This window comes from Aquila chrysaetos, chromosome 7 (assembly GCF_900496995.4).
Source record: "Aquila chrysaetos chrysaetos chromosome 7, bAquChr1.4, whole genome shotgun sequence".
In the NCBI taxonomy this organism is placed as follows: Eukaryota; Metazoa; Chordata; class Aves; order Accipitriformes; family Accipitridae; genus Aquila; species Aquila chrysaetos.
In genome coordinates this window covers 31,364,351-31,497,072 of record NC_044010.1, presented here as the reverse complement: position 1 = coordinate 31,497,072, position 132,722 = coordinate 31,364,351, and the positions used below count along the sequence as shown (strand labels likewise).

Sequence of the window (132,722 nt, the reverse complement as noted above, 5' to 3'; positions counted from 1 at the left end):
GTTGACCAATCAGACTGGTAAGGACAGGACAGTCCTGCATCTCCAAGCCAGCTCTTGCTGCTGCCAAGGGAATGATATCTGACATTGCCAGGGGTTGGGGGGTCCTCTCCCTCCCTCCCTCTTCTGCCCTCCAGCAGGGACCACCACTCAACATAATCCAGCTCCCACCTCACCTCCTCAGGGCTCTGGCACAGGCATGGAGAGCAGAGCAACAGCCACTTTGCTGCTTCTCCACCCATCTGGCACCCAAGGTGGCTGCCTGCTCTGCTTACTAAGTTAACCCCCACGGAGCTGTGCGTTACCACTGCTGTAGCCCTCAAGTGTCCAGGCAAGTGCCCCAGCACCTGCTCACCACCCACTGCAGCCACCTGCAGCAGCCCTGCATTGGGCGCTCTGCTGTGAGCCATCCTCCAACGTCATGCCAGGGCCCACGAGAGGTGTAAGAGAGAGTCTTTCTCCAGGAAAGCATCAGGAGAGGACAGTGATCTTGGGGTCCTCAAAGAACCCATGCAACTTCGGAAGACACTCAATCTTCTCTCCCAGCTGGACCACAGGGGCAGCTATCTCTCTTTAGGGGAAGCCGCTTCCAGTCCCACAAGGCTGGCACCACATGAAATTTCCACTGCACACCAGCAACAATATGCAGTTGAGTTTCTCCCTTTTTTGCAAACCATGTGCATCCTATATGCTTGCATACAGACTAATAAAACAGGAACTGACTGCCACTGAAGCCTCAGAGCTCTGCCACTGTAATACTAATTATTGTTATAAACAAAAATAACTGTCTTTCATAGGCTTTTCAACTCAGAATGGTTTAATGATTAATAAAGATTTGCTGCAGTACTGTACTTAAAAGTACAGTAGAAAACTTGGAACATGGATGAAGCTAAGAAGAGCCCGTACCAGCTTAGAGCACATGTCCATCTAGTCCAACGCCCTGCATTGGGCAGTGCCTAACAGCATACATCTAAAGAGAGCTACCAGAACAAGAGAAACATGTATCATACCTCCTTGATATGCTCTTCCAGTCTTCAGCAATCTACACCTCCTGAGCTAAAGACAGAGGGTTAGGTTGTCAGGGGGTTTATTTATTATGGCTGTCAGTGAATTTTTATTATTTCACTGATTTCTCTCATCACTTCCTGAGGCCCATCAAGGCTGGGAAGTCTTGTGGTGGCGGATTTTCTCCATTGCTGCTCAGTATCATCCACCTGGCCTGTTCTCAGACTTCAGCTCCCACTGTAAGCTGTAGGATAGACACTTTCTTTTGCTAGGACTCCATAGAGACCAGTGTGTCCCATGAATCAGAATAAACTGGCTAGTCTAGTATCCTTCCTGCTCAAGGGATAGCTCTTACTGAGGAACAGCTAGCATAGCAGTTTTGCACCAATTTACTGTGTCATTCCAACTCAACAAGCATGGGGAACTTTGTTCACATGGTGCCTAATAGCTGAAAATGTTTTTGGGGGCCTAACCAGCCCGTTCCTGATTCCAGGACTGAACATTTCAGAAAAGGGAACAAATCTGGCTTCATCTTCCCATCTTTACATCCCAGATGAGTAAATAAGGAATGACAGATAATGAATAGCCAATGTATAATTTGTACATAGATACCCTTGTTTATGTACTATTTAATATACTATTTAATATCATTATCAATGACATAGTGGGATTGAGTGCACCCTCAGCAAGTTTGCAGGTGACAGCAAGCTGAGTGGTGCAGTTGATACCCTGGGGTTGCCATCCAGAACAACCCTGACAGTCTTAAGGAGTGGGCCAATGTGAACCTCGTGAAGTTCAACAAGACTAAGTGCAAGGTCCTGCACTTGGGTTGGAGCAATCCCCAGTATCAATACAGGCTGGGGGATGAATGGATTGAAAGCAGCCTGTGGAAAAGGACTTGGGGGTACTGGTGGACAAAAAAATTGGACATGAGTTGGCACTTGCAGCCCGGAAAGTATCCAGCTAGTCATATGCTGGGCTGCATAATAAGAAGTGTGGCCAGCAGGTCGAGGGAGGTGATTCTCCTCCTCTGCTCCATTCCATGAGACCCCACCTGGAGTACCGTGTCCAGCTCTGGGGTCCCCAGCACAAGACAGGCATAGACCTGTTAGAGTGGTCCAAAGGAGCACCACAAAAATTGGGGCCTCCCATTTGGGGAGGCTGGAACACCTCTCCTATGAAGAAAGGCTGAGAGAGTTGGGGTTGTTCAGCCTGGGGAATAAAAGGCTCCAGGGAGACCTTACTGCAGCCTTTCAATATACAAAGGGGGCTTGTAAGAAGGATGGAGAGAGCCTTTTTACTAAGGTGTGTAGTGACAGGACAAGGGGCAATGGTTTTAAACTGAAAGAAGGTAGATTTATATTGGACATAGGAAGAAATTTTTTACAATGAGGGTGGTGAGACACTGGAACAGGTTGCCCAGAGAAGATGTGGATGCCCCATCATTGAAAGTGTTCAAAGTCAGGCTGGATGGAGCTTTGAGCAACCTGATCTAGTGAAAGATGTTGCTGCACATGGCAGGGGTGTTGGACTAGATGAGCTTTGAAGGTCCCTTCCAACCCAAACGATTTTGTGAGTCTATGTATGGAAAAGGGATAAGCTATCCCAAACAGCAGCATCTCCCTGTGATTGCCACAAAAAGTGAAAAGGTTGGGAATATGAGGGAGATAAGCAACTGGGAGGGATGCTGGCAGCACTGACCTGCATTTCTTACCATTGGACAAGGACAAATCAGTCATTCCCCCTTGCCTGGCCTCTTACACTTGCTTCAGTTCATCCCTTTCCCACAAGAGGGTGATGGTCCTCCCTCTCCGGGCAGTAGTACACAAGTGAATCCCAGGGAGGAGGTAAGACCAAGTGGAGCAGTTAGAAATCTCCAGAGCATGCAATGAGCTATAAACCATGGCTGTGAAGGTTCCTCCACACTCCAGTTACCTGGCAAACAAAAACCATAACTACTTTATCACAGCCTACTGACAGGCTCCTGTTAAAAAAGCCAGGATTTAGCAGTCAAAGGATGGAGCTGGAGCCATGCTAACATCCCTTCTCTCCTGAAAACTTCAGGCCTTGCTGGCAGTTGCCTGGCTGCACTGTTTCTCTTCCTCCTGTCTGACCTCCTCTTCCTCCCATGGCAGCACAGACTCCCAGTGTACCAGAACTGGCATTACAAACCTATGTAAGAAACAATTCAGTAATCAGTCAGCACAGATTCCCAGCACCTTGTTGCATGTGGATAGTAAACATTCTTCACATTCTCAGTAATTCATTAAAAGAAAAGCCAAATCAAGATATTGCTGGTTTTTTTCAGTTTGTCTGCTTCCAAATACCTAATAATAAAATATTAGTTACATTAGAAATGATTCACACAGACACTGGGCTTTGAAGGGGAGAGAGGCACAGTTAGTATGCAGCAGAAAAGGCTGCCCGCATGATTTGTTAGCTCTGGAAGTAAAAGACGGCAGCTAGCACAGTGGAGTCCTGGTCCCAGCCTAGGGCTCCAGGGCACGCCTGTAATACTACTAATAAATAATCTTGAACATATTGCTGAACTCAAATTTGGGTCCCAGGAGCTCTCCCAAGCTCTCCCTCCACAGCAACCTTACAGTCCCCATAACAACCTGGCTAGTTCAGCTGTCCTTGTCTTTCTCAACAGTCCTGTTTCCCACTGCTGTGTAATAAAACATTCAGACTTACACCCTAAATCCCTGTCCCTCTTCTCTTCTGCCATTTCTGCTTACGTTCCTTTTTCAAGCACTCCCCTTTGTCCCTTCAGCCCATCGTCACAATGACCTGTTCATGCTAGGACTGGGGTGACAAGAAAAGTGCACCTCAGAGGTACCTGACTGGAGTACCTAGCACATCTGCTCCCAACCCCTAGGTTTGATATCACTAAGGAATTTTCCCCCAGGAAGCAGAAATCTGGGTTTTCTTCCATTCCTGTCCCAGCAAAGGCTGTCCCCTTCTCAGTTTGATCTGGGTGCTTTTACCATACCCCACCCCTACTACTGCAGAAATCAAGCATGTTGATGGTTCATTTGGTCAGACCTGATTATGTTCAGTCACTCATTTTGCTCTGACAGCTTTTGGTGCAGGTTTGTTGCAGCTACCAGTTTTCAAACTGTGGTTTGCAGACCCTGTTGAGAGGTTTGTCTGTGGACAAATGTGTCTGTGGACACATTCCTTCCTACCTTTAAAGGGATCTGCAAAAGGACATTTTACACTCCCTGTGCAACACTTGCAAATCAGCAAGTCAGCACCTCACCTGAGAAGTTGTAGGGGTCTACAGACTGGAAGGACTTGAAAACTCCAGCACAGGAGGTCGAGGGCAGTTTGTGCCTGTGGTTGGTGAATGGTGGGAGAGACTGCCTCTGAAGTAACATGTTGCATGGTTGCCTGATGCATCTACAATGTCTTGCTATTTCTTCCAAGCTTCCAAATCCTACCAGGTATCTGAAAACTTGCTGACTCCCCTCCTTTTCCCTCTGCTGAGCAATTACAAAGAACCAAAGGTCTGGAAAGTATTTCAAGCAACTTAGAGGGAACTGTCAACAAACACTGACTGAATTATAAACTGAAAATCTATCATTATCCTGAATGATGGATGGTGGAGGGCAATGGACTGAGAGCATGTAGAATTAATTTGTCTTTTCTCGAGCTGGTTAAAAATTATTTATTTAGAAATGTTGCTGCTTGGGGGAAAAAAAAAAAAGTCTTTTTGTGGTTGCACCTTTTCTTTTTCGAAATCATTGCTATAGGCAGAAAGCCCTGGTATTCAGCCTGTAACACAGTTAGGCCCATGCTGTACATGCATCGGCTTCATGCCTGCAGAACGGGCTGCAGTGCCCCAATGCTCTGCACCTTTCAGCAGAGAATCTCAGCTCTTCTGTAAACGCTGCTGGAGTCGAGTGGTGGAGTGTTTGCCAAAGGCAAAATGAGAACAAAAAGCCCTTCTCTGTCCGGCCACTCCCTGCCTGCCTCCCTCCCTAACTGCACAAAAACAGTAATTCTGTGTGTGAATAAAACATGTTTGTTTGTGTACTTTTGGACAGTGGAACTGCAGAATTCAGCTAAATACATCCCTGATCTGTGAGAACCAAAGCACAAGTGCTCTCATTTCCCCCCTTCAGCCATCTCTTTCAACAAACTTACCCTTCTGAGCCATCCATTCATTTCCCTGAGGCTACACTGCTGCTTAAAAGAAATGAAATGTTAAAAATATGGTAGAGTAAACCTATTTTGAAGAAATAAGGAACAAAAACTGGAACAACCATGTATCTGTCAAAGCCTAATAACTCCAACAGCGTAAATTTCTTTCCCTGACCTGCCTTTGTCCATGATACTTTGACATTGAGCGAAGCTTTCCAGAGCATTGCTACACTTCATGAGGCCATGCCCAACTTTTAGATGCTGGGTTGCCATGGGGAATTCACAGCATCCAAGATACAGGGGCCTCCGTTCCCACAAAGAGGCATGAGAACAGCACGCCTTAAAGCAAGAGCCACAAAGTGCAGTTTGCTGAGCCAGCCAAGGGAAATGCCAAAAACATGGGTATGTCTCAATATTGTCCCTCTCCAGGACTCAGATGCCATCAGCAGTTTTCAGAAAAGTCCTCTGCCTCCCAAAGCTGGCTAAAGGCTTCTCAACAGTGTAGGCAAAACTGAATTTTGCTGCTCCAAAACTAACAGGCACGAAGAGGCAAGAGGTAGACAAAATAGTGCTAGATGGAGAATCAGGGGATGGAGACTGGAAATCCAGGGTTTGCTGGTCCTGCTGGCTTCCAAGGAAGACAGCTAGGGGCAGTGATTCTTGCAGGCAGGATCATCACGGTCCCAGACACCCAGACTCTTCCCTGGGTAGCAGCAGCAGCAGCATCCTGCCTAGACTTTCCAAGGCTGACAAAGGAGACAGTAGGGTAGTTTTGCCTACATTGTTCCTACATCGGCTGCTGCTGTAGATACCTGTACAATCTGCCTGTGCCTGGTCTTCCTATTCATTGTACAATAGTATCACCACTTGCAGCCAGCCTCCTCTTTTCTAAATATTGCCTTACCAGCTGGGCTAGGGAGTTACAGGGCACATCTGTACAGTCAGACACAGCATGAGACTACATTAGCTCTGCCCAAGCCAAGAGGATGCAAGCTGGTGCCAGTCCCAACCCTTTGCCACCACTGAGCATGGGACTGCACCTAGCTCTCAAATCCAGAAGCAAAGCAGACCTCCTTACTGCCAAAATGGCTCTGATCCAACATTTGTAGGATTGGCTCAGGTCCCACCAGCTCAGTGCCAGCATGGAGCTGGCATGACACTGACCTCACCTGCTTCCACAGCCATATAAATCCACACTGTCCCCCCCACCCTTCTTTCAGGTTCTGCTGAATTTGCTGATGGTGTGCCCCAGACATGGCTCCAAAGGGGCTGCAGAGTGAGTGTTCCCCTGGGTCACCTGCGATACAGATCCATATCTGGTCAGGCAGGAGGGGGAACTCGACCCCGATGTCCTGCAGCAAGGATGAATGGGGAGAGCCTGGAAATAAGAGGGGTACTCTCAATCTGCCTTTCTGTGGTGGGTGATGTGGTACAGGGAGTGTTTTCTGGGCACATTTGGTCACAGCAGGAGTGCAGCAAACACAGACTGGGAGCACCAAGCTCATGATCTTTAGGGAGGTTGGGCATAAGAGAGAGTCTTGTTGCTTTGACTCCGTCAAAACAGCATTACTGCGTAACACCCAGAAATGGGATCTTAGCTGCTTTCTCATCAGAGAGGCAGATAAACATGGGCTGCAGCTGCCCCTGAGGCAACTTAGCAGTGGAGCTAAATTTTGAATCCAAACATTTACAGTGACGTTAAGGTAGCTGGGTCCCACCTGGGCTGCCTAGCAGAGCTGGGTCTGAGTCTGAAGTATGTGGTGCCAAGGACTTTTTTATCATTTCACGAAGGATGGGCCACAGTAGTGAGATACATTGTTATGCCTGTATATACTCAAAGACAACGGTTTTGGTCAATCAGTAACAAGGAAACCTATCATATGCCTGATTTTGAGCCACTGACCTGAAGTTACGTAACAAAAACACAACATTCATTTAAGCTTCTCCATAATATAGGGGTGTGTGTAGGGAGACGGGGAGGGGGGGAACCAAAAACAAATAAGTTATTCTTGCAGATTTGATGAAAGGTTCATGGGCCAAACAGTTTTGCATGAAACCCAGTAATTTTTACTTCCCTGCTTAAACTTGAAACCAGCCAAACTGCGTGTGGTTTGTGCTATTGCTGTGAACAGCTTATATGGCCATACTAAGAGCACTAGTAATTAGACTATCACAGCTATACAATAGTTAATAAACAACAAAAATAATCATATAAATGTCATGCTTTGATGCCAGAACTCAACAAATTCAAGTAAATTCAACAGTGTTTGGCACAACGGAGCATTCTAAGAATTTGTACATAATCTGCTTTTTTGCAAACCTTTTGAGAAGGAGCTATTTACATGGTAAGCATGTTTTTCTTCAAGAGATTATACTCCTTCCAAGTCAATTAACTACATTCCAATGAAAACAGGGAGAATTTTAAATAAATGATACTAGCCTGTTCATAAAGAAAGAGAGAGGGAGAATGAGAACACAATGGAAACTCTGAAATTGTGGTCACTTAAATAAAAACCCTTCTGTGCACAGCTGAAAACATTTGCTCTCCTAAAATACTGACATTTTACCATGGGAGAAAGAACAAGAGCATTAATCTTACAGGGGTTTTCACTTGTTTTGGTTGCCAGAGTGTCTCTGTTACTGTCTCACATTATGATTGCTATATTAAAGACATTAATTATACAATTCAGTGACAGAACAATCAGGAAAAAAAGGGCAAGAGAAGTCTTCTGTGGAATCAGAGCTGAACAAACTGAAGGATAAAACAGCAAGGATTGGAGTACAGCAACTTGTCTTTGCTGAAGGCACCACTGACCTTTCCAACATCTTAGGTAAGCAGCTTATCTTAGCATTAGCCCACGATACCACCCAAAAAATTACTACCTACCATAAGAGGTGAAGATGGGTTTCTGAGGCAAGGTGTTTATATGGCCATTACCCAGGAACTCTGACGCAAGGGGAGGTGATCAGAACAACATGTCACAAGCAACTTGTAAGCCCAATGGGTCCAGCTCACTTTGACAGCTGCTACTCCTGGTGGCCCCACCATGTGAAGAGCAGCTGCCTCTCAAGTGAAATTCAGCAGGCAGCAGCTTCCACAGTAGCTTGAGCTGCTAACAGGCTAAAGGAAGAAAACACTGCATTGCCCATCCTGCCATCTTCATTACTGAGGAGGAAAAGGACACTCAGTCTGAAAGCATTCATATACTTTTCTGTGCAGTTATATTTGAACAAAAAGGAAGATCCTAACAGCTGAATTCCTTCCCTCTGTGTGCCTTAAGGGGAGGGGAGCCAAGATGGCTTGGCTCCAGAGAGGAACTAAGCTGGGTTGGGAACACTGAGTGTTCAGCTCTTATACAAGTCGACGCCTTCACATCTCAGTAAATGTCCCACAAAATGCAGGCATTCTCTGAAGGTGTAGCATTTGTACAAAGTCAGGGCTGCCAGAGTCCTTGGAAAAGGATAGCTCCTGTCTGTCACATGGAGAAAACCACTAGGTATAAAAGAGGTTTGGATATCAACAACCTGTGGTGTGGCCACTATGCACTCAGAACTTACAGGATATATTTTTGGTACTTCAGATTCCACACTTGGGTACACATGTCCAACCCTCCATCTTCAATGGAAACCTATCTGTCTATACACAAAGGCAGAGCCAACTCTCACATTCCTCCTCACTTGTCACATTGATGAGTCATATTCAGATGTCAAAAAGGGTCCATCCACACAGAGCTTAAAAAAAGCTTTAGAATTCTCTCTTAGGACAAATCCCAGCCTATTGCATTCTACGTCCATCCTGTGAGGAGCCCGCTCTGAAAAGGGAAAGACTACTGTTGTTGTTATTTCTACTCCCTTAACACTATGGACCAGGGCCCCTTTATTTTAGGCACTGTACAAACAAATTACTCAAACAGTCCTTCCCTCGGGTGCTCCCCAAATAGGAGTGCCTAAAATCTTTCATTTGTCTAGACCTCCCACTTCCTACAAGAACATCTATTTACATCAGGATTTCTGAATGTGAGAAAATAGCTGAAGTTCATCTTCTGTGAGCTGAGCACTGCCAAGGTTAGAAAGAAGCTTTCCCTGGGTTCATACATCATGCAGTGGTGGGGTTGCTTCTCTGGAGCATGTGGTTCCTGGTTCTAATCTCAGCTGTGGTGACAACCAGTGTGTTCAGCTACTACACAAGAAAGTTTGTTAATTGCCAGTGTCTGTGCTAGCATCTGACAGATACAGCAGATGTCATGGCCAACTTTCAATTATGTGCAGAAATAAACTGCATACCCTGGGAGAAATCAGAGCTTTCAGGACTTTTGCATCCCCCAAATCTTAGGTGTTTCATCTGTGTGCCAATAAAAAGAAGCCACAGTGAATAACAGATTAATAAAAAGCTCTTCCAGCCTAAAGCTTTATTAGGGAACTTGAAACATCCTTTCCTCTCTTTCACACGGACTGTGCTGTCTCTTGCAGTCCAAGATGCAGGCAGGAACTCAAGGCCTTGAAGAACAGTGCTCTCTTGGACTGTTAACAGCTCTAAGAAGAGCTGTGTTTGAACTGCTGTCCATTGCCACTGTGCATTTTATAGTTTTATTGCCCGTTCAGTAGACAAACACCCACTGTTCTTGCACCACTCCCAGATCCAAACCAAAGGCATGCAGGCCACCTTTGGACATGCAAGCTGCACTTCAGTAGCTTGGTTCCAAGGAACTTTCACCAGGCAACTGTGGTTCTCTCTCTTGGCCAACCTTGAAGTTATAACAAGCCTCTTCTAGCCAGTTTCTCTTGATCACCACACCAGCAATTAGCTGAACAGCCTCCCTGGATTTCTGCATTATCCTCTTGTCTTCTAAATCAAATTTAATAATGTTTCCAGGAGTTGAAAAATATCATAGACCAAGCTATAATTGCTTTTTGTCTTTGATGCCTACCAGAAGCAAGTCTTGACTAATAGGGCTCCTAGCAATTGAATTCCACCTTCTTGTCTGCTTCCTTTCCTGGTGAGCTGCTACAAATGTAGGTTCAGTTTCCCTGGCAAATTCCACAGCTGTGTGAAATGTTCTTAGCCTCCTTTCACATCTTGGTCTGTAAATCTAAGTCCAGCTGAACATCTACAAATTGGCCCGCTGTTAATTTATCTTGGAAAGTCTCATGTGGATATGCCTGGAACCTAAGTTTTCTCAGGTCCTCAGACCCCCCAAGATGGGGCCCCTTTTTTTCTCTTCTAAGTCTCATGTCCAGAGTGTGAGCCAAATATGGATATATGTTATCCTACATCCGGATCTAAATAAAAACTGTGCCACAAATCATATTTCCAAGATTTTTTTTCTTCAAGCAACTTGTCTTTTTTTCCTGAGGAGCACATTCTATGGTACTATTAGAGCTAGTTGCTATTAGGTTTGTTTATGGAAGGAGGAAAAAATTAATGACAACATCAGAGACATTCTTTGGTGAGATCCTATTTACAAAGTATGCCCACAAAGTCCTGTTTCCCAGAAAAAAAGTAGAAACAAATGACAGCAGAACATTTTCTTGCTCACAGTTACTAAGTCTCCCCCTTCTGTCAGTTCTGCTTTTTTTCATGATGACATGCTTAACTGTCTTAACTGTATGTTGCCTTGCTTTTTCTTGCATACAGTGATTGTCAGTGACTGTAGACCCTCCATTTTGCAATTAGAGAATACCTCAGCCCTTATTTCTTAGCATCTGACTAGGTAGGCCTCATTTGTTTTTTTCCTCCCATTTCACTGTGCAAGGATCTTACTATAGAGCAAAGATTTTGCCTCAAGGCAACTAGTAACACCTTGCTATAAACAGCTCAGTATCACATGCTATATTCTACTCTGCATCTTCTGAGGCCATAGTTCATCCCTCAGTCATATGAAAGCTCTGTGCTGCCAGGTCATGTAGCAATTGAAAGCATGGTCATGTGGGCAGACTGTGAACGGTCACTGCTGTTAGCTAGATCACACAGCAGTAATTTTGTGCCATGGACACACTGCCACGAGTGTCCCAGAGTGCCTCATGCTCAGCTCCCCACTTATTTTTCCCAAGAATGGTAGGATGCCAGCAGAGGGAGAGTGAGACTGGGGACTTGATGCTGGCTTTGTACCTTCAGGACTGCTCTGACTGGATACCCTGTAATGCCACAACTATTACAAATCATGAAAGCTTCTCCAAGACTGCTTCTCTGCTATTTCCACAGCCCTTCTGTCCATAACTACTTTTTTACTCCCCCATCCCTAAAACATTTCCTGTGATTTATCTTCTTGGGCTACATCAAGGGCTCTTATTGTTATCTACTATCTCACTGTGTGTAACCTGCATATGTACTTCAAAGAAGCTGGATTCAGACCTTTCCCAATCACAGCAATAGGTTTTTGTTGTCCTTTTCAGACAACTGCTTCAGATCATGCCTATGTAGACATGTACAGACAGACCTGAGGTGTTCTGTATGCTCCATGATGGCTTCATGGCATCCTAGGAGTCCTAAGGCAGCTCTTTGACTTCTGGGTAGAAGTTAGCCTGTACCTGTCCATGACAATATGCCCTCTGACAGGTTTTCTGATACTCCCAAGTACAAGCCTGAAAAATAAGTTTTACCTTGCACAGTTCTCCCTAGTGTCATTTCTGGATGCACTAACTCTGGAAAAGCAAAAGCATCCTAGGAAAAACCAAGTTACTGCATTTCCCAGAGGTGCAATCCCTTTCATCTTGTTGTAAAAGGTAAAAGAAAACAATTGTTTTCCTTCACAATATTCATCAACTTGTTGTTGTGTATAAAACCTTCCAAGTCAGGATTAATCTACCCCAAATGTAGGCTTCCCCCAATGCAGTCACCAACCACTGAGCCAAGCTTCCATTGTAGTCAGCCAACTGAGGTGCTTTGCAGGGCATGATTCAACCCAGCCTCAAGCAGGTATCTAAACTAGGGCAACAAAGACCTCAGGGAATCAGCTCTGATAGGGGCATCTACCCCTAGACATCTAAAGTTCAGTAACATGAATCCCACCTCCAGACACTTTTCAGCTGATCCAGTTTATCAACAACTGTCATTTACCTCAGCAAAAAGCAGACACTTTCACCTGTACTTTTATTTCTGTACTTTTAATGAAAACTCCAGGCTTGTACCCCAGATGTCTGGGAAAGACTAGCCCTTCAGACAGCACCAGGGTCTTAATAAGAATGGAAACATCTTCACAACACGCTGACTTCTAGTTTGAGAACTCACCTGGACTTTTGTCATCTGATTTCACACATAGCTGCATTCCCAAATCAAATATATACTTAATCAAGCACCTTACAGGACTCTGAAGTATATATTTTGCAGCATTTCAGCCCAAATTACCTGCTATTTACTTACCATTATTGTTCAAACAACTCCCAAGACATATATGGAGCTTTATAAACACATAAAGCAGATAGATCTCAGTCCATAAAAGCTTTGAATCTAAACAAAACATAGCAGCAAATGAAGACAGACTGTTGTGTGGGGGCCGAGGAAATGGTTACAACCAGCAAGAATAATTTGGTATAGACTTCATATTAAAAAAAAAAAAAGTTTGCACATTTTTCAGTTGATATTTCTGGCCCTGGTATTTTATGCTTGAAAAGCTTCTTCCTGACCTGTCTGTTTTTGTTTGCATTGAACCATTTGCTTCATCGGAGTTTCCCAAGAGACTGCAGGATTGTCATAAACTCCCTGCCACTCTATTTTAAGCAGACTATCAATGTACATGAGCATTCAAACTCTTAGGAGCTGTCTCCACCCTTGCTAGCAGGCGGGGAGTGCTGACCACAGGCCCCTCTCAGGTTGTCTCCTAAGGTGCTTTGAACGGTGGCCTTCCTTGGAAGACCCCACTCTGTTTCCCCATAACTGGCAGCCTGGCTGAGGAGGAAAGGAGATGGGAAGAGCTTCTCTTCCTGCTGCACTTTTGCACACAAGACGCAGCAGTCTGGCACCTCATTTACTGCTTGTGCCAGGCACAGAGGAAGTCCAGAGGTGCCTCGCCAGACACAGCCGAGCCTCGGTGGGGTGTGCAGAGGCATAACAGGAGCATGGCAATGCTCCTCTCCGCACCTCTGCCTCTCTCTGCACCACCATGGCTTGTGGTGAAGGAGCATGGAGGAGCCGGGGAACCACTCCACACCAAGACTGTGTCTCTCTCCCTGTAACCCTACAGGCTGATCCCAGCCTTCTGGGCAAAATTTCTGTGCCCTGCTGGGTGGGAGAGTAGAGGGAGCCAGGCTGGCAGGGGACAGCAAAGATCACTGCAGCGGAGAATGTCACCTGCGCTCAGGGCTCAGCCCTGTCCTTCCCTGTTCTCAGCCAGCCCCTGGCCATGCTGGCTGGGCCTCACAGGCAGCTATGCCATTCGCTGCAAAGGGGAAGAGAGGGGTCATATGAGGAGGAGTGCATCTGTAGCACAGAGGGTGGGATTGCTCACTGCCCCCCTGCAGCCCAAGGCAGCTCCACAAGGCTCCTGCCCCAGGCAGGCAGGGAGGTCAGAGCTGCTACCCACGTGGTTTCCAAGTCCCCCATTGCCCGGACAGCTGGCTCCCAGGCATGACCTTGGAAGCCACCACAGTTGACAAGATTCGTATTTTGCAGTAACAGACAACAATAATTTTAATTAATTTTCATTAATAATATAAAATATCTTAGCCTAGATATGATAATTGGATATGATCGTATGATCTTGTCCTACTATAAAGAAGGTAAAAAATATGTTTATTGGCCTCCTGACTAGCAGGGAATTTCTTCTGACATTTTGACCCAGCTCATTTGTCTTCTCTCCACAACTCCGATATTTCCTGATCATTGAACCTCTGTTTAACATACTTAATTCTATGCTGACACACACTGCCTGCAAGAGCTATTCATCCATCCTAAATTACTACTCTTATTCTTATCGTTAATTTTTCTCTAGTAGTAATTACATATCACCTCATGCTAAATCCTGAATGTAGGCCTACCAAGACAGTTAGGATTAAATGATACCACACCTATTAGACAGCTGTTCATGTATATACATTGCTGAGCACAATCACAGTAGGGAGACAACTCCCTCTGCTTTCCCTCTCCACCTCTCCCTGCCTGCATGCCCTGAAGCTTGTGTCCAGCACATTGGCTTGCAGCAGCACGAGTGTCTCTGCTGTAGGGTTTAACATGCAATGGAAGGAATTGGGGAATCTCTGACCACCAACTATGGGGTCAAAATACTCACCACGACCTCTGCTGCCACCACACTTCAAGCAGTGCCAGCAAGAAAACATCCAACATGTCTTTTAAAAGAGAGCACACACACAAGAGGTTTTCTGTCCTACTCCAGAGAGTGTTGAGGTTGTGGCACACATCCCCTTTTCTCACAGCTGCCAAGACCACTGTCACACCCTTCCATCAGGAACAGCCATTGACACAGATTCTGCATGTGGCGATGACTTACCCATTGTGGTTATAACTATAGGCACAGGAAGCCACGCAAACATGCATAGCACGTCTATGCAGAGGTCTTCTGATGAGACCTGCAATCCCCCAGCCTGGGGATGCTTCTCTGAGCTTTATCTAAAATGCAGGCTAGGATATCAGCACAACCTCCTCTGTCACTCTGGTACAGTCATCCTGCTGACTGTCCTAATGATAGTCAAACCCTAGTAGTGCCTGCCCATTACTACTATCCATAAAATACAGGGATGAAGCTCCCCAGTAGTCCAAGGACTGTTGACCACTGTAATTCCCCTCAACCTCCCTTCAGAGAGCTTGCAGGGAAGCTTTCAACAGAGCATAAGCTCTTCCACTTGCTGCAGAAGGGTGAATATTATCTCTAGTTCTTGCATACTGTATGGTGGCATAAATTAAATCAAAGTGGAGCTGAGGAAATCAATTAGAGTGAAGTCTCTGCAGGATTTAGATGGTTTGCAGTAAATAAGGCCTGAGGCCATACACTGAATGCTGAGAATGAACCAGTAATAACGAATTGCTACCCAGTCAATGAGCATCCAGCCCGCACACTAAAGGGGCCATCATGTCACAGAAAATAGAGCAAATGAGCGTGTAATTGGAAACCACATCATGCTGCATACATGCAAGCAGCTGGGATGGACAACACTCAAGCAGTTTAATTCTTCTTCTTTGTAACTTTTGTGTGCTTTATGTCCCAATCTTTACACTTTCTCATTTCTTAGATTGAAGGTACCTATATGTTGTAGGGCAGAGACTTATTAACCATTGGTATTACCTTCATCAAACTCAGCTCTGAGAAACAACTAGTGAAACCGCATCCTGAAGCAATCAAGGGGTATTCAAAATAGGCACATGGGAAGTAGCTCATGGAAATGTACTGGGCTGGAGCACACAAAATGTGCCTGAATAACCCGTGGGAAAAGCATGGCTACATGCTGTTTTGCAAGAGAGGTTGCACTCTGCAGAGAGGTAGTTCAAAAATCAGCAAGACTACAAATTCCTTTGTGTGCTGCCATAGTATCTTATTGTGAAAACATATATGGATCTGCAGAAACTTATTCCACCTGCCTTGAAGGGACTAAGATACACAGTGCAAGCTTGTAAGGGCTGACAGTTGTAGAACATCAATAATTCAAAATCTGTGTATGATTCACACTGCCCAACCCATCCCCCTAAGGTTACTTTTACTTAATATTCACAGAAGGCACATTGTTATTTCTTCTTCAAAAAAGTAATGAATAACTTACCATTCATTACGCAAGCACTTTTTTTTTACAATTGACTTCATCTAAAGAATAAGTAAGGGTAGAAAATGTTGATTTCCCAAACTCTTAAAATCTTCTTAGCTCATTGTTGTTGAGCATAAAAGTATTATTCAGAAACTTTTAGTTTACAAAAGACTATATTTGGGGGTTTTTGTTTAAAGGGCTTAACTTTGTTTTGTAAGCAATATTCACCTCTGTTCCTAAAAAAGTAACCCAATGAAAAAAGAAGGCAAAAGCCAGACTAGATGAACATTTCCATTTATCTACAAATTAATATATCAGAAGTCACACTTCAGACTACAGAGAAATGTGGACTGCTAGAGTCCTGCTACACCCTGCCTGGCAGAAGATGGTAAATTCTCAAGCACTTCACCTTGGACCGTTTTAAATGTCCCAAACCAGAGTGGGTTCCTCTACCCATCACTGGAAGAAGCGATGTCTCCATTGCAGGCCTCTTCCATGGGATGAGGTGGAATCTGTCACCAGTCACCTGCTGGATTTCTGCTTGTGAATCACGTATGAACCCACTGGGAACAGCACCTCTTTGAAAGCACCGTGAGGCTTGTCCTCAGTTACCACAGAAACAGTGGTTTTCACAGAATTGGTCCACCTGGTTGAGATAGAATGTACTTCTTAGAGATTTTATTTTGGTTTCAAGAAAAGTGATGGAGTTGGGATGGGATTAGGCCATTCTTTCACCATCACCGTCAGCCAAAATGGAATCCCCCAAAGGGATCTTGCCCTTAGACCCCAGCTGCTCAGTCTTATCCCATGCTGCTCACTTCCTCCCATTGTCCTATGCGTTTGAGATGCCATGGGGCAAATTGGGATGCTGATCTATGTTAAAACAAACCTTTTCTTTTTGAAAGCATGACTAACTTGGACTGGTTCCCAATCCAGTTTTCTCTGTGGCTTTGAAAACACTTGTGCTAATGTGTCCAAAAGAGGTGTGGTATGGGAATTGAAGTAAGCATTAAAGCAGTGAAAGGGCAAGGTTGTTTCACTCACTGGTGCCTACTAGTATAAAATGATCTTGAAACTAAAGCACTAGTGTCACTGGATGAAACGAGCATCTTATTTCTAGCCTGAATTTGCCTCTCTTCTGGTTAAACTATAGCATCCTCTCTGTTTTCAGAATTTTTTTACTTATGTAAATACCTAAAACTGTGATATCTCCAATATCTTAGCTTCCTGTTAATAAGGCAAATCAATTGGCCTTCATGAGTGTTTAACATGCCTATTTCATGGCGCAAGTATGGTCCCCCATATGACTTTCTTTTTAAGTCGTGCACAGAAGGGAAGGGATGATATCGCCTTGTCCTTGGCACTTCAGCATCTGTTTGGTACAGCAGCTTCACATCAGGCACGTGGTCAAATGCAAGTCCATGCTTCATGCCTCTGCCAGTGCAAGCCCAAATGGGAGTGCAGAACATGCCTCTTCGCATCTTGCATGTAGGCTTTGCATGCCCACGCCCACACCCACATGGCTTGCATTGCCAGCACGTCAGCCCCAGAGGAATCATAGAATTGTAGAATGGTTTGGGTTGGAAGGGACCTTCAAAGATCACCTAGTCCAAGCCCCCCGCAATGAGCAGGGACATCTTCAACTAAATCAAGTTGCTCAGGATCCCTGTGCCTCTGGACACTGGTCAGCCAAAGGGGCAGGAGAGGCCCTTTACAAAATGAAGGGCCTGTGCGAAGATTTCTCTCTCCAACTGCATTTCTCCTCTCAGGGAGGGAGCCTGGTGTAGCTACTGCAACACCAGCAGTGACTCGAGCTGATCTGTCCCCTTAGCACAGAGCAGTGCCAGGAGGAGATGTCAGCCTGGGTTTGGGCTGAGCTGACCAGCCCTGCATCCTGGAGCCCTTTCCATGGGAAAGTCTGAAAAGGAGAGGGACTTTCTACTCTTTCTTGAGGTGGAGAAAAGGCCTAGAAAGTTTTCAATTTGTTACCTGAGCCAAACATATGCCCATGCAGTGAGTGAATGGCTGTGCTCATTCCCTCACTCTGCTCAAAACCTTCTTCCTCAGCATTGCCCTGATGATTGAATTTTTCCCTCTTCAGCTCCTGCTGTGCCTTGTCAGTCCTACTGACACAACTGCTACATCAGCCCTTTGGCTCAGAGCAAGCAGAGCTTTCTGCTAGTGAAACAAGAGTTTACTAAGGACAGTGCTGAAGTAGCCCTTTACTCCTAACTGAGTTCAAAATGAAATCTCATCCTCTGGGACATAAACATTCTGCAAAACCACCTCCTAGAACAGAATACAGAGTGAACAAAAATACAGCAGAGAGCACCAACACTGAACTCAGAGACCAAGAGATCCAAAAAACTTTGTTAATGGCAAAATGCTAGTGAGCAGCTCAGGTTCTAGCTCTTCCATCAACTGCCTAGAACCAAGCTAAGCTTGGGTTTTGCAGCAGTGCTCTGCAGTGGCAAAGAGGGGTTGAGACAAAGAAAACACGTAGAGATCTGTGGTGCCTAAGCAAGTTAAATTGAGCGACATACCATTAGTATGTGCCCCAAAATGCTTGGAAATTATTTTCTAAGCAACTGTGGCTTTAATTTGTCTCCCACCATCACTAAAACCTGAAAGTACATGTAACACTACCACTATAAATACAGGGTAAATCTAGCTAGCAAGTGACTTACAACTGTAATAGCCATGCCACTTTTAAGTTTATGTATGTGTATATATGCATATATATATTACATCCATGTTTATATACACACTTATACATATATACACACATACATATAAAACCTTTTTTTTCTATGTTGTTATGCTATGGGCCTATTTCCAAAAAAACCCCTATCCTACAAGGCATAGTGAGATCTTTGCAAAAATCAGCAGTTCAGTGTCTTATTAGATGCTGCTTGGTTATGAATTTTTTTTTTAAAATCTTACTCCATGTGGGGGTACCAAGCACCAGTTTGCTCAATTTAGACATTCATGTTTAGCTTCCATGAAGGAAAAGTTAGAGCATGACACTTGAACTATTGGACTAAAACCTGGCCTCATGTGCCACCAGAAATTCAATAGAAGAAATTTAGCAATATGATCTAAATCCCGGCGGTGCAAGTCTTCTCTTTTCCCTGCAGAGTCTCAATTTCCCAACCTCTTCTGTCAGCACTAACAACCAAGCAGAGAGTTCAGGGAACTGCCTGAACTCAGATCTGCATGTGATCTCACCTCTGGGTTAATTTTTCAGTCAAATCAACCCTTTTCAGTAGCTCACTGGTGGTCACATGTATGTGAGGGCTCCCTTAGCGTGGAAAGTCTCAGGCAGGGTCAGAAAAAGGGGAGCTTTGACAGAGATCAGCTCAAAACCCTGTTGGGCAACATCTCACTTGCTCTTGAAAGCTATTCTGCTGTGTAACATATTCCCTGGGCCAGGACTCAGTAGCACAGAAGTGGGTGGGAGACCTCGGCCTTGAGGTAGGACCACAGAACCTCTTGGTATTTCAGCACAGATTGTAGAGCACTCAGGATGCCTGAGTTATCACGTAGCCAAAGAGGTGGGACACCTGGTTCAAGCCACTCATTAGCCAGGCAGAGGCAGCCCTTGGATCAGGTATCCCACAGCCCAACAGTTAGAGAAACTAAGGGCTCACCTCTGCTCCCCGACCTGGCTTTATGAGTGGTGCCCTTGTCCCAGATACTGACACCACTTGTGCTCAGAGGAAGCCATTAATTACCAGCACTTTCACAATGACTGAGACAGCATATTCCAAATAATGTAAAGGAAGGAAGGAAGAGAATTAGCCAGAGACTTCCTTTCAGGTGACAACTCTGCAAACAGCAGAGGTGAGCGACCCTGGTAGCACTCTGCCCACATACACACATGTGGAGGCCTACACACGTGCATGGCCAGTGCTCTGCTCTGTCTAACTGGTTTTCAAAGCTTCTGAGCACTGCTTGTTACTACTTGTTACTGCCTGCTATTGCCTGCTTTGAGTGTGTGGACTCTGAAGGCCTAGCATAGGCAGTGTGCAGTGCTAGGAGCAGCGTATTCACCACATTTTAAAAATAACACAATGCATGCCTCACACCCTTGCTTGAAAGATATCTAAGTGCTTTATAAATATGCATGAAGCAATCCCTAGTGATGTGCCAGAAATGTTCTATAGACTGTGCTGAGGCGTGTTCCCAAGAGTGAGGATCTGCAGAGGCAATTCACAATAAAGCAGCATCATTATTGCCTGTTCCTCCCAGTTCACCTTGAGAAATGAGATGTAAATACTGTAATGGCAGCTCTGTATTGTTTGTGCAAAGCAGCCAGCCTCAGAACAGCACAGTAAGGAAAAAAGTATTTAGATGCAGCTCCCGAGTTATATTGCCTCCTGTGAAGACACAGCCCATTGCTTTTTCACATGTATAATGCCCTCTATTGCTCCTCAAAGTACGCTAAATCACATTGCTGCCTCTGCTGATTAGCAGAGACTTCATATGAGAGCTTATATGCAACATGCTGTTGCACAAACCCAGAATTATAAACAAAATGGGTTTCCAAATCATGGTATCAAGTAGTTTGGCACCTACCCCTCCAGCCAGCTCTCTGGGTCTGCAGTTAGAAGGTGTTAAATAGGGCAGAGCTCTGAATTTGGAGAGCCTAATATGATCAAATACCGAGAAATCTGTTCTGTGACTATGCAGTCAAGTGCGTGAGCCTGGCAGGAGGAGATTAAACAAGATTGGGGTGTAAATTTACATTAGTTGGAAGTATAAATCAGGCCTTAGACACGTTAAGTAGACACTAGGCCCATAAATAATGACACAAGCACAATAAACAGACTCTTGGCAGCAGGCTTTCCTTAGGACACAATAGTAGAGGCTCCTGAGATTTGATTAAGGGATAGAAAATAACTAAAAAGGGAAGGGAAATGCTATCAGTCCCCAGTGTGTATAAAACAGGGGACTAAACGAATCAGAATAACCTTGAGGTATGCAGGCCTCCCTGATGTTTCTCAGCTTCTCGACTGCCCACATTCCACTTGCAAAGATGTAAATAATGAAAAGAAGGCTCTGAAGCACTTCAACAACAAAGCAGTTTCCAGGTATTCTGTCAGCAAGAGCAGTTTCCAATGTTTATCATGGAGTTAGAACAACAAAAACATTGCTCAGGCTTAATCTCATTGGCCACTATAAAATGGAAAACAAAACCAATCATCTCCTCTATCCCTCAACTTTTCTAAGTTAACTGATTTGCTCTACATTGGCACTTTTGAGTCCTCCTCTGAGATGGAGAGCTCCAGAACCTTTCCAGTTAGTCAAAACACTGCTATCTAGGTTACTAGGACATGGATACAATCTCTACATAAATAAGATGCTTTTTACTTTTTTCCCCCAAGATTCATATAGGGGTTTTGTCCTCTCCAAACTCAAGATGATGACCACAGGGCTTATTTGATCAGCACCATTAAGGAAGAAGGCTTTTGACTGGTTTTGGAATAGGTTCTAGGTTGCTATTCAGTCACTGAGGGATGAATAGTGGGTGACCTTTCCATGTACTCACGAAGACTTCCAGTCTTCACATTAGAAAGTGAACAGGAGTGAAAGGACATCTATACAAGAGGGAAACAGACAGGAAACAAACACTAGAAATATTTGTGCTTATCCACACATGCATAGGACCTGGCCTCCCTATGGCTTGCTGCTTCCACAAAACCCAGTTTGCCCAGCATGGCCTAAAATGTCAAATGGGTAACTGCAGAATGACTAAACTACAAACTCTGCTCTGGGTGTGTTTTGGTCAAGTCTGCCCAATATGCCGAGACTTCCCTCCTGTAAGTACTCTGGCTCTGTCTATCCCTTCTGCACACTGGAGAGGGGAGCTGAGCATAGCATGGGCCTCCTGTACAACACCGTGAGGCAGGAACGAGGGGAGGATGGTGCTGGCTTCTGTCACCGAGAGCATAAGCACCAGGGGGCTTTGACCCCAGGTAGCATAGAACTCCTGAAGTGTTACTTTTGTCCAGCCAAAAACTACATCACTTTGTCAATCTTGGCCACTTCCTCCAGGAGGCAGGGAAAGAATCTGTACTGCCAAGCCCATGTTCATCTGCCCAGACCCAGACTGGTTTTACTTTGCTTCGTACCCTCTGCATCAATGACAATGCATCTCCCCATTTCAACAACTCTCCAGGCAAAGCTGCAGCCAACACCGGTCTCAGTCAGTGCACAACTCCGGTTCATCCAGGAGGCTGAGTCCTAGAGGAGGTGAGTATGCCCATGTAAGTACAGGTGATAGCAGCAATGCTTACATAAAGCAACAGGGATTAAACTGAATTTGCCTCCTTATCTTTAATTCTCACCATCTCCCATGCTGAGTCTGATGGTCATAGCCAGTTGTAGTCTGTACATACTTTGTAAAAACAGATCTCCATTACTTGCTGGGCTCTACTGATCAAATCTTTGTCTCTTCCTTTTCAGCCACTTGTACTACCCTTATATTCCCTCTTTAGTAATCCAGAAAAATTTCTCCATCTTGCTTTCTGGCATGCTTTCTGGAGCTTTAAGAGCACACAAAACATTCTTTCTGCTCTCAGCCTCTGTGCCTAGCACTACAGCATTCCCAAGCAGCCACCTATAAACTTCTGCTTAGCTTCTGAAGCTGTGGTTTGAGTGGTGCCAAGTTTTCTAAATCTCTCTACTGACTACATGTGCCTGTCAAATTTCAAGAGTTGCTAAGCAGGCCAAATAGAGGCAATTTATCTTGGAAAAATAGCAAAAGGCATGCCCCTGACACTATGGCATCCCATTGCGAAATCGCAAGCATGGAAACACCAAAGCTTCTCAGCAAAACCTCTGAAAGAATTTTTTTTTTTTAATGCAGTGTGGACAAAACAACAATTTTCAATATCCTTAGTCTTGGAAATGATTGAACTAATCTAGACAAGTCTTCCCCAAAAACATCAATCTGAAGTGGCTACTTGACCCAGGAAATACCTACTAAAATGGTTCAAGATTAGCAAAACCAAGTGAAAAAAGGTGTAGGTCTAAATTCTGGACAATACAGGAGACCTACCTATGCTATATATGTGCATGCATATACTGTTGCATGTCATGAGAGAGAATAATTAATTTTTTAGTAACAAGCATCATCCTGCTCCGGCACCATGTGGGTTCTTCATAAGTTTGTCTGGCATCTAAGCAGTCTCCTGGGGTAGCAAGACAGGTTGGAGCACATCCAGGTTTCACCCCCACTGGCTGTCAGGATGCTCGCAAAGATGTGTACTCAGAGGTAAGATGTGCTGCCAATGCCAACAATTTAGAAGTAGCTGAAGTGCCCCAAAAGCTAGGAGGAAGGACTGTTTGGAAAAACAGATAGGTTTAACACAGTGATAGCTTTCTTTAAAGTCAGGCAAAATGCAACACTTTTCTCTAGGACAGTAACAGTTTCTGGGGCTGGGGGAACACATTGCCTTATACCAAACATTTCCCAGGCGCTATAATGAACAATAGGCCTCTGAGAAGCTATCTTAGCTGTATCCATCTGCATCCCAAATGTGAAACACTGGCACAAGTGAAAATTCAGCTAAAGCCTCTTTACTCACATACAGAATCTACATGATGTCCCAGAAACCCAGACGTGCAGCCGTAACAGCCACATGCCTGTGCAATCCCCACTACACTCTTCTTTCCCATTTCCCTTAAGGAATCTGGATGAGGAAATGTTTATAACAGGAATGACTAGTATGAGTGCTTAAGACAGAGATTTTGAGTCAGGGAGAGACTCTCCCTGCTGTCCTCCTCCCACGGATTTCACATTTATCCTTTCTTCATATGAGGTGTTGCTCTCACTACACAGAATATGACCTAACACTTAGAGGTGGAAGTTTTGCTGCACTCCTGGAGATGCCTCCTTCTCCCACTCAGGTGAGACCTCACAGGTCAAAAGAAAGGGGAAGCACTGATGGATTGGACACCTAACTGCATCCCATTTAACTGGCGTATCACCCTTAGGAGATAATGGGTGGGCTGTCAGCAGGAGGCGGTGGAGCAATCCATGTGTGCATGTGTTTCAAACTACTGCTTGCACCAGAGTTGTCATGCATTTAGTTGCTATCATAGTTCTCAGCAGATGTGGACTGGGAATTCCTCTCTTGAGCAGCCCTGTTGTGACAGCAGATCAGTATTTGTGAGGAAAGCTGGCATTCAGCTTTGATACTTGTTAAATGTCACAACGGGTAGTAGAAATAAGAAAGTAAACACCCCAGTCAGGGGAAGAGGGAGATTCAACTGGAGTTACACCCCTCAAACTCATACCTCTATGGAAGGGAGAACTTGCACGCTTTCCAAATACTCCCATGCATTCCATCTCAAATCTCCCTCATCTCTCCTGTTGTGCACTATACAAATTTATAGGTCTGTTTTCCTCCTATTTATTTTGTTTAGCATCTCATTTCTAAGGAGCAGCTTCACCGTGCATAATGGAGCAGCTGCCAGTAAGTCACTAGGATAGACAGCCTTGTTTTCCACAGGGAAGTGTGTGTAGTCAGAAAGAAATGAAGCATCTAAAAATAATGCCCTTAACACTCTACATGCAGCTGGTTTTCTCCAATTTTCCACTGGCCCGCTGCTGTATGCTGATGACAGTGTAAGAGGAGATCAGAGAGCCAGCTCAGTACTTTTCCATGGAAGGATGAAATCTCTAAGAATAACAATTTATCAGAGGAGCTGTGTCTGTTTGACCTGGCTCATTTTCAGAGATTAGAAACCAAATAACTCACAATGTATTGTGTTGACTTTGTGGGCTTTTTTTTATCTAAGAAGTGATTTTCATGTTTCATCAGTTCTCGGGGGGTGGGGGGGGGGGGGGAAGAATGCACATCTGTCTTCCAAAGTGGATCAGTGAGAGGATAATAACAAATAATGAAAACTTACCCATGTGGAGTGCCTTTCATCTTGAAGGATCCCAGAAATGCTGTAGTTTGTGGTCCAGTCCTGAACTGCTGAAGACACTGCTCATTTCAGTGAGAGCAGAAGCATAACCCAAGGCAGGGCAGCATCACTGCAACCCTGCAGGTAGCTGGCTAGCCCGCAGAAAGCTACATATATATTGTTGGGGAAATAAGTGCTTTCGAACTGACAAGTCATATGCTAGTAGAATTGGCACACTCCTGCCTTCCTGGGGCAGAAAGGGAACTTATACAGAAGCAACCACCAGCCCTGGTCTTCCGTACTGCCAAATGAGCAGGTCAGTTGAAGGGAGTGGTAGATAGCCCTGTTGTGATGGAGGAGACAGTCATAAAAAGAGCTTGAAAAAAACCTCATCATGACAGTAACTGACAGGCTCACTATCATGATCTCACATATAGAAACAGACCCTGCATCACTGGCTACACATGTACTAGTAGACTGCACAGTGGCATGGCTCATGCACTGACCCTGAGGTCAGCTGGCATAGACTGGCCACATCTAAGCTATTAAACTCTCTTAGCCTACAGATCAGGGTAGACGCATTCAAACTGCCTGTTAGGAATGGTCCTTGCACTGACGGAGCTGGCTGCCCCTTGCAACCACCACCCCAGGAACTATTAAAATATTAACTTAATAATTAAACAGTAGGGAAAATCAAGTTGCAGTGCCTCAGCTCAGGCTCTTGTAGTCTTTTTTTTACTAATACAGAAATAACTAGTGGCTTCAATGAAGTAGTGTTCCATTTGCTGCTGGGTTGGCCTATACCCAAAGATGTGGATGCACACAAAGTCAGGGACAAGCTGGAAAAGCCTTAAACTCCTTGCAGGTTTTACCAGGCAAAGCCTGCCTCCATGCAAAGCCAAGAGAGTGGAAATGAAGTGGCCAAGGATGCTTGCAGATTACAATACTGAGATGAAAAAGCAAAACCTATACACCAGCAAGGAGTCAGATTCCACTGTTGGTTAGCTCCATGCACTCAAAGGCATTTCCTTCTGCTGTCTCCTCCCCATCCTCTTTCACACCATACAAAACCCATTTGTGTTAAGCTTGAGATGTACATTCCAGCTCTTTCCCAACTTGAGCCCTGACTACTCTGATGACTTAGAAATGCCAGGTGCAACTTCAAGGCAAGAACTTCGGTAGGTTATTAAAATAGGGTCTCCAAATTAGATGTCAGGGACACACATGTTAAAAATATAATGACAAACAATGAAGATATGAACGCATTCTTGAGCCCCTAGACAAATTGCTGCAATTCCCAACAGAGAACTGAAATAGAACTACCTGGATTCAGCGCTGGAGAATGACATGAGGAGTCCCATGCAGGAGGCTTGCTGAAGTCCCCAGCCAACCTAAGGCGCAGAGAAAGGTTCTTTCCCATCTCAGCAGACATCTGTCAAACAAAATGGGATACATTTTCAAGGGCTCTGCCAAATTTAGATGTTGTGTACTCCTGCCTGGCTGTCATGACCACTCTGGAGGTCACGCAATAAGAAATAGTTCTCACAGCACAAACCCAAGTGAAGCGGATTGCATAGCAACCTACTTTTTGAAGTATAATACAAGCTTCTCCATTCCTTCCAGGAAAATCCTGTCTACGTGCTATGATGCCACATCCCATCTCGAGTGCTAAATTTGTCCAACGCACAACATCTGGGAGATATTCACATGCACATGAAAAGCCCTGTCCTGCGACACAGAGGGAGGAGCCACATGGAACCACACTTCCTCTGAATGTTTGCTAGGCAAAATAATACTGGATACTATATATAAAAAGGTGCAATTTAGAGGCCCAAATCTGCTCCTCCTGAAGGCAATGGCAAAACTGCCACCATCTGCTGCAACTGCTGATCCTTCAGGAGACCCTCAGAAGAAGCAGCAGTGAGACTCTGTCATTGGATTGGCAGCAGAAGCTCAACAACATGGTGGCAACACATGCAGCAGGTGGCCAACAGTCAAACACACAGCTGTTGCAAATGCCTAGCAAGGCAAACCCCAGTGAGAATTACAAATAAATTTAGCCCTTTGGAAAATACTTATGGCTCATATCATAGTCTGAAGTTATGAGCTGGGCAGCAGTAAAATCCATTGTGATTAGGGATGTGGCTTTTTCTCATCTAGCAGTCTCTTTCCAGATGTTTCTGTGATATTTTTATGTGAATTTTCTTTCCAATAATCTCATTTAAGAATCCCAATAAACTTAGAAAAACTCAAAATATGCTGCTGGGGTGCATGCCATATGCTGCTGCAGCATCCCAAAAAACCTCAGTCAATCATAATGCTATGCCTGCACACAAGTCTTAGGCCCACTCTGAGTACAGCATTGTCAAGACACACGCCGACATGAATCAAGGCTGCATTTAAGAATGGCAGAGCAGATCGAGATTGTTCAAGTCAGTCCCAATAATACTCCCTTCTTTCTCCAGAAACATCTATCAGACAGCAGTTTCATATCTTTTCTGCTAGCCTCTGTTGAGCCAATACATATCATGCTGTCAAGGTTATTCTCATAGCACAGTATGAACCCTGATTGTCGCCATGAATCTGGAGACTGGAAGTACCTGAAGACTTAAGGTTAACTGTTCATTAACATACTCTCTGACCCCTGTCACAGTGCTGGTGTTTTGCCACTTGTTTTGGCCTCCACACCGTCTGCTCACTATATCCCAGCCCAAAGTCCAGTGAAACCGAAGGAAAATTTCTGAATTTGAAGTCTTTGCTCCAGAACAGATACAAAGTGATCTAAACTGGATTAAGAGTGAGCAAGCTAGAGGGTTATGTGCTTTGAAACAAGTGGTTCTTAGAACATTCGGATTTGACCATTATTTTGTTCCATTTTGAAATTAGGCTTGGAAAAATAAATGTATTCTACAATCAAATAATATTTATTTTGTTCTTTAATGTTCTAGCATGTTACAATGAATGTGTACTGCCCTGAAGGCAACTCTGTTTCAGGGGAGTTTACTTCACAGATCATGGTTTCTGTAACAGAAGTAGAAGAAAGATTAACTTGATGTCCTGTAGCCCAAAGCAGAATTGTTCATGAGATACACTCTACTACAAAGAAAGGAGCCTTCTGGGTGTCAGCAAACTATGTATGAAAATAAAACTTTTAGCATACGGTAAAACTGTTGTTGATTGTAGAAATATTCCCACAGTTTACGATGTCAGTCTGAGTACACAGGACACTGCATGATAAGGTCTCCATGGCCAAGAGAGGAACTGCATTTACAGTATTATACATCACTCCTGCTCCCATCTTTTCAGGAAGCTGAGTTCCCCAAGTATTAAGCAGGCTACACTGAACTAGCTCAAAGGCAAGTGTACAGTAGGATGGGGGAAGAAGAAATTCTCTTGTTGCAGAGTTTCCTCCCGGCTGTGCTACTTTAAAGGTTGGTAGAGCAGGAACACTCCAACCCTTCACCGCAGATAGCAGGCCCTCCTGAAACACTGAGAAGAGCTCTCTGTCCCCGCCATTGCTATCAAACTGCAGAGCTGGGAAAATCGTTACGTCTCCCCACACCTCCATGTCCTGAGCAACAATCTGTCAGCCTTGGCTATTTGGGCCATGCGCTTGTTCAGCCAGGGACTTTTTCCTCCAAAGTGTTTGTACAACGCCTGGCACACTGAGATCTCTAGACACTCTCGCAACACAGAAACCGATAAGAATCATCATCGTACCCAAAGCCTGCCAGGACAGCTGCTGGAGCTGCATTGAGGAGGCACAGTTGTGTAATGTCTCTGTGTTTAAGTGTTATGACTTAAAATTTCCATTCAGAGCATATTAGGCACTACTTGGGGGGGAGGAACAAGAAGTACTGAATTAGACTACACTTGGAAGCTCCTAAGTAGGACACAGAGCTAAGTCTGAACTTTCACCCTCACTCTGAGCTCATGACTTGCGAGCACTGGCCTTCTTACTCTAAACTTTTCCTTCATCTTAGTTCTCACGTGGAGTAGGGGTCAACTGTAGCCACGAGGTTCCTTTTTCACATCTGCAGTTGCCAAACTCTGCCTTCAGGTAGATAGAGTATATCTGCATGTTGCAATAGAGAATGCTGCCAGTTGTCCACATTTCTATCTTTTTCCCAGGTGGATCCATCCACAATCCTCAGATTTCACACACCTGGGAAGGCTTCTCTTCACATGCCCCACAAAGAGAAAGTTGTGAAGCATCTAAAATTTTCCTACAACTCTGGGGGCACCTCTATGCCCCACACAGTCTTTTCCCTGGGCTGTGAAAGCACTGTCAGCAAACCCCTTCCTCACTTCCCTGTTCCTTAGCCCTGATTCAAACAGGAAAGAGGGTCAGCAGCACACAGCTTATTTGGCCTGGTGGTGCAGTCCAGAAGAAGAGCATCAATGTTTGGGACAGAAGAGATATGAATTTGCTTAATTCCTGTGCTTGTATTACACAGTTGTTGTAGCTAATAGAAAAAGCATTCAGTAAATGCAGCAAGTGTAATCCCAAGATGAGGGATACTTTGCTTGAAATGTTTCTGAGGTGACTGTGAAGAGCAGGTACAGCCTGCTCAGAGTAAGTACAGCCTCAGTGCAGAACAGAAGGTGTCTCTCACCCTGACTCTAAGAATCTTGAAAACTGGGGAACAAATAGAGAGGATGAAAAAGGAGTGAAAGAGTCCCTGAGCCCCCATAAATCTGGCCCAGAATTGGCACAATAAAAATATATTTAAAAAACAACATTGTTTACAATGAAATGAATGGAAAAGAGGTCAAAAATCATCCCACAGAAAGAGACATGTGGCAAAACACATACCCAGACATGGTCTGTGGGCATATCTTTGCTCTTGCTCTAATTGTTTAACAGAGAAAAATATGTGAAAATCACCTGATTTCTCTAATTAGGCAGTAGAAAGATTACTTGGCCCAAATCTACAACCACAAGCAGGAGGTAGTTTCTGGTGAAAACAATCTAGTGGCATAGGCTGAGCTCCCTTTGCCTTTTTCAAGGCCTATGACATTCATCTGCAGGACTATTATCCTCAAATTAAATACTTCAGTGATTTTCCCCCCACCCTCACTATCCACAGCAGTGCCAGAGCCTGGCAATCATGTGCAACTCTGCAATAACAAATGAGCAAATTCACAATGGAAGTAAACCATTTCAATTAGGAATCAGATTTCATTTTTAAGCATCCAAGAACTTATTTAACCAGAAGCAAAAGAAACCATTTTCCCCCAAATTAGGAATCTGCTTACTAAATGAGAAGTAGCATAGGGCTGGTATAAGACACCCTTTATTGCAGCATATTTGGTGGAATAGTCCACTGTTATCCTTGTATTATTATTGGTTACAAAACAAACAAACAATCAAAAAAAAAAAAAGAAGAAAGAAAGAGAGAAAAGTTTTAGATATTAATTTGTCCAAACATCAGTTTCAGCTGTGCTTGTGCAACTCCAGTGAGGCCAAAGGATAGCTCAGGGACATGATGTAGAGCAGAATTTAGACTACCCAGTGCAGCGATCATCTCTTAAAAGCCTAACAAGTACACACCTCACTGGTAGGACAAATTTCTGGACTAGAGATTCACTACAGGAAGGAAAGGCAGGAATAAACATGGAGGTTCATATGTCCTCTAGCAGACAGATCTATGAGTCTCAAATAAGGGAAAAGGTGGCTTTGTTAAACATCAGGTTAAAGATAGAGATGAAAAAAATGGCACCAATATCACGTTAGAAAGTTACTAAAGACCACTTGAAAAGGGAGGGGGGGACAAATGAGTTTTTTCTTGGGCAAAAAGCAGCAGGACCCAAAGAGAATATCTGATGGTACATAGGCATTTCTTGGACAAACAGTTCAGTGGGACAAGTGCCTGCAACATGCCGAGTGCAGCTTTTTATTTTAGGTGGAGGAAGATGCGAACGCTTGACTATGCCTTTTGTCCAATTTCAATTGATTGGCAAGTGACAAATTGAGAGATAATTTGAATGAAGTGCCAGAGTTCAGTATCCTAAGAAAAAGGAAACATGAGAGGAGCAGAAGAAGAATAATAGATCTCAAGAGATCAGACTTCACCAGCTAAGCAAGTGGCTGGTAGAGACTTCTAGGAAGATAATTGGGAATAGTTGTGAGTTAGTAAAAGATACTATATTGAATATGCAGTGGCAAACCACAAGATTCAGAAGAAAGGTATTGATGCAACCTCTGAGCCTGCAATGCTGAGTTCCTTGTTGACCAGAATATCAAAAAGGGCTTGTGCAAATAATGAAAGCAGAAGCATGTAACTAAGGATGAGTGAAGTGGAACAGATAAAGCACATAGGAATAAAAATGAATGTCAAGTAACAAGGGATATAAAGGCAATAAGAAATAAATTAGAAGAGTAAAAGTGGTGCTTTTCCAAGCAGGAATGGAGAAGAGCCCACAGAGGTGTAAAGTATATGATAACATACTTCTTTCTGTATTCACAAAAAAAAGTTAACTATGACTTAGTATTAACAAGGAAATAGCAAGGTAGGCCACAGTGTAGAAAACAGAGCTTAAAAATATTTCAATAAATTAAGGATATTCAAACCATCAGGGTCTGAGGAAATCCTCCCTTGCATGATAAGGAGCTAGCTACAGTAATCTGAGAGCCTTAAGTGATCACCTAGAATGGCTGGTAGATAGAGAACACAGTATTTCTCTTTAAACAGGATGGGGGAATTAGACTTGTCAGCAAAACAGGGATCCCTGAAAAACAGAAACTCTTGTTAAATAAAACTACCATTTTTTAAGTACCTAGAAGATGATAACAAACAGTTATACTGGGCTTGTCAAGAACAAATTGTGCCAAACTAATACAATTCCCTCCTTAGAAAAGATGACAGACCTAGTGGATTCAGGGACATTATGGTACAAAATGTTGTTTGGCCACTGGATGCTGACTTACATTCTCTTCAACAAGCAAAGATGGTAGGGTCTAGGTCTAACTCTGGGTCTGTCTGGTGGGGCTTCTCAAGCAGGAGAGAACAAAGCACCATGTCCCTTGCAAACTTTGCCATGGCACAGGCATGAGGGGACTGTCTGCTGCGTGACTTGATGCTGAAGCCAAACTTGCTGAGAGGTGCTGTTTGAATCCACAGTTATCCTACTCTGACCTCATGGAAACACTCAGGTTTTTAACTGAAAACACATCAGAGGTAATATTAAAGGAGAGCTCCTCAGAAGCCAGGTGCTGGCCCTACATACTACAGGGACTGGGATTTCCTGTCCTAGACCTAATCATGGCCCAGCAGACTTGGGTTGAACAATTCCTCTACTTAGCGAAGGAAAGCAGAAAGGGGAGTAAAGCTAATTGGAATATAATGATTTATACATTCCCTGTTGTAGGACAGGGATGAGACTAAAAGATCTCTCAACATGCTGTTCAGCTCACTATTTCTATGATTATTTTTTTTCCTTCAGTGTTACAGAGCCATTTTGACTTTCTATAGCAAAGTACCTTCTTTATCATCCACACCAGCTGAGTGGTGTCTGTGTTCCTCTTCACTCTGCATTGGCTCAGGTTACTCTCAGCAATAGACCATAGCCTGGCAATCAGTTGAGTTAGAAGACAGAGAGTGTTTTAGGTCCTTATACAGCTTTGCTTCTGCAGTAGGGGAGCTGGGAACTAGTGAAAGAGGGCTTGAAGGGTGGTGGAGAAAGACATTATGAAAGCATGAAGGAGAGATTCTGACTATGCCAAGAGAAGCATGGGGCTCTAAGACGAAAGGAAGAGAGGTTAAGGGAGGAATGATGATGCTGTGGGAGGAGGATGCCTTGTGAGACACAAAAATGCCAGAAATGATAGAGAATTCAAGAGGATGGGTAGGGAAAGACAGCCAGCAGACACACATTCCTGGGGAGGGAATATTTTTGGAAACCTCATTTAGCTATTCACAGAATCTTTCCTTCTCTTTCTCTCACACACAGAAAAATACACACATTGTGTACACACAGGACAATTTTATCCAACCTACTTATGTTAACAAATACATGCAGCTAATCTCACGTATCATGGCCCCAGAAAATGTCTTACTTATATTCTTTATCTAATCTGGTTTTGGTCAGAGGGTGATACCAACATAGAATATCTTAAAGCATTGAACTTCAAAGCTGGTCTCCCTGGGCATACCATATGGTTAAGGGACAGAGAGAGGTTCCTCCAAGAGGAAATTGAGAGCAAGATCCTGATTTACATGTCCAGAATCATGCTGAGTAGCAGGTTTTCTCTCTGGATTACACAGACAGCCTAGGAGCCAGCCTTCTGAATTAGATACCTAAAATTAGTGCAAGTATGAACTAATGTGTTTCAATAGAACAAAGTAAGTGATTGCTTTCAGAACACACTTGGAAGTCCCGGTCATTTTTATGTAAAAAACTTACCTGCTAAATACAAATATTTTAATTAATTTACAGTCTTCCACAGAATTTTTCAAACTTTCACTGCAAAACTGAAACCCCTCCACAAACTATTTTCCAGTCGTCTACAATCAAAAAATATAACCCCAAAAATTCAGCCAGTCAGATGACAGCTAGCCAGTTTGTTTAAGGTTAGGTTGCCAGACACAGGAAGATTTTTTAGCTCTCAGTTTTCCTAATGGAAGACATGAAAATGTAATTAAACCCAGATATTTTTACCAAGGAAATTTCCATTTTGGCTAACATTACAGTCTTCATTTAAAAAGCCATTTCAAGTAAAAAATTCCAATGAAAAGACATTCTAAAGAGATTTCTACTGCAGGCAATGGTGCAATATAAATATCTAGACTGGACAGGAGAGAAAGAAGTAGATGCTTTAATTTGGCAATGTACCTAAACACGAGCAAACTCTGACCATACAAGTAGTTCTGCTGAGAACACACACTGCAGGATATTGTAGTTGTTACACTAGATAATCAAAACATAGGTACCTTTGCCTTTGCCGTACTTAGAAACTGCCAGTTCTCATATTTAAAATGCTGCTTTGGCTTACAGTTGCAGGCTAGCTCATGTGGTGGCCAGTTACTCATCTAGGATGCTGAATCTTCTCTAAAACCTGAGAAAAGGACAATCATAGATTTATGCTGTCACTTAGTGACACACTTTCTCAAGACAGACTGCTGAATGAATGAGGAGCCTTCTGTAAAAAATGCACTTTTATTTTATTAGATAGACAAACCCAGCTAATGTTTGGAGAGTATTAAGAAGGTAGATTAATTGCTTTGCAGTGGGAATTAGTAATCAATTCATTGGTGAAAAAATAATTTTCTTGTCAAGAAGAGCAACCAAATTAGGATAATTCACATCATTTTCATCAGTAAAGATGTTTTCAGTCTGAATAGAGATGTTTTTGTAGCTAGTAAGAACATCATGTGCATATAAAGAAGCAAAGTTTCAGCAATTCTAACTTTAGTTCTGGAATAATAAAAGCTGAATAGCTACTCAGCTGAAGATATTCTTTAGACTTATGTTAGTCCCTTCATTCCGTGTTCTGCTGTATTTCACATGGACTATGACTACCGCAGTCAGAAAGGCCAGTCTAGATCTGGATCAATCAGTAAAACAAAAGAGAAGAAAATACTTCAGAGCTGGTCTTCACTATTTGTTTAATGTCAGCACACAGGCTTGGGGGTGTTGCAGAAAATGCACATTGTATTTCCCTCTATGACAGATGCATTCTCATTTATTTATATTGGAAATTATCACATGTCCATCCAGTTATGATGTAGTCAGGGCTGTGGATGTATAGCAACATGCTAAGGTATCCTGAAGACCCACAAATCAATCTGAAGTCAATGAGAGCCTTGTGCTTCTCTAAATGAGGTTACCAACATGGTGCCTACCTACAAAGGTACCTGGACATACAGTACTTAACACTGCAGCTGCTTCACGTCTGGGTGCTGGGCTCTGCAGTAGGATTCCCAGCACTGAGCTAGGCAGCCAGGCTCATTATAGAGTGCCTGGGGATCTGCCCATGCAAAGGGATTCACAAGAGGCCATTCAATGGACAACAGATGCTTCAGAAGGCTCAGAGGAAGTGCCAAGGACATACATTCAAATCCTACATCCACCCCGAGGCTCAGCTGCCTTATTCTAGGCTGTATGAAGTACTTGCCTCTATGCCACTCCACTCTCTGAACCCTCCCCTGTCTTGAAATACCTCAGCATTTTCTTTCACAAAGAGCAGGGCTAAGCCACTCCTTTCTTGCCACTGTCATCTCAGCCAGTAAGAGGAACTGAGGGAGCATTCAAGAGGGCAGGGGCCAGTTCCCTTTTCTGGTGAGATTCAGACCTCTCTCTCCCACATGAGCATACTAGCTGCCAGGCCAGTTTCCCCTGCTGCGTGGGTTGGCCTGTCAGGGGATAAATAAATAAAAGAATTGGTTCAGGTACAGCCCAATCCCACAGCACAGCATTGGGTCTGAAGTGAAGCCCTCTCATTCCCACCTGTGAGGTACAACAGGGCTTCCCTCGCTCTCAGTTCTCTGCAGGATGTGGTATGGGGCTTGTAACAGTCAAGAAGCAAGCCACCCCAACATTCTCTCAGTGAAAGGTAGGGGCTTGAATAGCAGAGACAACCAGGGAGGAAAATCCTTCAGGTTGCTCAGTGACTATTGAAAATCAGACTCTTGAAGGCACCTCAGGTGGGATGACCAAGGTCATCAGCCACATCTGAGACAGCCTGAGGAGTTTCACTCATAATAAAACAATAGGTGAATTAAGCAACCTGAAGGCTAGAAGACACAGAGAAAGAAATACTCCACCAAGGCCAGCAGGCTGGCATCAAATGGAAGAAACTTCTTGAAATATATTTTAGGGCAAGTTACAAAATCTGAAAGGCTTCCAAAATGCAGAATATCATTATAAAGTTATCTTGTAAGACAGAAACTGAGAAGAAAATCTGACACACAGGACTTCGACCCCAGAAATCACGCTTCCAGGAGGTAGGCTGCCTGATGAAATCTGTGCTTAGGCGGGTTCTTTTTTCATCTGCGTGGCTCTTCTGCAGACATTCTATTGAAGGTAGATCAGAGCAACAGGATCAGCAAATGGCTGTCCAGGAAGATGCCTTCTGAAGAGAGGCAGGAAGGAGGTACACCACAGAGGTAGCCCTTGGAAAGTGGGTGTCTAGATAGCTGTAGTATCTAGGGAGAATGGGGATGAAGAGTCTAGATACAGCTAGACTGCACAGCTAGCTGGACTGATACAAAGAGACATCCCACAGAAGAAACAGTGCTGGATACCACTCAGATTGACACAACCAGTCCAGAGGGGTCTAAAGGAGCAGGCTGGTGAGTGGTCACCCAAAGGTGCCTCTCTTCCCCTGCAGATCATCATAGACCAAAACCACTGATACTCTCACACAGATTTCTCCTAAATTTCCATCTCCACATGAATTCCTTAGCACAAAAGCGAATATTTGGTGATGGACTGTCATGGTTTAACCCCAGCCAGCAACTAGGAAGACAGTTAACTCTATCCCAGCTGAAACCAGGACATGCACTATTAGACAGGCACTAATGGTTTCTTTGCCATTTAAGAAAAACTCTGAACTGACCCAGGTTACCTGGAAGTAAGACACCCAGAGATGAAGAGCTCTTATTGCCATCCAAGGAGTTTTTAGAATTGCTTTCAGATATTACTGCAAAGGAAGCTGATTTCTAAATCTTTAGACTATTGAAAATATCATCAAGCCAGAAACATCAGACAAACAGAAAAGCTGTGATTTAGCATCTTGAGTAAGAGTGACTCAGTGTCTGAATCTCTTTCTTACGATGCCATGCTCCTACCTCTTCACTCCCTCTGCCTGCATTCAGAGAGCAGAAAAACAAAAGCCTTTGACTGCAAACAGAAAAAACTACCACTGCATCACTAGTTCTTTCCATGCTGGAGGACACATCACAGCTCTGAAAACTAGGTTAACAACTGTGTGCACTTCTAGCATAAAGCAAGGCTGTGCCAAAGGGAAATAATCAATAGAATTGGTTTCTGTCCTTATAAATGGCTGATAATTCAGTATTAAAGCCTGATTCTGCTCTCACAAAATTCAGTAGCAAATCTCCTTCTGTTTGCATGAAGTGAGAGGAAACCTTGAGAACTCAGTAAGGCTTATGTACTAGTGCACACTGAACCAGTGGAGTGGACCCAGCAAACAAGTTGAGAAAAGTAAAGCCACATTCAGGATTGGATTGGGTTTCTTGTCCTCATTTTTACTTAGAGAGGCACAAAGAATACCCAGAGGAATAGCCAGTTTGATGGTTAAAAGCTCCAATGCCTTGCCAAAGCTAGTTGTCCCACTGTTACTGTCTCTGCCAGCAGTCTAATGATGGGAGATTTCCTCAAGTATGCTACTGCAGACACAACCACAGCGTAAATAGTTGGGCTGCTGCTCCTCTGGAAAAGGCAGCCATGCCAAGAACTGTCAAACAGCAGCAGCAACCAAGGTGGACGGCACTCTGCTCCTTCTTGTTCACAGCAGTGATGGACGAGGTGCAGAGGATTAAACAGGTCTGTTACAGGGCTCATGTTGTTGTAAGCAAATATTTTCTTCTCATTTAAAATAACTGAAACAACCAAAAAGGAAATTAAAACAAATCCAAAGAACTGCATTAACATAATATAAGCACCTCACACTTAAAAATCATACATAAGTACATACATAATTCCAGCAACCACAGGAACAGAGGAGAAGTAGCTTTTGGGTAGCCAGACCCTCTTTTGTCTCCTGTTCCATCTACTCTTCAGTGTGTCCAGAAGATGTAGCAATCCTAATGGGATAGATGAGACTGAGTACAGGGAAAGGGTGTATGAGACAGATGGAGACTCATCTACCTTCAAATCAGCCTCTTAGCATAAAGACCCTTCACAGCATGGCTTGAAGTTTCAGCTTTTCTCACATTTAAGTTTGTTTTTAGCAGAAACTTCTCCCTGTTCTGTTCTACAAAGGAGCAGCATTGCCTTTCCATTTAGCAGTCTTGAAAAGTGTCAGGTTAAGTATTCTAGAAGCTGGAGTTGCCCATGGAGCCATAGACCAAAACCACCTCTGGCTCAGATTTCTCCTAAATTTCTGGCTCCACATGAACTCCTTAGTACAAAAGTGAATATTTGGTGATGCACTATTAGACAGGCACTAATGGTTTCTTTGCCATTTAAGACAAACTGTTTACAGATGTGACAGAAGATAAATCACCTGGTTTTCATTTCCAAGAAGGCTCCTTTATACATCTCTAGTAGTCTAATAGGGGCTTAAGCATAGTTTACACCAACTAGTTTCCACCAGATGACACAGAAGCATTAATATACACGAGAAGCAGGTCTCCCTCTCTATTTTTTATTTGCACAAGAAAATTATAACTTTTATGTTTGCTTGCAGTAAATGCCAAGGATTATAATGTAAATAGACAGGGCAGTAGGAAAGTACTTAGGGAAGATGTAGAAAATTCATTGTTTGCAGTGATTCTACTAAGTTCAAAACCAGACCTAGCAATTAATTTGCTTTGATAGAATCATGGTTTTTGTTACACTGTTCAACATATTTAATTATGTACTAATCCACCTCCAAGAAATCAGTGCGAGCTAAACTAGAGAACCATTATCTAAAAATATGACCAGGAGCCAAGCATTTGAAATTCAGTTATTGATACAAAACATAAGGCAGACTTCCAGCACAAGTGGTCCCTCGGGTTTAATCTTAAGATCTATAATGAAAAATCTCTTCTCTTTACCACTGTAGTCTTTCATCTCTTCCCAGGAGAGAGCAATCATCTTCCCAAACCCTCTCTTGTGGTCCTAATTGTCAAAAGGGAGTCTTTTTGTTAATGCAGCACTGTAAGGCTAATGAATTTACTGAAGTAAAGATTGTATCTAACAAAGACCCACTACTGAACTACAGCAGTGTACTGATTCCCAGCAATGTGTTCTGGGGAAATAACCTCCAGTCAAACCAGCATCACTGAAAAATTACTGGTTAGTTTTCATGAAAGTGCAGTTTGTCACTAGCTCAAGAGACACTGTCAAGTTTAAAAAGTTTCATATACGGAAAATAGTTGCTCCTTGCCTGGAACAGAATACAGACTGTTGCCCAAATCAGGGCTGGAAGATTCATTAGGAAATGAGCACACTTTCAGGGAAGGAGAAGACCTTTCTCTGGCAGGTAGGATGGAGTGGATTTTGGTTTATCTGCTATTTGTCTCTAGCTGCGGAGAGGGTGGGGTGCTGTGGTAAGGCTAAGTTGACATTGCAGACTTGCATTGGGCCAACTGAGATGGTCAGGATGGTGAGGAGATGTGACGTCCAACTATACAACTTCAATTGCTGCAAGCCCAACTGTTAACCTAATTATCCTGGCAAAACTGGACTTCTCCCAGGATTGCTAGTTTCCCTTGGCCAGGAGAGAAGCTTGCTTCTGTAATACCCAGCACAGCTACAAGCAACCATACTTAGACAGACCCTGAATGAAATGTTTTACGTTCTGCAGCATTTCTTTCATTCCTTTAGGTTTGGGATTTTTCTTGTCCAAGATGGTTTGGTCAAAAGGCATACATTTACAAAGCCTCATAGTCAATCCCAAGCTTGCTTTCTCAGGAACTACAACATTTTGGATGGAACTTGCAAATGTGTGTGCCATCAGGCCATCAGGACAGTATTTTCTGTCCTGCAAAACTCTCTGAGCCCAGCAAGTGTTGCCCTAGGCCAGCAGCCAGCCAGGAAACTGACCAGTTCAAGACACTAGCCTCTTCAGCAAACTCAAAGCCAGTTCTCAGCACTGGCTTGAGACCACAAAGATCCAAGAGGTGAGGCTTTACAGTAACAGAGTGGAAGTAGAAAAGAGGCTGTCTCAATCTTTAAGGCTTCCAAGAGACCTGCAGAGGCCATTGAATAATCTTTCTATGACTGTAGTTAGCAAAACAGAGCATGACTTAAGGGTATATTCATGCTACAACTTTCTGCTGTAATAACTTGAAAAACTGATGAGTAAACCTTTCAGGACTGAGTCTTTACTATGTTACTGAAAGAGAAAACATTTAGCATTGATCAAGAATGCAGCTTTTGTGGTACACCAAGGCCATTTCCTTACATTTTTACCCTCTCCTTGATAATAGCTGTTAATTTTAATTGAGCTCTGCAGGCACAAATACTTTAAACCAAACCAGTTTGTGCCAGGACACAACACAGGCACTGATGAGAAGACCGAACTGTCACAGTTCCACCATGTCCAATCACCTGAAGTTCAGTAAGAGGCAAATTCTCCTAAATGAACATATTTTTCAGAGCACCTTGGTGACTCAGGTTCCTAAGCCATTTCCACCCAGGACAAAAGATGTGTAAATGTAACAGGGCACATGCATTTCAGGGTCAGATCCCCAGAGGGGAGTTCCACGCTGTGATGCTGAGTGCTGAGCTACTAGTCACTGAATGGAAGCCATGAAGTTGGTGTGAGCACCAAGGTCTTCAGGAAAGAGCTGCTTTGATATCTACAGAGAAGAATGCAACGAGCAAGGAGCTGCATAAGGCAGCTAAAGGTGAAGTTCCAAGGACTAGCAGGTTCCTTAAATCCCCCCCCACCCCTAGAAACCTGGCACTTTACAAAGGGAGGCACTGAGGTGTCTCTCTCCCTGCAGAAGTCACAGCCCTAAATCCTCTCCTCATATTTGGCACTTACACGCATCCATCTGGAGACGAAAAAAGAAAAAACAAACATCTGCCAAGAAAGGAAGCACCTATGTCCCATTTTCATCCAATAGCCCTTTTGTTGTTGTACTCCTCCAGGCCATGGAGTTGGTACCCACTTAAAGCTGAGTCAAGGATCTCCATTTTAGGCTTAGGTAGCTAATATTGCTGTTATACAGCTGTATCTAACCAACCTTGGTACCCAAATAGCTTTAAAATCTGGACCTTAAGATCCCAAGTTTCTCAAGTCAACACAACTATGATTCCTGCATCCTCTTTGAAGATGGTTATTAGGGTCCAAGGTCTTTTGAGGTGAAATTCTTTGAACTGAAATGAAAATATTTAGTCCACGATAAATATCTGGAGTTCCCCTCTGATCAGCCTATACCTCCAGGGATACCTTCAGGTATTCCATCTTATTCCAAACTATTTTTGAAGGAATGATTCATAATTTTGGTTTGCTTCTACTTTATAGCAAGGATAAGTACATAGCTCTTAAATGTTTGCAGAGCTGCGAAGCAGCAGCTGGGAGGCTTAAGAGACTTAAAAAGAAATTCATTTACTAACAGGATTGTCTGAACTAAGGTGCACTCAGACTTGTCAGCCCACAGCTGTTGAATTAGACAGATCTGATAAATGCACCATGGTAGAGTCTAACACAATGGCAATGAGATTTGGAAAGTGACATTCAGCTTCTTGTGATTCTGTGCTGTCTGGCAATCATTGTCGAAGGAAGCAGAACTGGAGTGTTTTCTCTGAGCTGCTTGCATTTGCTGATAGCCCAGATATAAGGAAAAGAGGCGTCAAAGAGCAAGGAAAGCCAAAATCCCCCCATCTACAGCCACACACACATTTGGAATGCAGCTCAGCAGGGAGGCTCCCAAAATCATTGTTGGAAGAACAAAGGCAAGTTTTAGATGACAGACATTTCAAACAACAGAAAAGTTTGAGGAGACCAATAAAAATAACAATTAGAATGGGAAAGGATTAAGTGGCCAACAGAAAACAACAAAAGGAAAATTAACATCTTTTCAAAAATCACAAAGCAACTTCAAAAGCAGGGTAAGAACAATGAAAACCCCAAATTATGCACAGTTTAGCAGCAAAGCTCACAAAGAAATTAAGTGACTCCTGCAGAGAAAGGGTGTGGGGAGATCTTATAAATTTACCAAATTCCAAACAGGATAAAAAAAAAAAATCTCACACACATAGCCTGGTAGGCAGCCAGTACCACTCGGTGCCATGCTTTTTGAAGGCCAAATTCTAAAATGCATTTCTAATGCTAACAGTTTTGCAAAGGGAAAGCTAGAAAATGAAACGATATTAACAAAGTCCAACTGTGCTTAGTAGGAACTGCCAACTAGTGACACAGCACATTGTGCTGTGTCAACACCTTGCTTTTGTGCACCCATCACCTAGTCAAACTTTAACAATTTGGGATGAAAGTTTTTATGACAAGCACTAAACTCAGATGGAATTCTGTCTGTTGTTTGTTTTGAAATGTTCAGCCAAAATCATTGTGCTCTTTACCAGAATGAGATTTGGAGTCGATAAATTATCTCACCACTTAAAGCAAAAACTTTCCTCTGAAGGGCTTTACTACTCCCATATCATTGGAGAGGATGTTAAAGTTTAGCAGAAGCCTAAAACTTAGCCTATCTGTGTTATGACTTTACCTTCTGCCAGAGAAGTCCAAGTGAATTTAATTATAAATCTTCCTCAATTTCAGCAGCTAATGATACTGGCAGTTCTTTCTGAACCTTTCTTCCACCCTGAACCTGTTCCTTCCACAGCTCTTAGTGTTGTTCAGGCTGTAGGCAAAACCAGGGAAAACCTGCAAAGGCTGCTTTTGGCTGTTCCAGGCTGGCATGAGGCTGGGCACCGGACCTGAGAGAAAGAAACTGCTTTGCTACACTCTGATGCTGCCCCTGCTGGCATCCAACAGTAGAACGACTCAGACTCTCAAAAAGAAAAAGGATTCGGGAGAAGGAAAAATATTGAGATTCAGAGACAATATGAGAGAAATTGTGATGGAGAGTTGGAGGAAAGGACTGGAGCACATCGGGAAAGGAGTTCCTTGGATCAGGAGCTGGAGACAGCATGGGAAGGGGAGCTGGGACCACAAGGCAAACAGCATGTGACTGGCAGTCACAAGGATGGAGGGAACAGGGATTCTGGTCCTGATAGGGGCAGGAGCTGGAGCCATGGAAGGAAACAGAGAAACAGTTGAAGGGGAAACACAGAAATGGATGAGGAGCTTAGAGGTGAGGAAACAGACACAGGCAGCAAATGACTGGAGAGAGACACTAGGAGGGGGAACAGATGGGGGGAAGAAAAGGTCAAAGAAAGAAGAGGGAAAAAGGGGAGTCAGACCTTACTAGTGTCTGGGCATATGCAACATTGAGAAACATGACCCTGTTCAGGCAAAGAAAGAGAGAAAAAGTCAGGGAGGAAGGGTCAGGAAACAGGAGAAGACCAAGACTGAGGGAGAAGCCCAAGGAAGGAGACTACAATGTATAAAAAACAGGGGACAAGACAGGGCTGTAGCATGGAGGCAGAGCAAAAATAAAAATCATAGGAGAAGAGAGAGGTATCAGACAGAGAACTGGAGTATGCTGTGCATCAAAAGTAATTCCTGAGGGAAGAGAGGAGAATTACAAATTTGCTAAGTGAGGAGAACAAGCAGGGCCACAGAATCAAGTCAAGACCTTTGAGAAAGAGAGACTGGAACAGGGCAGGAAGATGGGTCAGTGAGGAGAGGACCCAAGGAAGGACAAGCGAAAGGTGGGGAACATGAAGCAACACTGAAGGGCTGTCATGTAGCTGAGCACTGAGCAGAACTGAAGGTGCTCACAGCCCACCTTTCCAGTGCACCTGTGAGACACATTGCTGTTGGTCCAGAGTGGGAAGAGCAGCTGCCTACCACTCTTTATTAGTGTAAGTGCCTGCACACGCTGTAAAGATACTGTGCATAGCTAAATGTCCCAGCCTTAGCATTCAGAGGGCCGGACACAGGATCACTCTCCTTTTTTTCCAAGCAACCAAGGAATTTGCACACAAAATGACTGCGTTCAAAACTCACAGCATTGCTGTAGAACCCTCATTTACCTCTCTCATATCTATATGCTCAGATAACAGCTTTTAACGACACAATCACATGTCATTTTCCTTTCAGCCCCATGCCTCAATCCACATGTTGAATGGGCCACATTCTCTTAACAAACACCTATTTGTTAGTTTGTTTTCCCATAACCATTCAGCGCTGGCAAACTTTATTTACAGCACACAATTCAAATTGTTTCTGAAGAAAGTCATTATCTCTCACAGTAAATTTCCTTCAGCTTATATCCTTAAATATATCCTTATTCACTTCCTTACTGATTTCCTTCTCTGTGGCATTCACAGTGTTAGCATTTCTAAGGCCTAAAGACTCAATAGTTTCTTCAGGAGCCCAAGAATGCAGACAGACGTTTAAATAGAGTTTTAAATAATTAGGACCAGCACTGCTGGGAGTGTTTGGTATATTGCCCTACATATTTGTCTGTATTTGAATAAACACCTTTGAAAATCTGGCTCTCTGTGCTTGCACAACATCAATTCATTTATTTTCACAACACTTCCCAGAGGGCAGGGCAGACAATATTATTCCCTTGTTAGGAAATTGAAGCAATGAAAGTGTCTGGTCAGAGCGGGTGCCCAATTTGAAATAGGCAGGAATTGCTTTCTGTAGCATACTATTGGCAGCAGTTCTGCATGCACCTCAAATAAGCCCCTAGGCTTGCAAGTAATTCACAAAATAAGGAACACACCATTCATGACTACCTGTGGCTGCATGAATGATTGTCCCAGGATCACACAGAAACTTTGTGGCAGAAAACATGGACAACAGCCTGCACTGGAGTAGGCCAGCATGAGGCTTTTACCGGGCAGTTGTCCTTCCACCACCTGCAAGCCCATGTTTTGTACCTTATGCCTATTCCTACTTCAGCAATGAGCGACGAGACTCCAGGCAGCAGCCTCCTTTGCTACACCATGATTCATCTCTGGAGGAATAATCCTAACCCTACAGACTGCACCCTGTTAAAAACCCATTGTAATCCCACTGTATACTTGACAAGATGGGCACGTCAAGGTTGCGCAAGCAGTGTTGAATCCGGCCTTGCCTAACTTCTGAGTGAACAGAAGCCTGTGCACTTTATTCAGCTTTAATCAGCATTTGTTTCAGAGCCATGCACCCTAAAGGCTGGACATAGGATGAACATCATGGACAGCTGGTTCTATTGCCAGCTATACCACCAGCCTGCAGGGCAACCGCAGCTAGGTTATCTACTTCCCCAGGTCTCCCTTTCCTCTTTTGTAAAATAGGCAACATTAATATTGACATCGCTTCTAAAGCATTTTGAGAACTATTGATGAAAGGCACTATTTGAGAGTTAGGCATTATTACTGTCGTTGCACATAGCAGGTTTGATATGCAATCCATGCATACCTGTATTTTAAGTGGCTGCTGAGCTGCTGGAGGCAACATACCAGGCTAAACAAACCACTGCTCTGGTAAATCCTGGATTCAGGTCTTCAGGCAGCTCCTCGTCATGATTGCATGGGCTGAGGACACAGACACATTTGAGTTTATGCCTTAATCCCAAACTGAGTATAACTATAATATTATAAAGATGAAAGGGTTGAGTTAGAACAGCAACAACTGGTGGAAGGACATAAAACAATGCAGGAAAAATCATTGTATCAGCCTAACTATGCCAGTTTTGCTGCTAACCCACTACTAACCTGAAATTTACACCATCGTTGAAATTCCCCATGACTTGTTCACAGTCAGCAGAGAAGCTGTGTGCATAACTGATCTAGATGTCAACATAGCTTTTTCACAGTTATTTTATGCAACATATCTAAGCCAACAAGTCTGGTGTACAAAGGGGAGAAGAACAAGCTCTCTGAGTGAACAGAAAACTAGCATAAGCCTTTGAGTTCAGAACCTTTTTCTTTGTTTGATTACTGTGCCATTAAACTGACATTGGAATGGTGCTTGAACTGCACTTGAATTTTGTAGCCAATTGCATCACAAATTGAGATTTGCTCTTGATCACCATTTTGAAGTGCAAAGCATCTTCAGAGAGCTTGCCTATAACCCACGTAGTTTGCATTGTGTCATATTGTTACAAAGTGGTCAGAAATGGATTTAGCTGCAAGTTTAAATATCAAGAGTAATTTAATAAAGGCTTTGCATTCTGCTACTTTGTTTGAAAACTGCAGTATGAGTATGCACAAGTAGGCATGATGATATGGCCACACTTTAGGTAGCAAACTAGTGGCATTTTTCTAACTTATTACTCTTCCTGAGAAAAACTGTTATTTTCTAGATTTCAATTTTCTAGATACAAATGATATTAGAAAACCATTCTGGTTGATGAGATTTAAAAGCGGGATTACAGAAAGATTGAAAAACTCCATTCAATTGGAGAAAATAATTCACTACTCAACAGATTTGCGCTTTGCTGCTGATCAGAAGATAATAAAACCCACATTAATACCCACGTTACCAAGCACTATTATACCATACAAGAGCAACAAGCACACACTTGATGAGATTACAGTTCCATACATTTGGAACTAGTAAAAGGAAATACTTCTCAAAGAGGTCCGGAGCCAGTCTGGGGAATTTTCTGCAACAGAAAGTCATTGTGATAAATAGCACAACGATCTTTTTGTAAAGAACAGCATAATTTTCTGGACATTAAGCAGCTATGCTGGTGAAGATAAGGACAGATAGAAACACACACATCTTTCCAAGGATAGCCTTATTTTTTTCAGTATGTGGCCTTCAATGAAAAGAGGCAGCTCAAGAAATAAAACACTGGTCTGCTGCTGTGGTTAAGTCCATATTCCTGTCTCTAAGTAACCTACTTCAAAATTTCCATTGCCTGAGCTTGGCAGAGAGCTAGCCTAGGGCAGGATTCAGGCCTCTAGATAAGCTTTAGGTCAAGCATGAATCAGCGGTAAAATGTTTATGGAGTTCAGGGACTGCAAATCCCATAAGCAGTCGGATGAGAGTTCATGTAAATGTTAAATCTTATGGGATCATCTTTCTTATAAGCTTGGTGCCATCTTGGGCTGTAATGGCATGCAAAAACAGCTTTAAAGGAAAATTTCTGAATACAATGCAACCCAAAACCCAGAGAGCCAAGTCTGGTGCTAGGAACTGTTATCCAGCTCAACACTGCTGCAAACAGCTGACTAGCAGTAGCATTGATATTGAACTGATAGCAAATAGCATTGACTGATAGCAAACAGCATTCACACCAGAGGGGCAAGGCGGAGCCTACCTCTGCTGCCAGAGAAGACCATTTCACTTTGGCCAGACAAAAGGAAGAGGAGCAAGGGGATGCTGAAGGTGCGAAATTTGCACACATTCACCTCAGCATCTGCAAAACAATTACAGCAACACACTCTGTGTATAGACCACCAGAGGTTTGTCACCCCTGAACCAAAGACTGCACCCAGGCAGAATATGAGAGTTAGCCTTGCTAACGCAGCTCGCCGAACTCCTCCCCCCTCAGCCACCCCACTACTTGGAATAAAAGCAAACAGAAAGCTCAGTGTGGAGGTTTCCCACACGCAGGTACAGTGCCGAAGCTCCCCGAAAAGGGCAGTCACATCCCCTGCAAACTGGCCAGCACTTCTCAGAGCCTAGAGACCCTCTCCTCCACACCTGGTTTTCATGACCTGGTTCAGCCATCGTGATGTGTCCAAGAGTGAGCACTGAGGAAGGACATAGATGCCGTGCCACCCTAGTAACTGTATTTCCATCCCAGTGAGGATTTCTGTCATATCACAGGGAAAGAGATTTACAGTTTTCTTTTTGTAGGAAAACACATCTATTTCTTAGCAGCACGAAGTTAATTCCCTGCCTTGCTGCCTGCAGCTGGGCTTTGCCACATTTTACTACACTGGGCTACCCATTTTATTACACTGACAGTTTCACTTTCTCTGCACAGTGTGTGTTTTTGAACTCACTCCACAGCATGCTGCAAAGCAGACAAGGGAGGAGGGAGCAAAGAAGGAAGGAGGGAATGAGGGAAGGTGGATCAGCCCCGTGGAAATGTTGCACCTCCCTGGAGATTAAGCTTCTGTTTTCTCAGTAGTCCCAATAAGGGAATCTAAATGTTTAGCAGAGCAAATCTTAAAATAAGATTACACGTACCACACTGTCCCAGCCAAAAACATTACCCCTGCTTAGTGGCAGCCCAGATGCACTGGCATGAGTTCACACCAACTTGTTGGTGGGTGCAGAGAGCAGAATAACTGTTTGTGTTGTCTGCCTGCAGTTACTCCACCACTTACAAGCCCCATGAAAACACCTCGAGGGGCTGCTCTGCATTATTTGCCTGCCACCATTAATGTGGATGGCACAAGGGAAGGTCTGCTTCTCTGTTGCAGGAAATACCCATCACCAGCCAGTGGAGCCCTGCTGATTTCAACCACAAAACTGCTGGTGTACGGTAGTCCCATTTTCAGCCCACATCCCTGCCCTAAGCACCTTACAGTTTATGGCTTGAGTCTGCCACACAACCCTGTGGTGTTTGGCCCAGGCCATATGGACAAACACTAGCCACTGAGCTAAAACCCTCACAGCCCTTTCCATTAGCCCACACCTGATAAAGAGGTCACCTGGCTCGTTGGATGTCCAGAGCACGTGGGTAGGTGAGTTCAGAAAAGCTTTTTTCTTTTTTTAATAAAGAAAGCCTCAGCAAGTTTGTAGTCCTTCTCCATTCATTTCTACTCACTGTCTGCATCGACCGAATCAGACACAGTCAGTTCCCAGCTAATTTCCTAGGTTTAGCTAGTTGAAAGCAATCCAAACTCAACTTGCCCACTGTACCCTCGCAGTTCCCACATGCAGTCTATTACATCAAGGAAACATCCTACAGTTTCATGCCAGGGAGTACAGTTTCTGGGAAAGATGCCACCACTTCTTCTAATCAATTGTTTTAAGATGACACTACTTCACCATGGCTGAAAGTGCCACTCTTGGGGACATATGAAAATAATTCCTTCATTTTTAGGTCAAACATTGCCCTACAGCACCGCACAGCCCACATTACAAGAGAAATTGAAGTGAGAAGAGGTCCATTCTAGTATTGTGGTGCCCAGAACAGAGCACAGAGCTCCTAGTGTGGTCCCATCTGGAATGTCCTTTAATATCCAAGTCAATGAGGTTTCGAGTCAAGGGGATTAGCTTAATCCAACTAGTCCCCCCTCCTTGGGGGTAAGGGAGGGGAGCAGTAGTTTAGGTTTCAACCTCAAGTGATACCTCATTCATTTAGAAAAACCCCCAGCTAAGAGGGGGGATGTAAGGCCTGAGATTTCTCACATAACAACAACAAAAAAATATCCAGCATTAGCAAGCCCTAATCCATTTGCTGTGATAGCTATCTATCAGGCCATAAAGAAGCAATGAACAGACTAATCCATTTTTGCCTTGGTAAGGGCTCAGCCATAAGGGAAACCTGAGCTTGTTATAGTTTTCCTACTGAACAACATGAAAAATTCAAACAAGATGGATGCTTTTGAATGCCTTGGACCTGAGGAGCAGCTCACAGTACCTGAAGCAACACTGCTTCCCTTTGGTAAGCCCATTTGGTTAAGCACCTTATCTGCACTAGATCTCTCTGCCTGCTGAGCCTTAATTAGAAGATGAGCATATTCAAGAAAATTGGGATCAATTATCTCAGACCGCATTCCCAGGAATTATATCAAATGACACACTGGCACCTATGAAGGGCCAAGGAGGAACAGCAGGAGCCAAAATTACCCACCTTGCCCTGCTGGCCCTGCTGTTTGATACACGAATAATCCTATAGCAGCAAGGCTCACCTCTGCCACAAAGCTACAAAAAGCCTTTACCCTAGCATCAGTGAAAACACAGAGAGGTGGGAAAGCACTGAAAACACTTAGAGGTGGGAAAACATCTGAGGAATTGACTCCTCCTGAAAGACACCTCACCTCAGGCAAACTCACCAGGATGAGGAATTGCCAGAGCACATTTTTTCCCAGCCCAAGGGTGTTTTCACTGCGATACAAATATGCTGATTCAGACCAAACCCAGAATTTCATGAACTGTCTTTTCGGTGCCCTGCACCCATGAAGACCAGGCCATGTGCTCACGAAAATAGTCTCATGCACACAAGCAGGACTTTAGTTAATCCACTGTAGTAGGCAGGCCTATAATTAGGAAATTTTGATTTGATGTTAAACATGGCTGGATTTGGGAGTCAAAATGTAGGCTTCTTTTACACAGCTGACACTCTGCTTGATTTCACAGGCTGCAAAGGGTGACCAGGAAAATGCCAGAACTAAAATAATTTTTCAGTAAAGAATCCAGTTCTTATAACAATACCTGCCTGCAGTTTCCCACAAAGGAGATAATAGCTCAGTGAATTGTTCACATATAATCAGCCATCTAATTGTGCGTGCAACTGCCACGCTGGAATATGCAAATCCACCGGCAAAATGAATATGTGCATTCTGAAAAGTGAACTTTAAAAGGTCTATGGTGACAGGCAGCCAGCAAGGTCTAGTTCCAAATGTCTTCTACAACCTTATCATGAAATAAATTGCACTCAGTTAAGTTCTCAATCCACTTCTGACCATTTGACTTTGAGGTGACTTTTCCTAGCTACTAAATTGCATTCCCTACAGTCATCCTTCACACCACTATGAGACCATACATAAACTTCAGGAAGGTTCTTCATCAAGGTAAAGTGCACCAGCTCTGCTCCATCCCCTGTAACAGTTCAGAAAGCCGGTTCTCTCATTTCAATCATAAAACAGCTGACAGTAATTGCTTGTTCTGTATTGCTTCCAAGCAAATGAGAACAAGGACCTAAGGAACAATAGAGTAGAAATGACACTTGTGAAACAAGCATGTTGTAAGTCCTAGATAATCAACTATGACAAATGCATTCATAAATGTGTAATTGTTATATGAAGGTGGGGGGGAAGCTGGAGAGGTGCTGTGTTCAGACTCACAAATCATTGAAATTAGAGAGGGAAAAGAAACAAGCCACCTGGGGCCAACACAGAATCATCACCAATGGTAGTTCATTAATAAAAGGCCCTAAGGAAATAACATATGCCTAAATGGGAAAATTCAAGAGGCTATTCAGGACTAGCATGCAGTTGCATGTTTGGAAAACCAGCCATAATGAAGGCAATGATAAATGACTGTGAACAAAAAACAAGAGAGAAATCAGAAGAGCCAAAATCGAGTTTGAAAAATAAATAGCCCAAAGTATTAAAACAAATTCACTAGAGGTCCTTTCAGGATTTATCCACATTAGTGCTTCAGTTCCAATCAGGAGCATGTTTTTGAAGCAAACTCTCCATCTTCACTTAACGTGCTGTGCTCATGTCAGAGCAGACAATCTAGATTCTTCTCAGATGAAACTAAACCAGAAGATGCACTCCAGGAATCCACTGAATGTGCTCCAGTTGCTAAGTGGTGGTCACTTCATGGGACCAGGCCAGAACAGATCTAAAATAAAAGCCTCTTGAAATTTGTAGAGTGTGTGGATCCTGTATCCTCATCAGCACTAACTGTTCCTGCTTTGCAGGCCTTCTCCTACTGGCCATCACCATGTGCTAGCATATATACAGCCTCAATGTCTCTGAATCTTGAAATGAGAATCTGAAATGAAATCTGAGCTGGGAAATGTGTGAGGTAACCTGGGCACTCGCTAGGTTGGTGAGGCTTTAGGGAAACAGTCACAGCAGAGACTACATTTCTGAGAAGCTAAAGGATTCCTCTGCACCCACCTTTAGCACTCAAGATGTTGAGGCGAAACCTATCCCAAACCTGCATTTTTTAGTTCCCAAAACAGTCTGACTAGGAGATGAATGTGTCAGCAATAATGGCTTATGCTAGAGCATAGGAATGAATTTTAAAAGCACCCACTTTCCAGGTTTACCTTCATGAGTCTGGCTGAAATCAAGTCAGGTTCTTAACAGAAATAAGTAAACTCATTAAGAACAGTCCCTGTTTCAATGGTTGGGAGGACATCACAGTTTTATACCTTTTTTTCAGAAAGCTGAAAAGCTGAGTTACACACCACTAGGCCTCACAGGTTAAAATAGTTTAAAAAGAGAACAAGATGTCCCCAGAAGATCACTCAGACATGGTCATTTCTCACAAATGTGGTTTCTGTCCTACAAAAATCATGTGTCATCTGTTTTCTAGAACATATTCGTAAAGGCACTGGAGAACCGTTTGACAAAGCTTTGCAGGCACTCTAAAGACTGCCAACAAAGGCCCCGCAGAAGTCACTACAAGTGTGGGGTGGATGTGATTGATAGAGTCACTGCAGTTTAATGAGGTAGTATGCATCAGCTGATCTGCCAAGGCTCTCTATGCCATTGTAACAGAGTGACTTTCACTCAGGTGTCCATGCTCTGCAGACACAAAATGATCCTAGGCTATGAGACCAGGTAATCTCGTGTGGCAACAATAATCTAAATGGTGTGAAAATCAAGAGTCAATTTTCCTCATGGCCAAAGGTGGCAATGAGACCCTTCCAGTGCCACACTAGGTTTGTTGTCTTTAAACACAGGCACTGATGACCTGGAAAGGGAATTAGGCAGGGAGGCAGCAACATTTCCAAAGTGTGCACAGTTATTTAGGTTAGTCAGGCAATAAGATTTTCCAGAGGGATGGACAGTAGCTATATGATGCCAAGCAAAATGTAATGCTCATTAATAATGCACAGTGCAGGGGAAAACTGTCTTTCATTGTTGCAGAACACTGCCAGAACTGCATCAGCTCAGCAAAGGGCCGTGTGTGCCACTTCAGATGAGTCCAGGGTACCCTGACTCAGGGTTTTAGTGCAGCCAAAGAATTAAGATACATTGGCTGTAGAAGAAATGGCCTGCAGAACAATGCAGAGAGATTATCATTCCAACTTCCTACATAAGTGGAGGTGCAGGTACAGCTGGGAAAAGGCACTGGTCACCTCATTTCAAAGTCAGCATCACAGAAGTCACTACTGATCACTGACCTCCTGTTGTCCTCTGCCATCTGCCAACTCAGTCAAAATAAGCTAAGTCAATTTAAACAGTTTATACAGTAGGGTTTTGCTGCCACAGTAGACTCACTTTGATTGGAACAGGTTAAGGAGTACTCACACAGGCAATTATGCCATCAAATCAGAGACAAAATAAGTTGTTTATGCAGTGAGGTGTGAGAAATAGCTGGGGACAAACTTGGAGGAGTGTGAAGGGGTAAAGAATACAATGTTTAACTACAGCACCAGAAACGGGATGGATTGACTGTACCCAGAAACTGGAAGGCAATTCCAATGAGGCTATTCAGTTATCTAACACCATTAACTGTAAGTGCATTTAATGCGTTTTAATGTGATGATAGATAAAAGGTTTTGAGTACCAGCCTTATGAACCAATCTTTCCAGGCCTAGTGTGGTATATGTTAAGCTGAGAGGATCCAGAAGAGTAAACTGAGAGCATGTTCTCATTGAAATCTCTTCTTGGACATTCTGCAGGGCATTTGTGACTTCTCCCAGTTGTTAGCACCCAAAGGTAAAATGCTTGCAGTCACTAGAAACTCCAAAATGCACCCAAGGCTGCTGAGGTAACACTCCCATCCTCTCGCCACTACTCAGGCAGGGAAAGGTAGTGGCCCCAGCACTCAGAGATGAAGCTAAGCAAACTTCGTGGTCATCCTCGCAGCTGCAAGGCCTTATCTGCTTAGATCAGCAGCTCATTTCCCACGTATACAGAGGGCTTGGGCTCATCAGCACTCTCCATTCACTTACATTGCATGGGGTGCTATCTAATAGACATGCAGGTAGCAGTTTGAATTCACCAGGCGCTATCACAGGAGAGGGGTGGGGAAAGAGTTAAAAGTAGATAGACATTGGCTATCACATGGTACTCCTGTTTTTGCATTCTCAATGTTTACATTTTTTGGCCACAAAAGGATACATAGGTTGGAATTGTTTGTTTGGGGGTGGAGGAAACAGGTGTTATGTTTATCTGTAACCATCACTCTCGTGTGGCATTGTATGTACTTGTTCTGTTAGCCAGGAACTAGTATGCCCAAACAGTCTTATGCATACAAGTAAAGAAAGCTTGAATTTACTTAGGCTGTGCTTACATGGTTACTTTAATCCAACACAAGTGCATGCTGCCACTGGCTGAGGCTGCTTGGCTCTTGCCTTTGCCCCACAGCACATCAGCATGCTCCTCCTCCCTGCCCAGGGCTTTCATGCACCAAGAAATCAAGTAGCCAAACAGTGATCCAGATCAGGGAACCAGTTCATCTGCAAACAGGTCTTTTTTTTCCTGTTAAGTTGCTTTTCAGACAATCAACCTGGCACAGCATGCAACTGCAGTGGCGTTAAAACCATGACCATTTTAGTGTAAAGGAGAGGTCAGGGGAACATGGTGGCCTTCCCAGCATAATCATCTGCTTATCTGTAGGCTCATACTTAAGTTCTCTTGCTGTCAAAAGGAACTTAGGCACATACTTAAAACTGATCTTGTGTCTCAGATGCTGTATAGAGCTTTTTAGCAGTTTTAAATTCTAACATAAATAAAACTCTATTCTACTCATAAAATCTCTACAAGCAAGTTTCACAGAAGTAAAATTCTCCATGTATGATGATCATTGATATTATGCAATATTTGTATAGCAGCATGAAGTCATAAAACACGGACAAGAAAAAGAAAATTACCTGAGATCATTATGGCTGTAGTTCCAACAGCATACATTCATTTCAGAGCTGATTGAAACTCAGAATTTCTTTTTTCATCAAAGTTTGACATTCTGAAATTTGGTTTTGATCCAAGGATAAAACCAACTATTTCAGCAATTTCTCAATAAATGGGCAATCTGAAGGAAAACAAGAATTAAGAGGTGGTTAAAATTGTTTAAATTAAATCTCGTTTCCAGGGTCAATTTTAGGACTTTGAATTTTCATTTTAAAATATATTCTATTTTATAGAAGTTCTCTTACTTCATATTTTCCAGTTATTTCATGACTAATCAATAGAATTATGCACTGACTAACACCGACATGTCATAATATGACATATCATAATTTAAATATCCTTCTATTCTACCAAAAAGTGTTATTTTTAAAACCATTAAGGGCAGTTGCTGCCTAGTACTGATCAAAACACCTTTTTTCTCTCATAGGATAGTTTGATGCTTTGACACAGAAAAGAAAGGAAGATAAAATATTTCAGTCAGCACTGAGCAGAAGCTACTCTAAATTACATTTAGAATAAAATAAAAAATAAAATTTAAGTGATAGAATGTTTGAACTTCATGTCATACTGTATGTACTACATCAATGCTAACAGCACATACAATATCTAGAAATAGTTTAAAACAATGAAAAATATAAAATAAAACAGAATTAAAAATATTTTTAAATAAAAAAGAACATTTTAATTATGTAAAATTAGGTTATTTTCCAAAACAAAATGTGCAGCAGGAGGAAGAGAGTAGCAATCCATTTCATTCTGCTGCAATTTTTGAGCCCAAATCTGGCTCCATCTTACTGATGAAAGCATTTTTCTTTGAAGCTGATATGACCACTTCTGTGAGAATAGCGAAAAAAAATAATGGCTCGGAAAATGTCTTTCTCAAAGAGAAGGAAGTGATAAAAAAATATATTATACCAATTCTTCTGGGTTTTTAAACACTTCTGTGTTACTACTAACTAACGATCATGCCTTATCTCTAAGTTTTCTCTAATAACCTTCAGGTGACCTGGAATATACTGGGATAATACCAGAGTAATTTTCCCCAGCACATTTAAAATGCCAACACAACCAAATTCAACGCATGGCCTCTGTGACTTTTTTCATTTGCAGGGGAACATACTTATGCAACATCTTTAGCTCTGCTGATGCCTCTGCAATGAAAGTGAAAAGCCCAAAACGCCGTCTGTCCATTCCAGCGACTCGACAGGGACCCACCAAACCACTGAGCAAAGATAAAACTGGAATTTGCAGCTGCAAAGCACAGAAAAGAGCTGCAGTCGTGCAGAGGCACGTTCCTCCTGGAAGATAAGGCCGCAGTGGGCAGCTCCTCAGAGCCAGCAGCGGGCCCACGCCAAAGTAATGCGTTGAAATATTGGCATTTTTCAGAAAGGGCTCAAGCATTTCGGTTGCCTGACCTGCAAGGCAGATTTTATTTAATTAGGTTTCAAAAATAAAAAAGGGCCTAGGTTTCTGGTCCCTCAACACGCCATTTGCAATGCGCGCAGTGGAGTGTGGCAGCCATTACATCCCCAGGAACCACCAGGCCCCCACCTGCCCCTCAGGCCCTGCCAGGACTTACCTAACTGGTAACCTAAGCAACTAAAAAAAAAAAAACCAAAAAACCCATAAAATTTTAAAAAATTAAATAAAATAAAGGGTTATTTTTTATTAAGGGTCCAAACAGGTGGATAGTAGTTCCTAAAGTCCCCACTGTGAGGAGGCCACCAGACAAGCATCACTCACATCATGGCTGCCCCTCCCTGCACACCCCAAAACTGCCGCATGCCAGGGGCCCCCTCCTGCTGCTGGCTGCTGAGCCCCGCAGCAAGGTGGACACGAGGCTTTTTGGGCATGGCTGTTGCCACCCTTTGCTCTTACATGAAGGTTGAACATTGCGATGCTTGTTGCTGGGAACAGTGTAAGGTGCTGACAGGAAGCAAGTCAGGGTTGGTTGGGTGCTTGGTTTCTCTCTTTCCCCACCTCACAGAGAGCCTGAGATGTAAGGAAGCCCATTTACATAAATGGAAGAAATTCTCCTAATGAAGAGTGGAGAAAACAGCTTCATCACCAGAAACGGCCCCCCGCTGTGCTTGAGATTGGATTTTGAGAACTTGCTCCAGACAGACTCCACAGCGGGCCGAGTTCAGAGACAGCGTCTGGCAGTGGCAACAAAACCCCACATCTTCCTGGGGGAAATAAATGTTTGAAGCTGGAGGATGCATGATCTGTATCTTAATATCTTCCCTGATTCAACAGGAAACCATTTCATTAAAACGTGGTGGTGTGATGGGGGAAGACTTCTTCTTGTTGTAACATCTCCCTACAAATCTTACCCTGAGTGCAGCTGTTGACAAAGAGAAACAAAGGGGACTTTTCTCACAACCTGAGAATGACAGAGCATTATATGAATGGAAATTCTGGCACCTGCTTTTAAAATAAGCAGTTAATTTCATTTCTGTGTGTCTATAAAGCTTATAAGGGTTACAATGACACACGCTCAGATGCAGCCTTTCATCGCCAAATGTTTTTCAAAGAGTTTTACAAACTCAGCTAGTTCTGCAAAACTGTATAAGCACACATGCACATTAGCAAATTCCTGCCTGTTCCTGAGGTGCAGCTGCCCAGTAGAGGAAATAAAACCTTTTTTTTAAAGCAGCAGTGCAAAGCAGGAGATAATTTAAGGAATGTAACAGCATGCCCTCGAGCATCTTCATTGCCCTTGCTGGGACACAGCAGCTCTTGAGTATTCATCTGCAAAGCTACACGCACCTTTTATCTAAACATCCATGGCCATACTGGAACTGCCCTGACCCAGACTTTATGCAGAGACTTAGAGGGTGCTCTGATCCTGGCCCTACGACATATGTAGGTAGGAGGTCCAGTAAAAGCCAAGTGCCTGCATGCCTGTGAGGCTCTAAATTCCAGATATCCCAGGGTGAATAGCTTAAGGACTCAGGGTGGGACAAATTCCCTGCAGTAAAAGCTAGTAGGCAGAGAACTATACGACCCATAGTTACCATTGCTTGCCTTGCAGTGGCCACTCTTCAGCCTTACAACCTACTCACACCATCCTGATGCCAGTCCCTGCCCAGGCAATTTTCTATGCAACTATGGAAGCTGAGTGACCCTTCCAGAAGGATGGGCCCTATTGTAGTTAGCTACAACGCAGAGTGTGATCCTCTGGTCCACTGTCAGCAGACTGGGACAGCATCTTCTGCAGATGGCTGCAGAGAGCAGAGCAGTACAGAAATGGAGTCTCATGATACAATGACTGAAATGCTAGGCAAGTGTGCGTATGCCGGCAGGCAGCTTTAGGCATACAGAGAGTGAATGGGCAGTAAGTACAAAAGCCAGAAAACACAGACCCAGGTTGCTGTGGGAAGGCATTAGAAGACTATCAGAACCTGGCTTATCGTCTTTGGTGCCCAGATTCTGGTTAACTTCTTACTGCTGGGCAAACAGTTTGAAACACTTTGTTTTACGGTGAAACTAAAGCCCTGCTATCTGTTCCCAGTTAAGTCAGCAAGCCTAAGCTTTCAGAAAAGTGCCAAGAGTTCAGTGTAAGGAAAGAGTCTCCCGTGTAAGGGGAAGTGATCTGTGGCAGGGGAGTTTCTCCTAGGTTCACATACCAGGTTATTAGACATAAAGCCAAGACCCTAGCCTTTTATGACCATTCAGGTTCTGGCCATCAGGCCTTGCTCTGTGTTCTTACCTTCTTTAGTCCAACCTGCAGCAGCTGCATCTGCAGAGGACAGAGGTTTTCTTGGCCACACCAGTCTAAACACACAGCACTCAGTCCTGAAGGCTAACAAAGTTCTTTACCAGCAAACTGGAAGCGGTGGACCACGCAAGGGCCATCTTAGTCAGGCAGATCTCTTAGCTGTAGTAGTAAATCTTCATCTCTGGTCACATTGACTTTGTTCACACTGTCAAGGTGACTGGCCTGGAGTCCAGACCTGAGCTTGGAGATGTAAGTGGTGTGAGCTGGTAGCATCGAAAGTGCCCACAGGAGCAGAACTTGAGTGTTAGCTAATCCCCTCCTACACCTACCCTTTCATGCCTAGAGAGCAAACTGCTGCACTCCAGGTAATGGCCAGAGAAAGTCAGCACACAGGGAGTGTGAACAGGGAGTTCAGGCTAAGGTGTGAACACACGGCCTAAAGTACACATACATTTTCTGTGTTTATACCTTTTTATCTCAAACAATTTATGGACAACTTAGGAAATCAAATATAATAGTGCCAAAGGCCATAATTTCGATGATTTATTTCTAAAATTCATTTATTTCCTCACTCTTGAATTTTCTTCTTCCTGATTAGACCACTTGCTTTTTTTAGTGTAGTGTTTTCTCAAACAATTTCATTATTTTCCTTTGCTTCAAGTCTCTCCCTTTTTTTACTGAAAAATATCAAGTTTGGCCATCACTTTTTCCCTTACTCCAGGTTTGATATCTTTTGTTTCCCCAGATTCTCTCCCTCCTACTGATCCTCCAGGGAAAGGCTGTTGGAAGGACTAGACTTACTTGCTGGTAATATATACAAAGCTACAAATAAACATACTAGCTATATAAATATAGATGACTTTTCCTGCAAAGTGTCTCATAAGGCTGTTCCTACAAATGGGAAGCTGTACTTCACAGAAATATCATAATGAGCAGTATAAGACTTAAAAACAAGCGTTCTTATGAATAAATCTTGACTTCTGCTTCTGAAGGTGACAGGCACCATGCCTCATGCTGCCTTTTTTCCAAGCTTACACCTTCCACTTTGTGCTTCTTTCACTCTTCCAACAGTGGAGGATGTGGAGAAGCTTGTCTACAAAAGCAACACCAGAGATGGTATGAACGGTAGCAGACAGTGGGCAGATCTGGAAAAGCCCTGCATCTAAAAAGCACTGCCTTAACAATATTTGATATTAAAAGAGATCGGTTGCTTTTATCATGTGATTGGGAGAGTGGAGAACCAGAGATCCCATCTTCCTTTTTTTTTTTTTTTGAAGGTCCATGAGACAAGGGGAAGATTTATTTCAGAAACTAAATCCATAGATTTCTCAAACCCAAAAGTGGAAACCTGCCTCTCTTAAACAGATGGCAAGTTGTAGGAAGCCAAACAGAAACAACACTCATATTTTACAGTGAGAGTGATTAACCAGTGGAACAGGCTCTCCAGAGGAGGGGCTAGATTAGCTTTCATCTGAAATCTTTATCTGAAGTTTGGCTACCTTTCAGAGAGAAAATCTATGCCAAACCAAACTTGTTGGGCCAACTCAAAACAGGTTGGAGTATGGCAATAAGTAGAGTCTGTGATAGCCAGTAGATTAAACTGAATGATCTAAGGCACCTTCTGGCCCTTAAGGTGTGTAGGACTAAGAAGCCAGGAGACTGCAGTTCTAAAGAAATGCTTTGAGACTTGCTGTACACCTCATCTATCTCCTCCATAATCTCTGCAGAGGACATGATAGATCAAGTTCCTCAAACAGCTCACTGGCCATGAACAATGATAGAAGCACTCAATTAGAAGAACTCAAAAGAGAAGAAATTGATTCAGGAATGCATTGAAGAAGAGAGAAGTGTAGAATAATACCTGAAAATTAATCTAATTATAGAAAGACACCTGAAATAGCTTGAAAGTCAAGTAAGTGCAAGTACCTCCTAACTCTAGAGTTTCCTACCATAGAAAGAAGATTTTGAAATGGTTTGTCTCCTGACAATGAGGCTCAAATTAAAAAATAAAATTGAACTTCTTTATGGTAAAAAGTATTGTAGCAAAACTACAAAGAACTGGTCAAGGGAAAGATGTCAGAAAAAAAATGGCATCTGTTTATCTGTAGTCAGAAAAAGTCTTTATCTTTCCCTTAGCATGCCTAAAACACGCCAGCCTGGAGAAGCCAGCAGGCTTTCCATAAACTCTAGAAGGCTCTCAACCAAACACTACAAGATATTTTCAAATAACAGACACACATAGCAAAGAGGAGGAAACTCATTAAAGTTAATTGGCCCACCTAGAGAGTCTTCTCTCTGCCAAGAGTTGCTTTTTCTTTTTTTTTTTTTTTAAAGAACTCTGTTGCTAGCACTGATCAAAGTCAAAACAGTTGAACTCTCAGTAAAATCTCCCAAAATTTCTACTTTCATCCAGGTCTGAGAAAAAACTAACATCTGAATGAGGAAATAACTGATATGCAGGTAACCTGCTAGACTTTCTTTTCAGGATTTAAAAAGAACACAACCTATTATTTTCCAAGGAACGTTTGTTAGAAATCTTTTAGGAGAATTCTGCAGAAAGCTCTGAATTTTGAACCTGGATGACATCAAGTAAGTTGTTGATCCTGCAAATTTTCAGGTATGTGCTTAGCTTTGTGCAAGTAAGCAGTCAGATTAAAATCAACAGGGCAAGGAAAGTAAACACATGTTCTCCCCCAGATCCAAGGAAAAATCAATGACAATGGAATAAAACAAAGCATGTGCATGCATTTGCAAGAATGAGATACCTTGATGACCATCTGGACTTCTTAATTTTCATCCTCAGAAAAATACCTTAGCAAATACTCTTGGTAAAACCAGCTACCATGGACTCCAACTGGCTTCAGTGGGTTGACCACATTTACCATTAAAAGAACCCGTAACGTTTCTGTGGATTCTCACATGAGGAAGACCACTATTGTACTTTCTTAAATGCCAGCATTTAAGGACCATATAATTCAAATCATAATAACACCCAGAGGGGGGCTCTTGCTCTTCACAGTGCAATTAACTGAGGGTTTTAGACCACAGCTGTTTTTAGAGTTCCCAGAGGTCAAGAGGAATGTCACGTGCAGGAGCAATTATAATGCTGTGATTTACAATCCTCTTCACAGTCATCGGCCCCGCTCATCTCCGAGTGATTACTCAGTGTCAGCGGAGGCTGTGGAGAAGCTGGCAGCATAGACCTACACAAGAAGAAGTGCCGCACTTCTCAGTAGTGATTCACCCACTGAGCACAGAAAGCCTTCAGAGAAACCTGCTGCAGCCTTCTTCAACTGGAAAGATGGGCTGCGTCTACACTGCTTTGTTGGCATGCTTCCCGGCAGCCCTTCCCTGTCCCTCCGTGCTGCCCTGGCCTCAGACTGTCCGCAGGGATGCCATGAGACCCCCTCAGTTGTTAAGACAGGCTGGGAACCTCATCAGTAGCTTTCCCACAGCTGCCCAAACCCCTTATGCACCCGCAGGATAACACAGTACCAGCCAAACCACTGCACACACAAACTGCCCCGCCACAGACAGTGTGTATCCTCCGAGGTCACACATCACCCAGTGCACCAGTGCAGGGGGACTGCAGCAAGCTCCAGCACCAGAGACAAGTCCTGCTTGCCACTCATCCTGCCACCAGGCCCACGGACTTCCTCCACTCACACAGAGCCTGGGCAGTGCCAGCCAGCGCAGTGAGCCTCTCTGGGCACAGCACTGCATGCATGGGCCTGACACCATTTTGTCATGTGCCAGACTATTGCTCCCCATCCTTCCTGTCCCAGCCAAGCCCTCTCCACCCACCCTGGAACCTAAGCTGCAAAGCCAGGGTGCTGCAGAGGGACAAGCCCACCCAGTGCTGTCTCCAACTCAGCCAGGCATCAGTCACTTGGTGTGGGAATGCACGTCCCAGCACACAGAGACCCCGGGTCATAGAATCATAGAATCATTTACGTTGGAAAAGACCTTTAAGATCCTCAAGTCCAACCAAGGTGATTCACTTGTCTCTTGGGGAGAGAGAAGGAGGTGCATATGAGGATCCATGAAGTGACTCCAGCTCTGGCCTACCCATTTACCAGCAGCTGTGCCACCCCAATCTCTGCCACAGGCCACCTGCCCACACCTCATTCTGGCTTGTGTTATGGCTTAACCGAGCAGGCAGCTAAACACCACACAGCCGTTCGCTCACTCCCCCCCACAGTGGGATGGGGGAGAGAATTGGAAGAAAGGTAAAACTCGTCAGTTGAGATAAAGACAGTTTAATAGGACAGAAAAGGAAGGGAAAATAATAATAATGATAAAAGAATATACAAAACAAGTGATGCACAATGCAATAGCTCACCACCTGCTGACTAATGCCCAGCTAGTCCCCGAGCAGTGGGCTGCCACCACCCGGGCCAACTCCCTCCAGTTTTATTGTTCAGCATGAAGCCATATGGTATGGAATATCCCTTTGGCCAGTTTGGGTCAGCTGTCCCGGCTGTGTCCCCTCCCAGCTTCTTGTGCACCTCCAGCCTCCTCACTGGCAGGGCAGCAGGAGAAGATGAAAAGTCCTCAACTTAGTGTAAGCACTGCTCAGCAACAACTAAAACATTAGTGTGTTATCAACATTATTCTCACCCTAAATCCAAAACACAGCACTATACCAGCTACTAGGAAGAAAATTAACTTCACCCTACCCAAAACCAGGACAATATCCATCCATATTCTATACCATCTACTTCATGCCCAGGTCCCACACTTTCCAATACATCCCAATTAATCACCTTCACCTTTCCTGTCTTTTGATATATACACACAGATGTAATTCCCTTAGTCTATGGGCCATCCCTCTAAAATGTCCGTTGAGTTCATTTAGTCCATGATTTTGGGGTCTGTCTGTCATAACAGTCCTTCAGGGCAAGACAGATGGTGTGTGGTGTTGGATTGCTGCATGCTGAAGCCAGTTCTGGTTCCGTCACCACTGCACTAGTCCGGTTCTATCATCAGTGCACCTTGCTCAGTTTCATCAGAATTCATTCTTCATTACTCTGGATAATTCTTACTGCAATACCATTGATATGGCATATAGCAACCACAGTAGTGATGACATACAGTATTATATAGCAATTAACATCTTACAGTTCAAATCATTGGCTATTCTCACCCAAAATCAAATCCCCTTGAGGTGCACACGGGACTTCCTCACCCCTCTGGATTTCCCACCAAGTGCACCCAGGTCCTTGATCAAAAGCAATCCCATGGATGGGTTTGTCTTTGCCCAAGGCAGGAATAACCCAGACTGTCTTCCCCAGCATATTTTTAAAGTGCACTACAGTGGCTTTACCCTCTTCTACAGTATGTGAAAATTTTGATTGGGCAGGGCCAGCCCAATTGGCAGATCCCTTAGTGTTGACTAACCGGGTGGGTTTTGCTAAATGTGTATCCCAGTGTTTGGATATCCCAGCACCCATTGCTCTCAGTGTAGTCTCCAACAGTCCATTGTATCGTTCAACTTTCCTGGAGGCTGGCACATGATAGGGGATGTGATATACCCACTCAATACCATGCTCTTTGGCCCAGGTGTCTATGAGGTTGTTTCAGAAATGAGTCCTGTTGTCTGCCTCAATTCTTTTTGGGGTGCCATGTCACTGTAAGATGTACTTTTCAAGGCCTAGGTAGTGTTCTGGGTGGTGGCATGGGGGACAGGATATGTTTCCAGCCATCTGGTGGTGGCTTCCACCATTGTAAGCACATGGCGCTTGCCTTGGAGGGTTTGTGGGAGTGTGATACAATCAATCTGCCAGGCCTCCCCATATTTATATTTCAGCCATCGTCCTCCATACCAAAGAGGCTTTAACTGCTTGGCTTGCTTGATTGCAGCACGTTTCACATTCATGGATAACCTGTGCAATAGTGTCCATGGCCAAGTCCACCCCTCGATCACGAGCCCATCTATATGTTGCATCTCTTCCTTGATGGCCTGAGGTACCATGGGCCCACCAAGCTATAAATAATTCACCCTTACGTTGCTAGTCCAGATCCAGCCGACCCACTTCAATCTTAGCAGCTTGATCCACCTGCTAGTTGATTCAATGTTCTGTAGTGTCCTAACTCTTGGGTACATGAGCATCTACATGACATACTTTTACAACCAGGTTCTCTACCTGAGCAGCAACATCTTGCCACAGTACAGTAGCCCAGATGTGTTTGCCTCTGCGCTGCCAGTTGCTCTGCTTCCATTGCTGTAACCACCCCCAGAGTACATTTGCCACCATCCATGAGTAAATATAAAGCACTGGCCATTTTCGTCAATGAGCAATGTCTAATGCTAGCTGGATGGCTTTCACTTCTGCAAATTGGCTAGATTCACCTTCTCCTCCAGCAGTTTCTGCAATTTGTCATATAGGACCCATACAGCAGCCTTCCACCTCTGATGCTTTCCCACAATAGAACAGGACCCATCAGAGAACAGGGCATATTGCTTCTCATTGTCTGACAGTTTATTATACAGTGGGGCCTCTTCAGCCCACGTTACCTCCTCCTCTAGCAATATTCTGAAATCTTTGCCTTCTGGCCGCTCCACGATCACTTCCAAAGTTCCTGGGCAACTGGGGTTTCCTATTCAAGCCCATTGTGTGATCAGTGCGACCCACTTTTACCCCATGTGGCATCAGTTGCATGATGTGTAGAGGAGACTCTCCCTTTGAACACTCAACCCAGAACCAGCAGTCGGGGTGCTAAGAGGAGCTGTGCTTCAGTACCAACCACTTCCGAAGCAGCTCAAACCCTTCGTATGCTGCCAATATCTCTTTTTCAGTTGGAGTATAGCAAGCCTCGGATCCTCTGTATCCCTGACTCCAAAACCCCAGGGGTCAGCCTCAAGTCTCCCCAGGTGCTTTCTGCCAGAGACTCTAGGTAGGGCCATTCTCTTCAGCTGCGGTGTAGAGCACATTTTTTACATCTTGTTCTGCCTGGACTGGCCCAAGGGCTACTGCATGAACAATCTCCCATTTAATTAGTTCAAAGACTTATCATTGCTCAGGGCCCCATTTGAAATTGTTCTTCTTCCGGGTCACTTGATAAAGAGGGCTTACAATCAGACTGTAATTTGGAATATGCATTCTCCAAAAACCCACAATGCCTAAGAAAGCTTGTGTTTCCTTTTTGCTAGCTGGTAGAGACATAGCTGTTATTTTGTTGATCACAACCATTGGGATCTGATGAGTCCATCTTGCCATTTTATTCCTAAAAACTGGATCTCCTGTGCACATCCCCTAACCTTACTTTGTTTTATAGCAAAACTGGCTTTCAGAAGGATTTGGACTATTTTCTTCCCTTTTGCAAAAACCTCTTCTGCCGTGTTGCCCCATACAATGATGTCATCAACGTATTGCAGGTGTTCCAGAGCTTCACCCTGTTCCAGTACAGTCTGAATTAGTCCATGGCAAACGGCAGGGCTGTGTTTCCACCCCTGGGGCAGTTGATTGCAGGTGTATTGGACACCCCTACAAGGGAAAGCAAACTGTGGCCTGCACTCTGCTGCCAAAGGGATTGAGAAAAATGCATTAGCGATATCAATTGTGGCATACCACTTGACTGCCTTTGACTCCAGTTCATATTGAAGTTCTAGCACGTCCAGCATGGCAGCACTCAGCGGTGGCATGATTTCATTCAGGCCACGATAGTCTATTGTTAAGTCACTCTCCATTAGACTTTTGCACTGGTCATATGGGACTGATAAAGGGTGAGTGAGTCTTGCTGATCACCCCTTTGCTCTCCAGTCAACGAATCAACTTGTGGATGGGAATCAGGGAGTCTCAGCTGGTGCAATATTGCTGCCGGTGCACCGTTGTGGTAGCAATCAGCACCCGTTTTTCTTCGACCCTCAGCAACCCCACAACAGAAGGGTCCTCCGAGAGACTGGGCAAGGTAGACAGCTGTTTTATTTCCTCCGTCTCCAAGGCAGCTATATGAAGAGCCCACTGGTACCCTTTTGTGTCCTTGAAATACCCTCTTCTGAGGTAGTCTATGCCAAGGATGCACGGGGCCTCTGGGCCAGTCACAATGGAATGCTTTTGCCACTCATTCCCAGTTAGGCTCCAATACAGTTATCTGCTGGGATTCCCCTGTCACTACAGAAATACAGACGGGTTCTGACCCATTATAGCTTGATGGCATCAGCGTACACTGTGCACCAGTGTCCACTGGAGCCTTATACTCCTGTGGGTCTGACGTGCCAGGCCATCGAATCCACACAGGCCAATAAACCTGCTTGTCCCCTTCCTCCACCTGGCTGGAGACAGGGCCCCTCTAGTCCTGGTCATAGTATTAGTTACTCACTTCTTGTAAATATGAATCAGAAGTCCCTTTATTAAGATCAGAAGTGAGATCAGCCCTTCTACTCTGTCTGGGGAACTGCCCACTGGAAACTGGAGCAGCAATTTTCCTGGAAGAACCCCCTTTTGTGATTTGCTTTTCCTTGCAACTCACATACCCATGCCTCTAGGGTTGAGGTAGATTTTCCATCCCACTTCCTCATGTCCTCTCATGGTCACACAGGTAAAACCACAGGGTGGCTCATGATGTGTACCCACTATATCCTCTCTCTTGAGCAGAGGAACACTTACTCTTAATAGCTGAGATACTGGTCTGTACAGGGGGAGAGTAGGACATACCCTCTTTGAATTGACAAAACTCCCCGGACAGTTTCTCCACTGAGAGCTGAGACGCAGGCCCGTAGGGAGGAAGAGAGACTTCCCTTGTATTGCTGGAGTTGGCCAGCCAATTCATCCACCGTTTGTCTCTCTCCGTCTTTCCAGGTCATTACTGTCAATGAGTTGGCATACGATAATGGTGTGCTCCATACAAGCTTCCGCTACATGGGTAGTGTACACTTGACTTCATCTGGATCTTTGGATAACTGCTTGTTGTCCAGGTCATCATAAATCACCTCCAGCATGGCTAATTCCCTCAGGTACTGGATACCTCTCCCTATGGTGGTCCACTTGCCTGGGTGACATGTAACATCTTCCTTGAAGGGATACCTTTCCTTCATGCCTGACAGGAGTCACCTCCAGAGGCTGAGAGCTTGTGCTCCTTTTCCAATCGCTTTGTCAATGCCCCCTTCCCTACACTCGAATTCCAGTGGCCCCGTTATTCCAGCATCAGAGCAGCCAGGTGATAATGTGCTCGCCTGGACAAAGGCTGAAATACTTTCACGTATCTTGCAACTCACTCAGGGGTAGCATGACATCGTATGGTATGGAATATCCCTTTGGCCAGTTTGGGTCAGCTGTCCCGGCTGTGTCCCCTCCCAGCTTCTTGTGCACCTCCAGCCTCCTCACTGGCAGGGCAGCAGGAGAAGATGAAAAGTCCTCAACTTAGTGTAAGCACTGCTCAGCAACAACTAAAACATTAGTGTGTTATCAACATTATTCTCACCCTAAATCCAAAACACAGCACTATACCAGCTACTAGGAAGAAAATTAACTTCATCTCAGCCAAAACCAGGATACTTGCCACCAACATTTAAACTTGGGTCTCATGAGCAGTTCAAGCGGCTGAGTTGGCCAGTCTCTGGGCAGGGGTAGCAGAGGATGGTGGAGGAGTGCTTCCTGGGAGGTGGCTAAAGCAGGAGAGGAAGAAGGAGGAAGGAGGAAGGCAGGTGCACCCCCAGCACTCACTAGCCATGTCTCTGTGCACTCCGTAACCTCTATGGCATATCCAAAGACCATCAAATGGGCATCTCTGTCAGCTCTGTCAATCACAGGCAACTCCTGTGGACTGCAGCCCAAAGCACAGCCTTAGACACGGTAAGATCTCAGGACAACACCAAGCACCTAAGTGTACGTTGAACAAATATGTGCACATCTTTTAAAGCCAAATCTTGGGCCCATCAATCAGCAGTTGACAATTGTTTTGCAGTTCTCTAACCAGAGAATAAAGTTTCCTTCAGCCACAGTGCAATTATCTCCCAGCAGCTCTGCCAGTATATCCAGCCCAGGGAGAGAAACCCTTCACAGCTCTATCTCCTGATCCACTAAATCACTTTTCAACGAAGCTTAACAAGGGTGCCAGAGCAAGCCAGTAGCAATTTCTCTGCACATGTGGAACACAGAAGAGCCACCACATCAAAGCAGGGGAGGTCGCTACTGACCTGGAGGCCAGTCAGTGTAGGAACCCCAGCATGGAAGTCCACATGAACAAGTACCTGACGTACCAATCCCCCACCTTCCAGCTCAGCCTGCATCCTGCACAACAAACAAAGCCTTGGGGTCTGGAGTTCCTTGAAAACTACTTTTCCAACCCAAGATTATGCAGATTTTCCTTCCTGATGATAGTCCTCCTTCCTCTGGCAGGAATCCTAAGCTCTCCTAATGCGGCTCAGTTGAATCTGACCAGCATCACAAGTGCACTAGTTCATTTTTTGTTTTGTTTATTTTTTCCCTTTTGGCTGGGTGTAGCTGTTATGTAATTTTTTTCATCAATATAGGGGAGGGCATTATTTATAGGGGATTACAGGGATTACTAAAGCAAACCATTTGCACTTTCCAGTGGCTGGTACAACTTGCAATATCCTACCCTGCCTCATAGTTAGCAAGTTGGAGGATCAAACGATTTTGGTTTGATTCTCCTCCAGCATGCTGATGCAGCACAAGTCTTGTGTCTACACTTTGAGCGTGCTGGGCACAGACCCATACCCACCAGCTGCTTCCAGTACTACTCTGTGCAAACATACAGATTGCTTCAGGGTAGGAGGGAGGGATGCGGTTTTGTTTTTCCCCCCAGTCTTCCTACATACCTCTGTGGCCTGTACTTAGCATGGGTCCCTTGAGCTTCTCCACACAGACCCTTTACTCCTTTGACACCCTTCTCCATCACTTTTCACCCAGTGTGGTCTGTTATGACCATTGCTGCAGCCACTTACCATTGAATGGGATGCTTGGCCCCATTCACCCCTCCACCCCAGTGCTATGGATCCTAGCACTTCTAAGGTGCCTAGCCCCTTGACATTTAAGGAGTGAGGGTATTTCTTTCATGACATTCCCACTCACTAAGCAAGAGAATGGGAATGATGCCCATGCATTAATAAGATAATGAACATCCTGCTCTTTACGTTTTCCTCAGTCATGGATCTCCCAGGTACCAATGCATACAGACAGAACAGATTATGTATGACATTTCCATTCTGCTCATCACATACAAAAAACAGCAGAACGGACAGCCTGCAAGAACTCTGGGTATGCAACAAGCCTTCTCCACCCTGCCTCAACCCACTGCTGCTTCCAAGTGAATTGCGAAGGGAAATTCAAAGTCTTTTCTCCCTGCATGTAACTTTCATGTCAGCCCTCAGCAGAAAGTTCAGCTGAAGTTACCTCATTACCACAGTCAGAAGCTCCACGAGAGCCCTGCATGTTAGGCATTCTCCAAGGTGCACCACCCAGCCCCTGCATGGAAGTGTCATGTGAGTCTTCATCAACAGAAGTTCAGAAGTCTGCAATCCCTGCTAAGATGGCTAAAGGATTCCCCTTAGAAGTGCATCGTACTGTCAGGATACATCTGCTCCTGCAGAACTCAGCCAGAGGCCTCCTACTGATTCAGTGGAGCTGCACTATCCCCCAAAACTATTCTCAACATAAATGTGCTGAAGATTTCAACAAGCCGGATTTTCTATGTGCCAGTTAGCATTCTCCAAACAAGGTTGACTTGGCAGCCTAAGCACAATGCAAAAACAACAGGGACAAAAACACTCCCAGGTTTACAGTGAGCATTACCTCCCATTAAAAATGCTTTTAGAAGGCAACCTTGAATATTCCAGAAGTGGAATCTGTCAATGCATCACTCCCCCTCTTAACCAGCATTCAATAAGTAGTGACTCTCCCACTCCCCCGCAGCGTTGCACAAATAGCTGTGCAAAGAGGAGCAGCATTAGCCTAACATAGTCCACCAGCTGCAGCCTGCATGTTTTTAAAGGTCTGTTGAAGCAGCACTAAGCAAGCAACACATTACATAGGTCATGGAGAGTAACACATTTTTAATCTTCCCTTTCTGCAGCAGTTGGGAAAACACATGTTTTGGCTCCATATCAATTCTCACTTTTATCCTGTCTGAACCTCAGAATTCTAGGAAAGGACACAATGATGATTCCCATTTTAATTTCCCTTATTCTGTTTCAGTGGGTGGAGGGACATAGCACCAGTCCCAATGAATTTATCAAGCATCTCATTTGCTATAGTTGTGTTTTTCTGAGAGCTCCTCAGTTCAGATGTTACATGAAAATCATGCCAGCAACCAAGTTTGAAAAAAGTGAATCATAAAATCTAAAAGGCCAATAAAGAGAACCTCACATTTTAAACAATACTCATGATTTTTAAGCCCATGATTACATGCCACGAGTTCAAAATATCTGGGGGGTTTGCCTTACGATTCTTGAACGTTTATGCTGGAGACACTGGCAGTGTTGGACAGATCCTAGGAGCTCCTCTGAGCAGAAATAATGTGTGGCAGACTGGTCATATCTGAAGAGAAATTTCTGTGACTCCAACAGCACTGCTTTAAATTTCAAAGACTTCCTTCATGACAGAGTGTAGCAACTTACTAAACAGCAACTGATCTCATTAAGGGACAGGTGATATGTTTCAGTGATCAAAGCCTAGATTCAACAGTAGGAGCCCATGAGTCATGTCAACTGGTGCCATTCTAATTACTCCTCGGATGACTTCCAAAGCAATACATCCCTGCGTGCTTGTTGTACCCAGCTCAGCCTGCAGCTCCAAAGTAGACGACCAGCTGAAAAATGATTTTCAGAGTGCCATTAAAACATTTAGTGACAGAAATATTCTGCTGACACTGAGGATCCTGAAATTCTTTAAGTTCACACCATCAGTCAGCTGCATGGAAGATGCACTCTCAGTCCATGGGACCAAATCCCTGCATGCACAAACTTCCTGAGGTCAAGCCAGTGATCACACCGAGTGCTCTGCAAACAGAATGCTTTGACGGTGCAGTGCCTTCAGTCTGCTGAAGAAACCTCCAGAGTGCAAGATTCAGCTAAGAAAGAGAGGCAAGATCAGGAAAACGGAGTGCCTGAACACATACCCAAGATCTTCACCATAAAACCACTTGTGCCCATTTGTTTGCTGAAGGTTAAGATGGAAAAGAGAAAACATTTCTGAGCCAGGAGAACTGCCAGTTGTTATTTTAATAGTTACCCAACTCTATGTATCTCCACAATCCACAAACAAGAAAACCAGAGTATCTAGAAGCATAAAACTACTTATTTTATACACTCGGGAACACAATCTAAGGAAGGGTTGAAGAGCTTCACTGTCGGATTCTTTGGTAAACAAAATTTAAAATACTGGTATTCAAACTGTTTAGGCCTTTGGGAATGCCAACAGTTTGACATTTTAGGTATTTGGCCACGGTTTGACTGCACAGACTCTTCTGGCTCTCCAGTGACACCACATAGTATCCTGAAATTTTATTCTTGGAGATCGAGTCGCTCACAGCCCAGTGGGACAAACCAGCTATCGACGATCAAAAAGGCAAACACATCTGAAAGACATGCTAAGGTCTCCCTTCCTCTGCAGGGATAATTTATGATTGTTCGGGGTACAGTTACTCGCTTTCTTCCGTGGCACAACTCAGACTGTTTGCTCAAACCCAGAACTGCTCAAATCTTCTGATACACTCCAATGTCCATCCCTGCGTTTACAACTATTGAGAGAAAAGACACACACTGTTACACATTAGCTTCCCAAAATAGCTAACTACCAGTCTGGGTGGCTGACTGAGCTAAACAAATTGCAACCCAAAACTCCCTCCTTAGCCTCCCCAACCCCACCCCCTATTAAAACAAAAAAATAAAAAATGTTCATATTAGAAACTATCAATTATGAAGAAAATAGTACATCCAGTTGAGAGCCAGCTATTCAGCAGACCTTTTATAAATAAATCCTGCTGCTGAGAAAGCACCAGTGCGTATGTAACCACGCACCAGTCCAGCAAGCACAGCTCTGCTTGTGGCCACTGGTTTCAGTGGTCAGTGTTTCTATCCCAAAGGCAAAGACGACTGTCAGTCACTCCCCTCCGTACACTCAGTACTTCAGAAAACAGGATCAGCTGTGGCTCCAAGAGATGCATTACTGCTGATCCGCTCTTGGGACAAGATGGACTCAGAAGCCCAAGTCTTCTGCTCTTAACATCCATCAATCTTCTGTTAAGATCAGAAATGGGCCCCACAGAAAAGAGGGGTATGAATGCCTGACTGACCAAAGGTCATCATTCACAACATTGTTCCTATTTAATAAGCTGATGGTCTCACCTCTAATGAGCATCTCGGATTTTCCTACTGAATGCAGGCATCAACCTAGAAATTGGAACAAATTAAATGCAAAATTTAATACTATGCTAAAGGAAATTGAATAAGGACAAACATACAACATTTATATGTGTACAGCCTCTGTTGACAATCTTCTTCATTTTGTGAAGTTGAAAGCTTATACATTCTCCTTTCTACTCAAATGAAATCTAGGGCCTGAAGTTCTAGCCAAAGGCAAAGTAACTTTAAACTATAGGCTTTCTGTTCACTTTCTATTTAAGAAAAGCTTCTGAGAAATTTTTGAGTAAAACACATTCTTTAAAGCATTCTGTATTTCCCTACTGGTAGTTTGCACTTTTTAGACTGCAAATCTGAATTTTCAGCAGCCCATCAGATAGGGCAGCTCAGGGAACCAAACCTGTGGCATAGACTGACAAACCTACAGCTCCTCCTGGCTAAGTTCACACCCATATGGAAGGAAGGTCTGTCCTACAAGCAAAAATCATTGATAAGAAAAGCTCTTCCTGGAGCAGGCACCAGTGCACACAGCACAGGATCAAAACTGGCAGTAACTACAAAAAAAGAAGCACATCTAATACAGATCCGGCTTCAGTAAGCGTGTAGTGCATTCTCTCTATTCTCCCAATATTTTCTCCAGGAAAGAAGAGACAAAATGTGAGTCTGCTCTAAAAAGAAAACCAGATTTAAAAACAGAAAAAAGAAAAAACACCAGGAAAAAAACCCCAAACCCCACGTGCATTCATGTCTCCTAAATAAAGACGCACAGAAAGAAAATTTCCTCTTTTGTTTTTCTAATTCACTTTTTCCTTTAAAAAAGATATTCAGAAGAAACACTGGTTTCTTTTCCCCTGCAAAGTTCTGCATCCAAGGAAAAAAGGCAGCATTCCCCCCCCCCCCCCCCCCCCAATTACTCAGCTACCTCCACGAAAAAGAGGGACAAACGCACGATGAAATAGCATGCTGGAGAGTAGTCACACCAACGAGACCTGTCACAGGTCTCTGGGAATCTGACCTTGGCCTCTGGACTGGCCTTCCCTTTGGCAACGCACAATGCTGCAGTGCCAGAGGAGGCAGCTTCTGGATGAAGCTCATTCAAGTAAAGAATATCCTCTTTGCATAACAACGTATCAGTGTCAACTTACTTTCTTCTACAGAAATAACTATCCACACACTCTCCTTCGGAAGGAGAAATGGCCAGCGCATTCCTTCAGTAGCATGGGGGAAATATGGACACACTCCAGAAACTACTGAATTTATTTCCAACCTGCAAGTCATACTACATTAATGTCATCTTTCATGTGCATTGCTTTTTCTCTGGTTTTCACAAGAGCAAAACAAAGACAAAATATACATTAAGACCTTTGCCCTGACGTTTTTCTCAGTTTGAGTCCACCTGGATCTAGCTGATGGTAAAACAAAGCATCTTTTATTCTTCTGTTCCTATATAAGCATGGTTATTCTCTAACCTGCTGCCTGGAAGTTTCTGGCCTTTTCTATAGAGACTAATTTTTTACCTGTAATTTGAACAGACTTATTACCTTAAAGAAAGAAGTATGACGTGGTTTTTGGCAGTGTAAGTTATTTTTTTCTTGTACCTTTTCTGCTTTTAAAAAATGAGTCAAGTTTTATTTTTAATCACGCTTTTATTATCTTTTTCCAAAAACAAAAAACCCCACCTCCAACAAATCAAAAAAACTCCAACAAATCACATCCTATACTGCTATATTTACACTGTAGACTTCTTAATCTCTTATGTAAATATACATATTCTGAAGTAATCTGTCTTTGCAAAAGAATGCTATTTTTAGCATTCTGATGATGGATAAATCTTCATTATCAATGTAATGCTCGAAAAGAAGAGAGAAGAAAATCAATTTTCAAGTTGTCAGATATCAAGATAAGCATACAGATTAAGTCTATTCAAATTATTTTAAACAAAAAGAAACCTCAAATGTTACAATAACTTAAGATAGTGTACTATACCACACACAAAACATGGCCAAAACTGATTGGTTTTGATGGACATCAGTTATCACAATTTTTTGCCAAAGTAGGAATAAAAAGGTTTTTAAAAAGTTTCAAACGTGCTATTTGGAATATTCACTTCTTCTTCGCAATTAGTTTATCTTCATAGTTGACTGGAATTATGCCACTGCATTCTTCTGTCTTTGATACAGGATGCTTTATAAAAGCACGTCTAATTACATCAATATCACGTCCTAAATGATCCATCATGGTCGATACAATCGAAGGTGGGCCCTCTAAGTCTATCAAAAAATACCTGCAATGAGAAACATATACACAATAAAAAAATATACCTGTACTGCAACAACTTTAATTGAAGTAACTGTTCTGTGGGATTTCTTAAGTGAAATTTTCTAATTTTTTTCTTGTATTCTGGTACCAAATGGTTTGAAATAAAAGCTCAGTATTATCTTGATTTCAAATAAGAAAACTTCAATTGAAGCAGGCTCACCCTCAACTTTTCTTTGTTGTACAGCAGTGCTTACCCAAGGAGATTAAAGAGAGCTTACTCTTCTTGACCTATTCCATTCATTTCCACACCTTGATTTGAACAGTCTTAAAAATGAAGGTAGGGTGGCACATTCATTTCAGTTACAACATGCATCCTCCTTCTTCAAATTCACAGCATTACTTCTTTGGGAACCAGATGTCAGTGTGAAACATCTCAAGCTTATATACATACAGGCACATTTCTGCCTTTAAAGTTCTGCTTCAGAGCTGAATGGAAATTTAAAAAAAAAAAAAAGCAAAAGAAACCCAAGGAGATGGACTTATCCCAAATTAGGCACATCTCTGATATGAACATAGCTTCAATTTTCAACCTGAGGGTTGGAGCTGAAGCCACATACAGGCAATACCCACTTGCGCAGTTGGCACTTGATGACCATACTGTTGTGCTGACCTTGGTGGGACTGAAAAGGTCTTACTTCCACACATGCACAGCATGTATAAAGCGTACTGCTCCAGGTAAGCCCTTCGTGTCCACCACACAGCTATCTTTGACCCAACTGCCTACCTACAGGAAGGGAGAATGTTACTCCCCATTAGTATCTTAGGTCATCAAGGTTACTTCTACAATAAATTCCTTTGCTGAAGAATTGCACCTTCTTCGTGAGCTCAACTATAACTTTGCAAGAGGCTTTTAAAACTCCAGTACACCCGAACAAGCAAAGAGGTTGTCATGGTTTAACCCCAGCCAGCAACTAGGCACCACACAGCCACTCACTCCCTCCCCCCCACCCAGTGGGATGGGGGAGAGAATCAGAAGGAAAAAGGTAAAACTCATGGGTTGAGATAAGAACAGTTTAATAGAACAGAAAGGAAGAAACTAATAATGATAATAATAACAATAATAAAATGACAATAATAATAAAAGGATTGCAATATACAAAACAAGTGATGCACAGTGGAATTGCTCAGCATTCACCAACTGATGCCCAGTTAGTTCCCAAGCAGCGATCCACTCCCCACCCCCCCCCCCCCGCCCCCCTCCGGGCCAACACCCCCCAGTTTATATACTGGGCATGACGTCACATGGTATGGAATACCCCTTTGGCCAGTTTGGGTCAGCTGCCCTGGCTGTGTCCCCTCCCAACTTCTTGTGCCCCCCCAGCCTTCTTGCTGGCTGGGCATGAGAAGCTGAAAAACCCTCGACTTAGTATACTGAGCATACTACTGAGCAACAACTGAAAGCATCAGTGTGTTATCAACATTCTTCTCATACTGAATCCAAGACATAACATTATACTGGCTACTAGAAAAAAAGTTAACTCTATCCCAGCTGAAACCAGGACAGAGGTCTACTGCACTTCATGAGCCCCATTTCAGACATGGGACACAACTACACACTGCACATTAACTTAATCACAGATATGCAAATTCAAATCCCATCTCTTAACACGAGATGTACCTTAAATTCATTAGCAACATTATGTCTGCTTTTCCTGCAAGTTATGAGGGACCTAGTGCCAGCCATCATACTAATGCAAAAAACAAGTGAGCCACATCACTGGCCATCCCTTCTCTCCTGAAATGCTGTGAATGAACCAGCATTGTCAACAGAGCTGTAACCAGAACACTTTTTAATCACTTTGTCTGCATTTGGCATGGCACTAATGACACTACAGTAAAAAGACACTGCAACTGTCTCAGAAATCCTACTGAAGAGAACTAAGCACTCACCTCGTTTCCAAGACTATCAGTAATTTAAAAGCTAAATGTACAGCACAGCACTTACCACCTAGCTATTTCATTTTAATCTTTACACATCCTCTTATTAAAGATCCCCTTTCCTCCTAGTCCACTCAAGCACACCTCCCCATGAAGCATCAGTATAACCTGAAAGTGATATCCCTTAAATGAAGTCATATTACCCAAGCAGGATCAAGCATCCCAGTTTGATTTAAAAACTGTACCTAACAGAGAGGACTTTTTTCTGCAAGAGGTATGGATTCTTACTAAGTCAACTATAGTGTGAGCATCACAGTCCATCTTCATAGAGGTAATCTTGGAGGGTAAGTCCCCAAGACCAGAAGTTGAACTGGGAGTCTGAACAGGAGATAAAGGAGATGGGGTCATGAACAACAGACACACTCATGTTCTTCATGCTGCATGGCATTCATTTTCATCCAACTAAATGTGTTACATCAAAAATATTACACACAGAGGAGACCTGTCAGGCCAGAAATGACTCAAGCAGCACGTGCTGGATTACTGCACAGGGGTGAAATCCACCCGTGGAAAACATGGCGAAGATGCTTCTCCTTAGCCAGACATCCTAATCCTGAAGCTCTTACACAGGCACCTGCATTAATAGCCACAATTTGTCTCTGAAGTCTTTTTTCAGAAAGACCAGATTAAAGCACTGAATTCTTGTATGTGAGGGGTCTGATGGCAAAAAATCTCCCTGCAGCCCATACTGAAGCAACAAGTCCTCCAGAACAGATGCCCAGCTGGTGCAGGCTGTGGCCGAGCATCACTGAAGCCAAGGGACCAGTGCCAGGTCACATCAGCAAAGGTGCTGCTCCTCTGACTGCAGCAGGGCTATTGAGAGCTACAGGAATAACTTGCCTCAAGAAGAATTTGAAGAAACTCTGGTGGGTTCAATCCTCCTCGCAAACCCTCACAGGCTTCAACAGGGAACAGGATTTGGCTTAATATATTTGGAAAACTGAACTGCCTACTGTCTTCAGGTCTCTAGAATTAAGAGATGCCACCTGGTTAAAAGTTTAGGTAGAGAAACAATTTTTAAGCTTGGACAATTCGTTAGAAATACTGCACAGCAACATCTGAAGGATGCACACCCCTTAAAAAGGGAAAGTCATATTTTCTGTTAAAGCCATTAAAAGCCACTGGTAAATTTAACAGATGACACTTAACTCTTCTTGGGAAGGAGCCTTCCAAATCCTCTCACAGTTGCAACTAACAGAAAGGAGAATGGGGGGAGAAATTCTAGCTGGTGATCCACCACCACTGTCATGCCCCCTTCCCTTAGCGAGAGCATTTGTTCCCTTTGCTGCACTGTTTTAGTCCCACCACTTCTCAAGAATTTAATTTCATTTCTGCTTGCAAATCGTATGCTGCTTTTCGTTGTGTTCCTAAAATGGCAATAGGTTTTTTTTTTCTCCAAAGGCTGCTTTGCAACTTTGTGCTTTCTCTCACATTAGCAAAGGGTGGAAATTTCCACTGACGCACTGTTGATAACTGAAGGAGAAGGGGGGGATGGGAGGATGAGCTGTTACAGCATATCTTTATGACTCCTCGCAGAATAGGTATTTTATCCGAGCATACAAAACTGCAGTAATTGGGGACAATGTGAATTTTTAAAAACAACCACCACTCTTCAACATTAACAAGCAACGATTGCCTTCCTGTGCCAAAAAAGAGAGCAGGAAAGGAGGGCCAGCGTAAAAAATACTATTTCTTCATTAAAGAAAGAGAAGAAACTAATGGTTGCAAAGGTAATAACCAAACACAATTGACAATGCAATCCCTGACGAGATCTGGAACCCCTTCCACCCAGATATACACATTTAAATCAGCTGTCACAAGGCAGTGGGGTTTTTTTAACCCACCCTCAATAAGGCATGCAGCAACCTTAATTTCAGGCAGTGATCTATGACCCGATACGCAATGCTGTAGCTACTGTTTGTGTAGTAAACAAACCCAAATCCCAGTGAGACTTAAAGATAGGGAAAAATACAGGAATGCAGGAGGGAAACCACCTCATTCTTGCAAGCAAAAATGCAAAAGCATTTAGGCTCTCTAGGAGTCAGCCAAGTCATCAGGGGAGAAATGCAGGAAAATTCCACCGATTCACTATGAAACCACAGTTATTTTTGTCATTCTGCTCGACTGTAAATAGAAGGATGATTTAAATACAGGAGAGCAAACTGAAACATATTAAAACAATGCATTAACTGAAAAAAAAAATTAAAATATCATATGATCTCAAATAAAGGAGGACATGACTTTGCATATGAGAGAGGAAAAAAAAAAAAAGAGGGAAAAAAAGCCAGGTTTCATTTATCCTTTTTAACATATTCAAGCCAGAAATTGTTTGAAATTTGAGTCCTAAGGATACTCAAATATTTTGCTTTCAAATGGACAGTCTACGACTTCAAAGAACGCTGAAAAGTACCTGGATCAAAACTCACTTTTAAATCCTCCTGGAATAGAACTCTGCCAGCCTGGGGAGCTGAGGGAAAAGCACATGTATGGTGGACTTGGAAGAGGCTATGTGGTCCCATGGTTGTGCCCAAAAAATACCTGTATGCTTAAATTTCTCCTTCACATAGTGGCAGTAAGCATATGTAAGCTTCCCCAGTGGGGAGGTGGAAGATATAAAGCAAAGAAAATGTTCTGATGAACAGGTAGAGGTGAAGCATTGAACAGGGAAACAGGAAACTGCCTGGAGGAAAGCAAGCCGCGGCACTCGTGAGAGCAGCTGGACATTCGTTCTCATTAAGGTAATTCTATATAAATTTTTTTTCTACCTGAATGATCACTAAATCTTTGGGACCACTGCATTGTTCTGAAGAGAAGTAGTTTGCTTTTCTTCTCAACTCTTGTGGTAGCTACCCTTCCTCAGCAGGGCAGGCAGGCAAGTTCATGCTCAGAAAAATTATCACTTTGTAGCTGGAAGGACTAGTACACGTGTTACTTCTAGCTTTTAAAAAATACATAAGGAATAGATGGAAGTCCCTTGAAAATCACAAGGACAGCAACAGGGAAGTACCAGATCAAAACCAAAAAGCTGGTACCTTGGTAACTAGACTGTGCCATAGCAATGACGCAAACAATCAATAATGAGTGAGTACTTTGGGGAAAAAAACATTTTACCATCCACAGTCTTCAGAAATTTCATTTGCCAAATTCTACACATAGATGCCTGTTATTAAAGCTAATTAAATAATGGAAAGACATTTTGCAGCGTTGCAGAAAAATAAAAAAAAACAATGTTACACTGCAAAAGAGAAACCAGCCTGACCTCTTTGGAGTATTTGAAATGCTCACTGGGCAGCATTTGAAAAGTTTGCAAAAGTGTTATAAGCAGGGCTGAAGTTACACAGCAAGTATTAATTCTGTATAATTTACAGCTTGAAAAAAACCAAAATAGTGACTGATTCCCATCCCACTAAGACCACTATTTGAGAGCGGCCATCACATTTAATCAATGTGCTCACACAAGGATGCTACAGAATTTAGCGCATCAGAAAATGATAGTGGTGCCTCAACATCACAAACTATTGCACAGTGCCATTTCTTCTGAAAAGCACCAAAATTGCAAATTGCACTCCCACTGGTAAGGTGGAGGAAAAAAAAAATATTTCAGGGCTCTGATACTTGAAGCACATCCACACTTACATGTATGTGCATGTGGACAAAAGCATTTGAAAGAAAAGTGATGGTTCAACTCATCAATGAAGAAAGCCCCATCTAGTGGAAGAAGACAATCAATTTAGCAGAAAATACTACAAATGTGCGTAATACTCAAATATTCAAACTGTTTTTGTTCTCATCCAAGTGCATTACAGACCCAGAACTCCTTTTTGCTGAAACAGATCAAGATTCTAAAAACCGAACAGAAGCAAACAACACAAGTTGTGCATTAGCTATAAATTTAGTTCGGTGGTATTAAGAAACGAAAGCTTCCAACCCCTTTCATCTGTTTTTCTTTCCTCCTCTTTGGTCTTCAATAGCCATGAAAATCATCAAGAGAGTCTACCTGAGTGAAGCTAAACATATCGGTACATTTGTCTGCAGGATTAAGTCCTTTAACTATGTAATAGTTTGTATTTTACTAGGGGGTGGAGAGAAGAGAAGGGTTATTAAAACTTGTAAACACTCCAAAGCATAATTCTGATGAGTAACTATTATTTTACTCTTACAAATAAAGTAAACAAAATTGTATCCAGACAATGTGGGTTATTAGAAGACACTTCACTTCAGCATCCCTTGTCCACATGGAATACTATTTTGCCACAAGCTGCTTGTTTAAAAATAAGTTGTGTAAGTACAGCTCCTAAGCTCAGATATTTTATGGAAAGAGGAAAAGTTTGAATATGTAATGTAATTTACATAGATATGTTTCCAAAACATTCAAATGTCTTAAACAACATGATGCTCAATTACTGAAATACTCTTCTTAATAACTATCTATTCCTTGCATATTAGGCCACTGAGGCACCAAGAAATGAGAGAGAGAGTCATGTCCCCTTTCCTGAGCACGCGCTTTGGCAACGCAACGTTACGTCACGCGCCATAGAATGAAGGCAAAACACAAGGTGCTCCCGCGGGAAGGCCAACCGCTTCAGACCCTAAACCACCCGCTTCAGACCCTAAACCACCCGGAGGAGGTGGGAGTGATTTGTGGGAGGGCCAGGACGGCCTCCCAGCCTTCCCAGCCTTCCCCGCCGTAGCAGAGGGGAAGCTGGTACTGAAGCTTGGTGCTCCCAGCTGCTGGGGAGTAATCGCAGCGCTGCAGGGCCTGGAAGCCAAGTTGAGTTCATCATGCTGCATCCTTGGGAAAGGACCTCCTTGCCTTGCCATCTTCCCCCATCACACAAACAAGTCCACAGCGCAACTAAAACTGCAACCTGGATTTTCTGACTCCTGATCCCATTAGACGCTATCAGTATATATCCTGAGCTCCTCAGTGGACCCTGGCAATCACCAGGGTCCCTGCACACCTCCTACAGAAAATTCCCCATGTGTGTGTTAAAATAAGCTCCCAAAATCCAATTCAGCAAGAACAAAAGTAAGACCTGAGTGCTATTTCAGAGAACAAGTGCACTGATCAGATAACTGGGAGTGAACAGCAAAACAAAAAGATTAAGAGACAAGCAAGCAAATAACAAAAGAAAATTGCCATCTTTTCAAAATCAAATTTGAAAGGGAAAAAAACAAGGCAATGAAAAACTGACAAATAGAACATGGAAATTGTTATGAATAATCAGAATTACGCACAGTTTAGCTGGAGAACTCACAAATAAAGTATATGAAATAATAAAAATGTGGGGAGAAATGTCTAAAAACATTACTATATTACAGGTAGATTTAACAGGGGAAAGCACACACGTGCACAAAAAAAACGTAGAAGAGAAAGGCCACAGTGCTCTACTGATTTACAAAACCATACTAAATCTGAGCACTGACCAGGCTGATGTATATCAACTTTTCTACAATGGAGATTACAAAAATAAGAATAGAAACAACATTCGGAGGGAAACAAAATCACTAACAACAAATCTCTAGGGACAGCAAGATACCCAGTATTCAAAACCCAGTTACACCTGGGCACTTTCTTCTCCCCCAAGTTCCTGTCATAGCTCCTTCCAGTTTAATAGATTCCTGGTCTGCAAAAAGTTTGAGCCATTACCTTCCCAAAGGAATGTCTGAAATCTTATTTTTTTTAAAGATCTGTTTTGAAGCCACCCTTGTACCATCTCCCCTAAAGTAAAAATATCCTACATACCAACAATGTCCCCCAAACCACCTCCTTTATCTGATGCCCTGAAGCATGAAGCGTCACAAGCATATGATTGAGGCATAGCCTGGCAAGGCCAAAGAAAACAGGTATGCCACAAAGTGCAAACCCACAGGTTGTGCTACTGAGATCTATCATTTTACAAGCAGTTGCAATATTCTCCAGTTTAGCAGCGACCAAGTATGTGCAATGGCTCTGCAACGTCATCACCCAGCCCCAGTCTGGACTTTCTTTATTTGAAAGCTGTTTTGAGGGATTCAATGCTTCTGTATCATCTTAAACAGCAAACTAATCCAGAGTTTAAGATTCTTTGAATTCATTTACTAGCACACATCTTATTTAAATCAGTTCACTTTTGTTTGTTCCAGAAATAAGCACCTCCTGATACATGTAATACAATATTTAAAAAAAAAAAAAAAAAAAAAAAAAGCATCATGTTAAAAGCAGTTTAAATACAACTCATTAAAAATTATAAACAAGTATTGACTGGTAAAACAAATACTTGGCACAAATCTATTGCTCATTAGGAGATAAACTTGGTAATCCTTATTTATATTCTTCCACTGCTTTTTCAGAGACATGGTGGCCATGGACAAGTCACTCAGACTCAATGCCTCAACTAAATTTACTTACCTAACCCACACTGGAACCTATGTGTCCTTGTTACATTTTATTCATCTGTAAGGTGAACAGTATTTGTTACAATTTTGTTACAATGTTGTGAGCTGTTACTTCAATCAGGGCTCTTAAATACTTTAAAAACAAAATATTAATGTTCTACTATGGCAATTAATACCATCAGTGTAAATTAGTAGCTAATTCAACTTCAGTTTAAAATATCAGTAAACCAGTGATTTAAAAGTTTCATTCTTCATAGTCACACAGTTCCTGAAACATACTATTTTCATAATTACTTAAATGCAAAAGCTGTCAATATTAGGTCTCTAAAAAAAGGAGGGTGTTTTCTGCCAAGAGAGATGCATTTAAGAGAAAGACCTAAATTTGTTTTATTATACCCTCAATGCACATGCACCACCTGCTCAGTGAATATAATTTCCTGAGAAGAAACAAGTCAATTATACGTACGATCTGAGGTCTTCAAAGCTGCCTGGGAGAGTAAAACTGCTCATTCCAGTGACAGCTGTGGGCCACAATCCCCTGCAGAAGGCTTTGAAAAATCACAGCTTTACAGATCGATTGGCAGTAAAATTCTTATTCTCTGTAAAGTCTTCTGGATATTCTTAAATTTGTAATGTGCCTGTAATGCAGTATATCCAAGACAGATGATTCCGAAGCACTACAGGACTCAGAGTGGAAAATGAGCTTTATTAAGGACACAACTATCCTCCCTATTGACTTATGAATAGGTATTTTCCAGTCTAATTCTTTACTGTTCACTAAAGACACTACCAAAACCTGGCTAAGTCCAGCAGTATCTTTGCTGTGCACATGGCACTTGTGTGTCCTTTCACTGTCAATCACTCAGTTTTATGATATGCTGTAAATAAAGACTTGAACTGCAATTAAAAATGGAATTAACTAAATGAAGAAAACGTACAGCAAGTTCCAGAAGAAGGATGACTACTGGGCATGCCAAAGAACACATCTCAGTTGACCTGTGAATAGCTGGTGCTGCCCTACTGATGGCCCTTGATTTGAGGTGAAGAGACACAACCTGGATAGCACTGGGAGTTTTATAAGGGAGCAAAGCTAGGCTCACTACGCTGGTGAGGAAGTTTGCTTTGTTTTGTTTTTCAAGCAAACACCACACACAGGTGGGGGGATTCCATGCCATTTGTGCAGTGGTCACTGGAGCTGTCTCCAAGAGACATGCTATTAAGCTGTGACCCATGCTACGACTATTGTACTGCACTAATTTTCATACAATTTGTTGGTACAAATACTGTGTTCCTCTAGTTTTCATATAATTTGCCAGCCAGAAGGTCCAAGGAACTAACAGATTCAGCGTACATCCTAAATCTCCAACCATCTACATACTACTGGAAACTAAACTAGCTAAAGCTCTGTTAGGAATCACAAAACTAAAACAAAAAAATAAAGTAAAATTTAAAAATATTTTTAAAAAGAAGAAAAAATAAAAAAAAAGAAAAGCTTTGAAAGATTCAACACTCTACCCCCCAGACACACAGTATCATTTGCACTCTCACAGAAGCCCTTTCAGTTACTTCAGAAAAAGCCCAGACTAAGGAAAAGGTGACACACTCCATACTACTTAATATACCACTCTACACCAACTTGCTAAGAAAGGGAACATAGACAGAATTAAAAATTGGCTATGAAGAAAAAAAGACCTTAGGACTTCTTCCTAAGTACAGGTGTATATTCAGCTTAGTGAGGTATCTTGAAAAGCCTTTTTTTTCCTTTTTAACTTTGTCCTTTCAAAAAAAAAAATGATTACTTTTTACAGATGCTGTAAAGTAGAACTGACTGATTTTATAAGGTGGATCAAGAACTGTCTTTTCACTTCCTGTTCCTAGATTATGTTTAATACCCTGAGTAACTTATCCTCCAGACCATATAAAATATTGGATGCTATATCAGGAATCCACCATACCTGTACACTGAACTGCAATCTCCGCAGCAAAATCCACAGAAATACAATTCTTGCCCATTACCAGGTACTGAAACTGCCTGCTGCTTCCCCTTGTAAGATCTTGTGTCTCCCGAATTTGAGTTCTCTAATTAAAAGCATACAAAACAACTATTTCCTGCAGTACCCTCTCTCAATCACTTCTCCCTTTCAAGAAGCCAGGCAATTTAGGGGAGGGAACTGTCATATCCAAATACAGAGGATCCAAATCCAAGGCAAGCAGAATGACTGCTAAGTATTTAGAGACACTTGAACTGGGAGGTGGAGGAGGAACAGCGATGGTGACATTAATCTGATGGCTTCCTGCCCGTGTTTCAAGACACGATCACAATTATTTACTAACAAAACCTTGTCTCATTCAGAACACAAAATATGTCTGCTCTGAAGACTCTGCAAAGAGGGTTACAGTCTATAAAGATCCCCTCGTCCTGCTTCTTAAGTAGGTAATCTGCTACAGTAAATGAGTTAAGCTAGTTTACAGTCTGAAAGATCCCCTGGAGAAATGGCTTCTATTCATCTCTGCTACATACTTCTTGCGATGCTGGTTACTGTCTTCTCCTGTCCTGGTTTCCCTGTTGAAGAACCCAAGATCTGATCTGCAGAAGTACTGCCACCCAAGCCAGGTGGAAACTGTCATCCGAAGTGGTGAAATGTTAGAGAGTGCTAAGTACTCTAGGAAAAAAAAAAAAAAAAGCTAAAAGTCTCAACTTCTGCATCCAAAATGAGTGGAACTTAGTCCCTCTGCCTTAGCTTCCCACCTGTGCACGGAGAGTAACACCAGCTCCTTGTTCTGCTGAAGCCGTCAGAAAAGACTTTAATGTTTATAAAATGCTTCTACTCCAACAGAAGGATGAGTAATTAATTAGTAATTTTGTCTTGAGACAAGGCTTTGATTAGCTCCCATGTGTAGGCCTTCATCCTAAAATGCAAAACTGGCAGGATCAAGCCATGTTTTGAAGGACACCACGGAGCAGGAGCGCAAGACGGTCATGGCCACACCACCATTGCTTTCGGTTAAGTAAGAGGCACGTGGTGGAGATTTCCTTCCCTACCTACCCTTTCTGTCAGTCTGCTTTAACTGGCAGCTGTCACCACTCCCACTTCACAGGAGAACGAAGAGGTCCTCAGAAGAGGGAGTGAAACCGTGAGCCCACCCCCGGGGAGATGATCCAAGAAGGGCTTCATAAAAGGAGCACCTCTGGAGTCACCTCGCCTCCCCCAGTGCCAAGGAAGACGGTAGGCGGGCAGGTTGGCCAAGCATCCGATTAGGCACAGTTGCATTACAGAGATTAGGAGGAGCATGTCGCTAATTGTTATTTTGATTACCGCCGGCAGCCCCAGCACAGCGCGGGTTGCCTAGCAACATTTCTGTCCTTGCCAGAGCCAGCATCCATTTCAGAGGTAGCCTCAAGGAGCAACAACACACCGGCGTAAGCGAGCAGGGGGTGCAATCCACAGCACCTTCCTCCCGCACCGCGGGGGAAGCCCGACATCCGAGATGCCAATTCACAGCTCTATTTACATTTATCGTACTGCCTGTAAACCGCACGGTCATCTTTAACATCCTGAACAAAAACCGTATCAGAAACACAAGCAAGTCTTACACGGTACACGTGGTAATTAACATTTAGTTCAGATGCATTACAGAAAAAGAAACAATCCTGCCAATTAGCAACCAGCAGATTAAGTATGACTTTTACCAGTAGACAGCCTGACTGTCTTGGAAAATAGTTATGTAAAAATGACATAACAAAATAACATTGTGTATGTTGGGGAAAGTAGTTCTGCAGGCCTGGACTCAGGCTACTTGTAACACAATGACTAAACACTAACAAAAAGCCAACACCACACAATAAAAGACACAAAACACTTGAAGCGGAACACACACACGCACACACAGCCACACAACACCTTTCTGAGATCACAGACATCACAGGTGTGCTCCCAAAAAGCACAAGGAAGACCAAACAATGAGAGTTACTTATGTACATTTTAAAGTAGCACTTAAAGGATATTAAGGAAAAACGCATCATGCATACCCTCCTCTTCTGTGGCGCTCCTTGTGCTTGGAGATTTTGTAAGGTAGAGACCTTTCTCCCAGGTTTTCTAGGTTCCTCACAATGGCTCCTCTCTCCATAAGAGCCTCAACAGTGCGCTTCAGCACAGCTGCAGTCTCAGGCTTTAAAAGAAAAAAAAAAAAAAAAAGAGCGGGAAATGTACACAAATCTGGTTATTCTTATTACGTGATTAGAAGGGACACCTGTCCTTGCACAGCTCAGTGCTGGAAGAGATCATTCTGTAGCCTGAGAGGGCAAAGTGGAAGCAGAAGCAGACCTCCTCCTAAGGAAGAAAATTTTTACGAACAAACAGCCAATTCCTCTGTGAATTACAGCAACAACAAAGTTTCCACCAATTTCAAAGTCAGGCCCCAAGAACAACAGGAAAAAGGAAATAGTTAATGGATTTAACTCACCTGGTATCACTTTGGCTGACCCTTGCACAGGTGTAAGTAAATATATGTGGCAAACAGCAATTACAAATTGGCAACAGTTTTAAGGTCCCTGGACCATCAATGCTCATTAATATTGTTCACCACCATATTTAAAGTGAACAGTGTGGGGGGAAACAGTAACCCGTGGCTTGCTACAGAGACAACAATTAACACCAGATTCATTTTATATTGTCATTTCAACTGCACATGCATAATAGATATTTGGACCCTTGGCTAAATCACTGCACATGTCATTACTTTTGCATAGCTGACATCCAAGCCTTTTTAAGAGTTAAGGAACTGACGTGCAGTAATTAGTCTAACATGCAGAGTTTCACTCCTTAGAAAAACAAGTTTGAGGGACAGGCAGCCAAAAAACAGTAGGTAAAACAGATGCAACGTTTTCTTGCTCACTGCATAACAGGGCTCTTTGGAGCGCTGAATCATTTCAGTAATGACACTCAACAATATCTATGAAAATGTTAATAAAGTACAAATTAGAATGTTTTGAAAACAACTGCAAACTTATACACTCTCAGCAACAAGAAGTATTTTAAGAAACAGATCTCCTACAGAGAAAGGAAACTAAATGGATGTCCAATGGAACACAAACCAAACTGTATAGCTTTCTTCTGCATTCCTTGCACCATTTCACATCAAGGTATATTCCCAAGTCTACTTGTCCAGTGACATGGCAACAGCTGTAAATGGAAAAGTAATAAAAGAGCTGATTTTCAGCTTTATTCAGATTTCATTTTGTTAAATCAGACCACCATAATAATTTCACTGTCCCTTCTCAGCCAGAAGAAAACTTATACATAAGGTGATTGAAGGCTTACACAAGATGACTAAAAGTTAGTTTCCTAAGTCTAAGGTAGAGTTGTACACCTTGACTAAGAAAAAGGGTTGTTTAATGTCCAGATCCCTTAACAGAAATTGGCGGAAAAAGGTGGTACCAGAATCTCACAACATGCCATGCAGCCCATGCTCCGAAGTGTGAAATTGCTCTTTCATTTTCCTGAGGATACAAGGTAATATGAAAGAGCCTCCAAATGCAGAGCAGAGATGTTCAATGTATGACGTTTTGCAACGCTGACTGCTCTTAGAAAGACCTGAAATACAGCCAGCCTGAAATGTTTTCTTGTTTCCATGGGCTAACTGCCCTACGGCAGTCAAGAGTCAATCACAGGATCATACCTACTGCTCCTCACTATCAATCAGAAATTTTATCCCCCTTTCTCCAGCTGTATAAACTGTTTGGGAAATTTATTTTCAACACAAAGACCCTAAACAGTTATAAGGTCAGCAAAAATGCCTGAACTTTTTTTTCAACAAATGTTTAGATTGTGTTGTAAAAAAGTTACGGGGATCAGACAAGTATGTTCACACATGAAGAAATGTTGCTACCTTGCCAAAATTCTTCAGTGCATTAAAACTATTGTTTCTCACAACAAATACTAAAGATATCTCGTCACAGTGTGAAAAGTTAGGATAAAGGGATTAAGAGATTTTATGGATTATACTATATTAATTTACATCATACTTTAGCTCAAAATCAGGAATAACACTATTCTTCAGTTGACTTAGGATGGCTGCCTCCATTATCACTCATTAGATTTTCAGGTAAGGACCTTTCATGCTTAGGACCTCCTTCCCCAAAAGATTTGCAGAACTAATTGGGTCTTCTTACAACTCTTTTTGGCCTCTTGCCACAAAGCAAGCTGTTTCCACAAATGTTACAGGAGTCTGAATTTCTGAGATTTCCAAAGGTCGTTCGAGCTTACCTGGAACAAAACCAGTGAGTTCAAAACTTACGAAGGAGAGACTGACAGATGGGCAGGCAGACCACAACTATACAGCCCTTTGCTAGAAAAATAGCATAAACCCAATTCTGTAAAATCATGTGGGCACTCGCACGTCAATGCTACAGCTGATGATGCTGACCAACTATTGATGCTGATCATGCTAATACTTTCATTCCCCCACCTTTAAATCTCTCTCATCTCTCAAATACTTCTGCATACTACATTAAAATACTAGAGAGTATCCCATCTACACAAGGATTTTCTTCCAAGACTGGATTCTTAGTCTTCTCTATATGCTCGTATTTTGTGTTACTTTTCATCCTCTAATATGTCTGACAACTACCACCAAGCAGTCACATGCAGTCCTCTCTCTCTCTACAAACCCAGGTAGAAGGACAAGCAAGTATTATCAGAGAAGAACTGGAAAGCAGCAGCTATGGCATGTTAGTCCCTCAGTACTTTGAGCAGTACTCAAGGAGTGGGAAGGGTGACTGTCAAATCTGTTGGCTGAGCTGACAGGACTGAAGATGAGGAACAGAATCAAGAAAAGCCAAGTAAGGATATTAAGTAGTGTCTTCACAATAATGCGAGCAACTAGGAGAGAGCATAGAACAAAATCTCTTATTCTGCATCACACCCACGTGTTGTTTTGCCATAGTGGAAAGCGTTCTTTCAAACTTCTGCTATTGGAGAAACAGCAGTAACAACCAGAGAAAGGTAGCAGCTCCACTTCACTTGACCCTGTCCTCCACACTCCACAAATGCCAAAATGCAAGGGCAGAGAGGTGAACAGAGGCTCTTTTCTTAAGACTTTCTCCATGAAGAATTTCTACCCAAGCTCCTTTATGGCTGTTTTAGCTTGACTTACATGGCACAAAGGCAAGAGAAGCTGGCCCAAACTCTAGACAGGTTTTAGGCTGCTTCCATCAACACACGATCTCAGCACTCAAACCCATCTAAATCAGGAGCTACTGGTGAGACACCCTTGTTTGTTATGAAGCAGCAGCTTCACACAGACAAGCCAAAAACTAGGGTAACATAGTTTAAGGCTGTAAGAACTACACTAGAAATCTGGCTTTAAGAAAGAAGAGAAAAACAAGAACAACTGAGTTTGTGAAGCAGGCACCAAGGTACACATTACTATCTAGAAAGTTTTGCCTTTTAAATGAGAATCTGACACCAACCATTAGGATTTTACTTACCCACATTAGTAAGGGAAATGAGCAGTTTTAGGAGAGAATGGGCAGCTAACTTCACAGCTTTAATATTTTGTGCACTCCAGCACACCTGTACTGCTTCCAACCCTAGGCTTGAAAATACACTCTTGGAAAGCAATAGGATCTGCCATTCAAGTCTTCTCCCACTGTGCCTGCTGTGGGTGGTTAGGTTGCAGAAGCCTCCACGGTGCTCAGACAATTATCACAGGATAAATCTGGTGGGTTGATGAATAAAAATACTGTTAAGTTTACTGTTGCTACCTGTCTCCCACTTGCATTAAAAATGCTGATCCATAAACACAGCTCTGTTCAAAAGAGATCTTAATTCATTGAGACCTTTAGACAAACAGCTGTGTGTCCAGCGGCAGAGTTGTCCGACATACCCTTCTTAACAACCATGCAGATTTAAGTCAAATGTTATTGGGGAAGCTTACTCCTCTACATCCCTCATCCCTCAAATGACACATAAGCTTTTTGTCTCTTTTACACATGCCAATAGATCAGCACATTCCCTGAGTGGCTGCATGTCCAACATGGTGTGCAGTTTCTAAACACAATGAAGCCTAAGATCAAGTCCCATGTATTTAAAAACAAAACAAAACAAAACAAAAAGAACAAGGAAAGAAAGCCAGAGACTTCTACATTAAGGATTGTAAAATATTACACGTTTTTGCAACCTCCCCACTTGTGGACATACTTTGAAAACATAAACTAATTGTTGGTTTTGAAAGCTTGTCACTGTAATCCCTCTCATTCTTCCTCTCCAAAAAAGATCATGGTTTATCATAGCTTGCCTAAAGCCATCAACCAAACTATATATAGGCTAGCCTTTGCTAACCATAATATCCACAGACACAGGTTCCTTGGTTTGCCTCAGAGCCAGACCAGTTGAGGACATAGCAAATGGTATTGCCTGGCTCCTAACCCAGGAGCCACAACATTTTTTCCTGAACAGCCAGCACTAATTCCAGTACCACAGATGTGGGGAAGCAAAGATAGAAGAGAGAAGGAGAGAAAAGGAGAAAATGGAAGCTGGTGCCAGGATATCCATGCCGGAGAGCAGGAAGTGCTATGAAGAGTGCGTAAGCCCTGGTATGTAATTCTAGCTCTGGTTCCCCCTCCTGCGTGCACAGTCAAGCCAGAGCCCTTTCAACTGGCTTCACCCTTAGTGAACTTGGTGAACTTTGTCAGTGAACTTGGTTCACTATCATTCAGCCACGAGTAGCTACCTTGTTCTCAGAAAGGTACAGCCCTATGGACCTGACCAAGCCGTGGAAGGAAGAGGAGGGAGGTCACTGCAGACTGTCCAAGGGCTTTTCCTTGGAAAACTGCCCCTAGAAGTAATTGAAGGACTGCTGTCTAGAGATCAAAATTCCCCACTCCTCTACCCCCGCTTACAGCTGCCCAGAGGAAAAATGCTAAGTAGTATGTCAACCCTGCATCTGTTGGGCAAAACAATCACAACAGAGGTATGTTACAAAACATACTTTCTGCGTATCATTGGCTTTCTCCACAGATGAGGATACCTGCAGCCACGCTTACCAGGCAGCTGTGCTGCCACAGAGACCTTGCGCAGCTGCTGTCGATGCCGCAGGAACTACACGCATTGAGATCACTGGGCACCTTTCCACAAAGACTCCAGTTCAGCGTATTTAAAACTCCACTATTCCCATGAAGTTATACATAGCCCCAGGCATCACGCAAACCACGGCTGAACACCATGCCCTAAGCACTTCCTCCATACCTCTGGCTTCTCCCCTTCTCTTCGCCAGTCTTTCAGCTTAGCATAATCATCACCCAAATGAGCAGAAAGCTCTTTAATGCACAGCCTTCTTCAGCATCTCCCCAGATTGCACAATTGGAAATGGACGGGGGTGGACCATCAATTACCACCCAGGATCAAAGCCACAAACACACGGTAACAACCAGCAAGTACTGCAACACAGCGCCAACAATCTCTTTTTCAGGGCAAGTTATATACCTCGAGTGTGACTAAAAACTACAGCGTGGTTTTTATCAGTCATACAGAACTCACATGGCAACTGGCAAGTGTATTAAAAATAGGCGAACAGAAAAAAAACGGGGAATACTCTGACGGCAAAGTATCTTCTGTTCTACTGGAGGCAAAACAGACATGAGCTCAGCAAAGAACAGCTTGGAGACAGACCAGAAACATGGCAAGGGCTTGAAGTAAAGCCTTTGTAATGCTGATGTCTCCTTAAAAACAAGGATCCACCCACCCAATCCTAAAGGGAAGGACAACACTGTGGCTGGAACTAGAGCCCTGTGAAAGGACTCTGCGCCACTGCTCAATTTTCCATGTTGTTAGCTGGCCAGAGGGAGCTCAAGAGAAGACAGAAAGTCAAAGGGACAGAAAAAACCAAACTGGCTAAAAAAGAAGCCTTCTCAAGCCACCGAAGCTCCTCCAAAAAGAGTCTTTAGACAAAGAAAAGGAAGCAGACACCAAATACTTAGTTTTAGGGCTAGAACTGTACTCAAGGTCTTCTGGCCACTTACTCAGTTTAACAGGAAGCATTTAAAGTCAGTGGGCGTATCTCCTTAAGTTATAAGCAGAAAGAAATCCATCATAATTAGCTTGATTATCCCTTCAATGTAGTAATAGTAGGATAAAATTATGTCTTCTTTTGGTTGTTAAACAGTTACAAAAGGTTGTTCTGAGATTATTTACTGAGGTGGAAATCAAAGAATGCAAAACGTATGTTTAGAAGAAAGCTGCAATTCAAAAGCAGCAAAACTAGGGGGAAAAGCATTGTTATCTACCACATAATAAAATACTAGAAACTTATTAGGGAAAATGATAAAAAAAACCACACATACATTTGTGAACTAGCCAAGATCAACACTGGCATAAGAAAGAAGAAGAGCTTTTGCAATGAGAAACAAGGGGAAGCTGGAAAGGGTCATATAATTGTCAAACCCTGTTTTAGTACACAAGACGACACAGCAAACAGATGAAAAAATAATCAGTAGATTAAGAATGGACAGCAAAGAAAAAATTAGTGCTAATATTAGTAAAAACCTTAGCCAGGCATACAATACAGCTAGTGGCAGGGTTGTTCTTTATCTGCCTAGGAAACAAACTTGAACTCCTGGTGCAAGATGCAAAGCTGCATCTATTACTATAAAAGCATAAACAACACAGAACAGCAGTTCTAAGTAGGGTACAACCACTGAAGAATATGTACTATTCAAACAAGATCAAAATAAAGATAAAAGCAGTAGACCAAGCAAACAGAACATGTGGGAGCCGTGCTGCATCCCCGCTAAAAACAGCCTGCATGTGACCAATGAGCGCAATCAGGATGTCCGGAAACTGAGCAACAAAAACGTGAGGACTCTGGATACCTGCCTGGAAGTTCAGACCCAGGCAGCGGTGGGGAGGGATCGGTCTAGGGAAAGCTGGACGTAGGGCAGCACTAGGTAGGGACAGAGGTTTCTGTAGCTACGACAATACAATTTTTCTGATATAGAATAAGGACTAAAGGGGAGAAACCCAGGTCCTCCTGAATGTGATAACCATTTCATATTTCCATCAAACATTGATTGAACAAAAAAGCGTGATACTATTCTAGAAATGGATTTGGCAAATAGTGAGAAAGTTATAGCAGGCAAGTCACCAAAAATAAGTTTGGGGGAGTGATCAAAATTGACTCAGTCTGAATTAAAAATAACACCCCATCCTCAAAACAGATCTTTAATTACCATTTTAACAGGGTATAAGCCAAGGAACTAGCAACTTTACCTGATGCAACTATGAAGCCCAGGGACTTAGATGCAGAGGAAGCAGCAACTTTTAAAGTCAAAGCGATGCTAGTATTTCTTCTGTTCCAAAATCCGCCTTTCTTCTTCAAAGAATCTAAATTCCACAATGTATTTTTTTAACTCAGTATTTAAGATCAAAGGAAATTATTAAAGAACCTGAACTAAAAGCCAAGCGATACAAGTACCCTATAAATACCATGTCACAGTTAAATTAACACACCAGTCTCAACACTGAACTTAGCTGAATTTAATTCATTTTAGAGAGTTGATACTCTGGATAATTTCTAAAAAGAACTCTAGAAGGTATCTTGTAAGTCTGAAGTAAACAGCAACAAAATCCTCCATGATTCCGGGCCATTTCAAGGGTTTATTACCAGAAACAGTTAACGTAACAATTGGCCACAACTTCAGAATCAATTAAACACGTTCCTTAAAACCCCTGTTTCAAAACTTAACCTCTTCTTCTCAACCACAATAAATTATAGTATGGACTTCAACATAACACTCCTGGCCAGCTAAAGTCTACTTATCAGAAACTTTCTAAGACCAAGCTTACCAGAAACTACAAGTAAGTTTTCTTCCTCTCATGACCTTTAGATCATAGAATGGTTTGGGTTGGATGGGACCTTAAAGATCATCTAGTTCCAACCTCCCTGCCATGGGCAGGGACACCTTCTGCTCCACCAGGTTGCTCAAAGCCTCGTCCAACCTGGCCTTGAACACTTCCAGGGATGGGGCATCACAGCTTCTCTGGGCAACCTGTTTCGGTGTCTCGCCACTTAGTAAAGAATTTTTTCCTAATATCTAATCTAAATCTACCCTCTTTCAGTTTAAAGCCATTAACTCTCATCCTATCACTACAGTCCCTGTTAAGAGTCCCTCTCTGGCTTTCTTGTAGGCCCCCTTTAGGTACTGAAAGGCTGCTATAAGGTCTCCCCAGAACTTTCTCTTCTCCAGGCTAAACGACGCCAACTCGCTCAGCCTGTCCTCACAGGGGAGGTACTCCAGTCCCCAATCATCTTCATGGCCCTTCTCTGGACCTGCTCAAGCAGGTCCATGTCTTTCTTGTGCTGGGGACCCCAGAGCTGGACGCAGTATCCCAGACGCTGGGGTCTCACCAGAGCAGAGTAGAGGGGGAGAATCACCTCCCTTGACCTGCTGGTCACTCTTCTTTTGATGCAGCCTAGAATGCAATCAGCTTTCTGGGCTGCAAGGGCACATTGTCGGCTCATACTCAGTATTTCATCCACTAATACCCCCAAGTCCTTCTCCTCAGGGCTGCTCTCAATCCATTCTCCGCCCAGCCTGTATTTGTCCTTGGCATTGTCCCAGCCCCTATGCAGAACCTTGCACTTGGCCTTGTTGAACTTCATGATGTTCTTTCAGTGTAATTGTTTGGGGCATGTTCAGCATTTTTCAAATCAGCTTTCACACCTCTGTAACTGGGGGAAATCTGCACAGCAGCAAAGGAAAAGGGCACTGCATGCCTTCAGAAGACAAACACTAGTTTGGTTGAGTCACAGCTGCAAAGGCCAAACACAGTTAATTTTTACATTCTCTGGGTTGGAGGCTTCCAGCCTTGGAGTGCCAGCAATGGTCCAGCCTTGGGAGAAATACCTGCGACTGGCCAAAGCATCCATTGTAGCAGTTAGGTGTCAGGATATATTCTAACCAAGTCCCCAACGCTCCAGACCTAAGGTGTACCACTAGCACCATCCAGACTAGTCTAAGCCACTAAGAGCTCCCTTCTATGAAAAAAATCTTTTAAGAACTAGAGATTGGTTCCTAACATGTAGCTGTTACACACATCATGTACATCCTTACTGCCACAGAAGAACAAAGAAGAGTCAAGACTAAGAAAAAGCTGAACGTAGTTAATAAAAAAGCTTCCAAAGAGTGTGTGAGGACCATAGCCATAATTTTTAAGTCCTCACACTTTTGCAGAAAAGTAACTATCTTTGGCTCTGAACCAGAATAGCATTTAAGGTGGAAGTCGCAGTGTTTTCACCAACTGGTATGCACAAGCGAAAGCAAACTTTGGCAATTTCTTGCTCAAATTCTCCTGTACACTACAGCATATATACTGAGATACTCAAAGCTAACTTACAAAACTAGTTTCATGGTTCAGGTAAGTATTAAAAATAGTTGCTGACAAATTAAAGGGTTATAAACATCATGACCATGAAGTCAGATTGTCACCTTACTCCTATCAGTCTATGAACACATAAAAAAAAAAAAATCAAAAAAGTAATTCACTAAGTACAACCTGATTAAACATGCTTGCTAGACAGGCAAGAAGAAAGCATGGAGCTGAAACCTCCTGGCTTGTTCACTTTCCTGGCACGAGAACATGCAGAGGGCAAACTGGGACAGCCACATCCAAGGAGGGAGAATTCACTTCAGAGCCAACAGGCAAAGAGTACTCATTACCACCATCTCCTTGGGTTTTTCCAGTGAACCCTCAAAATAAATGCTGCTGCAGCATTTATTGAACCTGCCCACAACTTGCCTGGGCCAAGACTCCACATCCGAAGAAACATTAAAGTCTCAAACATCAGTAAACTAGGGATTGACAGAGTCTTTGCTAATACAAATGGAACCAGCTGGTGACAAAGAGGCTTCTTGAACCTTTTTTCAAATCAGTGAAATGGAAAGCTACTCACTAAATAATCACCTAATAAACTAATTAAATAACCAATTAATTAACAGCTAACTAATGAAAACACAGGAGTCCCACTCCCTACTGGAAATCACAAACCCAAACTAAGTTTGCAGGCAGGAAACTCTGCTTATTTTTCATCCCAAATCCATAGCTCCCCCTCCAGAATGTTTTTTATCCATTCCTTCAACAAACAACAGCAAAGCTTCCCCTTTTCTTTTACGACACAGCAGCAAAAGAAGAGAATACCAAGAATAATTTTGACGAATGCAGCATTTCCTCTGCAACTGAAAATTTGGGTTTAACATCCTTCTCACAGTTTTTGCCAACATCCCATCTCTAAAAGAACATCTTAATCCCTAATCCACAGGTGATTAAACACCAGGCCTCTCCCCTTCCTTGCTGAACCATCACTGCTGGACAACTAAGAAGTCATGATTCACACCATGCTTTCCATGGCAGTTAGTTCAAATACGTCCTTATGGGGGACAGGGATGTGAGGGAGAAGGAAGTGGAAGACTCATGTTTGGTCTCTGCTTACAGAACTGCGTTGATGTTTTAATCTTTTTGAAATAGAAATCATGAGAAGGTATCCTTCCCTCCCCAAAGGCAACCATCTAAGCATTGACTACCACAAGCTCTAACTGCCTCCTACAAGGGAGAAGACAGCATCACATGTATCATTCTCAGAGACTGACTGCTGGCACAGGCTCCTTGTAGGACTTGGGCACTAGGACCGACTTCTAGATCGCAGTCAGAAATAAACACAAGACAGACACCAAGGCGTCCAGGCTGGGGCAGTCCCAGAGGGATAGTGAAGCACAACTGGAAGTATTTAAGGGCACTCCAGAATCACATAAGAAGGCGCCTATCCCACTCAAGAATTGGTTAAGCAGCAGCTGAACAGGGCATTTAAAGAAGAAAAAAAAAGAAAAAAAAATTCACAATTTTGCATGATAACCAACAAGGCCGCTCTGCTAAATGAGGGTTTACCCATATTTTGTTTTGCATGCAAGCTGCTGCTCTGCAGGGTGCTTCAGGCAGGTAGCCCTGCCCTGCCAGCATCCTGAGCTTCAGGTCATAGAAAGATCAGTCCACAGTCCAGCCCACCTCAGACTCACCTCCCCACAACACAAGTTGGCCTAAAGTTTTTGCAGCCAAACTCTGCACCCGTATTTTGGATCCTTAACTTCTTCTCGCAGTTTTAAAGAATCTAGTTTGGAGTTTTTTTACTTCTCTAACCAAATGCCCACACCCTGCTTCAAGAGGTCTGCCTTTTAGTAACAGGGAAAAAAGGGAAGTATCTTTATATATAGTGATGCAACGCTTACTACAAGTAAGAATACATGACAATTATGGACAGGTTCTCCAAAATAGCTTCACAAATATCTGTTTTGTTGTTTGTTTGGTTTTTTTCCTCTATTTTTATTGAAACTTTGTACAGAAGTTTTAAACATTTCCATACAATACTTTTAGACAGGACAAAATGCCATGGTAAAGGAATGTAAACTGCAAGAAACACAGTCTGAAGTATCCAAATACTCTCTAATAAGAGTTTTAGTTTGAAGACTAATGCAGTAGGCAAAATAATATGCATACAGTATACAAAGAACAGTATACACAGGGCCAGCAATGCTAACTATGAAAATTTTGCATCAGATTTACTTCAAAGATTTATAGCAATATGATAATTCTATACACTAGACCAAAATTAATTTATCATACATCGTTTCTATGACAAAAAGCTTGTCATTAAGGACAGTAGCAACTTACAATATAATTAAGCTGTATTAATCTCATTAACACTTCTAAATCTATATTCCTACTACAATAATTTTTTTCAGTATATTGTCTTATAAGATCTTAACAGACCTTTAAATAACACTTTACTAAAAGAGACCTGGATCCATTATAGTGATCTTATCTACATGCCCGTTTGACTTATTTCAAAAAAAAAAAAAAAAAAAAAAAAAAAAAAAAGAAAAGAAAAGAAAAAAAGAACAAGGGACAAGGAAAAAGGCAGGTTTCAAATGGTATATGATATCATTTGGTTTTGGTCTGAAATGTATTTTAGTTGAATAGTTAAAAAAACAAAAAGGCAGTTCATTAACTGGTATTTTATATAAAATCTGCAGAAAAATACAACAGCAACAAAAACCAAAAATACTTCACAGATATCTAAAAAAACATTTTATCAGAGATACAAGGTAAAGCAGCATCACTTTGACACTGTGCTTTAAAAATAAGAAGATGAATGAAGAGACTGCTCTAGTGATATTAAAAATTTGCTTTCTTCTTGAAGAAGACTACTAACATTTTGCACAGCAACTATTTTTATAACCACCTCATTTAAAAACGTGTATTCATAGACACAGAGAATTGTCATATCATTACCATTTTTGCTCAAAGTGTCTGACTTTACACAGTGAAACTGATAATGCTAAGTGTCACCAGATGTCACTATACCATGAATATTAGAACAGAAGCAAATGCCTTTAAACCAACACCATAAAAGAAATAATAGAAAGTGTTTTGTAAACAAAACAAACCACTTTGCAAAACAAGAGAGTTCAGAGATCTCACAGTGAAATCAGAAATCCTAATTATATATGTTTACATTCTAGGACTACTCTTTACCTTAGGCCAATTAAAGCACATTAAACCATTTAATTATATACAAACATTTTCTTAAAAAAAAAAATTTAAAACATTGCACACAAGTCTGCTTTTTAACATCACATAACAAGGTTAGTTTTATTTTCAAAACAATTACATTTAAGGGCACAGAACACACAGAATACCAAATTAACAGATGAGTACTTTTGCTTCGCTATACATGCTAAATCCAAAGATTTCCTCAAGAAAGCTAGAGCTTAGCAACTCCAACTTCTTCCATGTATCCTGTTCTCTGAAAGGGAGCATCTCCCAATACCTCCTTTATCTTAGGATTTAAAAAAATAGATATATAAAAAAAATAAAGCTGTATGTTTTAAAGTTGTAAGCATCTTCTGCTTTAAGTGTTCGCACAGAGATCCTTTGATGGCTCTGCCCGCTTCACTGCAACGTTGTGGGAAATCCTTTTCACTACTCAGTTACAGTACTCTCATAACTTGCATCAGAAGTCTCATGCTGGCCCTTCTGGGATTAGGGTGGAAAGGGGAACACAGAAGTGGAGAAGTAGAAAATACACAAGTGGTACACCGAAGGCCATTTTAATTTCTTACAATCTCTCACCATTTCCTTTCAGGTATTAGTAAAAGCTAACAGGAAAAATTACAAAAACAACAAAAAACCCTAAACTTTGGCAGAGAATAGCATCAAATCAGTCATTTAAAAAAAAAAAATTAAATAAGAACAGTCTCCCAGACTGTACTATGGAGCTCTCAAGAAGCCTCTTTTTTTTTTTTTTTTTTTTTTCATTTTTCTTTTTTTTTTTTTTTAAATAAAAGGCTTCTAACAAATTTCTGGGAGAAAATTCAAATATCTTAACAGAAAAATAAGTTAAGGGAAATAACAACAAAAAAAGGTGTCATTCCAAAATAAGTTTTTCAAGACTGTCGTTCTAAGCACAAGGCAATAAATAAACCAATCGCTGCAAGACAGAAGCATGTGTCCTCCTGGATCTACCCCTGCATGACTAGCCAGTCCCACCGAGAAGGAGGGGGCCAGGCCAGGCATTAAAATTTATGGAATTGATTGTCCATTATGGGAGACACTTTGTAGTTTTACTGGACCAAAAAGTTGGTGTTTAAACCAAAACATATTAACCTGGGTTAACACCTCTTCCATGTAGATCATGATCAGAAGATTAGCAAAGGCATGTTTACGCTATAAAAAAAAAATCCTCAAGCAACTTCTTATACTAAGGTCCATAACATAGGGCAAGTACTTGCTCACCAATAAACACTTTGCTTGAAGCCTTATAATTTGTTTTTTTCTAATAAAGGCCTTTTATTAAGCGGTTATATGCAGCAAAGAACATTTGCAAGTTCTATGACAGCTCTAAGACATAAAAACAGAGCACGACTGAAGAGGCCGGCATTAGGCAGAGAGTAGCACAGAAACACATTTTTAAACGACTGAAGAGAAAAAGCACTGGAAAAATACTTTGCTTAAAAGCTTCTTCACAATAACAGGTCTAAAGATGGGGGGATGCAAAGTATTACTTTATTAAGATCCTGACTGACTGCAAATTACCACTGTGATTAATGCAACAACTTGTTAGTTTAGCAAAAGTGAGAATAAATTAACTGGGAGATGGAGTATCTCAGATTCAACAGTCGAAGGCTACACCATATATTTGCGAAGGACTGTGACTCCCTAACACAGTCAAAGGACAATTTCACCATGGATCTGACTGTAGTTATACTGAACGGGATACAGGCATCCTGTGTATTAACTCTTTAAACAGCTTTCTCTTTAAATAGCAAATGACTTGTGGAAGGGGGGGAGAGCAGAGGAAAAACAAGCTGGGAAAAGCCATTATAAGCAAATCACTCTTCAGGTGGCAATAAAAGCCATGCTTTCAGCTTCGTAAGCATGTAAGGCACCCTGGGAAAAAAGCAAGCACAGATGAAGCAATGGCAGCCAAGCAAAAGGGTCCCTGAGCTCACCTGGCTTCACAGGTTAGGTGGCAATGCATTTGTTAATATTGAGAGCAAAAAGGACTGGTCTGGAAAATCCAAGTACCAGCTGCCGATAGAAAGACATGCCAAGTTACTAAGGGACAGTGCCTGGTACATGATTCTCTCTTCCCTGTGCCAAATTAGGCATATTAGCCAGATCCCAGCCTTTTCAAGAAGGTATTGTTGGACTGAGACTGATCTTTACCCTCCACAAGTTGTTATTTTTCATCCTACTAAGATAAAATTTTGCCCTAGATTACTTTATCCTGCATAGAAACAATTAATTATGTTTTGTATCTTTTTATAGCACCATCCTTCCCAACTCAGCCCACTAATGAAGTAACTTGAGATGCCATTAACATATTTCACATGCTACGATTTTACCATTAAAAAAGATTCGAAGTATTTTTCTGAACGAAGCCAGCCACACAAACCGTAAGAAAATCTGTCTTGTCACACTGGTATCAACATCAAGACTCAGGTATGGTAACTCTCCTCTTCTACATATACTACAACACCGCTCCTACATTTATTACTGTATTTCCAGTTAAGAGTAGTCTACTTTCCAGCAGCAAAAACTGAACAAAGTGGAGAAAGGTGGGGCATCTTGGCATCTAAAGTCTCAGAATGAATGGGATTCAATCAATTTAAAAACAACACAAAACAAACAAAAAAACCCACAAAAATGAAAGTTAATCATTTTATCTGAAAATATGTATTACACATCATACTACTAAAAGCTATTTGGACGGCCTGCAGCTTACAGCACCACTGTCCTGGAAAGCAAACTTTCTCCTGCAGTCAAAGGCAGGATTAACCCAAATTTCATTTCTACAGAAGCATTTCACCCGTAGGGATTGGTTGTTGTGTATGTGCCAAGGAAACATTGCTGGACCCTTGAATCGATGCTGTTGAACTGTCAGCATGGTCCCTTAGACCGTTTTTGGCCTAACCAGTTTGTGCTCTCCCAAACAAGTCCCGAGAGGAGCTCAGGAGCAAAGACAGTTGGAGAAATTATTTTCACAGGAAGCCTGGATGTGACCCCTCTGTCCTGGAGGGTAAGGAAGTTTAATACCACGAGTGCAGCCACACGCTGTCAGCTGGCCTCTGTGCGCGAAAACAGGCCCTGGCTTGGTTTAGCATAAGGGCAAGAGCACCCAGGATGGCAATGCATTCCCCTGCTTTACCAAGGTGGAAGTGGACCGAACTCTGCAACCTTTTGGTCTGTTGAGTTCCACCGACCTGCTGCACGCATGTCCTCCACACCTGGGAACTGTTCATTCCCTGCCCCAGGCATCCATCCTTCGGGAAAAAAGAACCTCAGCACCTTGAGACCTACTGATTTGTCTCTGATTGCCTGGGAAAAGTTTCACTTTTTTGAAGAATCATAAGGGCAGACCTCAGTTGCCAACAAAGATTACAACTGCACGCGCTCCTCTCCTGACACAGAATACCTCAGGAGTCATTCCTTAAAAAGGAAGATTTGACAGGCTGAGAGAGGAAATGGGAGAAGACATGAGGCAAAAGGACTCTGGAAAGTAAGGACCACTTCCTCTTCTTTCCCCCAATTCGCCTTCCTCTTGTCTTCCCACTTGTTTTTCTCCCCTTACAGACTCCATATATGCAGCAATGGTAGGGCTGCAGAGTATTTCCTTCTAGGCATACACAGCAGAGGAAAAGAGTTATTTCTCAGTGTGCTTACCAAACCGAAGACATGCAATGTCTCACATTTCTCTTTTTCCCATGTGGCAGAACCTATGTACAGGTTTTTCTCTAAAAAGAGGCTAACCCTAATTATGTCCTAAAGGTTTGGGGACTGAAGAGGCTGAATATATACTCTTCTATTTCAATATACCACAAAACTCAAATAACGAGTATTTCTTTTTTTCCTTTTCCCCCTCTCCTCTATTGCCAGTTTGTCATCTCCAGGGTTTTTTTTCTTTTTTTTTTTTCTTTTTTTTTTTTTTAAATACAGCAACTTTTCAGTAATGGAATTTACACTGAATAAAATCAAAAGACAAAAAATTTCTTACAGAGAAAAAAAGACAGAAAACATGATAGCTGTTAGTAGCTTTAAGTGCTACAAGATGAGACAAAATACCTTCTTGTTGTTGCCATAAGAGAAATGAAAAACTGAAAAAAACCTAGCAGCAGCGAGCAAAATTAAAAGGTGCTAAGTTGGCCAAGGTAATACAGCTATGTTACAAAGAACAACTACACAGCAATGTGCATTGCAGCCCTACATTTAAAAATCTTTCAAAACTGCTTTAACCATTTAGATTTTACACATCAGTAAATGATTACTTGTTATCTTCACCTTAATGCTGACTGAGCTCTGTAACTGCCTGACTTCAAACACAGCCACCTGCCTGCCTTTGGTATATTTATACATGTATACATGGAAAAACAAAAGGTTAGTACTGCAGATGAAAAAAAAAAAAAGACAAAAGGGAAAAAAGAAAAAGACACCACACGACACGTTCTGCCTTCAGCAGATAGGACAACATGTCTCAAATGGTCTCTAAATAGGCTAAAGTTGAGTTGATCTTACAATTATAGCGTAAACAATGCCTGGGTTGCGGTTATGCTGTTTGAAAAGAAAAAAAAAAACCAAAACAACAAAAAACCCACCAAACAAAAAAAAAAAAAAAAAAAAAAAAAAAAAAAAACAAAACAAAATCTCCAGAGACCTGTATCAACTTCTGTATGTTTAGCCATACCCTTAAAAGTTCACTATTCACTCACAAAGAGAAATAGACAAACATGAATATTCCAAGCGAACAGACACAGACCAGTCCAGTATTTAGTAATAGTTTAACTTTTGGAGTCTCTTCCAGCATTTGTAAACAAACAGTCTCTTCCTCCATCTCCCGAACAGCTCTCTTGTTCATGTTTTTACTTTTAAAGCCACAGAACCAATCTATGAATTTCAAATGTCTGTCTCTATCATCAGTCTCTTCCTCATGCTTTTTCTCTCCCATCAAAGCTGCTTGTCCATTCGAGTAACAATCTACTGGCGTCTCGACTTCAGAGTGACTCACAGAAATCACCGGGTTGCTGTCATCTCTGCAAGTAACCAGAAGATTTATATCCTCTGGCTTAATATTTTTAATATTTTCTTCCGATTTGCCGTTTGGAATGATATGGTTAGCGTTTTCATTGCACTTGAGGATGCTCTTTTCTTGTACTTTGTACAGCTCCCCCTTCGCGGCGTTCTCTTTTACGTTCCTGTTTTTCACAGCCCAGAAAGTGGTCGTCCGAACCTGCTCCTTCGTAGGCGGAGGTGTGAGGAGGCTTACTACAAAGGTCACAATCCCAGTGATCCAGAACAGAGCTGTTGCAACATACATGTAATGGATGTTTTTGATAAAGCTTGGCCTAGTATCTGGCTGGTTACACTCCGGAGCACGATAGATAAATGCCAGTATCAACCGTATCGCTCCAAGAACAAACCCAGCCATTCCGCCATAGAAAGCCCCCTGCTCATTGCAACGCTTCCAAAAGATACCCATAAGAAACAGAGCAGCCACCGGTGGGGTCAAGTAGTCTGCTACCTCTTGAATATAAAGGTACATCTGACCACCTTGCATTTCTACAATTATTGGGACCCAGGCAATGCTTATAACTACCATGAATGCAACAAAGACTCTTCCTACAATCATCAGTTCTCTAGACGTCGCGCTCTTCCGAATGAGTTTGTAGACATCAAGTGTGAATATGGTGCTGGCACTGTTGAATATCGAGTCCAAGTCACTCATCAGTGCAGCGATCATCACAGCCATCATCAGTCCCCGTAGACCAACCGGCACAAGTTTCATCACCAAACGTGGGTAGGCAATGTTAGAGCATCCAGCTCTGCTCCCGCAGACTTGAAAACAGTGTTCCGGATTAATGCAGGCGATATCATCTGCAAACAGTATTCGTGAAATCATCCCTGGGACAACTATAATAAACATCGGCAGCAACTTTAAGAAGCCTGCCATCAGAGTGGATCCTTTGGCATGAGCAATGTTTTTTGCAGCTAAAACTCTCTGAACTATGACTTGATCAGCACACCAGTACCAGACAGAAGCTGGGGTCTGTCCCAACAGAAATCCAGGCCAGGGAATATCTTCATCTGTTGGCTCACGCAACATTTTAAGAGCATCAGGCTTTGGGTCGACATTGCAGGAATTGGTATTGGAAATGTTGTAGGTTAACAAGATAGACGTAATATTTGGTGATGCTAACATATACCTTCTTTTAACTTCTTCAAACCCACCAACCTCCGTAATACTTATGATCATAAGTGTGAGGGCACCAATAATCATAAGCAGAGCTTGAAGTGTGTCTGTGTAGATGACAGCCACAAGACCTCCAGTCACAGTCAACAGTGCAGTCATTCCAATAAGGAGGATAACCGACAAATAGAGGTTCCAACCTAGCGATTCTTGAATAAAAAGCGCCCCTGAATACAAGTCAACTGAGAGTTTGGTGAAGATATAAAGAATTAGAGACAATGCTGCAAAATATATTTGAATTCTATGCCCTCCAAAACGCTTGGACAAGTATTCAGGCATGGTGTATACTCCTGACCGGATGTAGACTGGGACGAAGACCCATCCTAAAAGCTGCAAAAGCATTAAGGCGTTGAATTCCCATGCACCTACTGCAAATCCACTCGCCGCTCCAGATCCTGCGAGCCCAATGAAATGTTCACTTCCAATATTGCTCACAAATAAAGATGCACCAATAGCTACCCAGGTCATAGAACGCCCTGCCAAAAAGTAGCCACTTACGGTGCTCCGATTGTATTTCCACATGGCAAAAAAACCTATGCACATTACAAGCACGAAGTACAGTGCCACAATGGCAATGTCTGCTGTTTCCAAAGAAGCCCTCATTTTTGTAAACAAAATGACTTCGCACAGCTGACGTCCACTTCTCGCCCCCCAGCAAACGTCTTTTAAGCAACACGTGAACCAGTTAACATATATCAACACTGTGGATCAAATTCTTTGTCCCTTGGTTTGCTGTCCTGATGCTGGTGGTTGTGGTACATTTACTTTCTCCGCTTCTCAAATGGAAATTTGGAACTTAGCACGCACTTTTAATCCACATTCCACAAGAGCATCAGCCTTAACTCAGTTGATGTAGGAGAAATTCTTAGTTGCAGCTAAGTTTAGTGAGGCCTACTGTACCAACCCTGCAAGGCAGCAAAGACAAAAGACAAAGATTGAATTAGAGAAGAATTTCATGAAGTAATGAGAAAAAATTTGAAGTCTAGTAAAACAATGACTGAACACCACAGACTTTTTCCCCATTATATTTCCTGCTGTATTTATGCAATCCATAATACACATAATTAAATATTTGTAGAACTAAGTAGTAATGCCTTTTACAAGTCAACTTTAATGTTTACAAGTACCTTAAAGGACGCAGCAATTCTGGAGTATTAAATGACCCAAATTCCCCAGAACACGGCAAGGAACAGAAATATATTTTATTTTTCCTTACTTTAGAGTCTCACAAGCCAAATCCTCAAGCCACTAAACAGGCCTTCCTCTTTCAAGCAATCTTAGAAAAAAACAAACAAAACAAAAAAACAAAAAACCATCGCTAAGGAGCATTAACCTGGCTAGTTATTTCCTGTATTGCTTTAGCACTGCACCCCACAAATCTTGTTAGATCCTGGCATCACATGCATGTACTTGAGACACCAGCTGGCTGCTAGAGCTAAAAATCAAAGTGAAGTCACAACACTGTCAAAAACCAACAAATTTAAGATCAGTTGGACAATCAAGGTTATTCCGCAGGTTTTAGACGAGTTTGCACCTGTCTGGGGTACAGATGATCACAGGGTTACATTTTACTCTGAAAGCTCTTCATACATATCCCACGTAATCTAAGTGAAGAAAAAGTCCCATTCAAGCAAATGACAAAAGCAAAACTACGCCCAACATCCAGCTTTAGGGTATTTCTGTCTGCCACACACCCGTGTGGTTACAGGATTTTTTGGGAGAACCCTAGGCACAGGAGGGAGAAGCAGATGGATTTTGGGAGTGGTCACAGTTGCCAGGAAGCACTGTTCCCAGCACCGTCCATTTGCATCCAAACATGAAGAGGATCACTAACATCAGAGGTAGAAGGTTTTGAGGCAAAGCATACCCTGCTGCTCTATTCCTGAATCCCCAGTCACACTCAATTCTACCTAAGCAAGTCAGGAAACAGTCACTCATTTAGGCAAGCAGGATTGAAGTGCTCAGTGTAGGGAAGGGCATAATAAAAAGACTTGCTGGCAGACAAGCAGACAGGTGGGAAAGGGAGGGACACTGAAGAGCTGCACCCTGGCTCCTACCTCTGCCACAGAGATAGGATGCTCCTATCTCCTATTTATGCCTTGGGAGGTATCATTTACCTATACCCACCCAAAACCTTTTAATGGGTTTAGAGAGTGCTGGACGTAAGATTCTTCTACTTCCTACAGTGAATGGGCACAGCAAAGGAATAGAAGACCAAAGCAAAGAACCAGTTTAGTCTAAAGATCAGAACAGAAATCTTTAGTATTCAAGATTATTACACAAGAGTAAAGAACAGGGTCTGACTCCACTCCTCTTCCACACCTACTGGTAAAGGTAATGTAGGCACAAAAAAAATCACTAGATCTTTTCTCTGACCGTAAGGTCTACCAGCCTTAGAAGCCTTACAAGCATAAGCTTCAGGCACTCCCACTGCATTTGCAGAAGTGCTCTGGCACTATGCTGAAGCTCACATTTCCCTATTAATTCATCTATGATTAATACAAACACCCAGATAACATATTCTGGTATTTGGGTGGTTGCTGTAGCATATTCATTTTGTTTAAAAAAGAGTAAATAAAAACATTACAAATTCTCACATAGACCATAATAAAAACTATAGTTAAGGTAGAAAATGCACACACTCCCCCCTCTGCCTTACTTTGTGCATTACTGAAGGCAGCAACAGTGCCAATGTAAGAATGTGCACTTCTCATTAAGGCAGATGTATTTTAAAAATAGCTTACAGCAAACCACAACTTCAGCCTTAAGGAGAAATTCACAATCACGTTATTCGTACAAGCTGGCTGTTTTTCAAGAGTAGTTCAGAATCAAAAAAAGATAATAAGGGTTCCCTACCACCACCACAAACCCACATGAGAATACAGATATTCATTCTGCTGGAGTTATAGCCAATAATGAGAGACTATGGAGACATGGCACAAAATGGACTGATTACAGTAGTGTGCTAAATTTATCATGCTCATAAGCCTCAAACCACAGATGTATTTTAAATTCTTCCATAGAAGAATTTACATTTATCCCCACCCACAAATGCGGGTTAAATGGTCTATTAGTTTAATCCAACACAAAACTGTAAACACTTCAGATCATATGACACCATCAGATACAAGTATAACGTACTATTCTTTGTTTTAAGCACTTTCGAGTAACACTTTAATAGTGTTGTATCTTTTACTATATTCACTAGATTTTCAAATGCAATTACATTATAATGTTTATACCAGAAGTATGAGTATTTTAAGGGAAGGGCAAGAAGAGATTTTACTCAGACACAGTGGAAAGAAGAAAAATTACTATACAGAAAATTAGAATAATGGGCAAGCTAAAGAAATAGTAACAACCAATATTTTCCCTCTTCTATTGTCCTGCTGTTACTGAAAAACATTAAGACTTGAACTTCAGTTCACTTCCCACCATCTTGCCTGTAGGTTAATCAATGACCTTGCAAAACTATACTGTACAGTAATATGCATAAATCACAAAAACTTATTAAAACTAGGTCTATTTGATACAAGAGGTACCCAGCTCATAGTACGACTATTACAAGCATGTTCAAGCCCTCTGAAAAGCGTGTAAGTAGAAGATGCAGCTGCTTTTGAATACATTGTGACATTTCTCAATTAGGATACTTGCCAAACTACAGTGGACTCATTCTAACCAAAATAAACAATATGTGAAGTTTCTTGAGCATTTTCCACCAGAAGGTACAGCCAGACCATGCATTTGAAATAATCAGTCTACAGCGACCTGAACCATCACCTTTGTAATCAACATCTGAATTTTGCAGGGTTCAGCTTGCTTGAGCAGGAAGGTGGAAAGTTTTCAGTAGCCACTACAAATTTGCTGCACTGTCACTAACTTACTGTACTAAAGTAGCTTCTTGTACCAGTTTCTTAGACCTAATTCTAAAATAACCCTGGAACTTTTTTTCATTACGAAAATGAGATTCGTCCCTCTGAACTTTCAGCAAGTTATGACCTCAAGTCTTAAGAAGGACTTTTGAGACGCCCCATGCGAGTTTAATCTCAAGTTATTAGAACAGCGTACACTGTGGCACTGACAGGAAAAAAAAGACAGAAAGACAGCACTGCTGCCAAGGACTGTGAATTTTTTTCCCTAAGGCTGTTTTCTGGCTGGATCATATCAAAGACACAAAACAATGTGCTTCCCTCTTGTCTGAAGATAGAGGGCTACAGCTTTGGTGAAACAATGCATATGTCTCTCCAACAGGCAGTCTGTCCTTTAAGGAAAAAAAAAAAAAAAAAAAAAAAGAAAAAAAAGTCTTAAGCAATTCCCTGAAGATATACTAGATAATGTGAAGCAGATTTAGGGTGGGATTTTTAGGAGAAATTTGTATGATTGTTTTAAAGGAAAACTTTCTCCACAGTGCTTTTCTAATAAGACAGGTCTTTAAATATGCTAGAATCAAACCGCTTTCTGCTCAGTCTATTTCTCTTTGTGGCAGATAGGAAGTTTCTCAATTGACTCCCCTTTTCTCTTACAGTTAAAAGAGTCAGTCCCAATGGGCAACTCTTTAAGGGTTAATTTGAGGATGCAGATGCCCACATACCACACAGGAGCATCCACTGCTATCATTTGTTAGCAAATCAAGTACATACTTAACTTTACTCATAGACTTCAAAGTATTTTTGAGGTTTGTTCTTAGAAACATTTTTCTTCTCCACCTTCTTCAAGCACAGGTATGTTAACTCATACCAGTAGCATTTTACCTACTGAACAACTCACATGCATGGACAAAATGTACCCAGATTGCCAGGCTCAACACCTATATGGAAAACACTAACAATCAACAATGTCTCTCCCAGAAAAAATGGAATACAAGTATCATGTCTTGAGCAGGCCTGTACAACATTCAATCCCTCGAGTGTGGTGTCTGGCCTGCTCACACTGCAGGCTACCTGCTACGGACACACAAGTGAGTTACTACCAGTCCACTGCTCCACAGTAAACACAGAGTTGTCTGAGGTAGCCTATCTCTTGGAGACAAAAACAAAAACAAAAATTAAAAAAAAAGAGGAAAAACTTCGTTCCATTTATTGCAGCGCTCTAGAAAAGAAAAAAATAGGAGCACAAATGTTCTTCATGGAATAACTGGTACATATCAACTTATCCTTACATAGTACACGCCCTTGAGAAAGCAGGGGCTATCCTTGCCAGCTGCTCAACAGAGCCCTAAACCTCCAGGACCGCAGTTTCAGGACCTTCCCTTGAAAACCAGGAGCTGGGGCAGAAAAGCCGGGCAGGAATCCCACCTGAGACAAACAGGGTATGTCATAGGAAGCAGGAAAGCTCGGAGGCAGAAGTTGACCTGTAGCATCTAATAAATAACTTGAGTTAAGGTCTGGACTGGTATTCCCAGCAGCTCAACGGGCTGGAGTAGAAGAGTACCGCATTTACAAGTTACCTGAACCAGCAGCGACCTGACTAACCTGCTTGCCACACGTGCTCTGCTGCCGCAGAGTGGTACTGCATCAACACTTCTGCTGGCCTTGGAGAACACAGGTGCCGCAGAGGCAACTCTATAAATCATCACTACCATAAAAGTCCAATTTGAGGTGCAAGGTTCAAGTCAGTCACTCAAAGGAGTTGTTATGAACACATAATGCACTTTTTTTGTCTGGGGTTTCAGGAATTGCTCCAGTTCTGGTCTTCATTTTACTGCAGCATCAGAAAAAGAAGCTTGCTCCACAATACATTCTTCTCAATTCTTTTCTAAAGGACTGCAGAAGGAGACATGAGAGAAGTAAGTAACCTCGCAGCATGCAGTTCAGCAGAAGAAACAGAGAACTACATTGCATTTGCCAGTCAGAAATGTAATGCTACTGTGAACTATTACAGAAGCAGTAACTGGAGTACTGTAAGGCCAACTGAAGCTGAAGGGCACTGTGACTGACAGTGCTGGATTAGTAGATCAATGTAGTAGTTGTTTTTAACCATACTTTCCCCCTATCCCAAGTGTATACACCTATTTAGGTCTCCCAGCAAGTCACAAATTAAGGGGGGGGGGGGGGGGAGAAGAGGATACAGCTTTATTGCAGTGCTCATTCAGTACTCCATAAACACAACAGAAGTTACAGTACTGCTGAATTGCAAAGCAAGAGGAAGATGGCTTATTTTCTGAAATCTATATCACTAGCAGTGCCTCAGCAAGCCACTTCATGCCACTGCCTGTGGCATTCACATTTGGATGGTTTCTTTCCCCACAAGTCACTCCCCAGCACTCTGTCAGGAATAGTGGATTTATTTGCTTCCACTGTTCTTCCAGAAACTCCAAACACCTGAAGGGGAAAGGGGGGGGGCGGGGGGGGGGGGGGGGGGGGGGGGCGTGTTAAGCTGGGGACAGAAAGTTCCTTTTTATTTGTTAAAATAAAGAGATACCAGAAAGAAAGACTATCTTCTCCATGCCTACCTAGACATACTGTAATCATCTTACTCAGTTCTTAAGAAAGACTAGTCCATCAGCTTAAGTTTAACTTAAAACTGACTATTAGTTTAAAGAAAATATGTAGGTAAGTACTTCCTTTTCCCCTTGTCAGCCCAAAGAATTGGTTTATGCTTACACGGGGGACAGATGTTATCTGGGTTCTCTGAAGAGAGCTGAAAGTACAGCTGCTACTCAGTACCACTGAGGAACTGAGCCACTCCTCCCTGGCAAATAAGCAGAATCATTCATGTCTCTGCCATAACTCAAGCAGATAACTACCAGAGGCTCAGATGCTCAAAGATGGGTTGTCACTACAAGCAGCTCCATTCCTCAGCAAGGAAACCTTTTCTTTGCAACTGCAGACAGATGACATTCTTCCTTCTACAAAGAACTAGAAGCAGAAGAGGAAAGAGGGTACTGAGAAGGCATGTAGTCAACATGAAATAAGTAAAGAGCACTACAGGGCAAAGAGGGAAAACAAGCCATTTTAATGGAAGTGGGAGGGGGCATCTCCCCCAGGAGATGGCAAAAAAAAAAAAATAGACGTTTCTAGCAACATGCAGCATCAAGCAGAATTCTCCCTGCCGGGTATGTGTGTCAAGACATCAGCTTACATACCAAGTTGGAAGCTGCAGAGAAACACTGAGCCCAAAGACTCAAATTCCTTCTTGTGGCAATCTAAAGTTCAGAAGCGCAAACATTTTCACTGCCACTGGCAAGTACTGTTTACCTAAATTAGTTTGATGAAGTACTTAGTCACTAAGATCAACAGCAGAAGAATGGGTAAAACAAGCATAAACATGCAAGTATTTGATTTCTGTAAAGGATTTGGGACCACAGTCAAGTTTTCTGGATGTAGAGGACAAACATTATCACCCTATTAGAAGCACACCATCAGAAAGTGTTGTAAAATCTCTACCACTACTGAAGATGACCATTTTCTTTAGCTGCAAGGTACAATGGTGTTACCCATTTGGTGGTTATCACCATTCAGCAGTAACTGATGTAACTGGCATACTCCTAGCCTAGAAAAACGTGTGGGTTCACCCCATTTGAAGAGGATTTTGGCTAGGAGAGTATAGAATTCAGAAGTTACTTGGGGAATGAGAAAGAAGTAGTGGAAGTGTCAGTCACCATGCAACTGGGCAAAATACTAGGAAGAAATTCTTCCTAAAATTTCTAGGCAGAATAAAAATATAAAACCAGACTCATTAAGCTTATTTAGGACTTCCTCAAGTTCTTATCACATTTATGGCTGCCCACAATCTTTCCAAGAACATAAAGCATCACAGGTTTTATTGAAAGGTGAGACAGAAGTTTCAGGGGTATATATCATCCTAGAATTTAAGTTTGAGACCCTCCAAACTTCCTAGTCTGCTGGATGCTCTTGCAAGATTTCTGGTCCTTCTTGGGGATTTTAAGACACCAAAACAAGGCTTAAATAAAGTTATATTGGTTATAAAACAACTAGTTCTATTCTACATCAAGCTTTGCAATTACCTATATTAAAAGCTACCAAACATTAATTTATTTTTCTAATAGTCTCAAACACATCAACTCCACTGAACACATTCCCCTCCTGTATCCATGCTCTGCACGTACCTTTGTTTTTGATTGTTATTCCTTAGATATTTGCATAACTGAAGCACAAGGACTGGCTTGCAAGTGGACAAACCAGGATTAAACAAAGATGTGAGAAATAGCAGAACAACAGTTCCTATGTAGTTCCTCACAATCTTATTTCTAGGGTTCATGACCCTTCCTTTACACCATCTGCTTCTTTCCCTCCCCTCTCATCACCACGGGTGCTGCATCTTCTTTAGTATCACATTTGCAGTACCCAGTATTTGCACTAGTGCTCCCACTGCACAGGTCCTTCATTTACACGGACCTTGCCTTACTTTCCATATTTTCACTTCCCATCTTTCCTGTTCCACTTCTACATAACAGTTATATTTTGCCTATCTGTCCTCCCTTTTGTTTTTCTCCCCCTTCACCTTCTTATCAGCTCTTCTACAGAATGCACACCAGAGATACTCCTGTTGGTCCACTGGGCAGGCAGTTTTGAAGCGAACAACCTGGTGCCCAGTGGTTCCTGCTGCCCTTGGATAAGCAGCACAGACGCTGGTATATGCAGCTCTATCAAGCAACTGCTTCCACATCAGCAACTCTTACATTGCCACAGACTTGTAGCAGAGGAGGTTGGGGCAGCTGTAGCTCAAAGAATTGGCAGCCTGCTCTGGCTGGAGTCCGACAAAAAGCAAGGTAAGTTACTTGATCATAATCAACAACCACCAAAGTAATTTTTGGGTGGAAATTGCCAGTGTTATGGCCTGGAACAAAGGAACTGGAGAAATCAGCTTCTGAAAGAATATGTAAAGAAAGCAAGAACTTCCATCATTACAAAATATGGTATGTATGACGTACTAGAAGAAAGCAAACAAACACACATTCATACTTGAATTAATTTAACAGCTTATTCTAAGTGATACAATGGACATCTTTAAAAGAGTCAGTCACTTTTGAGGGTTTTTACAACAATGGAGAGCAATAATGCTATTTTATCACAACAGGTTCTCCTTCCTTCTTTTTCAAGAGTTAAAGGATAGACAATCTGCTCTCGTGCTGAAGTCTACAAACATCTCCCTCTTCATATACATGATGCACCCACATATATACATACACGCAGTGAACAAATGAGAAGAGATACACAGCCAAGAGAGAAGAGCACATTGCTAAGTAGATAACAGGGGCAAAGAGAAGTCATATCTTAAAGGTTAAGTAGCCATTCCTGCCCACTGAAGAGGGGCTAGCCAAATCCCACTGAAGTCTGCCAGTCCCAGCACGGACACAAGGACCTACCCACAGTCCTGCCTCAGTGCTCAGGCTTCCAGCTCTACAGCTTAGGGAACAAGAGTGGCAGAGTTAACCAGGGCATCCCATTACATACGCTCACTCAAGCACATAAGTCGATACGCTGCAGAAGCCTGTATAAACCAAGAGGCTTTCGAGTCCCTTATTCTTGCTATCAACTTAGTACTCACTTTGGACAACTTTGCCGAACGCACTGAGCTAACAACTATCCGCTATAAAAAGGCTTAAACTATTTTGTAAAAGAGAATAATCCTCTACCTCCCCCCATACCCAAGCCAGGCAATATCCCACACTTGGCAAAAACTTAGAAGAGGACCACTCTCAAGTCTTAAGATTGAAAAGTGGCAAACGTCAGCCAAGAAGGTACCATTCTCAAATGCTGTCTGTATCACACACTTCAAAAGCCAGTTATTCTTATGGAAATGCTTAAGGCAGAAAACAAAAAGCTGACTCCTACAGGAGAGTCAATGCTAGATCTTGTGGTTTTCCAATCTTGACTTTTAGTTCCAACTCTTTGGTCTTCCTTGCAGCACCACCCCATGACACAAGGGTCCTTCCCTGCTAGGCATAATACTGTGAAGAAAAGCCTGTTTCAGGCTACTAAAAAAGTCAAAGGAAATAGAGGAAAACTTGTGTAATTTTAACCTGCTAAGTACAGGAGAGGGGTGGGGAAGATGTACCATTCAACTGTAAGAACAGGCAGGTTCACCAGAAAGGAAAGAAAATACAACAGTATCTGCCTGCTTACTGCCCTCTTCATCCTCCCCGCCTTCTTCCTAGCAACTAAGATATCAAAAGCCCAATTGCTGCAGCTGCCTACACAGCAATTAAGTGTAATAGTCAAGATGTCAAGCAACACTACTGCCCATTACTTTGGTTTTCCTAAAATAGCCAACAATCTCCACAGCAGATAGGGAATTTTTGAAACATGGCAACCCACTCCAAAGGCAACAAACAGATGCTGAAGACAAGTTACATTGTGTGAACATGTCAGTCAAACCGAGAGCCCAGATTCACTGTAGTATTATAGAGGTGTTTGCTGAAACAAGGTAATGAGGTTTTAGACTAGGACACATACTATGTACAGGTGAAGTAGGGGGAGACGAGTATGCTGCTAATAAAATATTGATATGCTTCCTCATTTTTTGCGAAATACTCCAGTCCCAGTTACAAAGTTGTTTTGTTGAAGACGGGTGTCCCAGCTCGCAACAGTCGAGCAGCAGCAAGAACAGCACGGGAATACCGCCACCTTCTCCCTCTGTCCTAGGTTCCCCGGCTGCCAATTTTCCTTGGAGGGTGTCTCGCATTGCCGCCCTGTGGTCAGTCTGCAAAACAGCATCAGAGCAATAGGAAGCCATTTCCAGCTCTTCCTTCCCCTTCCCCCCCACTTCCTTCCCCGGGCTCTCAGGGGAGTTTCGGCAGGACGAGAAGGGTAGGAAGAGGAAGCCTCCCTGAAGAGCTCTCCTTTCTCCAGCAAGCGACAACTCCTGCTAATGCACTAGCGGGTCACTACCCTTTCCTGCTGAAGGTCCTGCTCTGCCATAATCCCCCTGCTGAAAGCTGAAGATGACTCTCCAGGGAGAAAGTTAGAAATAATTAGAAATTCATCTTTTGCTATGAATAGTAAAGTTTAGAGCATGAACAGCTCTGTCTTCATTTTGCACCTCTACCTTCACCACAACAGTAGTCTTTGACTCGGGCTCTTGAGGGTAGGCAATGTGTTCTGCACACATCTGCACACTACTGATAACAAGTCTGCCATCAAACTCCCCAAGCTCACCGTACTATTTGTTATTTGCATGTTGGAGTGTAGAAAGACACACACGTGGGCAAAATTCATTATTTCCACCCTAAGTTCCAGTCACTTCACTGGCCTCATACCCTTCTTTTCCCAAAGCATCTCCTCCATATACTCACACACAGAGTAACACAATCCAAGTCCCTCACTGCAGCTACTCTTCAAATACAGGGATGCCACAGAGAAGAAGTTTTTTAATTTATTTATTTTGGGGGGTGCTTTTAGGATTTTTTTTTTATTATTGTTTTCCCTAAGAGTCACTGACTGGGGTCTCTGCTGAGCAAGGTCTCTGTCCACAGGCAATTTACAAATACAGTATTTCTAGTGCAAGTCAATTACCTGATCATATGCTACCTACCAAACGCGACAGAGAATAGCTGCTCAGCTTTGACTTCAGAATAAAGTCACAAGGTTTTGTGAAAAGTACACACAGACAACTGGTGACAAAGTTTGAAAGTAAAGGTTTTCTCCCTTGGCTTCCCCCCTCCCCGCCAAGCTCTTTGGTGTTGCATTTTTAAGACACAAAAGAAAGCTGAAGAAGTCTGCCAAGAAGCAAGGGGACATGGAAGCATCAGACAGGACCAAGGGGTCATGCTCACCCTGTAACCATGTCGAGGCTAGCTGGGCAGGGAGGAGACCAGCTACACAACGGACTCCATGGTTCACAGCAGAAGCTACATGCAAGAAAAGAATGAGGAGGGATCCCTGACTTGAACACAAGCAGTGCTAGGGAGCAACAGAGTTTAAAGCAACAAAAATGAATTTGAGGGATTTATTCTGCCTACATCTATGAAAATGCCAAGGTAACTATTACAGACAATTGGGGGGAGGGAGGGAGAGCCCCACAGAATCATGAAGCTTGCCTCTGAAGACACCCGTGAAAGTCTACCAGACTGTAGCTCTGAGAAGGTTTGTGCTCAAGCTGCCAGGGAGCTCACAGGAGTTAATGACAGCCCTAAAGCGCAAGAAAGCCAGGTGGCAGGGGCTTTTTTTTTTTTTTTTGCAAGGCAGTGGAGCTGTCAGAGATGAGGAAGGATGCCACAGACACCAAGACAAGAGTCAGCACTTGCTCAAGCCTCAGCAGGCACCGGAGCACACAGCCACTGCACAGAGGGACATGGCAAGACAGTGAACACCTGCCCAGTGTAGCTTCATCAGGAAGCATTAGTGTTAAGCAGCAATGTAATTTATTCAGGACTGTATATGATCTCTCCAACTTCTACAGGAGGGAGTTGTGCAGTCAGTCCATAATTTCAGACTGTTTTATTAGCCCCATATTCAGGTCTCCATGTTTTCACTAATTTAAGTTAGCATTACAGTCAATATTATGCACTGCTATAGGGGTCATTAGAGAATCCCTTGCCAGGATTTAGCAGCACCACGTAGCATATAACCACTACAGAAATTTTTTTCATTACACAAAAAAGGCAGCAGTAGCAAGATACTGGAACACAAAAAAAGCACCTAGATCTGGTGTACTGTCAACAGCAACAAAAAAAAACCAGCATCGAGAGACAGACTCTCTAATTTTAGAGTTACAACAAGGGTAGGTTAAAAATAGCAGTACACCTGAACCAAAACTTAAGTGTTTTAACATAATCACTGAGCTAAAAAACACATTAAGATACATTTATCAGGAAAGAATATACTGGAGAGTCAAATTTCAAAGAGGAAAAGGTTGCAGATGTTAAATCCTGAGTGCATCGATGCTCATTAGAAGCATCTTACAGCTAAAAGCTTATCCCTGCATCTCTCTGCTCGGATCCTAGGAACCGAAGATCCTTTCCACTAGACAGCACTCCATGGCATCCTTTCAGAGAAGTCAATTTATTCGTGTCTCAGTATTATGTCAGATTTGCTACGCCTTCTGTCCTGCTCTGCACTGATAGCATCTGCACAGCATAATGCATCTCCCACATTAACAGCATGTATACAAAAAGCATCTCATCACCTTACCTATGTCTTATACACTGATGAGGAGAGGTGTGGAAAGAAAAAATATTTAAAAAAATAAATCGCACGTTGACAACCCAAGTCCAAAAGCAGCGTGTTTTGTCAGAGCAAATGCTGCTCCGTGAGGTGGTGCAGCAATGTCACCAGATTTTTTCCCTGTTGCTGTATTTCTCCACTAGAGGACTCACCTGAGAAGTCTACTACAGCTTCTGCAGTTAAGCCAAGTTAAAAAAAAAAAAAAAGCCAACCCTGACATGTGGATGGTACATGTAAAATGAATGGAAATGTACTAGTATATGTAGCACATGTAATACATGAAGACATGCTTCCGTAACTACAAAAGAAACACAGCAACGCTATTTAGCTTCCACCTATTCTATGACAAATATACATGTTCATTTAAATGAAGGTTAAATGCAAGAGCAAGCATATCCACGCTGGGTCAGATCAGAAGGGTTACAGCCTAGTGTAAGCGCTGCTACATTCCAACACCAGCACTGCATATTAAGCTGGAAAGTAGCAGATAAACAAAGGCTATAGAAGGTACTAGAGAAGGGCCAGTATCAGCTATTATCTTCCAAATAAAGGGTCCCATCCACACAGAGATGTTTCTGTTTTATTATTATTTTTACACACAAGTACACACACCCCCCCGCACTGATTCAGCTCTTGTAAACCAGAAAGAGCATCATAAAACCTCACTTGCTCACACCACAGCTTATCATCATGCCGCCAAAACCAGCGGCAACGGCTAGCAACCCTTCCCATGGGCGATACAGTGAGCCGTATCAGCAGAGCTCAACTGGTGTTAGCAACGGCAGGAAAAAAAAAATAATTACTGAGACTTCCCGGGTACAGAGGGGGGCTGGAGAGGCAGGGAGCTGGCAGCCCGCGAGGGGAAGCTCACCGGAGCGAGCTCTTGCTTTTCCCCACCAAGGGTCACCACAAGGCCTCCCAGAGGCGAGGGGACCTAGCGTGGGGCTGCTGCGACCTAGCCAGGTACACAGCGAAGCCATGGCAGGTGCTGGGGAGGGAGAAGGGGAGCACACGGCAATGGAAAGAGGTGGTGCTGCAGAGGAAGAGGGGGACGTGCTGGCACCCATGTATAGGGGCAAGGAAAGGGCTAAGTTCGCTTGCACCAAGCTAAAGGGCGGGGGGGATAAGAGAGGGAGAGATGCATCTATTTCGCCAAGCGTGGGATCTGCTTACCTGTGGACCAAAGGGGAGGGGGGAGAGAAGGGGACTGCGGCTCTAAGGGAGCAACTAAGCAAACTCTCCCAAGGAGCCGGGGTAAGGGAGGGAGGAAAAAAAAGAGGAAGGGGAGAGAGGGCAGAAAAAGACACTGGAGCCTGAAGCACCCTGCGCAACTCCACTCCAGAGCGCGGAGCGGAGGGCGGGGAGGGCAGGGCTCGCCCCGGGGAAAGGGGCCGGCCGGGCCGCCCCCCGCCCCGTCGGGCGCCCGGGCGTGAGGCTGCCGCGGCGAGGCCGACACGCGGCGGCATGGAGAGGAGGCAACGAGAGACGCCGGGGGGTTGGGGCGGGGGGGTGTCTGTCAGGTCCCACCTGGCTCCCTCCCTCCCGTCTCCCCTCCCTCACTCACCCTCTGCATGGCTTTCAGGATCAAAGCCAGTTCATAGCGGGGCATCTTAGAGCTGGCTGTGGCGGGAGGAGCGGGGATGCGTCGGGGCAGAGGGTGGGGAGGTGGGGGCGGCGGCGATGCCGGAGAAGGGGGGAACCGGAGGAGGAAGGCGCGTCCCCGGCGGCTGGCGACGACTCCTGCCCGCGCGGCTCCCAGGCTGCACAGACACCCGGGCGGGCGAGCGGGCGGCGCGGCTTAAAGGGCCCCGGCAGCTGCGCAGGCTCCGCCGCGCCGCCCCCTGCCCGCGACAAGCGCCGCCTCCGCCGCGCACACGCCCGCCCGCCGGGGGGGCCGCCGCCGCCCGCCCGCGGGCTGCCCCGCCGCCCCGGCCCGGGGAGGGGGGGTAAGGGGAGGCGGGAGGGGGGACACCCGCGGCCGGGGAGCGGGCCCGAGGCGGCCGGGCCGCGCCAAGCCGAGCCGAGCCGTGGCGCGGGCGCCGCCTCCCCGCTGCCGGCGGCGCGGGGCCTGCGCCCGCCTTCCTCCTTCCCGCCGCCGCCGCGGCGGCTGTGGCTGCTGCAGGGAGTGGAAATTTCCACTGTGTCCGCCCCCTCGCTCTCCCCACCCCCCCGCTCCGAGCGCACACACACACCCGAGACCGCACATGGAGGGGGGGGGGCCCTGCGCCTGGCTCCTGGCCGCCGGCGCCCACGGCCCCGGCCCTGCGGCCGTCGTCCCCGCGCACCTGGGTGGGCTGCAGCAGGCAGCACGGCGAGGCAGAAGCGCCCCTGTGCCGGAGGACGAGGCGAGGGTGCCGTGGCGAGACAGGGCCGCAGGTGCGGGGCACCCCCGGCTCTTCCGGAACCTTCCACACCCTAGTGCCTCGGGACACCTCAGTGTCTGTCGCCCGCTGACAGGAGTGCAGGTGGATGTGGCCCACCCGCAGCGGGCTGGGTGTGGGGACCCGAGGGGCGACGGGGTCGAGGGAAAACGTGTGGCCGGAAGATGGCTGGCCTCGATGCCCGGGTGGTCCCGGCGAGGGAGCTTCTGGCCAAACGTTTCCCAGCCAGGGGTGCTCGGCACGCACCCTTGGCATTGTACTCGCGCACAGCCATCAAGGTCGGCGGCAGAGATACCCTCTGTCAGCAGCACGTCTCACGCTGGCGTCCAGCCGTGGCTGTGCCAGAAGCCTACAACCACCTGCATCCACCAAAGAGGGGCATTTGGAGAGCCTGGTGGTACAGGAGGCTTGTGTCGACAGTATTTTTTTCTTCCACAGCAGCGTCCCTGAGGGGGTACCCCCTTCCCTCACGCTCACACATACCCCAGAGCGCCCAACATGCAGGCTGGCTTTAAGGAGAGTGAGTTCACGCCAAGTTCTGCCCGAGGTTTTGAAGCCCTCATTGCTTGGCCCTGTCTGCTCTCGGAGAAGAGGGAGGCAGGGGGTGAGAGAGCAGAGCCGTGGCTCAAGGGGAAGCAGGGAAGAAGGCAGATCTCGAGATTAAAAAACTTTAATGAAATATCTATCTATGAAATGCCAGCCCCACCCTGTCAAGAGAAGCTTCAGCATCTCACCTGGGAACCCCAGCCATGCCCTTCCACACCAACAAGCAGGGTCACTTGCTTTTGCTCTGCTTGCACAGGAGTGATACCATAGTCGGTGAAACGAATCCCGGGTGCAGGTTTTACTAACTGAAAAATTTTCCCAGCACTTTCCATCGTGACTTGCAGCACAGCCAGCACTGGTAGTGCTGTGGGCCTTCCTTGTCTTAAGCAGATGTGAGTTCTAAGTAGTTCCCTACAGGTACTGTGCCCTACAGGCACAACAAAGCCTATGTGGATGCTAGGAGCTGTTCTGTGTACCACTACAAGTTATCAGCTGTTCAGGATGAATTGCTTATGCAGAAGTGTTTACACATATTCCCAAACTCCCACCCCTCAGTGCTTAGGCAGTAATTGCCAGTCAGCTGACAGATATAATTTACTGCCTGGTGGTGCTTACCACATACAAGCCCTCCCTGGGTTACTTTGCTTGCTTTTTTTTTAATATGGTGTTGTCTGGCCTGAGCTTCTTCCTTGTTCTGAACAGGTGCCCAGTCAGTTCCAGAGGAAATCCAGATAGTTTGTAAGTGATGGTCCCCAATGGAGGTGAGAATGCCCAGGTATCCCTGCCGTACACACATGATCGGACAGCCATTCCCACTCTCCCAGTGCACCCTGTCAGTGGTGGCATGGTCACACATGAGCCACACTGTTCTCTTCCCCCAACATGAAACCCCTACGCCCTGCTGTTCTACCAACGCTCTACCTGCTTACAACACGCCTTTGCCAGAAAAAAGGAAACGCATTCAATCCCTGTTCTGAAGTCTTTCTCCCTCACACGCAGAACCTTATGCAAATCCCCAAGTCTATATACTGAAATATCTAGTGCCGCTTTCAAATGCCAATATTTGATTCTCAGTTGGATATATGTTGATATTCACCATTCATACTCATTTCTAACTACATTCCACATGCAAGCCCCGCAAATACACATCTGCATGTGGCCAACAAACCCTGCCCCCCTTTTTTGTGAATCCCACCCACCCACACCCGTACTTCAATGCTGCATCTCAGGACCCTGCAAACTTAAGACTGAGCCTGAGTCCACTTACATCTGTGCCTGGGATTTGCTCTCGCATGCAGAAACACTTACGCATAAGATCTAATAAACACACTCCCAGACAGGCGTTTATATATTCACTGAATGTGATCTGTATGCCTGAGGGTCTCTCATGCATATTAGCAACACAGATACAGTGACTGTATCTATCTGTGTCTGAATGCCACACATGTATGGGTGTCTGGACTCATGCATCATGCCTACGTATAGGCATGCACACTCACTTATGCACTGACTACTGCATACATCTGCGACGTCCCATATCTTTGTGGGAGTTCCTAATGCTTTCTGATTTTCTTGCTACTGATGTAGTGTGTCCACCAGGTATGAGCTACCTTGAATCTCACAGGTTGGTTTTTTCCTCAAAGCACTAACCACAAGTATCCAAAGATTGTAGGAAACTCTCATTTAATATTTAAAAGCACATGGTTATAGAGGAAGGTCTGAAAAAACATGTAGTGGCCATGCCCTAAATACTCAGTAAGGAAATATAAACTCCCCTAATATAGAATTATTTAATTTTTTTAAGTAACAAGTGTAAACTTGACTTTTGAGAGGCTCAAGTCATGACTTTTTCATGCTGGAGGTTGGGCATGCTACAAAGGCAAACCATCCTCTGCATCTTAGTGTCTTTCACATCCATCCCTATGCCAGAGAGCAGCACAGAGAGCGCTAATGAATAACATCACTCTTTCTAATAAAGCACAAGATAAAAATACATCCTCATGCATTCTATATGGATATGTAAATACAGAACCTATTCTGTGAAAAAGCTGTTGGAAATTTTTTATGGAATTAAAAAATGTCATGCAATATCTCATAGACTCCTGACAAAGAAGCTAGTCCAGCATGGCAGGATTAAGGGGAAAAATTACTGCACTTTTAAAACCTCAAAATTACCATTAATAACCTCTCTAAGCACAACTAGATTGCACCTCAGTGATCTCTTTCTTATGATGGAATATACCTAGCTTTGAAACAAGTACTCTGTGCACCATAGAAAAAACAATTCTCTCCTCTTAATAAAAGCTTTAATTTCTAGCTGTGATACGTTGCACAATATCAAAATAAAATCAAAATCTATCACAGGTTTAGGACTAGGATGTTGGCTGTCTTGAACTTCAGATCAGGACAGATTTTCAGAGGTGTTAGTAGAAAACAGAATTGCCTGAGGAAAGAGTAATTACACTGCCAAGTGTGGTTTTGTTTGCTTGTACTGCAGTTTGTCTATAGACTATAGACAGGGATATAGATACAGATACAGATACAGATACAGATACAGATACGTGCCTCTTCTCCCTAGTATTTACTCACATTCTCAGTAAGGTTTGTAGCTGAGCATTATACATTTAAGGTAACAGCAGGTGAACTAGGGAGTAAAAAGTCTGCATGGGAATATCTGGATGGCTCTGCAGTCATGGCAGTGATTGTGGTCCAGACATACTCCAAAGAGGTGATGGGAGTAGCTGGGTCAGAACAGTGAAATATCAGAAGTCATCGGGTCCCAAGGGAGCAGATGAGTGAGCAAAGCTGAAGTGAAGGAGATAGTATTAAGAGATGGAGCTGTTGTAAGCTTGTACATAGGGCTCCTGAAGTATCTGCCTGGGAATATGTCTCTTAGACACGTGGGCAGGGTTGCTGCTGGAGGAAGGATTGAAAGGAAGCAGAGCTGAGAAATGAAGGAAAAGTGGGACTATCAGGGTAAAGTGTGGGCCAAAGAGACCAGTGCAGGAACAAGTGGGAAGGAATGTGGAGGAGATTGTGATGTGGTGCTCTGAAACTAGGGCTAGGATCTAATGAGATGATGTAAAAGAGAGGGCAAGGGGGAAGGGAGAAGTAAGAATGGATGGAAAAAGACTAGGATGGAGAAAGGGCAGTCTTGAAGAAGACTAGGACAGGGAAAGATGGGGTAGCAGGAAGCTGAATGGGCTGTGCTAGGAGAGAGGAGGAAGAATCATGTATTTCAGACCTCCTAATAAAACCACAGATCTCTGGATTCCCCACACCCACTCATCCCCCGCCACTAGTCCTCTTCTGTCAGCAAATACCCGTGAATCCCCCAACAAAGTAAATTTGTCTAATATTCCTCCTGTCCACACATGGATGACAAGCCACTGCTCTTACCAGTTCCCCTGTTAGCTCAGAGTGGCAGGGACCTCTGCGGTAAAGCTAAAGGCTTCAGCCCTAATGACATTTACAACAATATGATGCTGCATGATGGAAAGGGGGGCTTGATTTTTTTTTTTTTAACTGTTTGCTTTTTTAAAAGCTAGATAATTGCACATATAAAATCTGCTTTAAATGAGGACTAGGTTGCAAAATCAATACTACATAATGAGGAGTGTTATTTTCTCCTTCCTCTCCTTTGCATATGCATATGCAAATTATATAATTGCATACTTTTCTTTCCATGGGATCTCTGCCACATTTCTTTTTCAGGGTGGAGCTGCTCTGGAGCTGTGTCAGGACTACATAGTGGAGGAGGCCGCTGTCTACAGGAGTTTTTCCACATTTGTTTCAGCAAATGGGAGATGTGCAGTAAATGACAGCACAGGGTCATGTGAAAAAGGATGAGCTTTTGGTTAAAACAGCTGAGCTCTGCCTTAGGAGTGGATTCAATCCCTCCTTTGCCGCATAGTTCTTGTATGATGCTGGATTAAGTCAGTTAAACCACACTTCTTGCAGGTGGCCACAAATTTCATGCTCCTAGTTTCTGGGTATCTGAATTGACATTTTGTGGTCTAATTTGCAGAAGTGCTGAATGATCCCAGATGAAACTGAATTCAATGGGTGCTAGACATATAAAGTGCTCTGAATGAAAAACGTATCAACTACTTGAAATATTAACTGTCTCAAACCGAGTAACCAGAATCTACAAAACCTTAAACTACAGACAATTCCAACCCAAGCCCATCACAAAACCATTGCACCCAAGAGGTAACAAAATGTATTTATGTGATGATTCTTTTCTATGGAAAGGGGAGAAAGAGGCATTTCTGCTGTTCAGCCTGATACTCCAGGAGGTCTCCTGCCCACCAAAAACCCAAATCCACATGGTGTGCTAAGGTTGCTGTGACTCACCTGGCCCTCTCACAGAGCCCCTCTAGTGCTCCTTTGCATGTGTGTTAATGGTTCTGGCAGGTCGGACCATGAACAAGTCAAATACAGCTGCATGGTGGTGGGAGTGACAGTGGAGGTGTCAGGAGATCTGACAGGGTCCAGTTCTTCCAGGCAAAGGCACTGGCTCTGGCACACTAGAAATTAATGTGTGGTTGGGAAGGTGGAGTCACCAGGAGGGCTTGTGTGACTTTTCAAGAACTGCTGAGTGCCAGTGGAGCCTAGGGAAAAAAGTGGGAAGAGAGGGGTCAACTGTGTAAGTAAGGCTTTAAACTAGGAGGCAGGCAGGTCAGTGATACAAGTCCAAAAGTAATTGTAGCAAATGATAGTTTATGGGGAACACAAGATGATGAGGAAACATCTACAAATGCATGAGCAGGTAGAGGAAGACCCTGGAAAGCAAGCTGCAGAGCCACAGCAGGCGCACCATCAGTTTCTGTGCCCAGCTTACAGGCAGCAACTTGTTTAAATCTCAGTAAGTGGCTCATTAGCCCTCCAATGTGACCATACACTACAGCAAACTAAGGACAAGAATAAAAGCATAAAAGGAGCCTGTAAGAATAAAATCAGAAAGGCCAAGGCAAAAAAAGTCAATATAATTAGCAAAGGAAAGAGAGGGTAACAAGAAAGCACTTCTATGCTTTAGAAGTTAGAGAAAGACAATGGCAAAAAAAATTATCTACCCTTTGACAAGGACGGAAAGCTAGTAAGAGGTGACACAGAAAAAGCCAAAGTGATTAATGTCTTTTTCCCCTCACTCCTCAGCAAAAAGAATTAACTATGATCAATTGACTAATCATTAATGTCTAAGGCTAAATAACAGAAAGAACAGAATAGACTACTTCAGTAAGTCAGTTATTTTCCAGCCAACCAGACCAGACAGAAACTAACTGAGAGCAAGTGGGAATCTGGCTGAAGCAATCCTAGAGTCATGAGGAATCCTTTCCCACAGCACCTGGGGAATGAAGACCTGTGACAGGGGATTGCAATACCTGTTTTTAAAAAAGAAGAAAAGCAGCTTGAGGAATATAGGTGGAGAAAACAGCCTAACTTGAATTGCTGGAAATATATTGAAACAAATAATTAAACAAAGTTTTCTTTTGTGTATGGGAAATAATGAAATGATAAGTAGGGGCCAAGAAAGATTTGCCAGGAACAAATCATGCTGAACCAAGCTAATTTCCTTCTCTGACAAGTAGCAGGTCTTATGGACAATAGATATTGCATATCTTGACTTGAACAAGGCTTTCAACACAGCCTCTTGTGATTTCTTGTAAGCGAGCTAAAACAAAACTATTGTAAGGTGGACTCACAGCTGCTTAAAAAAAAATAATAGAAGAGGAATTATCATCAGTTCATTGTTGAAGTGTAAGAATTATGGAAAGCAGTTCTGCAGATGCCCTTCCCAGGACTCGTACCACTCACTATTTTTGTTGTGTTTTGGAAGATGGCATATCAAGTATGGCTACCAAATTTGTAGAGAAAGTTCTACAAGCACCTTGGCAGGATTAGCATCTTGATCATTTGAAGAAATGGTCTGAAAACAATAGGATTCAGTGCAGTAAAAACAGGTGTAAACTATTACACATAGATAAGAATAAACCCCCAAATAGAGAGCAGCCAGCAAGGCAAAAGACCTACACAAAAATGCTTTGGGGATTTTGGAAGAGTTCAAGCTGACTAAGAATTAACAACCCCATACTGGTGTGGAAAAGCAAGTATTGTGCTGAAATGTATAAACTGGCTAGGTGAGATATGTGAAATAATTTCTCCACTCCTACTCAGCACTGGTGAGGTCTCAAACTGGAAAATGGACTGATTCACTTTGGTCACTGAACTCAAGAGAGGAATGGGCAATTAGGGAAAGTCCTGAAAGCAACAAAAAGTACTAGAAGTCTTAAAAAATGACCCTGGGGGGAAATCTCAAAGAATTGGATTTGTTTAATCTAGAGAAAAGAGGACTGAGAAGAAACACAATAACAGTCTTCAAATATGTTAAAAGGTAGCTGCGCAGTGGAAGGCAGTAGGTAACTCTCAATGGTTAGAGGGGAGCAGGGAGCTTAAATAGTATCTAGAGTTACAGTTTCTGCTATATATAAGGAAAAACTTAAAGCCTTGGTGCCAGTGTAGGTCACTGAGTCTTTAGCACTGATGGTTTTAAACACAGCTGAAAAAGGCATCATTTAGATATTGTTGAGTGTGTTCGGGAAAGAGGGTACTACACCCAAGGGCAAGAGCTTGTGAGGCAAGTGTACATAATAACTTGCAGACACATATTTGAAAGGCATACGTAGCATCTGGAGCTGGGACTCATGGCATCATTAGAGTGTCGTCATTGGATGAAGTGTCTCTCAGCTCCCAGTAAGTTCTTTCCAGCACATGTAACCTCAAAGCAGGGAAAAAGAAATTGGATCTAATATGCAAACTTTGACAGGTTTCTGACCCCTAGATAATTTCTTGAGGGCTCTTCCTACATTATACAATTGTAAATAGACACAGGCTGTGCCAGAATGGCCAAATTGCTGCTGCAGTGGTTTCCTGTTACAGGTGAAAAACAAATATTAAGCCTTCACTGGCAATATATGGAAAAAAAACCAAATAAAAAATCTAGCTATATCATGTGCATTTCTGGCAAAAGGAGCTTGAAATCCCATCACCTGGGAGACAACCAAGAACTAGCATTTCTCCTTTATGAAAGGACTGAAAAGTTTTGTCATGAACCTGAAAGACTGTTTTTGTTGCGTTGCTTTGCAAACATTTGGGAGGCAACAGTCCTTGTCCTTGTCCTGGGGGCCTGCTCTTCTGAATAGCCAAGGCAAGAAAATGGTGTGAGAAGCAGCAAAGGTACAAACAGAGGGAAATTACATGCATCAAGCTGCACAAAATCGGTATGACATGAGTGGGAGTAAAACCCAGGTCTTTCTGGTGCTCACACCAGTACCATCCATCTTCTTGCACTGCTGTCATACTGTAACAGCATTGGTTTCAACAGTTAAATTTCCTTTACAAAGAACTCATGTGAAGGTTGCATTTTATGTTGGCAATGACCACAGACTGTGTACATTGCTAAGGCATCTTTCTAGTGCTATGAAAGTGATAATGTAATTCTATGCAATTAAAATGATGCCTCCTACATGCATAATGCCTCTCCCTAGCTTTACAGCTGTTCGCCATGTTCTCTGTGAGGGCATTTGCTGATAATAAATTGTGTTGTGGAAATATAATAAATAACATGAACAAGGAAATCTAAAGTGATCCAATTCTTTAATCTAGTTTAAGCCTACATTTTCTCAGAGGAATCCCTAACCCAGATTAATTTAGAGAAGTGATGAGATTTGATCCCATCAGCCTTATAAATCACACATGCAAAATGCACGGTATTACATTGCTATTAATAGTGCTGACATGTATATGTATGCTCCTAATCTTGTAAATATATGAGAAAAGCAAAAAATAAACAAGCAAATACAATTCAGTGGAGCCCACCTGTCTCCTGCTTCCTGGGGAAGCCCTGCATCTTGGCTTCAGATTATTCTCTTCTCAAACTCTAGTTTATTAAAGCAAAGAATGTTCAGCCAGCCAGCCTTTGTCTCTGCCTCTCTTACGGAGACAATAACTTCTGCACCAGGTTACCATATACCCAGGTTTCCCTAGACATTTATTCTTTTTCCATTCAAAAACTGTGTCTAGGCAGAAAATGCAGATTTCGTATATTTCCTCCAAATTTTCAGATATCAGACAGTCTGACTTGAATTGTGACTTTGAGCATGGCTGATTGATAGGTGTCAGACTGTCATTGACTCACCTATTGCACCACCTGCATATTAGCTCTATGTTTCATGCACGGTAAGGCTGATGCTTCCAAGAAGCGAGAGCTATTTTGCATATGTTGTAGAGTTGATTAGCACCTGTGCAGGACTTCTGATGCAACAGGAACATTTTGGATTTACTGTGCATTGGCAGACCAACTATACCACCTTGCAGAGCAAGTCTAATGATTTCAAAAGCCTCAGATTTGATGCACATGTGTTATCCAGAACATGCACAAGTATTTTTGTCTGAGAAATCCCCATGAAAAAAATAGCCCCTGTAGGTCTCTCTGGAGATATTAGAAATACTCAATAAACAAGAAATAGCTAAGGCTAAAACCTAACTTACACTATGCTTTTTCAAAGGTGCAGGGGAAAGAGCAGGTGAGAATCTGTTGAGAAGAGAGAGGAATATTTGGGAGGAACAGTCAGTTTATGCCAAGTATGTTTAGCAGGTGAGGAGGCAAATCTACCCCTCCTCAGGCTGCCTGCCTGGCAAGTAAGCTAGCTGTGACATGCTTTACTCCCACTTTGAGAAGTGTTATATATCCCACATCATTCATTCCACAAGATTAAGGAATTCTCTCTTGGCATGACATAAAGAGTATTCATCAGGCACCTTCTCTGTTTCCCTCTCATGCTGCCATCCAGAGAAAGATTGTTGTGGAGAAAAAAGACCTTGCTATTAGTCTTGGTTTCTTTATTATGAAGTGACAGTTTATAATTGTCCATAACAAACAAGACCCCATATTTTTCCCAGTATTAACTTCAGTGAACAGAGCTCACTGGAGTCATACTACAAAGGAATTTAGTCCTAGCAACATTATATTAAGAAAGCTATTCAGTGCGACGTGAATAATTTCAGTTAGAGAATTTTAAATCTTTTGGATGATACAGTTATTCATGCACATGCAACCTGCCATAGATGCCTATCTGGTTACAACCGGGAGCTTCAGGTTCAGTTTTTACAGATGACTAATGCAGTTGTTACTCAATTCCTACAATTAACATTTGTGCAAGTGTACTATCCTTTACAAAGGTCAGGCTGCTTACAGGTGTTCAATGTTACTGGTATCTACCTGGGAAATGAGATCACCTGGGAATTATGTAGGTTTTAAGAATTTAGTAGTAACAGTTTTTCTAAAACTATTATGAAATTTCTGGTAATTTGTATTTCTGTCGGGATGCGAATTCAGTAGCAAAATGCCTTTTTGATAGCGCTTCAAAACCCCGCACAACAACAAGACTTCCAAACTGAAAGTAAAAGCCAGAACATTTGTCTGAACTCCTCCAAGAACTGGAAGATTTGGGGGATTGGAATAAAATTATAAATTCATGTCTAAGTCTCCCTTTATTTTTCACAAGAGAAAAACCCAAGTCTTGGAAAAGTTATGAGACAGCCTGATACACACTGCACTGGAATGACTTTTGAGAATCACTTGACTCTTCCCTTCTCAACAAATGGAGTCAGTTGTGTCACAGAAAAATGATAGATAGCTTATAGAAGGTTAGCAGCTGGCTAAGGAAGCGTTGAACAGCTCAGCCTGAAATCAAGCAGGACCAACACAGTCACGATGGGACAGGAAAAACACTGTAAGAGGCTAGCAAGCACACCACCTTCTGCTACTGTTTAAAGCACTGCCCCTTCATTTAGCAAGGAAGTATGAAAGAATCACTCCAGATTCTGCAAGTTGCAAGAAATGCTTTCTCCAAGCTTCAGTTCAGAAACCATTCCACTTCCTTCTGATGAACATACAAACATTTTGGCTTGCCTACTTACCTCTCATCATTAGAATAATCTCACATAGCACAATCAAGAGCAGAGAGTGGGGCTGCGTCCTTGTCCATCTTTGATGTTTCTGCACTTCTCAAGTCACACAAGAAAAAGCATAACTTTGCTGAAAACACTTAGTTGAAAATCATCTGTAACATGAAGGTATTTCTGGGTACAAAACTGGTGTTTGGTCCAAAGATCTTGCAGTTGTAGGTGCCTAATAAAATGTGCAGACCACAGAGATGCAATCTGGTGATAGACTGGGATCATCCATGACCTTAAAGAACTAAGACTCCCGACAGGTTGTTAAACCACTCACTCTTCCCTTCTCCTCCTCCTTGCAGATTCAGCTCTGCCAAGACAACTCACCCAGATCTTACAAAACCAAAATTCTTCAGGTCTTTGTTTGTTTTCATCTCTTAATCAAGAAGAGAAAACACTGTAAATGAGCTAGGAAAAAATGTGCGGGTGAAAAAAAATTATCACCAGAAATTAAGGTATTACAAATGCTAAATCATCTCAGTGGATATTGGGGAAAACCACACTGCAGAAAAAACCACAGTATAGGAGATCTTCACAATAAAAAATACTGATACAAAAAAGGAGAGTAAGCCAATGTTCTTTCTGTCACTAGTGTAGATTGATTTGGAACAACCTGTCGTGCTCACCGAGATCCATTTCTTTCTTCAAAAAAAAATTAGTTTCTTACTAAATTATCCCAGTGAAACTTTCTAGCTAAACAACGAGTATATAACACAATGATAATACCTCTGGTTTCTGTATCACATTTTCACCTGTCTGATTCAACTACAAGTATAATTTAAGTTCTCTTAAGACAAGGAACTGATACAAGTTTACTAATTTTTTTCATGGAATACAATATAATGAACACATATACTAAATAAGTAATCTGTTGTCTCGCTTTTTATTATATTTTT

The 132,722-nt window shown here is 43.0% G+C and overlaps 2 protein-coding genes and 2 long non-coding RNA genes across 6 annotated transcripts; 1 reads left to right on the top strand and 3 right to left on the bottom strand.

The window, feature by feature from the left end:
- Positions 1 to 22,931: 22,931 nt before the first annotated feature.
- Positions 22,932 to 37,510, bottom strand: LOC115343681. Its single transcript, XR_003924239.1, has 5 exons — positions 37,418 to 37,510; positions 33,690 to 33,814; positions 26,080 to 26,188; positions 24,760 to 25,099; positions 22,932 to 23,183 (listed from the first exon to the last, which is right to left on the bottom strand). It is a non-coding gene; the product is annotated as an uncharacterized LOC115343681 (long non-coding RNA).
- Positions 37,511 to 71,096: 33,586 nt separating this feature from the next.
- MRPS6 (mitochondrial ribosomal protein S6) lies at positions 71,097 to 120,555 on the bottom strand. 2 transcript variants are annotated; one of them, XM_030019514.2, is made up of 5 exons: positions 120,447 to 120,555; positions 86,935 to 87,074; positions 73,192 to 74,553; positions 72,255 to 72,299; positions 71,097 to 71,647 (listed from the first exon to the last, which is right to left on the bottom strand). In XM_030019514.2, exons 1-3 carry the CDS (start codon positions 120,489 to 120,491, stop codon positions 74,373 to 74,375), a joined length of 366 nt encoding a protein of 121 aa, XP_029875374.1. In that variant the 5' UTR covers positions 120,492 to 120,555; the 3' UTR covers positions 71,097 to 71,647; positions 72,255 to 72,299; positions 73,192 to 74,372. The 2 variants fall into 2 exon arrangements, with proteins under 2 accessions (XP_029875374.1, XP_040980967.1); XM_041125033.1 differs by lacking the exons at positions 71,097 to 71,647; positions 72,255 to 72,299; positions 73,192 to 74,553; positions 86,935 to 87,074 and adding exons at positions 111,915 to 112,612; positions 116,174 to 116,420 and having other exon boundaries at positions 120,447 to 120,551.
- SLC5A3 (solute carrier family 5 member 3) lies at positions 98,243 to 120,559 on the bottom strand. Of its 2 annotated transcripts, none has more exons than XM_030019511.2 (2): positions 120,447 to 120,559; positions 98,243 to 106,660 (listed from the first exon to the last, which is right to left on the bottom strand). In XM_030019511.2, exon 2 carries the CDS (start codon positions 106,356 to 106,358, stop codon positions 104,217 to 104,219), a length of 2,142 nt encoding a protein of 713 aa, XP_029875371.1. In that variant the 5' UTR covers positions 106,359 to 106,660; positions 120,447 to 120,559; the 3' UTR covers positions 98,243 to 104,216. The 2 variants fall into 2 exon arrangements, with proteins under 2 accessions (XP_029875371.1, XP_040980966.1); XM_041125032.1 differs by lacking the exon at positions 120,447 to 120,559 and adding an exon at positions 107,089 to 110,907.
- Positions 119,763 to 132,176, top strand: LOC121233458. The gene is made up of 3 exons (XR_005932922.1): positions 119,763 to 119,845; positions 122,512 to 122,570; positions 125,524 to 132,176. It is a non-coding gene; the product is annotated as an uncharacterized LOC121233458 (long non-coding RNA).
- The last annotated feature ends 546 nt before the right edge of the window (positions 132,177 to 132,722 follow it).

Bases quoted from the DNA above. Each gene is read 5' to 3' on its own strand.
- MRPS6 (XM_041125033.1), bottom strand. From the start codon at position 120,491: ATGCCCCGCTATGAACTGGCTTTGATCCTGAAAGCCATGCAGAGG. The intron at 116,421-120,446 runs GTGAGTGAGGGA...GCTGTTTTGCAG, and splicing joins TCCTGAAAGCCATGCAGAGG to ACTGACCACAGGGCGGCAAT. The intron at 112,613-116,173 runs GTATGTGTCCTA...TTCTGCTTCTAG, and splicing joins CCCTACTTCACCTGTACATA to TTCTTTGTAGAAGGAAGAAT.
- SLC5A3 (XM_030019511.2), bottom strand. From the start codon at position 106,358: ATGAGGGCTTCTTTGGAAACAGCAGACATTGCCATTGTGGCACTGTAC.